The 121896-nt window shown below is 49.6% G+C and overlaps 2 protein-coding genes and 1 long non-coding RNA gene across 10 annotated transcripts; 1 reads left to right on the top strand and 2 right to left on the bottom strand.

The window, feature by feature from the left end:
* The first annotated feature begins 18994 nt into the window (after window positions 1-18994).
* On the top strand, window positions 18995-39101 carry LOC134421082 (uncharacterized). Of its 3 annotated transcripts, none has more exons than XR_010028519.1 (4): window positions 18995-19363; window positions 28257-28326; window positions 30967-31014; window positions 31155-31225. It is a non-coding gene; the product is annotated as an uncharacterized LOC134421082 (long non-coding RNA). The 3 variants fall into 3 exon arrangements; XR_010028517.1 differs by lacking the exon at window positions 18995-19363 and adding an exon at window positions 26580-26682; XR_010028518.1 differs by lacking the exons at window positions 18995-19363; window positions 30967-31014; window positions 31155-31225 and adding exons at window positions 26580-26682; window positions 38026-39101.
* A 5480-nt stretch (window positions 39102-44581) lies between these two features.
* On the bottom strand, window positions 44582-73157 carry KCNJ3 (potassium inwardly rectifying channel subfamily J member 3). Of its 5 annotated transcripts, XR_010028520.1 has the most exons (5): window positions 72286-73156; window positions 68178-68394; window positions 57496-57572; window positions 55584-55675; window positions 45105-45224 (listed from the first exon to the last, which is right to left on the bottom strand). XR_010028520.1 is itself a non-coding variant. In XM_063161487.1 (4 exons), exons 1-4 carry the CDS (start codon window positions 72961-72963, stop codon window positions 45219-45221), a joined length of 978 nt encoding a protein of 325 aa, XP_063017557.1. In that variant the 5' UTR covers window positions 72964-73155; the 3' UTR covers window positions 45081-45218. The 5 variants fall into 5 exon arrangements, 4 of the variants coding, with proteins under 4 accessions (XP_063017554.1, XP_063017557.1, XP_063017556.1 ...); XM_063161487.1 differs by lacking the exon at window positions 55584-55675 and having other exon boundaries at window positions 45081-45224; window positions 72286-73155; XM_063161486.1 differs by lacking the exon at window positions 45105-45224 and having other exon boundaries at window positions 55598-56193; window positions 57487-57572; window positions 72286-73157.
* A 5154-nt stretch (window positions 73158-78311) lies between these two features.
* On the bottom strand, window positions 78312-119540 carry GALNT13 (polypeptide N-acetylgalactosaminyltransferase 13). 2 transcript variants are annotated; one of them, XM_063161488.1, is made up of 14 exons: window positions 118801-119540; window positions 115222-115279; window positions 110906-111005; window positions 110005-110234; window positions 108551-108719; window positions 104641-104807; window positions 103187-103394; window positions 101801-101971; window positions 96629-96746; window positions 92213-92393; window positions 90583-90722; window positions 87654-87752; window positions 85942-86076; window positions 78312-78507 (listed from the first exon to the last, which is right to left on the bottom strand). In XM_063161488.1, the coding sequence occupies exons 4-14, from the start codon at window positions 110144-110146 to the stop codon at window positions 78367-78369; spliced, it is 1671 nt and encodes a 556-aa protein (XP_063017558.1). In that variant the 5' UTR covers window positions 110147-110234; window positions 110906-111005; window positions 115222-115279; window positions 118801-119540; the 3' UTR covers window positions 78312-78366. The 2 variants fall into 2 exon arrangements, with proteins under 2 accessions (XP_063017558.1, XP_063017559.1); XM_063161489.1 differs by lacking the exon at window positions 115222-115279.
* Between the last annotated feature and the right edge of the window lie 2356 nt (window positions 119541-121896).

Consider the following 121896-nt stretch of genomic DNA (forward strand, 5'->3'; position numbering starts at 1 on the left):
ACCTCTGGCTCACGGGGTGGGGGTGGCAGGAGCAGCACTTTGGCACAGGAGTGAATTCAAGGGGCTGGGAGGGGGACAGGGCTGGAAATGCTGGGGTTCATTGGGGATTTTACACCAAGAGGATTGAATCTGGCTCAGGCACAGAACCCCAGCATCCCTGAGGCTGGAAAAGCCCTCTGGGATCATCGAATCCCACCTTGCCCAGAGCCCTGAGTGCCACCTTCAGGGGCACCCCAAACCTCCCCTGCCAATGTTCCCCAACCCCTGGCCATGGAATTCTTGGCCCTGTTTGGTCTCTGTGAGCAGAGCAGGGGCTGGGGATGCTGCAGGGAAGCTGACAGGACTCAGGTTCTCCATGCAGAAATGCCAATTCTTTATTCACAAATCTCTTATTTCTAGGAAATAGCAGAAGGCACCGTGGCTAACAACACCCTGACACTCAGTTTATTGGTCTGCAAATGGCCAGGGTGTGTGTCTGTCAATTCTCTCTGATTTTGGTTAGTTCACACATTGTGTTCCCTGATTCCCAAGGGACAGATTTCCTGTTTATTACAGGTGCATTTATATTTCTTGCCAGAGCAGTTTGTTGTGCTAACTGCTTCCACTCTCATGGTTTTCACAAGGGAGGTTCCAAGCCGGCTGCTGGCTTAGCCAGAGCAGCAGGGCCTGAACCACATTTTACAAAGCCTTTCTTTTATCACATCTCTACCTGTGTGCAACATGGAATAACCACAAACTTCCCCTATCTGGTTCTATTCCTTCTGCATCCATCCAAACACAAATTCCCCTGGGAGCTGGCAGTGTTTCTAGCTTCCAGAATAGCTGAATTATTCTGAAATGTTTTGATATTTGAAGTATTTTTAATGCTCAGAATATTTTGAGTTGAAATGTTTTTGATGCTTGAAGTATTTTCTTATTGGAAATATTTTGGCGTTTGAAATATTTTGATGTTGAACCAAAAAATCTGATTGAAAATTTCCTTTCTGTCTTTCAGGGGGTTGAGTTCCGACAGTGACAATTCAGGCTGGAAATTGCATCCAATATTTTATCCATTCACTGAGAAAATAAAGTGAAATATGGAGATTTAAGGATGTCCTGGAGTGATAGGAATGGTCCTTGGATTTTTTCAGCCCTGGATGTGAAACACCTGATCTGAACCCCTCTGAAGCCATAGGAAATCTGATTTCCTGGAGGGATGAGTGATCTCCAGGGATGTTTGAACCTGGATTTCCAGGTGTGGGGATGAAGGATGCCCGGGTACCACCTCCTGCAGTGGGGAGGGCGGCTGGAAAACGGATCCTGAACATCCCTCTGGCCAGAGGCACCTTCGGGAGGAACTTCTGGAGCCTCGGGAAGGGGTGAACAGCACAGAATTCCTGCCTTTTCCCCAATTCCCCACAAAACTACCCTGCAACACCACCTAGTGCTGCCGGGCCGCGCGGCGGGGCAGATCCCGGTCCCAAATCCCGCGGGGAAAGGAGCCGGGGGATGGAATTCCCTGGGGAATGGATGGGAATTCCAATTCCAGTCCCAAAATCCCGCTGGGAAAGGACCGGGGAATGGAATTCTCTGGGGAATGGGTGGGAATTCCAGTCCCAAAATCCCGCTGGGAAAGGACCCGGGGGATGGAATTCCCTCGGGAATGGGTGGGACCTGCCAGCCCGAACACCGGGATAGGGAAAGCCGGGATTTCCCTTCCCTACTGCCTTCCTTAATTAATTATTATTAATGAATATTGTTCTAAATGTGGTGCAACTTATATTTACAATATTGAGATATACCATTGTATGATATATATATTATAGATGCATTTAATATCTATATTATATATAAATATATAATGCATAAATGCATACAATATCTACATTATATGCAAATATATAATGCATAAATTATTATTGGATAAACTTTCATGTTAATAACAGCAATAATAATATTTTACATACTATTAAATATAATGTATACAATATTTATTATATAAAAATATATAATGCATAAAGTATTCTTGGATAAACTTTCATGTTAATAATATTAACAGCAATAATAATAGTTTTTCTATACCATTACATATAATGTATATAATCTCTATATTATATAAAACACACAATGTATAAATTATTATTGGATACATTTTTGTGTTAATAATAATTACAGCAATAATAAGAATTATGAGATATGGAAAGTTGACTCTGCTTTCAATGCCAAAATATCAATATCACTGGAAGGATCCTGCAGGAGCAGGATCTAAACAGGAGTGGGATTGGGAAGGGATAAAATCCAGTGTTGGACTTTTTGATAAGTTGCATTTTTAAGGTGAGTGTAATGTTTTAGGTGAGGTGTATTTTTTAATACACCTCACCTAGGGATTTACCCCCTAGGATAAATTTGGGGTTTTTTTTGGTGTGAGTGCATTTCTTTAATTTTGTTTTTAGGCTAAGTTCATTTCCTTGGGCCACGTCTATTTTTTTTCAGGTAAATGCATTTTTAAGGATAAATTGGTTTACCAAGGAAAGTGCATTTGTTCAGGGTCAGACTAAATTTGCAGGAAAGTTTTGCAAGCACCTCCTGCTTCCAATTCCAACTCACAAAGGGGGAAAAAAAAGGAAAAAGAAGAGGAAAAGGAATAAAAAATTGGCCCCACACAGGGGCTGAAAAATGAATCCCAGGATCACTGAGGTTGGAAGAGTGCTCAAAGGTCAGAGAGTCCCAGCTGTGCCCATGCCCACCCTGTGCCCAGCCCTGAGTGCCACCTCCAGAACTCCTGGGACACCCCCAGGGATGGGCACTGCAAACCTCCCTGGGCAGCTCCAATCCCTGAGCCCCCTTTCCATGGGGAAATTCCTGCTGTGCCCCCCCTGAGCTGCCCTGGGCCAGCCTGAGGCCGTTCCCTCTGCTCCTGTCCCTGTTCCTGGGACGATCCCAAATCCCCCCGGCTGTTCCTCTTGTGCAGAGCCACAGGGTCCCCCCTGATCCCCATTTTCTCCAGGATCTCTCCCCTGTCCCTGCAGGAAGGAGCTCCCCAGCCATCCCCAGGCTCTGGGGTTTGCTCTCTGAGCCTGGCCCTGACAGCTCTGTCACTGGGGACAGACAGCAGCCCTGATTCAAGCTGAAGTCTCCTCTCTGATGGCAGCAGGCTCCAAAGCAGATGCTGATCATCAAGACAATCAAATCAAGCTGCTGAGATGTGAGCCTGTGGGACGGGCAGACACGCTGGGCTGTGTGAGCAGCCCTGGCATTTATTGCACTCACTCCAGGCTGCCCGGCCTCCACAACCTTTTCCACACAGATTATTTTGGGGCTGGGCAAAATCGCCGTGAAGAGTGAGGCTGCTGCTCAGAGAGGGCCTGAGCCAGCCCTGAGCTGCTTTAATCTGCTCTGACGGGGCCCAGTGCGGGCACAGATTGCACTCAGCAGCTGCCTCACAACTGCTGGGGACAAACTGATGCTCCCAAAGTGACCAAAGTGCCCATGGGGTGTCCCTGGGACGTCCTGGCCAGACTCAGTGCAAGGAACTGGCAAATTCTGGGAACAACTTCCACATTCCAGGAGATCAGGAATGTCCATCACACCTGCAGCTGGGAAAAACCCAGCCAAAAATGGTTGGAAGTGTCCCAGGCCAGCCTGGATGGGGCTTGCAGCAGCCTGGGACAGTGGGAAATGTCCCAGCCCATGGCAGCGGTGGGATGGGATGGACTTTCAGCCTTCCCACCCAAATATTTTAGCATTCTGTTATTCTTATCCTTGAATTATTTTTTAAAACATTTTAAGGCGGGTTTAGGAGAGTCCAAACCATTCACCATTGTCAGATGGACTTTGTGACTGGACCTCAAAACTTCCTGTACCTGTCAGGGATCTCCAGGAATGAGAGATCAAAGCACAGCACTGAGGGTCTGCAGCTCCTCCTATAACACAAAAAATTCCTGTGCCTGTCAGGGATTGGAGGAATAGGAAAGGAAATCCCAAATCCCAGCCCTGGGATCTGTCAGGGATTGGAGGAATGGGAAAGGAAATCCCAAATCCCAGCCCTGGGATCTGTCAGGGATTGGAGGAATGGGAAAGGAAATCCCAAATCCCAGCCCTGGGATCTGTCAGGGATTCTGGGAATGGGAAAGGAAATCCCAAATTCCCACCCCTGAGGATCTGCAGCTGCCCGGGTGGGGCTGACCCAGCCCAGGTGGTTCTTATCCCTATTTTTATTTTTTTTTTTAACATTCCTGGGCAGGGAATTCACTGGGACTTGTGCCCCTGGTGCTCAGTAAGCTTTTCCTAAACTGGGTCTGAAGCTGGGAAAGGAATGGGAATGGTTCTGGAGCTGGTGGTTTGGAACTCTGGCTCTGGAAGTACTCCTGCCTTCAGTGGCACTTGTGTCTTGCTGTTATTTACTCTCTGAAGGGAAACTGCTCGTTTGGGTTTTATTTTTAGTGAAGTTTGGGATAATTTGTCCCAGAAGTGTGATCTGAGTGCACACAGGAGGTCTGGATCTGAGCAGGGGCAGTGCTGTGAATCCCTGCTTGGGCCACAGAATGGAAGGAGTTGGATGATTTTTAATATTTATTGCTGCTTCAGATAAATTGCAGAGTAACCAAGTAATCAAAAAATCCCACATTTTTATTAAGATAAAGAAATAGGAGTTTCATTTAGGGGAGGAGGGTATGCTGGGTTTTCTTCCTTTTTTTGTTAGTGATTTTTGTTTTGCTTTGTTTTTTGTTTGTTTGATTGAGTGTTTTGGGTTTTGAGGGTTTTTTCCCCTCTCTAAAATCTTTCCTTGAATCGTGGTTGAACCTGAAATGACAACTCCAAACCTGCAGCTGCCTTCACTTGCAGCCCTTCAGCTGAAGTCAAACCACGGCTGCTGCTCTTGTCTTTGGCACCTCTGCAGTCACAGGCTCAGATAAACCTGAGAACAGCCTCATTGATTTGAGATGAGCTGGCAGGAAAGGTTTATTTAAATTAAATAAATAGGCAAACCATCCTCTGGCTGCGGACAGTGAGATTGGAGCTGCAGTTTGCTGGGAAACACGGAAAGGGAGATGGGGTTGAACTGCAGGATTGCTTTTGAAGTTTTAGATTATTTGCTTTAAGGCATTTACAATATGGTGTGGCAAAAGCTGATAGGCCAAAAATGCTTATAGTGTACTGTAATTAGGAAATATTTGGTTTCTGATTGTGATGATGTGAATTACAGCATCTGTATTGTCCCACCCTTCTCATGAGACTGAAAATGGAATGAAAGTTTTTAAAACACCTAGGCAGTCACTGCATTTTTCTGGTTTATCCCCATTTCTAATTCATTTCCAGGGACTTAAAATGGGCTCAAATGCTGAGCCTCAATGTCTTGGTACCAACCAAAATATTCCAGGAAAAAACCCAGCTGGAAATAATTGTTACAATTTCTAATTCTGCGATTTTGTGGATGATGCAGCTGCGCTGTCTGGAAGGGCTGGAATTTGGGATGGAATCCTGTGCCCTTTTGGGATGGAATCCTGTGCCCTTTTGGGACCATGTCTGTGTCAGGGTGGGGCCATCCCCCGGGGCCCATTTGGGACCATCCCCGGGTGCCCTTTTGTGACAATGTCTGTGCCCTTTTGGGCTCATCCTCGGTTCCCTTTTGGGACCGTCCCTGCTCCCATTTGGGACCATCCCAGGCCATTTTGGGGCCATCCCGGGCTCGGTGCTGCTGCAGCTCCCGATGCAGCTCGGAGGGATAAATGAGGAGCTGGAGGAGCGGCTGCCGCTGATGAGGGCCAGCTCCGCGGGAATGTTAATTGCTGTAATTGGCTCGCCGTTGCCATGGCGATGGCAGGGCGCTCCGCCGGGGCTGCCACGGGCGAGGGGGGTTTGTTCCCTGCATCCTCCCTGGATCCTCATTCCTGGAAAAAAATAAAAATCCCCATGTCCCCGCCACTCGTGCCTGGATCTGGGGGTGCACTGCCTGTGGCAAGACACGGATAATCCATGGATATCCCATGGATATTCCATGGATATCCCAGAGATATCCCATGGATATTCCATGGATATCCCAGAGATATTCCATGGATATCCCAGAGATATTCCATGCATATTCCATGGATATTCCATGGATATTCCGGGTGCACTTATTGCCGTAGGTGATCCCCTGCTGTGCCTCTGTACGTCCTCTCTCCAAGGGCTCCCAAAAACGGCACTGGTGAAGGGTGGTGGGATGTAATTGGCATCTGTAGGAATAATTTCCCCGCTGATCCAGATGGGATTTGGGATTTTTAGGAGTTACCACATTCCTGGAATAAGGAATTGGAAGCTGCACAGAGAATCCATCCCTGCCTTCCTCAGGGTTTATTTTTGGAGGATTCCAGCTCAGGTATTCCTGTTGTGGAGGAGCCTTCGGGAATTTCAAGCTTTTACACTAAAAGGACAATTTTGGGAAGTTCTCGAGGATCTGTCACTTTTCGTAAGTGAGGATTCCTGTGTCCAATCCCCCATTTCCTCCCTCCATCCCTCCCTGAGTCCCCCCCTGTTATTTTGAAGCAGAACAAAGTTTCTAGCAGAGAGCCAAGAGCTGCCAGAGGCCCTTCCACGTTTCCAGTGACAATAATTCCCTGCCCAGCTCAGCCGGGATCAATCCAGCCGCCGCCATTCCTTCCCTGCAGCCCAGAGCAAGTGTGGGAGTTAAAAATAAATTATTTGGGAAGGTCTGAGCAAAGCTGGGCATGGCTGAGGTGCCCCTGCCTGGCGCAGAAGGAGAATTTGGATGCGCAGCATTCCTGGAGCTCAGGGATAACAGCTGATCCATTTGTGACCAGGAAAACCCATCAATAAATCCCGTGCAGGAAGGATCCTTTCCCCCCTCCTTTTCCAGGGTTTCCAGGGTGATGTGCTGGATCCAGCCCGGCTCCCAGGGAAGCTCTGGCCAGCCGGGAGAGCCACGGGCCCGGCTAATCACGGTCCCAGCCACAGCAATTCCTTGGAAAATCAGGGCAGGGTCCCTGGAGCAGGAGCAGCTGCTGAGCCCTTTCGGGGCTGTTGTGGCTGGGATTGGGATGGGGATCCCGCAGGAGCTGCCCTGGCCTGGCACAGCCCGCCCTGAGAGGTTGTTTATTTTCCATAAACAACCCAATTTTTATTTTCCGAGTTTAAAGAGCTGGGGTGGGGTGGTTTGAAAGGCACTGGATAGCTTTCCCTGCAGGAACAGTGCCAGCCGTGCTGGGGGAAAACGGGAAAAGTTCTGTCCCAGCTCTCTTGCCCAGCCAGGGTTAAATCCTCGCGGATCCTCTCACACAGAAAGCGAAACCACCAAGCTCGTGGGGGATCCCGGTTGTGATGGGGATGCAGGTCCGGGAGCAGTGAGAGATGGTGGGTTGGTTATCCCCGGGGTTGGTCATTCCCGGGGTTGGTTATCCCGGGGTTGGTTATTCCCGGGGTTGGTTATTCCCGGGGTTGGCTATCCCTGGGGTTGGTCATTCCTGGGTTGGTCATTCCCGGGGTTGGTCATTCCGGGGTTGGTCGTTCCTGGGGTTGGTCATTCCCGGGGTTGGTCATTCCCGGGGTTGGTCATTCCCGGGGTTGGTCATTCCCGGGGTTGGTCATTCCTGGGGTTGGTTATCCCGGGGTTGGTTATTCCCGGGGTTGGTTATTCCCGGGGTTGGCTATCCCTGGGGTTGGTCATTCCCGGGGTTGGTCATTCCCGGGGTTGGTCATTCCCGGGGTTGGTCATCCCCAGGGTTGGTCATTCCCAAGATTGGTTATTCCCGGGATTAGTTATTCCCGGGTTGGTTATTCCCACAGGGATCCCACGGAGGCAGCGCCGTGCGGGGCTGGAGCAGCTTCTGCCGCCCCTTCCCGGCCTGCCACCCTGCTCTGAGTGTTCAAATTAATGACTAAAAGAAGGAATTTAGGCAGAGATTTCCGTTTGAAGTCTCCCTCGCCGTGCTCAGCTCTGCAGGGACATTCCCATCACAAAAAAGCATCCCTGGAAGAGGGACCTTTATTTCTCCTGGCAGCGCAGTCGTTAGCCCAGTGACAATCTCATTTTGCCGTTCTGCTCTCAGACAGTGACAATAAATCCGAGCTCCGGGGGCTTTTCCTCCGATAATTCCTCCCGAATCCGGACTGGGTCTGCTCCCCGTGCCAGGAGCTCGGCTCTAGCCCGGGTTTCCCTTCACGGAACAGCCTCGGGCAGGAATTTCTCTCTCCCCGCTCCAGCTCCATCGTTCCTAAGTTTATTCCAAAGATTTAACTCCGCGTTGTCCCCCGTCCCATTTACCGGCTGCGAGCGGCGGTGCTGCGGGATCAAATCCCAAATTCCAGCCCAAAACACACAAAGGGGTATGCGGGCAGGAAATAAAACCCATCCCAAAGGAATGCCCAGCCCGGGGAAAGCCGGGAACGCGGCTGAGCGGCTCCGGGACGGAGGGAAGGGGACAGAGCCCTGGTTTAAATCCCTGTGAAACCGCAGCGCTGGGGTGCCGAGAGGCTTTGGGAGCGCTGTGTGCTCAGGAATATTTGTGTGGTTTCGCTTTGGGAAAGGGGGGATTGCTGCTGCTGCCGAATTCCCGCTGGAAGCAGCGGGATCAGCGCGGGGCTCCCCGAGCCCAGCCGGGAAGGCATCCCTGTGTAATTGGGACTTTTTGCTTTGTTTTCTCCAAGGGAATGATCGCCCTGATTGTTCCGGGAGGGCAGGAAAAGGGTGATGGTGGCAGCGGTGGGAACAAAGCTGGAATGGAATTCATCCTCCCGGGCAAAGGGGCTCAGCCCGCCGGGCCGGGTGCTCTCCTGAAAGAATTCCTTTTTTTTTTCTTTTTTTTTTTTTTTTTTTTTTATTATTAATAGAAATGCCAGTTAATTTGATTTATAATCCGGAGTGTTAATGGAAGAGAATCGTAAAGCAGCCAGCTCGGGGAGCTCGCCGTGCAGCTCCTCTTTAATTAGCCCCGAGCTGCCGGACAATTCCGAGCCCCAAAGCCCCGAAAATCCAACCCCGCTCTGTCCAGCACCCAAATCCAACTTTTCCTTCCCGACCATCAGAACAGAACCCTCTGTTGCGGCGGGTTCGGTTTGTTTGTTTGGTTTGGGTTTTTTTTTTTCCCGGTAATTTTATTTTCTCTCCAGCACGGCGGCTGCCAGAAGCCAGCAATGAGCAATGTTTGAAGGGGCAAAAGCGCTGGCTGTAAATGTGCACAATATTCCACATTATATACATGTCATTCCTGAGCACTGTTGGAACGAGGTAGTGTCAAATCTGGATGACAGATTGAGGTGAAAGCTGGGAAGGGAGAGCCTGGGAAGGAACAGCCCTGACTGAGGCGGGCACCCTGTAGAATTTATCCTGCGGGCTATGAGGGACCGGTTCCACCGCGGAGAGCGGCGCAGGAGGGAGAATTGTCACTAATTTGGGGCTGGGCGGCCGCCGGTCTCACAATGCCACCTAGTGCTGCTGGCCGGCTCCCCAGACCTGACCCCGAAACCGGGACCTGGCCCCGGGTTCACAAGTGCCAGACCTGACCCCAAAATCGGGACCTGGCCCCGGGTCCCCAAATCCCAACCCCGACCCCAAAATCGAGACCTGACCCTGGGTCCCCAAATCCCAACCCCGATCCCAAAATCGAGACCTGGCCCCGGGTCCCCAAAACCCGGCCCGACCCCGAAATCAGGACCTGTCCACGGGTCCCCAAATCCCAAACCCGACCTCAAAATGGGATTTAACCCCGGGTCCCCAAAGCCCGGCCCCGACCCCAAAACCGGGACCTGTCCCCAAAGCCTGGCCCGACCCCGAAATCAGGACCTGGTCCCAGAACCCAGCCCCATCCCAAAATCGGGGTCTGGCCCTGGGTCCACAAAACCTGGCCTGACCCCAAAATCGGGACCTGGCCACGCGTCCCCAAAGCCTGACCCCAAAAACGGGAGCTGTTCCCAGAGCTCAACCCCGACCCCAAAATAGGGACCTAACCCTGGGTCCCCAAATCCCAACCCCTACCCCAAAATCGGGACCTGTCCCCAAATCCCAACCCCGACCCCAAAATGGGATTTGACCCCGGGTCCCCAGATCCCAGCCCTGGTCCCAAAACTGGGACCTGTCCCCAAATCCCAGCCCCGACCCCAAACTGGGATCTGTCCCCGCCTGCCCGTCCTGGGCTGGAGCACAAAACTCCCCCACACGAAGTTATTGAAAATCTGCTCCCATGGGAAGGTCGTGCCCCCAGGGCCGGGCATGGGAGGCTCCAGAGGAGGGATAACGATGGAATGATGGCTCGGGTGCCATTGGGGTGGCTGCTCCCCTTCATTTGGGGCTGGCAGGAAGGAAGGAATTACCACAGGAGTAAGGAAAGGCAGGCTGCAGCCCGAGAGATGCACGGGTCTGGGCATCCAAGGTTTATATTTCTCATTACTTTTAAAAATTAGCTTAGATTATCTGATTTTTTCTTTTTTAAAATTTATTTGCTCCCACTCAGTGCTGGAAACTTTCTGATACAACATCCAGGCTGCACAGAGCTGGAAACCAGCAATGAGCTCCCGTGGGAGATGGAGAAGCTCCTGTGCCTCCAAGGAGGAGCATCCACACCATCCCTGGGGCAGCAAATTCCAGGGGAATGGTCCCAAAGTGAACCTGGGCGCAGGGGGGAGCCAGGATCTGACATCCCGGCCTCCAGGGCCAACCATGTCCTTCCTCTGGGGTGGATTTTGGGAGCAGAGTGCAAACTCCGAGCTTTCAGTCATTGTTTAATTTTCAGTTTTTAACAGAAGTCGTGGTTCTCAAATGCCTTGAAAATCTGGGAAACAACTTTGGGTTTCTTTTGGTTTCTCAGTGGGAGTTTTTTTGGTTGGGTGTTTTTTTGGCTGGTGTTTTTTTGGTTTTTTGGGTTTGTTGTTGTTGTTGTTGTTGGGGCTTTTTTTTGCCTAAATCTGTAGTATCTGAAGCAACTATTCCATCAGAAATACATCATGGATCTCAGGAAGGGTTTTACACCCCATCCCTATTCCATATGGAGGAATCAGGGAAATTTATTTGGGATTTTTTTTTTTTTTTTGGTGCTGTTTCCCTCTCCCTGCGCATTTTGGGCCTGGGACACAAATCCAGGGATGCTCCAGGGTTTGGGGGCAGAGCTGGCAGCTCGGAGGGTTTTCCTGGGAAAGCTGCCTGGCTTTTGTCAGAAAGAGCAGCAAAAAAACCAGCAGGTCCTTGCAGGGCGGTTCTATCCCACCCAGCTGGCAAAAAAGGACCCATTTAAAAAATAACAATTAAAAATCTGAGGAGCCCTGTGAGGAGCAGCCGTTCTGAGCTCCCCAGAGCTCCTGCTGCCCGTGTGCTGCTGCCGAGATCAGACAGGGGAAATTGGGAACTGTTCACAACTGGGGCACTGTGTTCAAAGGGATGTTCCTGGCAGGAATGAATCCTGGGTGCTCTGGATACATCCCAGGCTGTTTAGGGGGCTCCGGAGAAATTTTAGCTTGGAGGAGCTGGGAACAGCCAGGAATCAGGGGTTCTGTTGTTATTTTTTATTAATTTGTGGAGACATCCAGAGGTGCTGCTTCCTCGGAGAGGGAAGGATGATCAAATCCTGGAATAGTTTAGGGTGGAAGGGACAGGAAGGGTCACCCCACCCTGACATGGCAGGGACACCTCCCGCTGTCCCAGGGTGTGCCAGCCTGACTTGGGCACTGCCAGGGATCCAGGGCAGCCACAGCTGCTCTGGGAATCTGTGCCAGGGCCTCATCTCCCTCACAGAAAGGATTCCTTCCCAATATCCTGATATCCATCCCTGTGGATCTGTGAATTTACTGATCCCTGCAGGTCTGTGAACTCACTGATTCCTGGGATTTGTGAATTCCCTGATTGCTGGGATCCATGAACTCACTGATTCCTGCAGATCAGTGAATTCCCTGATTCCTGGGGATTCCTTAATTTATTGATTCCTAGGGGTTTGTGAATTCACTGGTTGCTGGGATCCATGGATTCACTGATCCCTGGGGATCCATGAATTTATTGATTCCTGGGGATTAGTGAATTCACTGATTGCTGGGATCCATGAATTCCGTGTGGCCAGAGCTGGGAGAGCTGGATCTGCAATTCCTTCCTTTGGGATGGCAGTGATGCCCAGCCCTGGGATCTCAGGGTCAGGGTGTGCTGGGGAGGGCACTTCCCAGGGAATGCGGCCCCCATCCCGGGATATCGGCCCTTAAGGTACCCTTACAGGGATATCTCTTCCTGGCCCCCATGAATTCCCATAAAAGCCATCCTGAGGGACGCTGGGGCTGGAGGGAGCGGGGCTGAGCCCGAGCCCGCATTCCTGGGGCTGCAGCTCCATCTACCAGCGGCTCCGGGAACGGCCTGGGATGCGGGATGTGGGATGTGGGATATGGAACATGGGATATGGTATATGGCATGTGGGATATGGGATGTCAGATAGGAGATGTGGGATGTGGGGTGCAGGATATGGAGTGTGGGATGTGAGATATGGGATATGGTATATGGGATGTGGGATGGGAGATGTGGGATACGGGATGTGGGATGAGTGATATAGGATATGGATTGAGGGACGTGGGATATGAGATGTGGGATGCAGGATATAGGATATGGGAGATGTGGGATATGGGATGGAGGATGTGGGATATGGGACATGGCATGTGGGATATGGGATGCAGGATATGGGATATAGGAGGTGGAATGCGGGATACAGGGTGTGGGATATGGAACATGGCACATGGGATATGGGATGCAGGATATGGGATGTGGAATGCAGGATATGGAATATGGGATACAGCCACGCCACCCCAGCGCTCCTCCACCTCCATCCCCCTCCCAGCAGAGCTCATCACCCGCTCCCCTGTGTCCACAAACACCTGGAATTAATCGGGATCTCCTTCCTTTAGCCCTTTTCCAGCTCCATCCCCGTTCTCTGGCGCACCAGGCTGTGCTGGGCCGGACCGAGCCGCTGGGCCTTTGCTAAGGAATTTCGGAAGGATTTTCCTCCCGCCTGCAGGAAGAGGCGCTCAAAGCCCTTTTCCTGCCCGTCAGAAGTGTCAAGTGTTGGCTCTCTCTAGAGATGTAATTAACGCCCACAATTAGCGGCTGGAGCGGATCCCCAGCGGATCAATGGGGATAACAAAGCCCCGCATTTCTGGGGGGCCGAAGGCCAGCCTGACCCGGCCCAGCTCGGCACTCCTCGTCCCCCTTGGAACGAGCGCGGCAGGCGCTGCCACCCTCCGTACACCGAATTCCAGCCAAATATCCGCTCGTTATCCGCTCCGTGCCTTTGTCGGGGGCAGCTGATTGCAGCTCGCTCGTTAATTGCCGTTGATTAGCGGAGTTTGATAGCACGGGCACCTCTCTGCTGCTGCTGGGGTTCGCTGGTTCCAGCGAGCGCCGGCAATGCGGGGAAATGCTTCCCTCTAGCGCTGCTGGCCGGGCTGCGCCTGGAATTGAACATTCCATCTTTGCCAAGGCGCGGGGATCGATTTGGGGCGATTTGGAGGGTGCTGGGTGGGGCTGGGGGTTCCCTGGTGGGGCTGGGGCTCCTTGGAGCGAACCCCTCGCCCTGCAGCGAGGGGTGCTGGGGGAGACTCCCCGAAATCACCTGCCCAGCGGGGCAGGGCAAACCTGGGCTCTGGGAATCGCTGGGCTGCTCCAGATGAGCTCAGGTACGGCTGAGCTTTGTGGGAATCCACAAACTCAGAGGGTTTGGGAAAGCTGCCAAAGGCAGGCCCCAGAGACAGCAGAGCTGGGATTGGAGCTGAGCAGTAGCCATGAGATTGGTCAGCAGAAAAAGTATTTAAAAAGTAGAAAAGCACAAATAGAGCAATGGCCTGTGTATTAACACTTGTCTGAATGGCTCTCTAAGCTACAGAAAAGTTTATCTAGCAAGATATTAGGAAGGTTAAAGCTTAGTGATGGAGCTCTGTGCATTGTGTTTTAAGGCTTACAGGCAGGTATTACATTCAAAATAAGCAAGGTTTAACCAAAGGTACTTGTGCTTGTAGTGGTTGGATGGAACTACTGTCAGTGTGCTTTTGCTTTGTGTGATTGGTCAAAAAACTTGTAAAGTGAGTTGTGACATTAAGTTCTGTGTCTGCTGCCTGGGATGTGAGCTGGCGGCATCTTCCCATTGTCATCACCATGGAATGAGGCTGATGCTGGAAATCAAACAGCTCAAGGCAGTTCCACAGCAGCCCCGTCCTGTCTGTGGTTTGTACAGAGCCCCCAGCCATTGATAAACTTCTCCCTGGGGACACAGGGCTGGCCCTGGGGCTGGGGGCTCCTACAGCCTCTGGGAGTGGAGCCCACCCAGGGCTGCTCTTGGAGGGAAACCAAGCTCTCCCAGATTTCCACCCAGTTCTGGGTGGAAACACCCCTCAAAACCAGCCCAGGGCTTGGCTTGACCCCCCTGAGGTCATCCCCACCCCTGGGACTGCTCCCAAACCTCCCCAAAACGCTGAAATTTGTGTGGGAATTGGGAAAAATGGGGAAGGAGATGCTCATGGGTGGCTGCAGAGTGAAGGTTTCCTGCCATTAATTCCCAAAGTTATTCCTCATACAGCATGAAAAGCTCTGCTCTGGCAGCACTCTACTGAAGTGTCTCAAATGTGCATTTAATTTGGATTTAATAACACCATTTTTCCCTCGGAAAACTCCGTCAATTATTGAAAGCATTTCTTGAGGTTTAGCAATTATTTAAGAGGTACATTTACAGTAAAGTAATTAACTCAAATGGCATCGTTGTGGAAATGGTGTATTTCAAACAAATTTCAATATTTGTTCGCCAGAGAAAATATTTTCTCCTGCTCTAATTTGATCATCTCCCAGGCATTGTCTGGAAAAGTTTTTGGCCTCGTTCAGCAGCTTTCTGGGGAGTTTTGATGGGGATGTGATAACAGGGAATTGTTTTAAAGGAGGGAATGGCTGTGTCCAGCCACTCAGGGATTCTTCCTAAGCTGCTTGTTGGGTTTTCCTTAGAGAAAAAAATCAATTATAGGAGAAAGGCATGGGTTCTGAGATTGTTTTGGGTTGGAAGGATTTTAAATCCCATCCCAATCCAGCCCTGCCACGGCAGGGACACCTCCCACTGTCCCAGGCTGCTCCCAGCCCCAATATCCAACCTGGTCTGGGACATTTCCAGGGATCCAGGGGCAGCCCCAGCTGCTCTGGCAATTCCAGCCCAGCCAGGAATTCCCAATTCCCAATCTCCCATCCAGCCCTGCCCTCTCCTCTCCCCTGGGCAGCAATTTCCTGTCCCCGGGGAAAGGAAACAAGCCCTTGGATTTGTTTAATCCCAGTAAGAACCCTTGGGGACCCCAGGGAGGGGCACAGGAGGGAGAGACCCATGGGAAAGCAGCCCTGGAGTGACCTGTGAGGGACATTAAAGTGATCCCACTCCAGCACATGTGGCAGAGACATCCCCACATTTGTGATTATTCCTCAGATATTCCTCATTACTGCCCTGAATTAACTCCTCATCTCTCCTCTTCCTGCCCTGCTCACTCTTAGACATCTTCTGCTTGTTTAGAAGAAACAGAATTAAATGGGTGTCCAAGAAGTTGTCACCAAGACTGCCTGGGACTGCACGGCTGGGGATGCTGAGCTCCCTGCTGGAATTGGAAGGCAAGCCCTGAGCTGCAGCTGCAGTGACAGAGCCCCAGAGCTCAGGTGAGTGCTGGGACAAGCAGGTGAGGAAACTCAGCATTGCCTCTGGAATGGGGGCTGGGGTGACCCAGGAGGAAATCATGAGGAATGTGTGCCCAGGGATTGCCAGGATAAAAAACACCTGGGATGAGACCTGCCCAGGGTAACACAAACCTGGGGTGAGACCTGCAGGAGCCACCTGCCACAAAGAGTTCCTGATCCATGCAAGGTGATGTGTTGGAGTTCTGGTTGCTGAGAATTTCAGCCTTTCTGTGCTGAGAATTTCAGATTTCTGTGCTGGCAGGCACTGACCCCCAGCAGAACACTGCACTGACCTGAGGCTGTGGAGAAACTTCCAGAATGGAATGGTGGAACTGGGATTGTGGGTGTGGGGTTTGGATAGAAGTGTGTGATAGCACAGGGTGGGAAACTCAGAGTTTAAGGGTTTAGAATATAGTAATAGATATAGAGCAAGGTGGAGGGTTTGGGGTGGAGGCTGCTCCTTGTTCTTCACCTTCTTCTTCACCTTCTCCTTCTTCTTCTCCTTCTTCTTCACCTTCCTCTCCATGGGTTCGGGTGTTTTTGTGTAATTAATAACCAAGAACCAGCAGTGACATATGCAGGGCAGGGGAACAGCACAGAGAGGCCCTGGGGGCTGAGCCCACCCAGCACCCCAGCCTGGGAATTGCCTGCCTTGGCCAAAAATGTGGCAAAGCTCTGGCACTGGCTTTGTCCAGCTCAGGATTGGCTTTGTCCAGCCCTGGCATTGCCTTTGGCCTTGTCCAGCCCAGGATTGGCTTTGTCCAGCTCTGGCATTGGCTTTGTCCAGTCCTGGCTTTGGCTTTGTCCAGCTCTAGCATTGGTTTGTCCTGCTCAGGATTGGCTTTGGCTTTGTCCAGCTCTGGCTTTGGCTCTGTCCTGCTGGCTCTGCCCAGGAATGTCCCTGATGGGAATGTGGCTGGGACAGGGCACCAGGACACACAGACTGGGCCCTGCTGGCAGCCCTGGGCTTGGTTCTGCTCCTTGCTTGCACCTGGTTTATGGAAAAGCTCCTGCCTGGGGATATTCCTGCCCAGGAAGGGCTGGATCTGCTCAGAAGAGAAGAGGAAACACAAGTACAGCTGGGATAGGTTCCTTGTTTGAGGCTTCCTTAGAAAATGCTGCATTATAAAATCAGGGAATTGCTCAGGTTGGAGAAGACGTTTGAGGTCTTCAAGTGCAGCCACCACCCACAGCACTCACCACCGTGGCACCATCCCCCAGGTGCCACATCCACACATTCCTTGAATATTCCCAGGGATGGGGGCTCCCCCACTGCCTTCCAGGGCTTTCCAGCCTTTCCCATGAAAACTCTTTTCCTCATATCCCCCTGAACCCCCTGGACATAGCTGGAGGCCAACATCCACCTCTCACTATAGGACATGCAATAACATGATGTGAACATGCTGCTGTTTCTAAGGTAAAAAGGGAAGTTTAATTTTTGACTTCAACATTTACAGATTTCTAAAAATGACAGTGGGTTGGAGGGTGACAGTGCCACCTCTCCAATGACACTGGAAAAACCAACCTAAAGTAAAAAGGGAAGTTTATTTTCTGACTTTAACATTTACATATTTCTAAAAGCACCAGCGGGTTGGAGGGCGACAGTGCCACCTCTCCAATGACACTGGACAAACCAACCGTTTATAATTTTTTTTTATTTCATAAAAGAATGCAAAACAATAAGTTATTTACAGAAAGTGTGTGACAAAGTTTATTACAAGAATGTAAACATCAGAAGGCTCAGAAAAACTTAAAAAATCAGAGTGACATCCCCCCAGAGCTGGAGAACTGCACTCAGAGCACTCAGATCCCCTGATCAGGCTTTCCCCAGATTTTCTTGAGTGCTGCTTTGTGTGGCTCTGAGCTGCTCCAGGATTCCAGGCTCCATTCCCAGGGTTCCAGCCCAGCTCCTGGCACTGCTGCTGCCTGCCTGAGAGATCTCCTTCTTTTCAATATTGGCTGTTAGACCTTTTCCCCCCTGAATCTCGTGTCTCCCAGCAGGAATCCGTGCGGGCGTGCTCGGGACGAATTCCGAGGAGATTCCCAACAGGAATTTTCATGGAATGCGCCCTGGAGGAAGCTGTGCCATCCCCGGAGGTGTCGAGGCCAGGCTGGACGGTGACTCGGGGCTGTCCCCTCCCTGCATCCCACTGAGGGGAGCTCTAATCCCAGCAATGAGCCCTCGGCATGCCCAGGCTCGCTATTCACCACTTCTATCGTTATTTATCACTCTTATCATTATTTATCATTTTTTATATCTGGTGCTTGGGTTTGTTCTGTCAGTCCTTGGAAGCCTCTTGGGTTGCCTGATAGCATAAATTGAATTGTTTGTGGGGTTTTTCCATCCAGGATAAATATAAATATAAATATAAATATAAATATAAATATAAATATAAATATAAATATAAATATAAATATAAATATAAATATAAATATGTTGTTATAACGTTAATATTATAATCTATCATTAATAACATTAATTATTTTATCGATAATTAAAAATTAATATAATAATAGATATTATTATAAATACAACTGCATATTTACAGAAGTATAAATATGAATATATATGATGCATATTTATATTAATTTATATATCATTATATATTATTTTATATTATATAATATGTAACATAATGTAATATATAAAATATTTTATATATTACATACTATATTATATATTATATATTATATATTATATATTATATGTTATATATTATATAGTATATAGTATATATTATGTATTATATATTAATATTATAGAATATATATTAATATTTTTATTTATATTTAGGTTGTATGGTTATATTTCTGTTTATATAAGTAATTCCTGGAACAATCCACTCTGCCTTCACAGGGACACTGTCCCCTTGGTGTCCCCTCAGTGCCATGAGTGCATGGTGACAGTGATCATGGAATTCCTGCCTGGAGGAACCTGGCACACAGTGCTGGATGTCCTCAGTTCCAGCAGCCACAGAACAAAGCCCAGCAGCCCTTGGTGTGCAGGGGCTGGGATTTGTCCAGCCCTTGCAGAGGGTCTGTGCAGCCTGGCTGTGGGGCTGGGACGCTCCTGGTACCCTGAGCTCCAGGGGGAACCAGAGCTGGGAATTCTGTGCCAGCCCCTCGGGAGCCTGATCCTGGTGGGGAACTCTTGGCACAATAAATAGTTTTAGTGGTTGTAGCTGAAAGTCACGTTTGTTCTGCTGAAAAGTCTTTAAAATGGCACATTCCTCCCCTTAGGTGTCCTAAAAATGGGGTTTTTGTTCTGCAGGGCCTCTCCAGGCAGAGCTCAGAGCCCCTGGCAGGGCCTGAAGGGGCTCCAGGAGAGCTGCAGAGGGGCTGGGGACAAGGGATGGAGGGACAGGAGCCAGGGAATGGCTCCCAGTGCCAGAGGGCAGGGATGGGTGGGACACTGGGAACTGGGAATTCCTGGCTGGGCTGGGATTGCCAGAGCAGCTGGGGCTGCCCCTGGATCCCTGGCAGTGCCCAAGGCCGGCCTGGAGCACCCTGGGACACTGGGAGTGTCCCTGCCATGGCAGGGGGGATTGGGATGATTTTGAAGGTCACTCAAACAAAACCAATCTGTGATTCCAGACTTTCTAAAAAGCAAGAACAGCTCTTGTTCTCTGCAAACCACCCAGTTCCTGTTGACTCCACGTGGATTTGGCCCCACCAAGGCCCTCTGGCCTCACCAGGACCTGTCTGAAGGGTGGAAACCACATCTAACCCCAGGTAACTCCTTTCTTCTATGGCTGCCATTCAGTTCTACAAAATCTTTTCAGGTTTTCTTTGAAATTTGAAAGTAGCTGTGCTCCTCCAGAGCAGGAAAACAAACCCAGGGAATGTCACCCCATTTCCAGAGGTCCTGCTGACAGCCCAGGGTGGCAAAAACATCCCCCAGGACATATCTGCCCCTGGAAGCACCTAAGGCATGCCTTGGTGGTCGGGCATCGGCCTTACCCCACATTAAATGTTGATTTTCCCTCCATTATTGGAAGGAATTGCAGCAGGCTCTGTGTGCCCCATGTTTCCTGGCAGCTCCCTTATCTGAGATGCTCAAGAGCAGCTCTGCAATGATTTGTGCCCATCACATGCTTGGGGCTGGGCTATTTCTGGATCCTTATCCATGGCCAGCAGTCCCAGCTCCGGGGTGGCAGCGGATGGGTGCCAGGGACGGGCACAGCAGAGGTGCCAGGGCAGCCAGGAACACCCCCAGGGCCTGGCAGGGGCTCCAGCAGGGCATTTCATAGATTGGGGACATGGATCTGGGGACATTTCTTCCATGGGCATCTGTGTCCTGCTGTGGGGATATCCATGGGAGGGACCTCATCCATTGGCTGATGAGCCTCAACCCCAGCCCTTTGTCCCAAAATCAGGAGTTTCCCCTTGGAAACTGCTCTGGCCCCAGAGGACACTTTAATGTGGATCCTTTGCTGGAAACCACTTTAATGTGGTTTTATTTTATTTTCACCAGGAGAACAGGAATCTTGGAGAGCAGTGCCCAGTTCCTGGCACACTCCCATCCCAGCTGCCTTGTCTCAGGGCACTGCCCCATCCTGCTGGAATTCAGAGCAATCCAGGATGGGGAAATGGGAAGGATAATGCCAAAGGCACCCAGCAGGGCTGTGGGAGCTGGGACAGCCCAGGGACGGGGCTGCTCAGTCCTGTTCCACCTGGAACAAGGACTCACAGCCCTCCCTCTGCCTGGGATGGGAGGGGAGCAGAGCCAGAACCTCAAACCCCCCAAAATACCCCAAAATGCTGGGATTTGAGTCTGATCTGCAGGGTTGGAGTTGGCCAAATATAGCTTTCCTGTAGTGAGGAGTATCGATGGATCTCATCTGACTGTGCCCAAAATAACCTCTCCAATGTGCTGAGCGTGGATTTTCTGTCAGCAACTGGAGCAGGGATTTCACTGAGCCCCACTTTGGGTACAGGGAACTCACAGCTCACCCCAATCCCGTGGGCAGGGCCAAATCCCAGGACCCCACATGACTCCAGACCCCCCAACCCAGGGTGGAACCCCCCAGGGCAGGCACAGGCACAGCCTGGGGCCAGGAGTGTGGTATTTGTGACGTGCCTCGTGCTAGGAAGGAAATGGTGAATTTGACCTTATGTTCCTAGAAGGATAATTTAATTATTTAAATAAATATTAATGCATAATTATTTAAATTATAGATATAATTATATATTATTTGAATTCTTATATATAAATAATATATATAATTATATAATTATATCCATTATGTATATATTTATAATATGCCTAATTATATAATAATAAATACTATTTATATTATATATAAACAATCATATATTATTATATTAAATTTAAATTTTTAATTTAATATTTTAAATATTTTAAATATTTAAATATCATTTAATATTTATTATTATATTTATTATTATATCTAAATATATTTTATTCATTACATATTATTAATTTATTAATAATAATATATTATGTAACTAGTTAATTATTTAAATTATTATAAATTTAATTATTTATAAATTTATAACTAAATTATTTATATATTTAAATAATTATAGATTTAATTAATTAAATAATAAATATTTATAAAATATTATTTTATTAATTATTTTAAATATTTTTAAAATATTATTTCTATTATATTTAAGAATACTAAACTAAACCATACTAAAGAATACAGAAAGGATACAGACAGAAGGTTAGAAAGATACTAATGAAAAACTCCTGACTTTTTTTTTAAACACTGACACAGCTAGGCCATTATTGGCCAATAAGTGAAAACAATTCACATAAAACAAATTTTAAAAATTACTTATTGAATAAACAACCTCTAAACCACATTTTAAAGCAGTAAAACACAAGAGAAATACATGAGATAATATAATTTTCATTTTCTGAAGTTTCTCAGCTTCCCAAAAGAAGAAATCTTAACAAAGAGATTTTTCCAGAAAATATAACCGTAACACAGGAGTGCTCCAGAAACCCTTTGGATGCTGGGGAAGGACAAAATCCCGTGGGAAGGACAAAATGCTGTGGGAAGGACAAAAGGGGCGGCAGCTCCAGCTCTATTTCCGTGCCACGAGGGTGGCAGATGGTGCTGCTTTTGTGCCTCCCCCTCTGCCAATGTTTAATTACAGCCCAGAAATAGCTGCCTCCATGGCTTACGGTCAGTTGCTCCTCCAGCACGTGGGACAGCCAGGGAGAACAAAAACACATTTTTGTCCCCCTTCCCTGCAGGAAAAAACCCAGGAATGGTGGCAGAGCTTTTCAGAGAGGGTGTTCTGTCAGGTTTGTGTTTTACCCTGGTTTTCCCCCCTTCCCTGGGGGAAAATCCCCAGGAATGGTGGCAGAGACTTTCAGAGATTGGGTTCTGTCAGGTTTGTGATTTACCCTGGTTTTCTCCTGGAAAAAACCCCAGGAATGGTGGCAGAGCCTTTTAGAGAGGGGATCTGTCAGGTTTGTGTTTTATCCTGAGTTGTTTCCCCTTCCCTGCAGGAAATCCCCAGGAATGGTGGCAGAGCCTTTCAAGGGGTGAGTTCTGTCAGGTTTGTGTTTTACCCTGGTTTTCTCCAGCCACCTGAGGGATTCAGTGGTTCTGGAAGGGCTGTTACCTCTTGGGAGTGTTTATTACACAGAAAAATTCCAGATTTTCTGTCCCATCCCTGCCTGGCAGTGTCCAAGGCCATGGCTTGGAGCAGCCTGGGACACTTTAGGAGCTGTCTTGCCCACGGGATGGGATTTTAGGTCCCTTCCACCCCAACCACTGCAGGATTCTGGTTTGAGGAGACAATGGCTGGGCCTGTGCATCCCTGGGCCTTGCCTGAAAACAATCCCTGTGGAAAAGGAGAGCAGCTGGATGTAATAAACCCAGCCATCAAACACCTCCTGCACTGCCTCCGCTCCATAAAAATGGGATCTCGCCCTTCTTCCCTGGGCCTGTGAGGCCTCAGGGCCTGTGCATCCCTGGGCCTTCCCTGAACACAATCCCTGTGGTAAAGGAGAGCAGCTGGATGTAAACTTAGCCATCAAACTGCCTCCACCCCATAAAAAACGGATCTCCCCCTTCTTCCCTGGGCCTGTGAGGCCTCATTCCAATGGATGCAGCACCCAAAGCTCGGCTTTGGCAGTGAAAGCTGCAGCCTGGAGCCTGGCTTTGAGGGGAATCCTAACCAAGAGTTCCCCCACGCTCCCAGCCATGGGGAAATGTGGATTTCACCGGGGTTCAAAGGGGTCTCTGGAGCACTCCTGGCCCCAGGCTGTGCCTGTGCCTGCCCTGAGGGTTCCACCCTGGGCTGGGGGTCTGGAGCCAGTTGGGATCCTGGGAATTGGCCCTGCCCATGGGATTGGGGTGAGCTTTGAGTTCCCTGTACCCAAAGTGGGGCTCAGTGAAATCCCTGCTCCCTCACTAAATTATAACTGCATATTATGCATCTAGTCATGTACATACACGTGCCTTTTAAAAGGCTGCAAGTTCAAATACTTAGACATTAAAAAAATCCAACAAACAAACTTGTTTGTACAATCTAATAGTCCACTTAACATATGAAACTTGGCACCATCTTCAATTAGAGAATAGATGTAACTAATTTTCTGAGACTATTCACCATTCCCAATGAACACAATGAAACCATTAAAGGTTTAATTTTCTTGTCCCTGCTCTGTGTGATAGCTACTGACAGAAAATCCACACTCAGCACATTGGAGAGGTTATTTTGGGCACAGTCAGATGAGATCCATCGATATTCCTCACTACAGGAAAACTGCTTCTTCTCGGGGAGGAGAAATTCCAAACCTGGGGATGGGGTAGAGCAGAGGGTGGGAGCAAATCCCAGGAACATCCTGGACTTGGATCCTGCTCCTCCTGCCTGTGTCATCCCCTGGGTCCTGTCCCTCCATCCCTTGTCCCCAGTCCTTCTCAGGCTCTCCGGGAGCCCCTTTGGGCCTGGAAGGGCTCTGAGATTTCCCTGGATCCTTCCCTTCTCCAGGGGAACATTCCCAGCTCTCCCAGCCTGGCTCCAACTCCCTCAGTTTTTCCACCTGGATATGTTTTCCCCTCAGTTTTCCCCCTCAGTTTTTCCACCTGGATATGAAACGTTGCTGTTATGCAGCAGAGCAATCTCTCTGTGATTGGGATTTGATTGATTATTGCTTTTCCCCCGTGGACTGTCTCATTAGTGTGTTTGGAGCGCTAATTGGTGCTCTCCAGATTGGGAGGCACAGCCCCACTCTGTCACTGCTGGCACCGGGTCCCTCTGCCTGGCCCCATTCCAGGCTGTTTTGGTTAAGGGGAAGCAGGAAAACCTGGAGCTGGTTTTTCCCTAGAAAAATGAGGCTCTGATTGCTGTGATGGCTGAGCTGGGTTTAGCACAGGCCAGGGATGGTTCAGGTCTGGCCTTGGCTCTGTGGCTCTGACATTCATGACACCCCAAGCAAGGTAAGGAGATCATCAGGGATGGTCCTGCTCCTTAAACAGATCACACTGATGGAATGCAGGGATTCTCCCAGCCAAAGAAAATGTGTTTGCTGTGCTGTCCATCACCCTGCTGCTCTGCAAAGAGAGCCAGGGCCAGACCTGCTGGTGTTCTACTGGTGGAGCCACCATGAGGCTGAAGAGGGCACATTAATATTTACATTATGAGAAACCCCTTTAATATTTAAATTATGGGAAATCCCTTTAATATTTAAATTATGGAAAATCACATTAATATTTACATTATGAGAAATCCCTTTAATATTTAAATTATGGGAAATTCCTTTAATATTTAAATTATGGAAAATCACATTAATATTAAATTATGGGAAAATCCCTTTAATAATTTTAATTATGGAAAATCCCTTTAATATTTAAATTATGGAAAATCACTTTTGATAGGACTTGGAAGAGCTTGGGGAGGATTCCCCATCCCTGGCAGTGTCCCATGCCCAGTCTGGACAGGGCTTGGAGCAGCCTGGGACACTGGAAGGTGTCCCTGCCATGGCAGAGTGGGACTGGATGGGATTTAAGGTCCTTTTCAACCCAAACCATCCTGAGGTTTTAGGATTCTATGGAATGCGTATGGATAAATTTTCCTCTGCTTATTTGAGATTTTGGTGGGACTGAGAACAACACCTGGAACAATCTCGCCTCCATTTTCAGTCATGTTGTCTCCCAAATATCTGGGAACATCAGGAAACCTTTTAAGAGGAGGAGGAGCGAACCATCAGCATTTCCTTCCCCTGGGAGAGGATGAGGAGGAGAGGAAAAGGTGAGGCTGGAGAAAACGGAGTGAAGGAAATCCCAGCGCACTGGGGATCCATTCCCTGGGAAAACCAGTGTTCCCTGGGCTTGGAAACTGGGGAATCATTTTCCTGCTGGGATGGATCCTGGTTGGGAGGGATCACCTCCCACAGCTCCTGGGGAAGCTGGGCTCTGCAATTCCCAGATTTTGGGAGGGAAATGGAATCACAGAGTGTCACAAGGCCACAGCTCCACCCAGGATGCTCCTCTTCCTCAGCCCTCGGAATCAGGGGTGCCTGACAAGCCTTGGAGAGGGCCACGGCTAACAGAGAGGTGAAATATGGGACCTGTCAGGAGTTTAATTAAAGAGAGAACTATTCCAGCCCCTCAGCTCGTTTAAAGCCCAGCTCAGGAGGCTCTTCTCTTCTCTTCTCCCAGGTAATTATCCAAGCATTCCCTGCACATATTCCCAGGGAAAAGCAGAGTGTGCTCATCCATCACCTGCTTAATGCCAGGGCTGGTGATAAACAGCAACAAGGAGTTGGCAGGGTGAAATGAGATTGGGATCTTCTCCCAAAACAACCCCAAGAGGTGTTTCAAAGCAGGAAGATTTTAACATATTAAAGAATTAATAATCAAATTTAATTAATTGGATAATTAATTTAATTTCATTTAAATACTTACATATTGAAATAATTAAATAATCTCTTCCCAGTGCAGAGAGGGAGAGCAAACCCTTCCATGGCAGAGATGAAAATGCAGCATTTCCTTGGGCTCTGTGTCCCTCCTGTGCAGGGCTCAGAGCTGGAGGCTCCCCCAGGCTGGTGAATCTCCAGCACCTGGGCTGGCACTCCTTGGGGAAGCTGCTGGAGAGGGAAATGGGGCCCAGCACGGCTGCTGCTCCTGGCAAAGAGCACCTGGAAGCTGTGCCAGGGCCTTGGGCTTCAGCCAGGGCAGAGCCCAGGGTGCTCCAGGAGGCAACAATTCCCTGGGATGGCAGCGTTCAGCAGGCACGCTTTGCTCTGGGTCCTGGGCTCCCATTTTGGGGCCCAGAAAGCCCAGTTAAAGGGGCACAAAAAGCCCAGTTAAAGCTGCACAGAAAGCCCAATTTAAGAGGCATAAAAAGCCCAATTTAAGGGGCACAGAAAGCCCAATTAATTAAAGGTGCCTTCAAGCATGGCTGGAAGGTTCCCTTCCCTGCCCATGGAGGGAATGGAAGGAGATGGGTTTAATGCCCCTTCCAACCCAATCCATAGATAGAGGGCAAAAAGGGTCCTTAAACCCCACATTTCTGCCTCCCTGGTGTGGCGGGGGGGGAATGCAGCGGATGGGATGGGATGGGATGGGATGGGATGGGATGGGATGGGATGGGATGGGATGGGATGGGATGGGATGGGATGGGATGGGATGGGATGGGATGGGACCTCCAGGTTGTCCCTGAGCTCCTTCCCACCCTGTGCCTCCATAGAAGGGGGTCCAGTGGGACCCTCAGTGTCCAGTGGGACCCTTGGTGTCCCAGCCCCTGCAGCTCTGGGATCTCCACCCCACACAGGGCTGCTCCAGAGGGGCTGCAGCTCCACATCCCAATGGCCCCAGGACCCCCAGCCCAGCCCAGGGGGCTGCAGCTCCAGGATCCCCACCCTGGCACCCCTGGATCCCAGTCCCGTGGCAGCTCCCGAGGAGCAGGGCTATATTTAGGGTGGGAATACTGTGCATTATGGATGAGGGCACACGTCACAGCAGCCCTAACACGGAAAGGCACTCGCAGTGCTGCTCTCCTGAGGGAACAGGGCTTGGCTCCTCTCTCCGTGCTTCATCCATATGCAAAGCTCCTCTCTGGAGGTAAAAACCTTTTATGCTCATCCATAGGTAATGAGGGACAGGGTTATAAATACCTGATGGTGTTTAGATCTTTCACAAGTTGGTGGTTTAGCTCTTCTCAGGGCTCGAATTTTCCCCTGCCAGCCCTACCCCAGCCTGTTCTCCCTGGAGGGAACACTTGGAGACAGGAAAGTGTTTCATTAATAACTTGTCAGCTCCAGAGGAGTGCTCAGAGGGCTGTTTAATTGGTGTGTGCACACACAGGGGCTGCAGCAGAGCCTGAACAGCTGAGTCACCCAGGGATGGTTCATGGAGCAGAATGGAGCTGTGGCCCACAGGAAAAGGATGTCAGGAACACTGCACAGCCCTCTGTGATGGTGCTCACAGGGGTGCCAGGGTGAGGGGAGAGATGAGGATCTGGCTCCATGTTTCAGAAGGCTGACTGATTATTTTATGATATATATTACATTAAAACTATACTAAAAGAATAGAAGAAAGGATTTCTTCAGAAGGCTGGCTAAGAATAGAATCAGAAAGAATGATAGCAAAGGTTTGTGGCTCAGCTCTCTGTCCGAGCCAGCTGAGTGTGATTGGCCATTAATTACAAACAACCCCATGAGCCCAGTCCCAGATGCACCTGTTGCATCCCACAGCAGCAGATAACCATTGCTTGCATTTTGTTCCTGAGGCCTCCCAGCTTCTCAGGAGGAACAATCCTAAAGAAAGGATTTTCCATAAAGGATGTCTGCAACACCCCTCCCCTGGCTGAGCTCCCAGGTGCCATTCATAACTCAGCTCCCCACAGCAGGAGTGCAGAGAACAGGGCAGGGATGGCATCCTTCAGGCTGTCCCCAGCCCCAGCCATGCCCTGGCTCCCAGCAGTGATGGATCCAGCGGGCTGGAATGTTCCAGAACACTCTGAGTGCAGAGACGTGCCCAGCTCTCCATGAATCCCTGCTCTCCATGGCCCCAAATGCCACATGTGTGGCTCAGGAGGCCCTGCAGGGTGGGGACAGTGCCTGGCACCAGGGACATCACCAGGGAGGGGTCAGGCCATGCCCACCATCAGCCAGCAAACACTGAGCATCTCCTTCCACCTCCTTCCTCCTTCCACCTTCTTCCATCTCCTTCCTCCTCCCATCTCCTTCCACCTTGTTCCTCCTTCCATCTCCTTCCATCTCCTTCCATCTCCCTCCTCCCAGCCCCATTCTGACCTGTTCCCATCCCCTGGGTGGGCTGTGTGATGTGGGCAGTGTGTGTGCCAGGCTTCTGGCACCCTTCCCTGGGGTGGCACATCCAGCTGCTCTGGGGACACAAGGAGAGCAGGGACAGGGAAATCATTTGGGATATTGCAAAATGTGCTTGGGGGAAGAGAGTGCAGGGCTGCAGTGAGGGCACCACCCCAAGTGTTGGTGATGGAGAGAGAGACCAGAACTCACTGAAATGGTCAAAGAATCCCAATTTATTGTGGGATACAAATGCTTATGCAGCATTCTAGGAAGGCCAGTAATGATTGGGTTAAAAATGCCATAAACTAACTTATGCATTTTACAGCATCTCTTGCTTGGAAAGTTTGATGCAATTTTCTTTTTCAGGTAATTCCATCTGATTGAATCTTCTCTGAATCTTGATTTAATCCTCCAAGTTCTGCTTGCTCCTGCCAAGGTACTTTGTTTATCAAATCTCTTATGGTCCCAAAGCACTCTCTGTTCTGTGTACCCCAATACCCAAGCTCCTCCTGTGAGGCCAGGAAAGGGTTACAGCTCATGTGCTAATTAGCTGGAGTGCTAATTAGGGGCACCCTGCTCCTCATCAGGAGGCCCAGCTGGAGCTGCCGTGGAAGGGAAGTTTGGGATGGTCCCAACTCCCTCTGGGAATTTTCCCTGCTGCTGGCCTGGGATGCAGGTGGGTGTGGGTGCAGGGATCTGTGGGGTCCTTGTGGGATGCAGGTGGGTGTGGAGTCCCTATGGGAGGCAGGGGTGTGTGGGTCCTTGTAGGGTCCAGGGATGTGTGGTGTGCCTGTGGGATGTGTGGGGTATCTGTGGGGTCCCTGTGGGATGTGGGGATATCTGTGGGGTCCCTGTGGGGTGCAGGTATGTGTCACTGGTGTTTTGGGCAGGGCTTTGTGTGCCCGGGGTGCGGCTGGAGCTGGGCTGTGGTGGCTCAGGGTGATCCCAGTGCAGCCGCAGCTCCTGGGGGCTGTCCCCCTGCCCCGGGCTGTCCCTGCCGGCCCCGGAGCCTGGGGAGAGCTGGGCAGGGCTGCCTGGGCGGGTTTGGGCAGCCTGAGCTCAGCTCTGTCCCTTCCCACCCCTCGGGATGCAATGTGCTCCTGGCAGGCTGCTGGAGCAGCCACCCTGCCTGGGGACAGGGGCAGCCAGGCAAAGGGGGGATCAATCAAACCCTTGAGCATTCCCAGCCTCTGGGACAGATAAATGTGCCTGTCCCTGTTAATCCCCCCACCTGTGGTGGCAAATGGCTCACCCTGTGTCACAGACATCTTTTATGGAAAATCCTTTCTTTAGGATTTTTTTTCTTCTGAGAAGTTGGGAGGCCTCAGGAACAAAATGCAAACAACGGTTATCTGCTGCTGTGGGATGCAACAGGTGCATCTGGGATTGGTGTCATGTGGTTGTCTCTAATTAATGGTCAGTCACAGCCCAGCTGTCCAGACTGTCTTGGTCAGTTACAAGCCTTTGCTATCATTCCTTCCTTTTCTATTCTTAGCCAGCCTTCTGAAGAAATCTTTTCTTCTATTCTTTTAGTATAGTTTTAATGTAATATATATCATAAAATAATCAATCAGCCTTCTGAAACATGGGGTCAGATCTCCATCTCTTCCCTCATCCTCAGACCCCCGTGGACACCGTCACAACTCTGCACATGCACAGCCCCTAAAAAGTGCCCAACCTCATTATTTAGTAGTACATGGAACCATTCCAAGCCAAAACAGATTCTCTGGAATATCTGCTGCCAGTCCCAGGTGCAAGTGGGAGCTACAGTGAGCAGGCTGGGCTGAGAACCCAAACAATTCTGATCCCGTGGGATGCTCAGAGCTGCTGCAGCTGCATCCCCAGCTGGGTGCTGGCTCTGGGACTGGGTTTGGATCCTCCTGCCCATCACAATCCCATCCTGGCCTGCAGGGATGCTCCAGGGCAGCCTCCCAGAGCTCCTGAGGCTCTGCTGATGTCCCCAGGTGTTCCCTGCCCTGCTGAGCCCCATCCTGCTCACCTTGGGCCCATCTGGAAGGAATGGGAGGGAGCAGGGCCTGATGGAGCTGATGGGGTTGCAGGGCCCTGCCAGTGAGGACAGGAGTGCTCTGGACACTCTGCAGGCTTGGAAAACACAGAGCACAGCCCTCCTCCTCCATCGCCATGGGAATCCACAGCGTTCCACACTGTGCCTTCCCCCTTTAGAGTTTGTGTGTGCCCTTCCCCATGTAGGGTTTCTGTTTCCTTCCCCATTTAGGGTTTCTCTGCCCTTCCCTATGTAGGGTTTCTGTCCTTTCCCCCTGCAGGGTTTGTGTTTTGAGGCTCCCAACAGCCTGCAGGGGCTGCACAGAGCTCAGTTCAAACCCTGAGCTGGTGTTTACCCCAGGCAGAGCCACTTTGCCATGGAAAAATTCAGGTAATGGGTGCTGGAGAGGAAATTGGGGTTTTTTTTCAGGGTGCACAGGGCTATTATCCTTTAAATTAACACCAGCCAGTTCCAGCTAATGAGCTCCAGCCCACCCCATGTGCGAGATGAACTCTTGCTAGATAGAGAGCTTTGGTTAATCTTGTAATTATCAGATGAATAAAATGATTCCTAAAAGCCTGTAATTTCGTGGTCAAGCAGATAATTGCCAGCCCTGCAAAAACAGGGAAAATCTGCCTTGGTAGAAATCAGCTCTGAGGGCAGAGGTCTCTGCCCATCCCTGCCCTGCCCTGGAGGCTCTGGGGACACTCTGGAGGTGACCTCAGTGCTGGGCTGAGCCTCTGCCCCAGCCAGAGTCCCTGCCCGGCTCCCTCAGGGATTCTGCAGGGCCTGCCCGGCTCCCTCAGGGATTCTGCAGCCCCTGCCCGGCTCCCTCAGGGATTCTGCAGCCCCGGCCCGGCTCCCTCAGGGATTCTGCAGCCCCGGCCCGGCTCCCTCAGGGATTCTCCAGGCCCTTCCCAGCTCCATTTCCTTCCCTGCCCCAGCTCCAGCTCCTTGCTGTGAGAGAAAAATCAAAAAGTGGGAGAAAACATGAGGGGGGGAGGAAATGAGGGGAGTCTGAGGAAGGCTTTGATGCAGAGCTTTTCCCTCCTGGATCCTCTTTTTCTCTAGGCCAAGCCCTTCCCAGCTCCCTCAGGAATTGTCCAGCCTCTTCCCAAGGTGGGTTACCTTCAGGGTCTCTCCTGCCATGAGGGGAAAATCAAAAAGTGGGAGAAATTGTGAGGGGAAAAAGAAGTGAGGGGAGTTTAGGGAAAGTTCTGCTGCAGAGCTTTTCCCTTCTGAATCCTCTTTTTCTCCAGGCTGATCCCTTTCCAGATGGAGAACCCTCAGGGATTCTGCAGCCCCTGCCCGGCTCCCTCAGTTGATCCAGGTATTTCTGGTTTGGGGGGGAAAAATAATCTTTAGATTTGGTAATTCCTAAAAACACATTTACCTAGTAGTTTTGACAACTGGAAATAGAAAACCAGGAAAAAACTGAAAGTGGAGTCTGGGAATGGAATGCTCTGGGCTGGGGAGGGGGCGCAGGATGGGTTTGATATCCTGGGGTGGGTGCTGGATGGATTTGGGGACCCTGGAGGGGGCACAGGATGGGTTTGATCACCCTGGAGGGGGCAATGGATGGGTTTTATATCCAGGAGGGGGCACAGGATGGGTTGGATCACCCTGGAGGGGACACAGGATGGGTTTGATGGTCCTGGATGAGGCACAGGATGGGTCTGGTAATCCTGAAGGGTTCGCAGGTTGGATTTTATCGTCCTGGAGGGGGGCACAAGATGGATTTGGTGATTCTGGAGGGGACACAGGATGTGTTTGACGGTCTTGGAGGGGGCACAGCATGGGTTTGGTGATCCTGGAGGGCTTTTCCAGCCTCAGGGATTCTGGGATTTGGTGGTGTCAGGGCTGCTGGGTGTGAGCTCAGCAGTGGCTCCAGCCTGGTTCTCCCAGCCCTTCCTGGGGTGGCCATCTCACCCTTCTGAGCTCTGCAGCTTTGCCTACTCCTCGTTCCAAGCCCAATCTGAAATCCCTGCTGTTCAGGAGCTGCTGGAGTTTTGTTTTCCCTTGCACTCTGTGCTTTGACCCAGCTGCTCTGGGTTTCATTAGGCAACTGCTGACTTTCCCCTTATTAACATTTGCTGCTGCTTATAAATAAGAAACAAGCTTCTAATAATAATCACTTTCTTTGCTTAATGAAGGCACTTTCAGTTCAGGACTGCTGAGTGTTTTTCTGCTTTCTGGTTTGTTTTTTAACACCTTGCCCTAATGATCCTGGAGTTTGAGGGATGGCCCTGGGCAGGAGGAACTTTCCTGGACAAATCAGGGGCTCTCTGGGGAGCAGCAGTGGTGGCACCCAGGGCTCTTCCAGTAATGACTTCCAGATGTCCCCAGTGCTGGGAAAATGAATCCACAAACACCAGAGGTTTGTGTCCAAAAATGAGACAGAGGAGCCCTGGAGCTTTATTCCAATGAAGGGAGAGCCCATGGGGCATCCCCTGGGGTCTCTCCAATTCTTGGAGGACACAGCCTCCTTTTTATCCCAATTTCCCAGCTGCATTTCCCTTGTCTCTTTTCCCATTCGGTGAAGTATTTGAGAAGTTCAGACTCCCCAATACACCTGTTGGCAAATATTTCTCTCTAATGTACAACCCTCCCTTTTCATTTTTAAATCTTATGGAATTTAGAGGTTTTTCCCCGTTGTTTCTTTCATCTTTCAATGTCCAATTTAATTTCTCAGCAAACCTAAAGTTTATTTGTAAAAGCAAATATCTTATTCCATTCATCAATCAGAGGAATCCTCCCCATTGTTTCTTTTCTCTCCCAGTGCTGCTTTTACCTACCAGCAGACCTACAGCTGGTTTGGAAATACAAATCCACCATTCCTGTTACCAGTGAGGTTCTCAGGGAATGTCCTGTGATCCAGGCAGGGGATTCCAGTGAATCCCAGTTCCAAGGGCAGCTCCCTGTTCCTCCCCAAAGCCTGGAAAGGGCAGAGCAGAACAAATGGATCCATCCAGGGCTGAGCAATGGGAGCAGAGCAGGGCTGGAGCTCTGCCTGCTATCTCTGACGGCCCTTCCCACCTTATTTAATGTCATTCCCTTTAAAACCTTGGTTTAAAAATACACCGGCCTCAGAAACAGAGAGAGCTTTAGGGTGACATTTTTATACATCTCTGCATAAACACCCAGTGAGAAATGGCGTGAGGTAATATTGAGAGGAATGGGGGATTTGTCTTTCCAAACCAGCTGTGGGGCTGCTGGTGGGTAAAACCAGCACTGGGAGAGAAAAGAAACAATGGGAAGGATTCCACTGATTGATGAATGAAATAAGATATTTGCTTGTACAAATAAACTGTAGGTTGGCTGATAAATGAAATTAGACATTGAAAGATGAAAAAACCAACGGGGGAAAAACCCTAAATTCCATAAGAACTAAAAATTAAAAGGGAGGGTTGTACATTACAGGGGAATCTCTGGTATCAGGTGTTCTGGGAAGTCTGAACCTCTCAAGTACCTCAGAAATGGGGAAAGAGAGGGAAATTGGGATAAAAAGGAGGTTGTGTCCTCCAAAAATCTGGAATTTCCTGCCAGGAGGGCACAGCCAGGGGGATTTGGGATGTGCTCCAGGGAAAAGGGACAGGAGGAGAGGGAACGGTGTTGGGCTGGCCCAGGGCAGCTCAGGGTGGATTTTGGGGTATTGGATTTTGGATTTTGGGAACATTTCCTGCCCATCCCAGCAAATTCCCACTTTGCTGCTGGTGGGATTTACGTGTGGACCATGAGGAGCCTGGGAATGCTGAGTGCAGCCATTTCCTGCCCTTTTCCAGCAGGTATCCATGGAATCCAGCCTGTCCTGCAGGGTCCTGGGGCAGGTGCCCATCCCTGCCCACCTGCTCCAAGGTGTGAGGATGGGCTAAAAACAGCTCCTTAATTAAACATTCCCACCTGTGCCAGATGGAGCCTGGCTTCCCGGGGCTGGGAGGGATTTGGGATCCTGGGAAGGGACAGAGGCACTGCCAGCTCTGCCCTGGGAGGGATTTGGGGGATTTGGGAACATGGGAAGGGACAGAGGCACTGCCAGCCCTGCTCTGGGAGGGATTTGGGGGATTTGGGAACATGGGAAGGGACAGAGGTGCTGCCAGCCCTGCCCTGGGAGGGATTTGGGGGATTTGTGATCCTGGGAAGGGACAGAGGCGCGAGGGTGCCAGCGGTGGGTGCCAGCAGGGGATTTAGAGGGAGATTCTCGGGGCAGGGGTTGGGAATGCTGCTGTGCCGGGCTGGCGGTGGGAGCAGGGCTCTCCAAGCCTCCGCAATGCTCCGGGAGCCGCAGCCGCTCCGGGATGCAGGGATGCCCTTTCCAGGCAAGGTTGTTTCCATGGCAGCCAGGCGGGAGCTCCGGGACCGGGAACGGCTCTGCTCCTTTTCCCTGGAACGGCAGGGCTGGGAATAACCCTGCAGCTCCAGAACTTTCCTCCCGCATGCCCCAGGAGAGAATTGCAGGAATTTTGGGTGGAAAAGCTGCGGCCCCATCCCGGGCTTGGAGTGTCTGCTGCAGCTTGCCTTGGGATTGCTGTGGAATGGCCTGGGAGAGCTGGGAATGTTCCCTGGGGAAGGGAAGGCTCCAGGCAGAGCTCAGAGCCCCTGGCAGGGCCTGAAGGGGCTCCAGGAGAGCTGAGAGGGACTGGGGACAAGGGATGGAGGGACAGGAGCCAGGGAATGGCTCCCACTGCCAGGGGACAGGGATGGGTGGGACACTGGGAACTGGGAATTCCTGGCTGGGCTGGGATTGCCAGAGCAGCTGGGGCTGCCCCTGGATCCCTGGCAGTGCCCAAGGCCAGCCTGGAGCAGTGGGAGGTGCTGGGTTGGAAAGGATTGAAGTTTAAAGCCCTTTTCAACCCAAACCAGTCTGGGATTCCACACACAGGTGTTTTGGTGGTATTTTAGGATTTTTTGGGTAAATGCATTTCGGTGGTGGTCACAGCCAGTTCTGCTCTCCATCCCCAGGTTCTAATTCCAGTGAGTCCCAGGGGAGTCTCCTGTTCCAGCTGCATCCCATATTCTCTTTCCTTAGGCTGTGCTGCTGAACCATCCCTGGGAATTCCTTTGTCCTGGTGTGTCCATGAAACTGTGGATGGAAAAAATGGTTTGGGATGCACGAGCCAGCCTGGATTTGGGATCCTGCTGAGCCCAAACCCAGCAATCCCTGCTTGTGACAGTGTTCACAGGGGTCCCAGGATGAGGGGAGAGATGAGGATCTGACTCCATGTTTCAGAAGGCTGATTGATTATTTTATGATATATATTACATTAAAACTATACTAAAAGAATAGAAGAAAAGATTTCATCAGAATGCTGGCTAAGAATAGAATAGGAAGGAATGATAACAAAGGTTTGTGGCTTGGACTCTGTCTGAGCTAGCTGACTGTGATTGGCCATTAATTAGAAACAACCCCATGAGACCAATCCCAGATGCACCTGTTGCATCCCACAGCAGCAGATAACCATTGCTTGCATTTTGTTCCTGAGGCCTCCCAGCTTCTCAGGAGGAACAATCCTAAAGAAATTATTTTTCAAAAAATGGCTACACCTGCCCTGTGGGACAGAGGGAACAGCAGGACAGAAAACCTGGGCCAGGGGCCAGGGAAGCAGGAGGAGGGGGAAGCTGGGACGCGGTGCTGGGAGAAGCGGGAGTCCAGCAGCAAACCCCCTTTGCAAACCCTCATTCCCTCATCAGAGCGGCTCCAAGCCCCGGATCGCCGTGGGTTGCAGTCACCCAGCGGGTTTAATCACGGAACCATGGAGCCGTGGGGCCCGCAGGACCTTTCGGTGGCGCTGCCCCGTCCTGCTGCTGTCGCCGCTTTCCCGAGGCTCTCCGGGATGCAGCAGCTCCGTCTCTATAGAAACGGGACCCGGGCTCTGCTGCAGCCGCTGCTCCAGGGCTCCATTGCACAAACGCTCGGAAAATTAACGGCGGCAGGGGGAGAAAATGAGGGAGAGGGAAGGAGCACTTGGGAAGGGCTCAAATGTGCAAACTGGGGGTTGTTTTGCCCTAAGAGGGAGGGGAAAGGAGGAAAAATATTATGGGTTCTATAGATTGAGTTGATGTTTAATATATGTGGAAGAATGGGAATGTTCAAATTGCTTTTGACCCAAAAATGGGTCAAGTAACCAGAGCTGGGTGGAAAATAAGCACAAATTTATTTATTTAGGAGCGTCAGCCCCACGCATATTGACCTCCCTGCTGTTGGAGTTTTCCCCTCTCTGAAGGCAAAACCCAAAGGCTTCTTTGGTGAAATCTTAAATTTTTAATATATTTGTCATTATTTAAGGTTTATGATCCCATGGGTTGTCTGGAGAACCATCTATGCCAGAATTCCTGCCCCATTCCCAGCAAGGGCTGCATTCCAATGGGAATTGGATCACAATTCCATGGGGAATTGGAGCTCCCAGGGTAACACAGGACTGTTCCCTCATTTCTTCCTCCTCTGGGAGCAGATTCCATGTGAATGTCCATTCCTCTGGTTGAAATTCCAAGGATCTCATTCCAAAGGGTGACTTTGGGCTGGATTCATCTTTTTTTAGTGTGTGATTTAGCGAGTGCTGGAAATTCTCCTCCATGCTCGTGCAGCCTCCACTTCCAAAATATCCTGGAAAAAGCCTGGAATGCAATGCAGCATCCCAGCTCTGCCAGGAGCAGGGCTGTGTGGGAAGTGTTGTGCAGAAACACAGCCACTCCTGAATGGAGTGGGAAAGGGGAATAAAACCCAGGAGGTTTGTGCTGCTGGAAATGACTAATTAAAAAAAAAAAAAAAAAGAGCCGAAACACGTTTCTGAAGCATTGTCTCCTGCTGGAAACAGGATTTTCCATCAGATTTTCAGGATTTGGTAAGAATGTCTCAGGTAAAGCAGCCTAAATATTTCAGATGTTCAGCTAAAGATCACTCTGGGGAGGAATGACAGCCTGAAGTCATTCCTTGTGGTCTGTTTTATTTGGAATGATGCTCTGGAATCTTCAGGACGGGGCAGGTCCCATCCAGAATATCCCGTGGGAGCAGGAACATCTCAGAATTCCTGGGATGGAGCAGTTTGTCCTCAGCTGTGGCCCTCCCAGACCCAGGGGGATCAGGGGCTGCTGTTTGAGGACTTTAAAAGCAAACGGAGCTGGGAGGGACTGTGGGCAGCCCTGGGGTGGGATCCCCTCATCCCTCACAATTCCCAGCCCCTGGAATGACTGATCCCAAAATCCCCACGGGAAAAGAGGCATCCAAACAGGAGTTTGGGATGGTAAAGTTTTAGGAGAGGGGTGATGAGGCCCTGTCAGCTGGGATGGGAATCATGGCAGGGTAAGAGGATGATAATTCAGGTTTTATTGTGGAAAAATTTCTATTGCAGGATTTTGGGTGCTGGGAATGACTTCAGCTCCCAGCAGTGTTTCCAGTGGCAGGGTTTGATAATATTCCCATTTCACCATCTCCTGACTCCAGAGCTCTCCTGGTGGGTGCAGAGCTCCCACTGGGCTCTCCCATAGATGTGGGAGCCAAACCAGAACTGGGGGATTCTGGAGCTAAGGACAAAAGCGGGATATTTTGGAAATACATCCTTTTTAAAATTAAATTCCCTCCCAAATAATATTCCAGCTCTGGAGCCTCCTGCCTCCCAGCCTCCTTTCCTGGCTGTGTAGGGCACCTCTGGATTTTCCAGCTCCTCATCTGTCCCTGTCAATGGAATAATTCTGGTTCCACAGGACTAACATTGGAAAACACCTTGGATTTCCTTTTTTCATTTTTCCTCACAGGAATTCCTGCCTCCAGGACTGGGAATTGTTCTCTGTGCTGGTAAAGGCTGGAATTCCTCATGAGGTGCTGCCAGAGGGATTTTTCATGGCTACATCCCATGGTTTCCTCCATGGATCACCACAGGTGATCTGTGAGTGTCATCTTGATTTTTTAAGATTTTCTGAGCCTTCTGATGTTTCCATTCTTGTAACAAACTTTCTCACACGCTTTATGTAAATAACTCATTGTTTTGCATTCTTTTATGGAGGAAGAGAAATTTAATGGACTGTTTGTTTGTCCAGTGCCATTGGAGAGGTGGCACTGCCACCCTCCAATCCACCGCCACTTTTGGAAATCTATAAATGTTCGAGTCAAAATATAAATTTCCCTTTTTACCTTAGGAAGAGCAGCGAGTCCACGTCGTGTTGTTCACACGTGGGGAATTGGGCGTTGGATTTTCAGTGTGGATGAGGGAGACCTGAGCAGCTCCTGTGCTCCATCGCCATGGAAACAGAGATCCACGCACGGGCCATGGATACCGAGCAGATTTCAGCACTGGCTTTGGAACAGCTCCTGCGAGAGCACCGAGGGGAAAGCTGGGGAAAGGAAAGGTGGGGAAAGGTGTTTCCATCTGCAGCTCACCCCAGCATTCCTGGTGGGTGATGCAGCTGAGCTCTGGGACGGAGCAGGAGGATTTTATTGTCCATTGGGGAGGGCAAGGATGAGACATAAACTTTAAGGAATCCCGAGATTTTGGAGGAGCTAAGATTTCAGTTAGAGATAAGCTTTATTGGAGTTAATTAAAATAAATGGGTAGGCCTTGATGAAGTTAAGAGTTTGTAGTTAACTGATAAATGATTGCTTGTCAGCACAATGTTTGGTTAGCTGGGTTTCTAATGAAGAATATAGGAACTGGTAAATAGCTTTTAGGAACATAAGACAATTGTGGGCCTCTGTTCTGAAACCAATTGAAGATGGGGAATGGGAGTTCTACCAAAGGTTCATTTGTCATATTTGCATTGAAAAGGCAGAAAGGTCAGAATGAGGAAGACTTCATTGGCTTCCTCATTTTAGGACCCCTCCCCATGAAAGGGACCACCGACCCATTTCAAGGAACAAACTGTGCATGCTTAATGGCTTTTGAACTAATTACCAGGGAAGTGGGGAATGGGATGTACCAAAGTTATGAACATGTATTTGTATTTTGAGAATTCAATACCTGTATAGATAAATGGACTCTGTAATCACCTGTAAATGGGGATGTGTATTTGGGAATTATCCCACAATAAACATTCACTTTTTAACTCTAAACTGTTACAGAGTTTTTGGATATTGGTACTAAATCAATATCCACATTGGGAACGAGATGTACCAAAGTTATAAATATGTATTTCTATTTTGGGTATTCAATACTTGTGTAGATAAAAGGACTCTGTGATCACCTGTAAATCACAGGGTGTATTTGGGAGCTATCCCACAATAAACATCCACTTTCTAACTCTAAACTGTTAGAGAGTTTTGTCTGTCACAGTTGGATATCGGTTTCTAATATATTGTAATATATTGTAATATATTTTACTTTATATATTCTTGAACATATTTTCTTATTTCTATTTTATGTAAAATTTTATTATAAAATAATACATATGTATTATTTTATTTCATTATATATTTACTATTATATTTTAATAATAATAATTTACTAACATAATAAATATATAATTTAATATTTAATATTGAATATGTTATATTATATATGATATATTAATATTTTTCCTAATATGTTTTATTATATATTTATTAAATAATATATGTTTATTATATATTATTTTATATTATTTTATATCTCTTCTTTATATTTGTATATTTATTTCTTTCTTTAATATTTGTATATGTTTTATTATATATTTATTATATTTACTAATATACCTAATTATATATTATCATCATTATTGTTCTTTTGTGGTTCTTAATTTTTATATTATTGTATTATTATTACTACTATATGTAATTATATTATATGCTATATTATTTATTTATTACTAAAATTTTATATTTATATTAATGTTTATACAGATGTATATGTATATAATAATAATAATAATTGTTATTGTTATTATTATTTTGCTCCGCAAGTGCTGGTGCCCACACTAAAATTTCCCCTCAAACCCCAACTTGGACCCTGAATTTCCCTGAAAAGCCCAGAGGAATTTCTGGCAGGGATCTGCCAGCTCTGGGTGACTCCTGGGGCTGGATGTGGAAGCTCCCAAGGAAAATTCCCACTTTTCCATGCACAGGGAAAGGCCTTTCCCAAAGGAATTTAAAGACCTCAAAATGCAACTCAACCCAATTTTTATTTTTTGCTGCTTTTTAGAGCAAAGAGACTTTGATTTTTACCCCGCCCCAAAGGTGGAAGGAGGAAATTGAGGAGTTTATTATTGGTAATTTTATTAAAGTGACAAAAGTGAGGGGGACAAGTGACAAATGCCTTAAAACCGCCCCAGTTTGGGCCAGTTTAACAAAGCTGGAGATAAAGCCAAGCTTTGCAGCCTTCATCCAAGACTTGGTTTTACTGTAGAACTCAAACCAGACTTGAACATTTATCCAGGGAGACACTGCATGCCCAAAAACACTTTTATTTCTTTTATTTCTTTAATTTAATTGAAATATTTACAATTTCCAGGAGAATCCAAGCGGGAATTCAGCAGGAGAGAACACAGACCGGCTGTGCAATCAATCAATCAATCAGTCAATCATTGTTAATTACAGTTCTTTTTGCGGAGCAGAAGCAAGGGCTGGGTTCAGATGTTCATAAATAAATTAAAATAAAGTGAGCACACCGAAAAAATGAAATATGAACACAAGGGAATCTCTAAAATAAACAAATATGGACAGGTGGCTGTGCTTGTACCTCAATCCTGGCCACAAACCTCAGGAATTCTGCATGCAGCAAGGATGGATTGAAAATCCAACAACCTCAGCACCCCCCAGCACCCAGAGTGGGTTATACCACTGCAATAATTCCCTTAATATTCGCTTTTTTTGGCACATTTTCATTTAAAAATCAGAATTTTCCAGTTGATCCCAACTTGACGTTTTTATTGCATTAAGCAAGGCTCCTTTTCCAGTTTTTGCCCCGCTGCCAGGGGGTTTTTGGAGGGTTTTTCCCACCTCCAGCTCTTCTCCCTGCAATGTTTTCTATTTGTGGAGAAACCCCTGGGGAACCCCAAATTTCACCTGGGCTGCTGTGCCAGAGTCAGGAAATACAATGGAATAAAATGGGATAGGATGGGATAGGATATGGAAAAGATAAAATCAGAATAGAATAGAATAGAATAGAATAGAATAGAATAGAATAGAATAGAATAGAATAGAATAGAATAGAATAGAATAGAATAGAATAGAATAGAATAAGAGGAAGAATAAAAGTAAGAATAAGAATTAGAATGGAACAGAAAACAAAAATGAATAGAATAGAATAGAATAGAATAGAATAGAATAGAATAGAATAGAATAGAATAGAATAGAATAGAATAGAATAGAATAGAATAGAATAGAATAGAATGATGAATAAAAGGAAGACTAAGAACCAGGATTGGAAAAAAAAATAGAATAGAATAGAATAGAATAGAATAGAATAGAATAGAATAGAATAGAATAGAATAGAATAGAATAGAATAGAATAGAATAGAATAGAATAGAATGATGAATAAAAGGAAGACTAAGAACCAGGATTGAAAAAAAAAAAAGAATAGAATAGAATAGAATAGAATAGAATAGAATAGAATAGAATAGAATAGAATAGAATAGAATAGAATAAGAGGAAGAATAAAAGTAAGAATAAGAATTAGAATGGAACAGAAAACAAAAATGAATAGAATAGAATAGAATAGAATAGAATAGAATAGAATAGAATAGAATAGAATAGAATAGAATAGAATAGAATAGAATGATGAATAAAAGGAAGACTAAGAACCAGGATTGGAAAAAAAAATAATAGAATAGAATAGAATAGAATAGAATAGAATAGAATAGAATAGAATAGAATAGAATAGAATAGAATAGAATAGAATAGAATAGAATGATGAATAAAAGGAAGACTAAGAACCAGGATTGAAAAAAAAAAATAGAATAGAATAGAATAGAATAGAATAGAATAGAATAGAATAGAATAGAATAGAATAGAATAGAATAGAATAGAATAGAATAAGAGGAAGAATAAAAGTAAGAATAAGAATTAGAATGGAACAGAAAACAAAAATGAATAGAATAGAATAGAATAGAATAGAATAGAATAGAATAGAATAGAATAGAATAGAATAGAATAGAATAGAATGATGAATAAAAGGAAGACTAAGAACCAGGATTGGAAAAAAAAAATAGAATAGAATAGAATAGAATAGAATAGAATAGAATAGAATAGAATAGAATAGAATAGAATAGAATAGAATAGAATAGAATAGAATAGAATAGAATAGAATAGAATAGAATAGAATAGAATGATGAATAAAAGGAAGACTAAGAACCAGGATTGAAAAAAAAAAAAGAATAGAATAGAATAGAATAGAATAGAATAGAATAGAATAGAATAGAATAGAATAGAATAGAATAGAATAGAATAAGAGGAAGAATAAAAGTAAGAATAAGAATTAGAATGGAACAGAAAACAAAAATGAATAGAATAGAATAGAATAGAATAGAATAGAATAGAATAGAATAGAATAGAATAGAATAGAATAGAATAGAATGATGAATAAAAGGAAGACTAAGAACCAGGATTGGAAAAAAAAATATAGAATAGAATAGAATAGAATAGAATAGAATAGAATAGAATAGAATAGAATAGAATAGAATAGAATAGAATAGAATAGAATAGAATAGAATAGAATAGAATGATGAATAAAAGGAAGACTAAGAACCAGGATTGAAAAAAAAAAAAAGAATAGAATAGAATAGAATAGAATAGAATAGAATAGAATAGAATAGAATAGAATAGAATAGAATAGAATAGAATAGAATAGAATAGAATAGAATGATGAATAAAAGGAAGACTAAGAACCAGGATTGAAAAAAAAAAAAGAATAGAATAGAATAGAATAGAATAGAATAGAATAGAATAGAATAGAATAGAATAGAATAGAATAGAATAGAATAGAATAGAATAGAATAGAATAGAATAGAATAGAATAGAATAGAATGATGAATAAAAGGAAGACTAAGAACCAGGATTGGAAAAAAAATAGAATAGAATAGAATAGAGGAAGAATAAGAGGAAGAATACGAATACAAACACGAACACGAATAAGTTAAGAAACAAACTAGAATAAGGAAAACCAATAGAATTAGAATAGAATAAGAAAAGAATGAGAGTAAGATCAGGATAAACCATGGGAAGGAACTCTGGGAATTGTGCAGCATGCTCAGGAATACAGGGGCAGTCACACATTGACACTTCCAGGGACACTGGTGGCTGAGCCAGCTCCAGCAGTGCTGCACTTCCAAGTCCTCGTTCCATGCCAGCATCTACAAAATCCCAGTTTTTTCCTCAAAACCCATCAGCTCTGTCATTAATTACCCAGCAATGCTGGCATGGCTGCAGGGAGAGCCAGAGGTGCCCATCCAGGGATGTTCCTCTGCCCACACCTGGGAGCACCTGGATGTAATTCCAAGGGTTTCACCCACGGGATGGCACTTGGAGCCCTGTTCCTGGTGGGGTGCCTTTCCCACCCGTCCCTCCTTCTATCCCAAACCTCCCACAAGCAGCTTCTTGGAAGGAAGGCCCCAAACACAGCCCAGGGGTCCACGGGCACCTCAGCCCTCTGGATTTTGGGGAGGTGCTCCACCTGGAGGTGGAGGTGCTCCTGGAGGTCCTCCAGGTGTTCCTGGACGTGCTCCAGGGCTCATCACAGAGCTCACCCTGCCTTGATCCAGGTGGGCAAAGGAAACCCAAACACAGGGACAGAGGAATCAACCCCAGCATGTCAACATTCATCCAAGGTTTGGGTCACTCTGGAGCCCCCAGAGTGATCTGCAGCTCAGAACAATGTCAAACAGTGCTTTCACCACAAAAAGCAGCGAGGAACGAGGCTTGGGAGCACCCTGCCCTGCCTGGCAGGGAAATCCAGGCCCAGAGGGACTGGGGGAATTGGGGATCTGCTTTTGGGGTGCAGTTCTTCCAACAGAAGAGCCTGCTTGGCACCATGGGTACATTCAGCTTTTTTCATGGTTGGTTGTTTCAGCAACCAGAGAAATCAAACACATCCTGCTGATTTTCATCCACATATAAATCACAAAGATTTTATAAAAATGTTACTAACTGTACCTAAAGTGTGAACTCAAGTCATTTATTTATCACTTTGCCCCAGGCTTAAGAACACAAGTTTCTTTTCTAAACAAAGCCTGATGAAATACAGATTTTTATTTTTCCCCCCTGGTATTTTTCCTGGTGGCTTTGACACAAGGAACAATGCCGCCCACACACACAAAAAAAAAAAAAAGAAACAAACTTGAAAGCAAACTAGAAACCAGCAGTGGATTTAAGGCGAGCAGATTTGATGTGAAAGGTGAACTAAAACACCTCCTTGGAGGAAAAAACCCACATGCAGCAAACAACTTGGGTGAGCAAACCACGACCCACGGCAGGGAAAAAACAAACCCCAAACGCTTCCAACTGCAGTTCAGCTTCCCCTGCACGTTCCCCACTCCGTGTTGTCCCTATTCCCTGGGGAATGCAGGGGCAGGGAGGCCCCTCTGGGTGGTTTTGGGGGTACAGAGTATAAATACAGGAGAGGTCATGCCACGGACGAGATGCAGAGATTGCACACGGTTATTGCATGCGCTGGGACCGGACGCGCCGAGGACGCGGCCCTCGCTCGGAACCCCGCGGGACGCCCCCAGCTCCTGGAGCACCGAGCCCACCCCGGCTCCCCCCGGCTCCCCCGAGCCCACCCCGGCCCCTGGGCGGCCCCGAGCCCCCGGCAGCCCCCGCTGCCCTCCTGGCAGTCCCAGCCGTGTTATGTGAAGCGGTCGGAATTCATTTTGCGCAGTTTGGGCGGGAGGTTCCCCTCCATCCTGCCGCCGCCCCCCGAGAGCTTCTGCAGCTTGGGGGGCAGCTCTGCCACCGACTGGCTCATGGGATCCGACATCATCTTCGTGGTCTTAGAGCCCAGTTTCTCCTCGGAGTTGCCGGGCACCGAGCTGATGCGCTGGAGTTTCATGGGCAGGTCGCCCATGCTGTAGGCCTTCTCCGAGGTGGTGGAGCTCATCCTGAGCAGTTTTTTTGGGAAGTCGTCCCTCCCGGTGATTTTCTGCAGTTTTGAGGGCAGCTTTGTGCCCACCTCGTCGAGCCCATCCAGGCACTCCACGGAGTTGTTCCTCTCCTTGCTGTTGCTGACGGCGGGCGGGATCAGGGGCGAGGACATGAGGAGCATCTCCTCCTGCTCCTTCACGCTGTAGGGCGGGGTGGGCACCTCGAAGGTGGCGTGGAACTGGGAATAATCCACCTTGAAGAACCCCTCCTCCAAGGAGATCACCGGGAAGAAGCGGTGGCCCCAGAGCACCTCGTCCTCCGTGTAGGATGTCCTGGCTTGGCACGTCATCCCTGCAAGGAGAAAGGAGGAAAAGCTTCCAGCAGTCCCAGGAAATTGGGGATGCACAGAAATCCTTCAGCAATTCCATTAAATGGATTTTGTGTGTTTAAATGTATTAAAAAAAAGGATTAGCCTGCCCTCGTTTGGAGGAAATGATGCACCAGGGGAGATTTAGTTGGATATTAGGGAAAATTCCTTCATGGAAAGGGTTGTCCAAGGCAATGGTGGAGTCCCTATCCCTGGAGGGATTTCAAAGCCCTGTGGATGTGGCTCCTTGGGAGGTGGGTCAGTGGCCTGATGGTTGGACTTGATGGCCTTAAAGGTCTTTTCCAACCCTAAGGATTCCATGATTTTAGCATTCTACAGCTGTTAAATTGCCATTCCCAAGGGGGAAAGAGCCAACACCAGCGGAAGGGGCAGAACTGAAGAATTCCCACCTACGTTTACAGACCCTTTCCGAAGGTGCTGCTGCTAAAGGGACATCAGGGCTACCTGAGAACCCTGGGACTGAAGCATCAGGAGCTGTAAGGGCAAATGAGACTTGTCAGATTCTAAAGTATTCCTAAGTCATTCCACATTTTCCTCATACCCATGAATGCACACAAAACCAGCCCCTCATCAGCACACTCCAACACATCAGCAAGTCCTACAAAATACATTTATTCCTCCCCAAAGGCCTCACCAGCAATCTGCTCCCACACCCATCGCTGCCAGGCTGGGATCCAGCTCCAAAAGATTATCAGGGAATAAAATCCATGACTAAGAGGCACAAAACATACTGCCCTTCCTCTTCCTCCCACCACGGAGAAAAGTCCCCTCAAGCATCAGACCTGGCCACCCTGGTGACCCCAGGGAATCAGAGGGAGATGATGCTCATGGATTGCTGGAGGCTTCCAGAAGAAATCCAGCTTTTTTTCATCATCATCATTATTATTATTATTATTTTTAACTACTCTCCGTAGAAATCTGCAAATAGATTTACGTTGCCATTTGCTCCTCACACAGCCAAGTGGAAATGTGACATTTGGATTTCAGGAAGCTCCATCCACCTCTGCAAACACATCCCCTGCCTGGCTCACCAGGAGCCAGGAGAAAAGGAAGGGAACTTGGGAAGGCACAGGAAAAACAACAGTGGGGCTGCAGCGGGGGGGAGTGGGATGGAATGTGACACACAGCCAGGAAAATTCCAGTTTATCCCACCTCATGCTGCTGCTGATGGAATCAGTGCTGGTCTTGCTGCTGATCACAAGACAAAACCGTTCCCCACTTTATCTCTTGGGAGGAAAATATGAATCCAGGGGTTTTAGCACTGGATGCTGCTCCCACTGCCATGGAGGCCTCACATCTGCAGGAGCACAGCCAGAGCCACCCCACAGCCTCACCCAGGACACATTTTGTACTTCCCAGTGAATTTTAACCCAGAGCCCAGGTGCTCCTGTCTATGAAGTGGAGTGGAAGCAATCCTGTTCCTAAAGGGCTTAGGAAAAACCTGCAGTTCTGAGAGAAATGGCAATTTGAGTGAGTTCCTCTTCCAGCTGTGCCCCTTGCTCTGCAGCTGCTCAGCAGCAGCTTCATCAGCACATCCCAGAACTTCCCCTCCTGAGCCTCAGCCCTGACTGGGACCTCCTCAGGGACTGAATGTGGGATTCCACATCTGTATCACTATCCACACCTGTATCCAAATCCACATTTGTATCCCCATCCACATCTGTATCCAAATCCACATCCCTTTCTGCATCTCCAGACCCATCTGCATTCCCATTCCCATCCCAGTTCCCATTCACACCTATTTCCATATCCACATCTACATTCCCATCCCTGCCAGCATTCCCATCCCATCCCCATCCTCATCCCCTTCTGTATCCACATCTCCAGACACAGATCCATCCACACTCACATTCCCATCCCATTCAAATTCCCATCTCAATCTGCATCCACACCCCTATCAACATCTGCATCCCCATCCCCTTCTGTGTCAGCATCAGCATCCACATTCCCACCCCTTCTGCACCCACATCTCCAGACCCAGATCCACCTGCATTCCCTTTCCCATTCCCACCCAAATTCCCATTCAAATTCCAATCCAAATCCCCATCCTCATCTGCACCAGCATTCCCATGCCCTGTCCCATGTGCATCCCCATTCCCATCCCAGGCAATCCCATGGCAATGTCCCAGGGGCTATTTCCACCTCCTGCCCCATGGTCCTGCCTCTCCCAGCAGGCTTTCCAAGGAGGAATTCTGTACCCACTATTACCATGGAAAAATGATCAGCAGAATCTCAGGAAAATCAGCCACAGATTCTGTCTCATTCCCACATCAGCTCACTGGAGGGGAAAATATCTACAGGAATATAATTTGTCTTTCAGATCCATTTATCTCCTTCCCAACATACCCAAGGGCACAAATTATTTAAGAGCCTCTCAGGGTGAAGAGCAGCAGCCAATATTCCCAATGTCCTTGGGAATACGTGTCAGCCAGCAGACAGTGCTGAGAGGTGCTACCATGGCCAGGACAAGAAATCAATTCCCAGCTTTTCTTCCAGCCCTGCTGCATTTTCCAGCTTTTCCTTTGTGTTCTGTTCTCTCAGCAACGCCTCAGCCCCAGCTCTGAGCTCTCACTGTTGTTCTGCTGTTCCACACTTGTATTCCAGCAACAACAGAACCCCACAATGCTTTGGGTGGGAAGGGATTTTAAAAACAAAACCATCCCATCCCTGCCATGGCAGAGACACCTCCACCATCCCAGGGTGCTCCAAGCCCCATCCAGCCTGGCCTTGGGCACTGCCAGGGATCCAGGGGCAGCCCCAGCTGCTCTGGCAATCTCAGCCCAGCCAGGAATTCCCAGTTCCCAGTGTCCCACCCATCCCTGCCCTCTGGCACTGGGAGCCATTCCCTGGCTCCTGTCCCTCCAGCCCTTGTCCCCAGTCCCTCTCCAGCTCTCCTGGAGCCCCTTCAGGCCCTGCCAGGGGCTCTGAGCTCTGCCTGGAGCCTTCCTTGCTCCAGGGGAACACTCCCAGCTCTCCCAGAGCAGAGGGGCTCCATCCAACCCCAAATCCATGAACATTTCCATGTTTTCCCACAGACAGAGCAGGATCAGTTGTGCGCTCCCCACCTCTGCCAGCCCTTCTGATAACCACTCCAGGATTATTTTCCATGAATTTTCCTCATGGATGTCCCTCCCTCCTGGTTCCCAGTGTTCCATTCCTGCTGTTGGCATGGAAAGGTTTTCATTTTTTGAGCTTTTTCCCCTCAGGAGTTTCCCCTCAGCAGAACCCACGGCGTGCACTGCTCTGAGGCCTGCACCCCAACCACAGGCCTGCTCCCATCTCCCCAAGTTCTCCCCAGGATTAATATCCATTTGCAGGATAAATTCCCAGCTCCAGCTTGGGAGTTGCCTGCAGTGGAATTATTTATTATGGAATTAAGCAGTGTTTGTCAAAGGAAAAGCCTTTGGAGCATTTTGTTCCCTGCTCCCAGCTCAGCCCCCCTCACTGAGGGCTCTGGGAACCAGCAAAGCTCTGCCTGCACACAAATCCCACCTGAGCAAGTGTAACAATTCCAGCAGAAATACCCCAAAATATCCAATAAATCCCTTCTCCATCTCTTCAAAACCAGGGAGTGCTTTTTGTGCATGTGGGGAACCCAGAGGAGCTGTGGCTGCCCCATCCCTAAAAGTGTCCAAGGCCACTTGGAGCAGCCTGGGATGGTGGAAGGTGTCCCAACCATCCAATTAAGGATCCTCCTTAATTTCCCTTCCAATCCAAGCCATTCCACGACTCTGTGACTCGCTGTCAGCCCAGCTCATTGCTGCTTTCCCAGATTAATGAGGGGGCAGATGGAGGCCAAAAAAAAAAAAAAAGCCGTAAATAAATGCTTTGACTAATTCCACCCTCTAATAATCCTCCAATTACTTCCAAATTTCCAAAGGGCCCAGATGGAGCTGGCTGTTTTCTAGAGCTCATCATAAATTGCCTTGAAAAGAATCCCAGCCCTGTTATTTATCCCATTTGATCCCCGAGCTTGGCCGCTGCCTGGGAAATCACGGATCATTAATCAGCTTTTAACAGCTTCCCCCTGGCCTGGGAGAGGCCTCAGAAAGAGTTCTGGCACCCAGAGGTTCCCTGGCTCTTTCTCTCTCCAAAGGAACGCCAGAAATGTCACCTTCAGCCATTGGAATGCAGTTAGCTGAACACAGGGACACACGGGTGTCCTTCCCAATGGGGAAAAGTTCATCCTTATCAGTGGAAAGGGGGAATTAAATTGGGAATTACAGCGACTCACAGCATGGGGTACCAACGGCCACAAAAAGGGCATCTCTATGTCCTAGCACTGGGAGGAAAAGGCACCCCCAGCAGGAATTCCTGGCCAAAAGGCACAAATATTCTTCTTTTTGTCAGGTTTTTACCTTTTTCCTTAGGAAGAGCTGCTGCCCTGCAGGTTAAAACCCCCAGAGCTGAGCCAGGGGCTCCTCCATGTGCACTCTGGGTGGATGATCTGCCTTAAACCTGCAGCTCACCTGTAAAACCTCCAAAATACCAGTGAAAAATTATTCATGCAGCAAAGTCTGATGAATTTCTGATAACTGAGCTAATTCAGAACTGCAATTTAAGGCCCCTGAAGGGAAGAGTAAAGCCTGATTGGGAGTTGATATAGAGACATACAACACTTGCCCTTTGCTCTTGCAGGGCTGAGGGAGGATTTGCTGCTGCAGGGAAAAGGATTCCCACAGCAACCTCTCCTCTTCCAGGAGGGCAGGGGAATGATGGAATCTTGGGATGGTCTGGGTCAGAGGGGAAATCAAGGATCAGAAATCAGGATTCATCCCACCCCTCCCATGGCAGGGACACCATCCCAGGCTGCTCCAAGCCTCATCCAGCCTGGCCTGGGATGATCCCAGGGATGCAGGGTCCCAAACACAGGGACAGCAGCTGGTTCATCCCATTTAGCTAAGGAAAACTGATAAATGGGATAACTGATAAACAGGATATCCTGATGTTCACATCTGCAACGGTGACAGATTGTTACCATGATATTTTCTGAAAAACCTTCCTTGCCCAGGATTTTTCTCCTGAGAAGCTGAGAAGCCTCAGAAAATAAATGAAGAAACATAAACAAGAATTACCTGGTTGCTTTGGAACGTGGTCTGGAGGTTGCTTACCAACAGGTGGATCTTTGATTGGTTCCATGTGAATTGTTCTTAATTAATGACCAGTCCCAGTCCAGCTGTGTCAGGACCCTGGTTAGTCACGAGTTTTTATTTTTCATTCCTTTCTAGCTTTCTGAGGTGCCCTTTCTCTTTCTTTACTATAGTTTTAGTATAGGAATAGAATAGAATAGAATAGAATAGAATAGAATAGAATAGAATAGAATAGAATAGAATAGAATAGAATAGAATAGAATAGAATAGAATAGAATAGAATAGAATAGAATAATAAATCAGCCTTCTGAGAACATGGAGTCAAATTCTCATCTCTCACCTCATCCTGGGGACCCTCTCACAACACAACAGATGGCTGAGATCTGCAATCAGCCAGAAAATGGGGACACCAACGGGGCTCAGCCCCCAAAACCAGGGGGGTTTCAGCTCCCAGGCTCTCCCTGTCCCCCTGTATTCTCCATGGCAGTTCAGCTGGCAGACTGGGAAGTGCACAGCCCGTTGGGAGGGCTCCTGAGCAGCACAGACAGCGTGGGGCTGCAGCCCCAGCACCTCCAGCTCCCTGGGAACAGCAGCAGCAGCAGCAGCAGCAGCTATTTCTGGCACTCACATTTCCCCAGCCCCGGCACAAGGCTGGTCCCTGATTACAGTGATGATGGCTTGGAGTGCTCCAGAATGTTCTGGCAGTCGTGGCCAGGGAGCTGGGAATGTTCCCTGGAGAAGGGAAGGCTCCAGGCAGAGCTCAGAGCCCCTGGCAGGGCCTGAAGGGGCTCCAGGAGAGCTGAGAGGGACTGGGGACAAGGGATGGAGGGACAGGAGCCAGGGAATGGCTCCCAGTGCCAGAGGGCAGGGATGGGTGGGACATTGGGAATTGCTCAGCATCCTCCCTGAAATGATGCTGAGCCAATTTTTTCATAAAAACACACTTTGGTTAAAGAGAAAAAAAACACAGCATTTCCTGAAATGGAAGGCACAAAATGCGTCCTAAAGGTACCAACCACAAAAATCCTTCATGAATCCATGAAAATACCACGGAATCCCAGGATTATCTGGGTGGGAAGATGATTAAAGACAATTAATTGCAACCCATGGGCAGGGACACCTTCCATTATCCCAAGCCCTGTCCAGCCTGGCCTTGGGCACTTCCAGGGATCCAGGGGCAGCCCTGGCTGCTCTGGGAATTTGAATCCTTGGGAATTCCAGCACACACAGATTTAACACACAAAGTCTGTATGCAAAAGGGAGCCAAGATGATCCTGAACATCCCTTCCAACCCAAACCATTCCACCACCCCATGCTCCCGTGGCTCCAGACCACACTCCCGTCAGTCAGACATGATTTATCCCAAACACTTTATTTCTCCTCACCCTGGGGAGCAATCCAGGCTCCTGCCCTGCTCCTGAGTTCAGCCACGCTGTTTATCTCCATTCCATAAATACCTCCTGCGTTATTCCCACTGTCCTCATGGAGCATTCCTGACATTTAAACACAGCCATGACGCCAAAGGTATGCTCCTTATCAGCCAGGCCACTTCCAGGGGCACTTTTTAGTCCTCACCCCCCCAGATTTCCCTGGCACCCTCAGCAGCTCATCCTGGTGTTTGCCAGCACCATCCTTAGCCCAAATCACAGCAGGTTTCCAAAATCCCATGGAAGCAAAGCACGTCCTGCTGCTGCTCCCACATCCAGGGATGCAACATGCTGCTGGCAGGTCGGGAACCTCCTTTTTTGGTACCAATAAAAGAGGGGAAAATTAAGATTTGGCAGCCTCCAGGGCTGCCCTTCTAGGCCTGGGACAGGGCTGTCCATGCCTTTGGAAAAGCAGAGGCAGGAGCAGTTATCTGGATCAGACATTCCCTGCAATAACACGCATTCCACGCCATAATTAATCCTGGCTGAGAAATCTGCCCTGCTATTTTTAGCCTCTCCTGATTATATTTTGTTTTTAATCCCAACCCCAGGCTGCGCTCCCGCTCCCCGCGGCCGGGATGCGTCAGGGCCCAGCCCAGCCCCTGCAGCTCCTGCCTGGGAGCAGGCTGCGTTCCCAGAGCCATCTGCCACCCTCCCAGGCCTGCAGCGCTGCCTCCCACCCGCCTGGGATTGACTCAGCAGCGCCAGCAGGGCAGCACTTCCCTGCCTGCCCCACGCAGCTCCTGCTGGGAGCAAGGGATGGCAATGGGATGGGAATGGATCCCCTGTTCTTGGGTGGGGATGGTCCCAGGCATGGGGAACATTCCCATGGATATTCCCAGCTGGGGACATGGATAAAAGCTGGAATTGCCCATCCGTGCCCTGGAAAAATGCAGTGCGTGCTCTCCAGAGCTCCCGCCAGCCCCAAGTATTCCCAGATTTTTCCTGACAGCATGGGAACATTCCTTATGCTGAACAGAGAATTCCAGACCGGTTTGGGTTGGAACAGAAATTAAGGATCATCCCATTCCAACCCCTGCCATGGGCAAGGAACACCTTCCACTGTCCCAGGCAGCTCCAAGCCCCATCCAACCTGGCCTGGGACAATTCCAGGGATCCAGGGACAGTCACAGCTGCTCTGGGAAGCTGGGCCAGGAAAAAACTCCTTCATGGAAAGGGCTGTCCATCCCTGGAGGAATTCCAAAGCCCTGTGGATGTGGGGACATGGGGCAGTGGTGGCCTGGGCAGACTGGGAATGGTTGGACTCCATGGTCTCACAGGGATTTTCCTAAAAAAACCAAAAAAACTGGTTCTGCTTTTCATGGAATTTGGGTGCAGCTGGAAATGAGGGGATTCATTTGTAGCTCCATGTTGGGAATGGTGGGGAAGAGCCACTGGGAGAAAGAAATGTTTTGTTAAATCCCAGGGACTGGGAGGTCAGAGCAACACCTGAGGCAAGTCTGGGGATCAGTGAGAAAAGGAGAAAAAAAAAAAGATATTTACAATAATTTCTGCTCTCCAGACGAGAACATTTGCATTGTGAGGCTGAGCCCAGCCCTCCCTCCCCTCTCACAGCCACTCCTCCAAACACCCACCCGGCCATATGGGCTCAGCACCAAAATAGAGCTTCCCTCTGCAGCCCCAAAAACACCCCGAGGGATCCAGAGACACCTTCCTGCATGGAAAATCCAGCTCTCCTCACGTGGAAAGGCACAATTTACCGGGGTGGACACGGGGCCACACAGGCAGAGCATTCCTGGGCTCCAGGATCTGGGGATGATCCCAGAGGGAGACCTGCTCCCTGCCAGCATCCCTGCCTGCAGCCACCCCATGGAACAAGGAGACTGATTGAAATAGAACACAAAGTCAGCAGCCACTTTCTGAGCTGAAAATAATCTGTATCCACGTCAGGGCTGCTACAGAGAGGGATCATGAGCCTCTGATCGTCCAGAGAAGGTGTGGAACCCCCATCCCTGGAAGTGTCCAGGGTTGGATGGGGCTTGGAGCACCCTGGAACAGGGGAAGGTGCCCCTGCAGGGTGAGTTTAGGGTCCCTTCCCACCCAAACCAGTCTGGGACTCCATGGTTTACAGGAGGCAGCATGGAGCTGTGTTTGGGAATAACCTCTTAGGATTTAGTGCTGCTGGTTTAACACAGGGATTGATTCGTTGAGTCTCTTAAAACACTGAGCATTTTGAGGCCATCAATCCATGCCCAGAACTGCTTCCAACACAGCTGCTCCGTGATTCCTGCTCCTCTCCTGCAGCCTCAGCTTGGCCAAGGAATGCAAGGGGAGACCCTCCCAAATCCATCATGGGAGAGGGAAAACAGCCGGAGCTGTGCCAGAGGGGCTGGGATGGAGACCAGGGCAAGGCTCTTCCCCCAGAGGGTTTGGACAGCCCTCCAGGGATGCCCAGGTGGGATTCTGGGGTGTCTGTGCTGGATCCATGATCCTGTGGGTCCCTCCAGCTCTGATACTCCTCAATTCCATGCAAACATCGCTCAGCATCCCCTCACATTTAAACCAAATATTTATAAATCAATATCCCCCAATACTTAAAACTCCTGGAGAACACAGGCTGCACTCCCATGCTCCCAGGGCTGGATGCAGGGGATGATCCCCAAAGGGGATCCAACCCCAAACTCCTGTTCTGAGGATCCTTCTGTGCCCAGACAGCTGCTGGGGCTGTGTCTGAGCAGCTCTCCCAGTTCCTCACCTGCATCCATCTGTCTGGCACTGGGAACATCCCAGTTACCCCAGCACCTCCCAGGCTGGAACAGCTCCTGTCCTGCACCTCAGAGCTCTGCACAGCTGGAACAGCTCCTGTCCTGCACCTCTGCACAGCTGGAACAGCTCCTGTCCTGCACCTCAGAGCTCTGCACAGCTGGAACAGCTCCTGTCCTGCACCTCTGCACAGCTGGAACAGCTCCTGTCCTGCACCTCAGAGCCGTGCACAGCTGGAACAGCTCCTGTCCTGCACCTCTGCACAGCTGGAACAGCTCCTGTCCTGCACCTCAGAGCCATGCACAGCTGGAACAGCTCCTGTCCTGCCCCTCAGCCCCATGCACAGCTGGAACAGCTCCTGTCCTGCACCTCTGCACAGCTGGAACAGCTCCTGTCCTGCACCTCAGAGCCGTGCACAGCTGGAACAGCTCCTGTCCTGCACCTCAGCCCCGTGCACAGCTGGAACACCACATCTGTGAGCTAAACACGGATTGTGGCACACAGCTGGCACGAGGGCTGGCAAACACTCCCTGCCTGGCAGCAGGAGCACACAGACTCCCTGGAAAGGGAGGATCAGCGCTGTCAGCCCTGCCAGCTGGGATTTGGGGCTGCAAGAGGCTCTTCAGGAATCCACACGCTCCTTGCTGGGCCATAGATATACAAATATATGCAAATACCATGGGATGACAGACTCCCAGGGTGGGAGGACATTAAATCCCATCCCATCCCATCCCTCCCTCTGTCCCAGGTTGCTCCAGCCTGGCCTGGGGATGGGGCAGTTCCCCCTTCCCCTGCAGTGAGCAGAGATCTCACTGGGGCCTATCCAAATTCCAGGAACACCTGGAAATCCTTTTCCCCTAGGAAAGAATTCCCCAACAGCACCTCCACACCCTCAGCAATTCCATGCTGGATTCTCCCCTTTGGTGACACATTCTCCTGCCCCTCCAGGTGACCCAGGTGCTCAGCATCTCCCAGCTGCTCCTCCATCCTCAGCACCCTCACACCTCTCCCGAGGAGAGCCCACATCCCAGAGCACCTGGGACAAGGATCCCCACAACCCCAAATCCCACAGGCCCCACACCTGCTGCAGCAGAGGCAGAGGAGGCTCAGAGGGGGTGGATGCTGCTTCTTCCTTGTGGTTCAGATCCGAGGGTGGCACAGGGAGATCATTTCCTGCAGGAGGGAGGGAGACAATCCCGACCCCACCCTGCAGTCAGGGGGTTAATTAGGGCCCCCATCCCGGGGATGTGATGCCATCCAGCAGGCTCATTATTCCCAGGAGGATCAATCTGATCCCAAACCCATCCTACATTAATTAGGGCCCCATCCCAGGGATGTGATGCCATCCAGCAGGCTTGTTATTCCCAGGAGGATCAATCTCGTTATTCCCAGGAGGATCAATCTCGTTATTCCCAGGAGGATCAATGTGATCCCGACCCCAGCCCACAATCAGGGGGGTTAATTAGGGATGTGATGCCATGCAGCAGGCTCGTTATTCCCAGGAGGATCAATCTGCCACATCCCAGCCCGAGCTGCACAAATACCCACATGCCTGCCGGGGGTTTCTAATTTTACATGCCAGCCTTGCCTGCCATGCCCATCGTGCTGATTTAGCTCTCCCCAGGCTGGCTTTAAGGCCTCCAAGTCTGGAGCGTTTTTGCCATTTTAGGGAAAACGATGCCTTTTATTTCCTGGAGGTTTCAGAAGCGTTTGGTGTTTATGACACTGGCAGTTCTGGCTTGGGCTCTTTCCCTTTCCCCATCCCAGATCTCAGGGCACTGCTTTGCTTCCAGGAAAAATCCTGGTGGGCTGCAGAGGTGGGAAGACTGCAGGGTCCCAGCCCGGTTTGGGTGGGAAGGGACCTTAAATCCCATCCCACTGCAGCCCTGCCGTGGCAGGGACACCTCCCACTGTCCCAGGCTGCTCCAGCCGGCACGGGGCACTGCCAGGGATACAGGGGCGTCCATGGAATCACCTGTGCCAGGGCATCCCCACCTCCCAGCCAGGAATTCCCAGTTCACAGTGTCCCATCCATCCCTGCCCTCTGGCAGTGGGAGCCATTCCCCGTGTCCCGTCATTTCCAGCTCTCCCGGAGCCCCTTTTCCTCTCTGGCAGTGTCCAAGGCCAGGCTGGACAGCACTTGGAGCACCCTGGGATAGCGGGAAGGGTCAGGGATGCGCTGGGATTGGCTCTAAGGTCCCTTCCCACCCAACCCAGCCTGAAATTCTGTGATTTACATTCTTAAAGCTCTCTGGGTAGCAGCCCCTGCTGCTCATTTCCCCATCATTTTCCAACCCCTTCCTTCCTAGGTGCCCAGCTTGCGATGAACAAGCCCCAAAGCAGGAAGCCACAGCCACCCCAGCGCACCATCCCAGCCCTCCCGCACCCCAAAGAGCATTCCAGAGGGAATTCCCTCGGCAGCAGCACCCCCAGAGCCCCCCGAGCCCCAGCACACCCGGCCCGGCCGCACCTCTCTGCTCGCAGGGCAGCAGCGCTGGAAAGGTGGAGCCGCTCCCCGAACATCAGTAATTGCTTTGTTTGTGTTGTCGGGGTGCTCAGGCTGATCTGCTCAGCTCTAATGAGCCATTAACTCCCAATTAGGAGCCTCTCTCGGAGCACGGCTCTAATTCCAGGAGGTTCTGCTGATGGATTAATTACCAGGTGAGCTCGGCTGCTGCCTCCGAGCAGCAGGGGATGGCATTCCCCAAACGCTGCCCCTGCAGACACCTTCCTGTGGGGGGACAGACACACGGACATCGACCCCAGCGTGGGCTGGGTGGGAAGGGATCCCAAACCACATCCCCTGCCACGGATCCCGAATCCCATCCCACTGCACCCCGGGACACCTCCCACCATCCCAGGCTGCTCCAGCCCGGCCCTGGGCACTGCCAGGGATCCAGGGGCAGCCACAGCTTCCCTGGGAATTCACTGCCAGGGCTTCAGCATCCTCCGAGCCAGGAACCCCTTCCCAATGTCCCACCTACAGTGCAAACCTGGGATGCTTCCACAGGCATCATGGACCAGGCCACAACTCCAGGCATGCAGCTTTTAAACTCATAACCTCTTCCAGCTAAAAAAAAGAAAATAAAAGGGGAAATCTCCTTTTTTTTTTTTTTTTTTTTTTTTTTTTTTTTTTTTCCTGGAAGAGGTCCTTGGCACAAAGCACTCCATGAATTTTTCCAAGTTTTCCATGAATTTTTTCCTATTTTCCCAGCCCCGCCTGGGTCTGGCTGCTGAGCAGCAGCCAGGGGCAGGGAAATCGTGGGCAATATTAAATCTAAACCCCTGCTCCTCCATCACACAGAGCTCTGAACACAGAGTCAGCAATGTTCCACTGGGGAAATCCCACCCCCAGCTCCCTGCCCCGGGAATCTGAAGGGTCTGCAGCACGAGGAGGAGCAGGAGAGGCTCCAGAGGGACACTGGGAATGGGCTCAGCACCACGGGAAAAATATGGGAAGAGTAGTGCTGTGGGATAAAAAGGGAATAGGGATGGATCACTCACAGGGATGCTGGGCTGGCATTCCCAGAGCAGCTGTGGCTGCCCCTGGATCCCTGGCAGTGCCCAAGGCCAGGCTGGAGCAGCTGGGACAGTGGAAGGTGTCCCTGCCATGGCAGGGGTGGCACGGGGTGGGATTTAATGTCCCTTCCAGCCCAACCCGTTCCATTATTCCCTGATCTTTACTGCCCTTGCCCTCACAACATATTTTCAATTTAAACATTCTATTTCTACCAATCTAAACATTTTTATTCCCGGTTACACCGATCTCAAAACATCCAGAAGCCACAGCCAGCCCCACACATGCCCAGTTCCAGCCCCTGTGGAGCCAAACCCGGGGCACAGAGAGCAGGAGGATGGAGAGACCCCAGCTCCTAAATCACAATCAGCGCTGCCTGTCCCGGGTTATCTATCCCGGAGCTGTGTCCTGGGGGAGGGCCTGCAGCCACAGATCAATATCTGAAGGAGCAGAGCAAAGCTCAGCAGGAAAACTGCTGCTCCTGGCTCAGGCTCCATTCATCTCTGCACCTCGGGATTATCATTTTATCTAGCCAGACCTGTCCCAGTGGAGCAGGAGGTGATTCCTGAGGGGGCTGGGGTGCCTGACTCACCCCAGAGCAGCTGTGGGACCTCTCAGCATCCCTGAGTCATCACTGCCACCAATCCCAGAACGTGGCATGGGTTGGTTAGGAACCCTAAATCCCATCCCATCCACCCCTGGACGCCTCCCACTGTCCCAGGCTGCTCCAACCCAGCCTGGGACACATCCAGGGGCAGCCCCAGCTGCTCTGGGAATGTGTGCCAGGGCCTCCCCTCCCTCCCAGGCAGGAATCCCTTCCCAATATCCCAGCTAAATCCCCCCAGTCCTTCAGTCAAAAGCCATTCCCTCTTGTCCTTGTCAGCAGCGGCTCCTTGAATCATTATCCCTCCTGACAAAGCCTGAGCAGAATGAATCCTTGAAGGCAATAAATGGAATAAATGCATAACAGCAGCAGGAATTCCAGCAGGAGGGGCAGGGCAGAGGCTCAGAGCAGATCCAGGAGCTGGGAAAGCACAGGGGGATTCCAGCCCAGGCTGCACCCGCACAGGTGAGGGCTGACCCATTGTTTGCTTCTTTGTTGTTTTTTGTTTTTTTTATCCTGCCAGTGCTGAATGCAGGGGCAGCCACAGCTTCCCTGGGCACCCTGTGCCAGGGCCTGCCCACCCTCCCAGCCAGGAATTCCCAGTTCCCAGTGTCCCATCCATCCCTGCCCTCTGGCACTGGGAGCCATTCCCTGGCTCCTGTCCCTCCATCCCTTGTCCCCAGCCCCTCTGCAGCTCTCCTGGAGCCCTTCAGGCCCTGGAATGTGGGAGCCCAGGGCTGGGGCAGCTCTGCAGTGGGCTCTCACCTGAGCCCAGGGGCAGAGGGGCAGAACTCCCCCTTTCCTGCAGGTGCCAGACTCCAGAGGCACCTGGACACCCTGATCCAGTGCCCTGCTCCTGGAGCCCCACGCCAGACTGGGTGTGAAATCCAGATTTGGGGTTCATCCCCAGCACTGCCAGCACTGAGCCTGCTCTGCTGAGAGCTCTGGGATCTGCTCAGGAGCTGCAGAGAGTCACCAAGGCTGGAAAACAAGGACAAGGAGCCCGCAATAAATAATTGCAATTAGAGGAGGGAGCTGTTTGTTCCCAGCATCCCCAGAGCCTCTCCTGGCGCTGGAATGGCACAGACAGCTCCAAACCTTGGGGGCCCTGTCACTGAGGTCACCAATGGGCTTGCTTTGGGCTCCCAGATTCACTCAGGGCACAGCACACGATGATCTCCCCTGGCTGTCCCCAAGGGCAGCTCAGTGCTCAATGAAAAGGGGCAGCTGTGACGGTGTTCACAGCGGTCCCAGGATGAGGGAGGAGAAGAGGATCTGACTCCATGTTTCAGAAGGCTGATTGATTATTTTATGATATATATTATATTAAAACTACACTAAAAGAATAGAAGAAAGGATTTCATCAGAAGGCTGGCTAAGAATAGAATAGAAAGGAATGATAACAAAGGTTTGTGTCTCGGACAGAGAGTCCAAGCCAGCTGACTGTAATTGGCCATTAATTAGAAACAACCAACATGAGCTAATCAAAGATCCACCTGTTGCATTCCACAGCAGCAGATAACCATTGCTTGCATTTTGTTCCTGAGGCCTCCCAGCTTCTCAGGAGGAAAAAATCTTAAGGAAAGGATTTTCCATAAAACATGTCTGTGACAGGCAGGCTCTGTCTCCATCCCCAGGAAGGATCAGCCAGGAGTGGGCAGAGCTGCAGCCCCTCACTCCCTCCTCCTGCCCCTGCTCCCCAAACCCCACAAAACCCCCCCAAAAAAACTCCCAAAACCCCCCAAACCCAGCCCGGAGCACAGGGAAGGGAGGCAGGAGCAGCCCCCAGCCCTCCAGGCTCTCCCCAGCCCAAGCACAGCTTTCCCCTCCATGAATTCCCAATCCCTCCTGACGTTTTTGATGACTCTCCTGGAATGTCCCAGCGTTTTACCCAGGCCAGGCCTCTCCCCCTTCTCCTGCCAAGCACTTTTATCATCACTGAGCTCACAGCAGCCTCGGTGCAGCCTGGGTTGTGTAACACACCAGGAGCTGAACCAGCGCCTTCCTCTCCAACCTCACCTCCAAATCACCCCAAGAACCAACAGCAGCCACAAAGCAAGGCCTGAACTACAACTGGTTTGTGTCACACGTAAACTGGGAGTGCCCAGCTGGGACAAACCTGGCTGCAAAGGGTGAGACTGGGAAAACAACGGGCTCTGCTCGCAGGGAACAGGGACAGGAGCAGAGGGAACGGCCTCAGGCTGGCCCAGGGCAGCTCAGGGGGGATTTTGGGGCAATTCCTGCAGGAAAAGGTGCTCGGGTGGAGCCCCCATCCCTGCAGGGATTTTCCTGTGTCCCTCACCCCACAGCACATCCCATTTCCCAGAGAATTCCAGGGGTTCCATGCCTGGAATTCCAGGAGAGCTCAGGGGTTTGTGCCTTTCCAAAAGGAGACCTTGAGCCTGGCTGCTCAGGGATTGCAACCTCTGCTCTGGGAAGGCCAGTTCAGCTGGGATTGTGGAATTCCAGAGGGGTTTAGGCTGGAAAAGCCTCTCAGAACATCGAGTGCAACCATCCCCAGCACTGCCCAGTGTCCCCAGTGCCACATCCACAGGGCTGTGAAACCCCCTCAGAGATGGGGACTCTGCCAGGCCCAGACAGCCCTATCCATGATAAATGTTCCCAAATATCCGACCCAAACCTCCCCTAGGGCAGCCTAAGGCCATTCCCAAGCCAGGATCCCTCAGGAGAGCGAGCCTGTGAGGGAGCAGCTGGGATATTCAATATTTAACATCTCCCCGTGTGCAGAGCTGGAAATAAAGAATAACAAACAGCAGAGTACCCAGGCCAAGGAACAGGTATCCATGGAAAAGGCAGCTGGGCATTCCTGGAGCAGCACACCTGCCTGAGGCACGGACCTGCTGCAGGTTATTGAGACAATAAATAAATAAACAACACTGAGGAGGGATCCGGGCGCTGCTGACAAAAACCTCTGGCAGCAGCACCCATAACTCACCGAGGGCAAATATCCAGGGAAAGCTGGGCTGCCAGAGCATCCAGGAGGGAAATAAGGAGTGGGCAGGAGCTGCTACAGAGAAAAAATGTCTCGGATTGCAATGCAGTGAGGGATTCAAGGACAGGGACACCAGGGAATGGCTTCAAATGGAAGGATTGGGGTTGGTTTAGGTGGGATATTGGGAAGGAATTCCTGGCTGGGCTGGGATTCCCAGAGCAGCTGTGGCTGCCCCTGGATCCCTGGCAGTGCCCAAGGCCAGGCTGGAGCAGCTGGGACACTGGGAGATGTCCCTGCCCATGGAATGGGATGGGATTTGAGCCCTTCCATCCCAAACCATTCCAGGATCCTGTGAGTCAGCACCACTCCAGCAGTGAGGGTTTTATCTGCCCATCAGCTTCTCCAGGAGGAGCAGTCTGGGGCTGTATTTAGCCAGCAGCATCCCCACATCCCAGCACTCCAGGACAAATTCCAGCCCTCTGCCTTCCCCTTTCCCACCCCAACATTCCCAGTTTCCCCTCCAGGTGCAGCAGGAGCTGGAATATTCCCCTTTCCCTGCTCTACCCCTTGGCAGCAGGTGCAGAGCCACAGCAGAGATGGGGTTTTGGTGCTCCCAAATCACCATTGCAGCTCAGCCTGCCCCAGCAATGCCTGGAAAACGGGGCTCAAAATCACCATTGCAGCTCAGCCTGCCCCAGCAATGCCTGGAAAATGGGGCTCAAAATCACCATTGCAGCTCAGCCTGCCCCAGCAATGCCTGGAAAATGGGGCTCAAAATCACCATTGCAGCTCAGCCTGCCCCAGCAATGCCTGGAAAATGGGGCTCAAAATCACCATTGCAGCTCAGCCTGCCCCAGCAATGCCTGGAAAATGGGGCTCCACGGGGAGCCTGCTGCTCCAGAGGCTGTGGGAGCAGCAGCTCAGCACAGGGAGCTGCTCAAGCAGAAGGAATCCAGCCCGATCAGGCGTGAGCAGGGAATTTTGGCAGAGATCTCAGCGATTTCAGCTCAGAGCCTGCTCGCTGGGATCGGCCATGGGAGAGGGGAAAAGGGAAAAGGGAAAAAAGGGAGAGGGGAAAAAAGGGATAAAAAAGGCAAGGGAAAAAAGGGAAGGGAGAAAGAGAAGGGAAGGGGAAAGGGGGAAAAGGGAAAGGGGGAAAAGGGAAAATGGCAAAGGGAAAGGAAAAAGGGGAAGGGGAAAGGTAAGGGAAAAAGGGAAAAAAGGGAAAAAAGGGAAAAAAGGGGGGGGGGGAAGGGGGAAAAAGGGGGAAAAAAGGAAAAAAAAAAAAAAAGAAAAAAAAGGGAAAAAAAGGGGGAAAAAAGGGGGGAAAAAAAGGGGAAGTTCCTGCCCAGCTCCAGGTGAAAATCACTCCCAGTTCTCTCTCGTGGTCAAAATCACTCCCAGTTTTCTCTCCTGGGCCTCCAAAGAGATCTCAGGGAGAAGAGGAGGGGGCAGGAAGGCCTGATGCAAGGAAATGGGGATCTGGGGCACTGGTGCCTCAGGCAGGAGGAGGGAGCTTTATCCAAGATAAAAGTTATGCAAGGGATGGATCCCAGAATCCCAGGCTGCTCTGGCTTGGGACAGACCCTAAACCCCAGCCCATCCCAGCCCTGCCGTGGCAGGGACACCTCCCTCTGTCCCAGGACACCTCCAGGGTGTGTTTTGATTTTTTAGGATTTTCTAAGCCTTCTGGTGTTTATATTTTTATAAGGAACTTTCTCACACACTTTATGTAGATAACTCATTGTTTTGCATTCTTTTATGGAGGAGGAGAAATGTGATGGACTGTTGGTTTGTCCAGTGTCACTGGAGAGGTGGCACTGCCACCCTCCAATCCACCGCCACTTTAGGAAATCTATAAAGGTCAGAGTCAGTAATTTAAAAGTCCCTTTTACCTTGAAAAGAGCAGCATGTCCATGGCGAGTTATTTCGTGTCCTATACTGACATCAGGGATTTATTGTTCCAAACTCTCCTCTCCCAGACACTTCCCTGCATTTCCCAGCACATTGCAGCATTTCCTCAGCTTCAAAAATCCCTTTTTCCCCCTTTCCCAGCCCGGCAGCTCCAGAAGGAAGCTGGAGCTGAAGGTGCCAATGCCAGGAAATCCCAGCTCTGCCAGGGCCAAACGTGTTTGTCCACGTGACCAAAGAATATTGGATTTTCCACTGACAGATTTCCTATAACGGCAGCACTGGGAAAGGATCTGCGGGATGTTCGGCCCTGAGAGTTTTAAAGGAATATTTTACCATGCTCAGGCTGTGCTTAAAAATGTTTAAAATAAAATGAAATGCAATTTCAAAGCTACTGCCAATATGTGAACTGCTGAGTCCTGTTTTCCTGTTGCCCTCCCATTCAACACATAAAAAAATCCAAAATCTGAATGGAAAGATTAAAAAACCCCCACAAATAATTTGACCTTTAAAGGTCCCTTCCAACCCAAACCATTCCACAATTCCCATATTTAATGTTCCACCTTTAAAGCTGCTGAATTTGTATTGAGGTTTCTCACTGGCCCTCAGAACAATGTCCAAAAAAATCCCATTTTAACTGGAATTATCAGAATCCTGGTAATTTTCAGATCTGTCCCAGCTCCTTGTTCCCTCAAGCTTCTGGATTCTGAGCTCACTCCATGGATCTCAGAGATCCCTTCCTGTGGCTCCAGAATTCCAGTTTTTTCATGTTTTTAAAAGCAAAACCAGAGGAAAAGGCCTTTGATGCCATCCCTATTTCTTTAATTAAAAAGCCTGGCAGGCTCTGGAGTTCTTTAATCAGCAAATCACAGGAAGAGGCTTCCAAAATAAATTTAATGAGTTTGGAAAACGGATGCACAAACCATTCCTGCAGGGTTTTGTTTGCTTCAGATTCCTATTAATGACTGATTTTTTTTTTCAGGAATTCTAGCAGCTTATCAATAAATTGCAGGATAACACAAAATTATAAAGGGTTACATAATCCCAAACAAACCCAGAGGCAAATCCCAGCAGGACAATCCAGGATGAAAGTCAAATTCCATTCCTTTCCTTTCCTTTCCTTTCCTTTCCTTTCCTTTCCTTTCCTTTCCTTTCCTTTCCTTTCCTTTCCTTTCCTTTCCTTTCCTTTCCTTTCCTTTCCTTTCCTTTCCTTTCCTTTCCTTTCCTTTCCTTTCCTTTCCTTTCCTTTCCTTTCCTTTCCTTTCCTTCCCCTTTTTCCCTTTCCCCTTTTTCTTTCCCTTTCCTTTTCCCTGGATCGCACAGCCGCGCTGGGAATTCCAACCCAGCCCTCCCCACCCTCCCAGCCAGGAATTCTTTCCCAACATCCATCTAAATATTCCCTCTTTTAGTCAAAAACCATCCCAAGGAATCGCCCCCACAATCCTGGGCCGGGACCCCTCCTAAAAAATCCCAGAGGAGACCCTTCCCTAAAGCAGGGAGGAATTCAGGACGGATCAGGAGCTCCCAGGGAATTCAGGACGGATCAGGAATGCCAGGAAGGCCTTCCAGGCTTTCATCCCAACTCCAGGGTCACATTCCCAGTACCACACTCAACCTCTCCAAACCCCCTGAATGAATCCCATTTTTCCATAGGATCCCATTATTCCCAACATTTAATGCCCATTTATATCCAGGGATGTTGCCAGTGTTTGCTGGTGGATCACTGCACGTTCCCACAGGAAAACCTCTGCTTTTGCAGAGCTTTGGATGGGAGGGGAAATGCAGCATTTGCTGGGAAAAGCCTGAACTGAGAGGAGAATCTGGAATTCCTGCAGGGTTTAAACCCACAGAGGTTTCCCCTCTTCCCTAAAATCCTCAGCATCCCTGGATGAGCTCTCCCTTCCCTCAAATCCAGCCCTGCCCTCTCCTCCTCCTCCCTTTGCTCCCACTGGAAGATTTTCCCAGCCCTTTCATTCCCTCCTGTGTTATCCAGATCCAGCACATTTTGCTCTGTTTTGCCCAATTTTCAGCTCAGCTCCCAAAAGTAGGTCACAACATTTGGAACCTTATCCCAGTTAGGCTTTAAAGACCCAGAAATTCCCTTTTTTCCTTTTTTTTTTTTTTTTTTTGCCCATTCCCTGTATAATTTCCAGGTTAATAATATTTCCCAAAACAAAGCCAGGCTTTTAAATTCCAAGAGTTATTTACAAAAGAGCTTTTCTTCCCTCATTTTGTTTGGAATTAATTTTTTGAGGAATAAAAACAAGAAACCTGCAAGGTCAGGCCTGCAAGTTTTCCAGGGAATTTTTAATGGAAATACCACAAAATATTTAGGGAAATATCAGGGAGTTTACAGGGAAATATCAAGGAAGTGCCAGGGGGACTTAGGGAAATGCCAGGGAGTTTATAGGGAAATATCAGGGAGCTTTTAGGGAAGTATCCAGGAGTTCTGGGGAAATATCAGGAAGCCTTTATGAAAAGGGGTTTTTTAGGGAATATCAAGGAGTTTTTAGGGGAACACCAGAAGGTTTTTAAGGAAGTATCAGGAAATTTTTAGGGAAATATCAGGAAGGTTCAGGGGAAATATCAGGGAGGTTTTAGGGAAGTATCAGGGGGGTTTTACAGAAATATCAGGAATTTTTTTGAGAAATATCAGGAACTTTTTTGAGAAATATCAGGAGTTTTTTAGGGAAATATCAGGGAATCTTTATGACAATACCAAGGAGTTTTTAGAGGAATATCAAGGAGATTTTAACTTTTAGAGGAATACCAAGGAGATTTTAAGGAACTATCAAGGGGCTGGCAGGTAAAGATCAGGTTTTTAGGGAAGTATCTGTGGGGCTTTATGTAAATATCAGGGAGTTTTTAGAGGAATATCAAGGAGTTTTTAGGGAAGCACACAGAGGGTTCACCTTCCTTTCTCTGGGCTGTGCTCTCCTGCCTGGGGAATCAGGAGGAATATTGGGACCCCACAACATGGCCCCAAAATGCATCAAAGGTACCCTGAACACTCCCTGCGCCTGGCAGCAACTGGAAAATGCAGGAGCTCCACATCCCAGCCAGGAGCTCCACATTCCCAACACCATATCCTGGGAACACCAAAATCCATCTCCTTGGAGAGAGCCCCAAAATCCATCCCCTGGAGAGAGCAGCAGTGCCAAAATCCACACCCTTGGATAGAGCACCAAAATCCATCCCCTTGGAGAGCACCACTGCCAAAATCCATCTCCTTGGAGAGAGCCCCACCACCAAAATCCATCTCCCTAGAGAGCACAAAAATCCATCCTCCTGAAGAGAGCCCCAGTGCCAAAATCCATCTCCTTGGACAGCACAAAAATTCATCCCTCTGGAGAGAGAACCAAAATCCATCCCCCTGGACAGAGCACAAGTGCCAAAATTCATCACCCTGAGAGACCCAAAATCCATCCCCTGGAGAGAGACCCAAAATCCATCCCCTGGAGAGAGCAGCAGCACCGAAATTCATGCCCTGGAGAGAGCCCCAGTGCCAACCTAACCCTAACCCATGCCCTGGAGAGAGCCCCAAAATTCATCTCCTTAGAGAGAACCCCAATGCCAAAATCCATCCCCTGGAGAGACTCCAAATCCATCCCCTGGAGAGCACAAAAATCCATCCCCTTGGAGAAAGCACCAAAATTCATCTCCTTGGAGAGAGCAGCAGTGCCAAAATCCATCCCCCTGGAGAGAGCCCAGCACCAAAACCTATCCCCTGGAGAGAGTACAAAAATCCATTCTCTTGGAGAGAGCACCAAAATCCATCTCCTTGGATAGAGCACCAAAATCCATCCCCTGGAGAGAGCCCAGCACCAAAACCTATCCCCTGGGGAGAGTACAAAAATCCATTCTCTTGGAGAGAGCACCAAAATCCATCTCCTTGGATAGAGCCCAGCACCAAAATCCATCCCTTGGAGAGAGCCCAGCACCAAAACCTATCCCCTGGAGAGAGTACAAAAATCCATTCTCTTGGAGAGAGCACCAAAATCCATCTCCTTGGATTAGAGCCCAGCACCAAAATCCATCTCCTTGGATAGAGCCCAGCACCAAAATCCATCCCCTTGGACAGAGCACCAAAATCCATCCCCTGGAGAGAGCCCCAGCACCAAAATCCATCTCCTTGGATAGAGCACCAAAATCCATCTCCTTGGATAGAGCCCAGCACCAAAACCTATCCCCTGGAGAGAGTACAAAAATCATCCCCTAGAGAGCACCAAAATCCATCTCCTTGGATAGAGCCCAGCACCAAAATCCATCCCTTGGAGAGAGCCCAGCACCAAAACCTATCCCCTGGAGAGAGTACAAAAATCCATTCTCTTGGAGAGAGCACCAAAATCCATCTCCTTGGATTAGAGCCCAGCACCAAAATCCATCTCCTTGGATAGAGCCCAGCACCAAAATCCATCCCCTTGGACAGAGCACCAAAATCCATCCCCTGGAGAGAGCCCCAGCACCAAAATCCATCTCCTTGGATAGAGCACCAAAATCCATCTCCTTGGATAGAGCCCCAGCACCACAATCCATCTCCTTGGAGAGGCCCAAACCCCTAAGTCTTGGGACTCGGGGAGTCCCAGAACCCCTCTGCAGCAGACCCCAACTGCAGCTGCCCCCCAGCTCTCCAGCCTTGCCCCGAGCTGTGTGGGTCCAGCAGGGAGCTCCACAGGCCGGCCCCACTCACCCGTGGTCTCCACGATGCCCTCGAGGATGACGACGATCTCGAACTGCTCCGTGTGCATGCTGCGCTGGGACAGGTCGTAGAAGGGGCTCTTGGAGTCGATGACGTGGCAGATGGTCAGGGGGGACACCAGGAAGAGCTGGTCAGCCCCCGTGCTGAAGCCCACGTCCAGCTCCAGCTGGTCCAGGGGCAGGAACTCTCCCTCCGGGGTCTGCCGGGACTGCGGGGCACAAGGAGGGGACGTTGGAGCTCCTGGTCCCTGGGAGGGCCTGGGGCAGCAGAATCCCTGCCCAGGGGACGGGACTGAGAGCCCTTCCTGAACCTCCCAGGACTGTGGGATTTCAGCAGGGGCAATCGGGAGTTTGGGGACACGGCCCAAACCCAGGGAAACGGGGGGAGCTTCGGCGGGGGGGAGGAAATCGCGGAACCCCAGAAAGTTTGGGTTGGAAAAGCCCTCTAAGATCGATTCCCAACCATTCCCAGCACTCGGGTCCTCAGGTGCCACATCCCAGGCTCTGCAATCCCCCAGGAATGGGGCTCCCTTTCATTTTCCCTCCTTCCTTTTATCTTTGTTCCTTCTTTCATTTTCCCTTTCTCCTCTTCTTCTCTTTTTCTTTTATTCCTTTGATTTGTCTTTTTTTTACCCTTTTCCCCTTTTATTTTCCCTTTCCTTTGGTTTTCTTTTTTCTTTGATTTTTCCTCTTATTTTCCTTTTTCCCCTTTTAAATTTTGTTTTTCCTCTTATTTTCCTTTGCCCTGCTTTTTTCATTTTACTTTTCCTTTTTATTTTGCTCTTCCCTCATTTTTTCCTTCTAATTACCCTTTTTTCCACTTTTTTTTTCCCCCTTCCCTTTTTTTTCCCCAGGTGGCCTGGCCTGGCACTGCTTTCCTTCCAAGCACAAACCTTTCTTTTCCCATAATTCAGATCCAGGCAATTCTTTTGGAGCCACACTAATTTTGAAGCTCCATCTTTTACAATTCCTCCTCTGGGACTTCCAGAGCCAAAAAAAAAGAGCAATTTTCAAATGCTGCACTGGAAATTACTCATTTTTGATCTTTTATAGCTTGAAATATATGAAATTATTTAAATATATCGATACAGAATGCAAATATATATTTACACATTATTAAATACTTTAAAACAAACTGTATAAATTATATATTGGTAAATATAAATATTTATAATTGCATATTACATAAATCTATGGTATTATGTTTTAATCCTATTTTGTATATTTATCCTTATAAATAATATTTATAAATTATATTCCATAATTTTAAAGGTATTAAAGGTTTATTTGGGGAAATTTTTAGGAATTCTTTCCCTCTTTAAGGCACGGACTCCCTCAAGGTTTAGGAGACCCCAATAGTGGGCCAGTCCTGATCCTGAAATCCCACGGGAAACAGGGAATTTGGGAGAACAGGACAACCTCAGGAGCCTCCCATGGGCTGAGGGGGAACAGGGAGGAAAACTGGAGAGATTCCCAAGGGAATTGTCCTGGGAATGGGGACCCTGCCCTGCCCAGCACCCACATCCCGAGGGAGGGGCACCCCCAACCCTCCAATACACCCATCCCAAGGACAGGACACTCCTATTCCCTACAGGATATCCCAGATCCCACCAGGACACCACCAATCCCTACAGGATATCCTAAATCCCTGCAGGACACCCTTCCAATGGAATCAGCAGCCCCATTCTCTGCAGGACACCCCCAATCCCACCAGGACACCCATCCCAAGGACAGGACACCCCCAATCTCACCAGGATATCCTAAATCCCTGCAGGACACCCTTCCAATGGAAACAGCACCCCCATTTCCTGCACGACACCCCATCCCAAGGACAGGACACTCATCCCAAGGGCACTCCAATCCCAAGGACAGGACACCCCCATTCCCATCAGGACACCCATCCTAAGGACAGGACACCCCGTTCCCTGCAGGACATTCCCCCCAAGGACAGGACACCCCCATTCCCTTCAGGACACCCATCCCAAGGACAGGACACCCCATTCCCTGCAGGACATTCCCCCCAAGGACAGGACACCCCATTCCCTGCAGGACACCCATCCCAAGGACAGGACACCCCGTTCCCTGCAGGACACCCATCCTAAGGACAGGACACCCCCATTCCCTTCAGGACACCCATCCCAAGGACAGGACACCCCGTTCCCTGCCCCCACCCCCCTGTGGGTATCCCCATTCCCGGGGGGTCCCTGTGGGACGCTCTGTGTGCATCAAAAGCCCCCTGAGCCGGCTCCTTCCTCCCACCCACTCCATCCCCATCCCTGATTCCACATTCCCCAGCCCCATTCCCGATCCCTTCAGGATCCGCGGGCGAGCCTCGGACCAGGGCCGGCTCTCCCCAGCCCTCCAGGGCAGGGATGCTCCAGGGACGGGGATGCTCCAGGGATGGGGATGCTCCAGGGCAGGGATGCTCCAGGGGCAGGGATGCTCCAGGGATGGGGATGCTCCAGGGACGGGGATGCTCCAGGGGCAGGGATGCTCCAGGGATGGGGATGCTCCAGGGATGGGGATGCTCCAGGGGCAGGGATGCTCCAGGGGCAGGGATGCTCCAGGGGCAGGGATGCTCCAGGGATGGGGATGCTCCAGGGATGGGGATGCTCCAGGGGCAGGGATGCTCCAGGGATGGGGATGCTCCAGGGGCAGGGATGCTCCAGGGGCAGGGATGCTCCAGGGGCAGGGATGCTCCAGGGACGGGGATGCTCCAGGGATGGGGATGCTCCAGGGATGGGAATGCTCCAGGGGCAGGGATGCTCCAGGGCAGGGATGCTCCAGGGGCAGGGATGCTCCAGGGATGGGGATGCTCCAGGGATGGGGATGCTCCAGGGATGGGGATGCTCCAGGGACGGGGATGCTCCAGGGACTGGGATGCTCCAGCTCTAACCCCAGCACTCTGCTTTCCTTGGAGCTCACGTCTGCAAAGTTCAGCCTGCCCAAAAAGCTCTGGATTATGCCCGGAGCTTTCTCCTTCCCGGCTCACGGAAGGAAGGCTCGGAGCTACAAAGGATTTGATTTCCTTGTCAGGGAAATGGAGCATTTTATAGGAATCTATAAATATCCATCCCAATCCTGCGCTGAATGCAGGAATTATCTCCAAGGAGGCTGGGAATGCGCTGCTGATGGCTGAGCCCGCAGCCCGGGGCTCCTGGAGATGTTCCCTGCACCAGGAAAGCAGGGCAGGGGTGCTGGGACGGCAGCAGGACCCAAAACACGATCTGGGATCATCCAGTCCGACCCCGGCCATGGGCAGGGCCACCTTCCATGGACTGCTCCGAGCCCCAGGGACGAGGGCACAGCCACGGGCAGGAGCAAGGGACATCCAAGGGACACGGAGAGGGGGTGGGATGTCCCCAGGGGAGCAGCACTTGGGACACGGTTCTGCCACAGAACCCCAGAATTTAGGTTGGAAAAGCCCCCCAAGGCCATGGAGTCCAACCATCCCAACCATTCCCTGGGTTGGCTGGGCACTGCCAGGGCCCTCATGGAATTACTGAGGTTGGAAAAGACCCTCAAGACCATGAAATACAACCATACCCAAACTGCCAAGTTCTCCATGGAATTACTGAGGTTGGAAAAGCCACCTAGGATCATGGAATCCAACCATTCCCAGCACTGCCAAGGCCCTCACAGAATTACTGAGGTTGGAAAAGCCCGCCAGGACCATGGAATCCAACCATGCCCAACACTACTGGGACCCCCATGGAATTATTGAGGTTAGAAAAGCCCCCCAAGGCCATCGAGTCCAACCATTCCCAGCACTGCTGGGATCCCCATGGAATTACTGAGGTTGGAAAAGCCCCTCAAGACCACGGAGTCCAATCATCCCCAGCACTGCCGAGACCCTCACAGAATTACTGAGGTTGGAAAAGCCCCCCAAGGCCATCCAGTCCAACTATCCCTGAACTGCCAGGGCCCCCATGGAATTACTGAGGTTGGAAAAGCCCCCAAGGCCATCAAGTCCAACCATTCCCAGCACTGCCAAGACCCTCACGTCCCCAAGTGCCACCTCCACGCGGGATGGGGACTCCCCCACTGCCCCGGGCGCCTTTCCTTGAGGGCATTTCCCCGCGTTCCCCCCGAGCACGCACCTTGAGCAGCTTGCAGCGGATCTGGGCCGACACCATGTGGCTGTTGCGGAGGTTGCCCACGCGGAACATGAGCGTGAGCTTCCCGTCGCGCATGGAGATGGCGGCGTGCTCGCTGAACATCAGCGTCTCCGCCCGCTTCTTGGGCTGGGACATCTTGATGAACATGCAGCCGATGAGGAAGGCGTCCACGATGGAGCCCAGGATGGACTGGAAGAGGAAGAGGATGATGCCCTCGGGGCACTTGTCGGTGATGTAGCGGTAGCCGTAGCCGATGGTGGCCTCGGTCTCGATGAAGAAGAGGAAGGCGGAGGGGAAGTTGTACACGTTGGCCACGCACGGGGTGTAGCTGTCGTCGTGCGCCTTGTTGAGGTCCCCGCGCATGTAGGCGATCACCCACCACATGGAGGCCATGAAGAGCCAGGCCACGGTGTAGGTGAGGATGAAGATGAACAGGTTCCAGCGCCACTTGAGGTCCACCAGCGTGGTGAAGAGGTCGGACAGGTAGCGGCTGGTCTCGCCGCCCAGGTTGCCGTGCTGCACGTTGCAGCGCCCGTTCTTGTCCACGAAGCGCTGGCGCTTCCCGCGCGGGGCGCTGCGCGGGGGCGGGAGGCCTCCGCCGCTGGCCGAGGTGCTCACCACCTGGTACTCATCGCCCAGCTTGCGCCGCAGCGCCGACATGCTCCGCGCAGCCCCGCGCAGCGCCGCGCAGCCCCCGACAGCCGGCAAAACCCGCGCGGCCACCGAAACCCGCGCAGCCGGCAAAACCCGCGCAGCCACCAGCACCCCGACAGCCGGCAAAACCCGCGCAGCCACCGACAACCTCACAGCCGGCAAAATCCGCGCAGTCCCCAGCACCCGCGCGGCCCCTCGCACCCCGCAGTCCGCACAGCCCCGCTCAGCTCCGCATCCCCCGCGCAGCCCGCCCGGCCCCGCCGCGCCGCGGCCGCGGAGCCTCCGCCCGGCGCCGCCGCCTCCCACGCGGAGCCGCCGGCAGCGGCCCCGGGCAGGGCGGCACCGCCCCGCGCAGCGACACTCCCTCCGCACCGCCCCGCGCAGCGACACTCCCCCCGGATCCCGCACCGCCCCTGGATCCCGCACCGCCCCGCGACCCTGCGCGTCTCAGCGACCCCGCGCACAGCCCGCCCTCCGCAGCCTCGGTGCGCTCTGCATCTTCATCCTCAGCATCCTTCACTCATCCTCCTCCCCCCGGCATCATCATCTTCCTCCTCATCTTCCTCTCCCCAGCATCCTCCCCCGGGCCTCCATCCCTCCTCCTCCTCCCTCGGAGCGGCTCCAGCTCGCACAGAACCAACCAGGAGGGGCCGAGGAGGTCGGGTACCCCTACTCTCCTATTCTATTCTATTCTCCTATTCTATTCTATTCTATTCTATTCTATTCTATTCTATTCTATTCTATTCTATTCTATTCTATTCTATTCTATTCTATTCCATTCCATTCCATTCCATTCCATTCCATTCCATCCCATCCCCCTTTATCCCGTTTTTACCTTTATTGCATTCCATTTTAAGTTTTTGAGACGTTCAGATCCCCAGGCAGCCAGGCAGCCCTGCCAGCACACAGGGGGGACACAGCCCCTTCCACCCGGGAACGATTTCCCTGAGAGAAGCCACAGAGCTCAGCCCTGATCCAGGACTGGTGGGAAGCAGGAAAGCAGCCCCAAAATGTGGATGAATGCCCAGGGAATTGTGGAGCAGTTGGGTGGGAAGGGGGCTGGTGATGCTCCAAAGGGCCAGGCTGTACCCAAGGGTCCTCCTCACCCACTCCTGCTGCAGGACTGCTGCCACCAGCTCCAGAAAAAGCTTGGATTGGCAGCTTTAACCATGGGATAAAGCCCAGCCACACTTCACTTTTGAACCATCACCTTCCTCAGAACTGATTCTCAAGGATTTTTCTGGCCACTGCATTTCTATTCCAGTTTTTTTTTGTTTGTTTGTTTTTTTTGCCAGAAAATTGATTTAGTTTCTCACTTTACTCTTTTCTATTCCCAATTTCTCCAGTTCCCCACTCTTTTTTTCCTGTCAGTGACACAATGCCTGTTAATTTTCCCACCCAATTCAAGGAAATTTTGTATGGAATTCATCCCAAACTCTGGCCACGCTGCCAGAACCCTCCTGGCTCACAGATCCAGCAGCCTTGCCAGCTTCCCTTCTCCTATTCTCCTTCCTCCATCCCTCCTGTTTTCCCAGAGGCCTCTCCCTGGGCTGGAATTGGGCAAAGATTCCCTGTGATCCATCCCAATGTGACAGCGACAATCCAGGGGGAGCCATTCCCTGTAATTACTGCAATTAAAATCCTCATTGCTTTTAGGATGAGCACATTCCCAGCATGTTCTGCCAGCCGGGGTGGAATGAGGGAATAGTGGGAGTGGGAAAGGAGTGGTGGGCATGGAACAGTGTCACCCAAAGGGTGCTGGTGACAGGAGGCTGCTCCAGGCAGCCCTGGCAGAGCTGTTCTCCTGGAATGATGGAATTCCCAGCTGATCCTGGTGTGGCAGGGACACTCCCACTGTCCCAGCTGCTCCAGCCTGGCCTTGGGCACTGCCAGGGATCCAGGGGCAGCCACAGCTGCTCTGGCAATCCCAGCCCAGCCAGGAATTCCCAGTTCCCAGTGTCCCACCCATCCCTGCCCTCTGGCACTGGGAGCCATTCCCTGGCTCCTGTCCCTCCATCCCTTGTCCCCAGTCCCTCTCAGCTCTCCTGGAGCCCCTTCAGGCCCTGCCAGGGGCTCTGAGCTCTGCCTGGAGCCTTCCTTGCTCCAGGGAACATTCCCAGCCCTCCCAGCCTGGCTCCTCATCCTCCCTGTGCTGATTATCCCACAAACCCACCCTTCCCCTGCCTGCTGCCATCCCAGGCCCGAGGTTTGTATTTAGATCCATTTAAACTCACCTGGGCAGGAGTTCCCCCTGGGCCTCCTTTCCCTGCAATTCCATTTCTTCTTTCCATTCCATCCCATCCCGTTCCCTTTTATCCCATTTTTACCTTCGTTGAATTTGATTTTAAGTTTTTGAGGTGTTTAGATCCCCACAGCAGCCACGCAGCAATTCCCTGATTTCTGCACCTGGAGGCTTTTCCAGGCTTTAGCTGATGTGGGGATGATGACAAATGAAATGATGAAATTAATTATGTGTTCCCTGAATTAATAGAGACATTGCCAAACCTGTCTCTGCCAATCCCACTGCCTGGGGATGTGGATTTGAGGGCAGATCCTGCTGTTTTCCCACGGAAAAATCATTTCCAGTTTGAAATGGGAGTTGGAGCAGGCAGTCATGGCACCAATACCAGGATATTCCTCAAAAATATCCTAATATCCCTCTGGATGAATCCCTAAATCCCTGAAATAAATCCCAAAAAAGGGATAAATCATATTTCCAGGGAAATGAGATGGAGGTTGGTTCCCTCTCTGTAATTTTCTGTCAATCCTAATTATTGCCATTTCTGAGAAATCCCAAAAAAAAGGGGAAATACCTCGGTGCCTGCATTCATCCCTCCCAAAGGGATTATTGGGTGATTCATTCCCAGGCTCCGCAGCCCATCATTAACAGGAGCAGTTAATTACCTCTAAGGGCTTTAATTACCAGCAGGGGAGGCTGGGCCTCACCAGGGTTTGGTGTCACCTGCAGCTCCAACCCCCCAGACACCTGCAGGGACAACCTGGAACAGGAATTACTGACAAAAGGGATTTTAGTTGGGGTTTTTCCATGGTTTTTGGACAAGGAAGCAGCTCTGGATGTGGGGAATCTCATTAAATGAGTTGTTAATTAGCCCTTTTGTGATTTGCTTGATTGAAGGGCACTGCGGCAGCGTAGGATGAATTACAGAATGATGTATTAATATAGAAGTTCTATTTATAAAATGCTAATTTTGTAAATAGCTCTGGTTCCAACGTGAAGGAGCCCTGGGATGGGACAGGGCAGCGCTGGGGATGTGGAGCTGTGTCCCCCTGGAGCCAGGGGTGCTCCACAGGGAGGTGACACCGCCCTGTCCCACTGTCCCCAGGACATTCCCCACCTCCCCCTTCCCACCCCAGAACCCACCCAGGGCTGTGCTGTGGCCAAACCCTCGGGAAGCAGGTGAAATAAATTATTCCTCTTTTCCTGCATGGAAATTCCTGGTTAAGTTTGATCCCGATGTTTTCCCGCTCTTTTTACAAAGAATAAAACCTCCCCCTTTTCTGGGGGATTTTTAAATCACATTTTGTATTTCTGGAGGATGAGGGGCAGGAATATTGGGGCAGGAGGGTGGAGATGAGCACCAATCTGAGTTAATCCAGGATATTCCAGCTCCATGGATGCCCAGCAATCCCTTTCCCAGCTGAACCCCCTCCTGCTTCTCATTTAATGCTCAGTACCCAGCAAATACCCTCTGTCATTTACACCATCCACGAACCCCAGGATGAATCCAGGACCACCACAGCAGATACAGAAAATACCAGCATTTTTAATGACCCAGTGCATTTACAGAGGTTTTCGGGGAATTGTGAGGGAAATCCTGGGAAATATTTCCCCACTTACCCATGCTGGGATCCCACTGCCCTGGGATTTCAGTCTCCTGAACCCTCTGGGCAGTGAGAATTCCCAGAATCCCAGCCCAGAGGGCCACAGCTGCATTCGGGGTGGCTCCCACAGGAATGTCCCTGTCCCCACATCCCAGCAGGAGCAGCTCCTGAGGGCCAGCAGTGCTTTGGGAACACCCGCACAAGGACGGAGCCCCCAAATTCCTGAAAGCAGGAAGGAGCCCCTGTGACTCCAGGAACACCTGGAGGCAGAGCTGGGAGCGGATCCAGGGGCAGGGCTGGGATGCAGGGACTCGTGGATGCGTTGGGATGGAGGGATGGAGACCCTCCAAGCTCCAGAGGTGTCAGGTTTGGTTCTCCAGGTGTTCCCTGAGCCCCAGGTCCAGACCCAGCTCTGATCCCATGGCAGGAGGGGACAGCTCCCTCCGTGCCACCCCGAGGTCCCACGAGTGTCACTCCTTCCCCTCGGCATTCCTGTGTCTCCTGTGGCCTCATCTGTTGGAATTCCTTGGCCTGCTTTTCCCAGCGCTGGATCCCGTTGTTTCCCAGCACAACCCAAGAAGCTTTGGTGCTGTCAAATCCCACGGGGCACGAGAGAACACCCAACATTCCCCAGGATATTCTCCAGGATCTCCTCCAGGAGAGCCCAGCACATCCCACCAGCTCGGGCCACACCTCCCAGGATGGCTCCCAGTGCCAGCTGCTGCCACAGGGCCTTTAGGATGGGCCACCTCTCCGTGGTGACGCGTGACAGTGACACCTCCATATCCCACCTTCTCCAGGGTGCCTCTGGAACCTCTGGAGTGACAGCAATGCCTCCATATCCCAACTTCTCCAAGGTCAGATGATGCCTCTGGAATCTCTGGGGTGACAGCGACACCTCCATATCCCACCTTCTCCAGGGTGCCTCTGGAACCTCTGGAGTGACAGCAATGCCTCCCTAGCCCAACTTCCCCAAGGTGAACTGGTGCCTCTGGAGTGACAGCAATGCCTCCATATCCCAACTTCTCCAGGGTGCCTCTGGAATCTCTGGAGTGACAGCGACACCTCCCTATCCCAACTTCTCTAAGGTGAAATGATGGCTCTGGAATCTCTGGGGTGACAGTGAGACCTCCATGTCCCAATTTCTCCAAGGTGAACTGGTGCCTCTGGAATCTTTGGAGTGACAGCGACACCTCCCTATCCCAACTTCTGCAAGGTGAAATGACGGCTCTGGAATCTCTGGGGTGACAGTGACACCTCCATATCCCAACTTCTCCAAGGTCAGATGATGCCTCTGGAGTGACAGCAACACCTCCCTATCCCAACTTCTCCAAGGTCACCTGCTGCCTCTGGAATCTCTGGGGTGACAGCAACTCCTCCCCATCCCAACTTCTCCAGGGTCAGCCGCTGCCTCTGGAGCCTGGAGCCCACTGCTGTCGGTACCGGCCCATCCTGGATCGCCTGAGGAGTCCCGGGGCCCGGCGGCTCCAGGAGCCCGTGCTGGGGTGCCTGTGCCGGGGGCGGGCGGGCCCCGCTGGGAGCAGAGGAGCAGCGGGACGAGGCGGGTCACGCCGGCAGGGTCATGTTGCGCAGCAGCCACTGCTGGGCGCGGCCGCCGCCGCAGTCGCGCACGGTGGGCACCAGCCGGTCCTCGTCCGACGGCTCCGCCAGGCACTGGTTGCTGTTCAGGTGCCTCAGGGTGAGCTTCTGCAAGGGGGGGGGACAGAGAATTCCTGATGAGAACACAGCATCCCAATGGAATTCTGTTGCTGTGATATTCTCTGAAAAATCCCTTTGCCGGGATTTTTCTCCTGAGAAGCTGAGAAGCCTCAGAGGAAAAGAAAGACAATAATTATCTGCTGCTGTGGGATGCAACAGGTGAATCTGTGATTGGTACCATGTGCCTGTTTCTAATTAATGGCCAATCACAGCCAGCTGTCTCGGACTCTCTGGTCAGTCACAAGATTTTATCATTCCATTCCTTTCTATTCCTTGCAAGCCTTCTGATGAAATCCTTTCTTCTATTCTTTTAGTATAGTTTTAATGTAATATATATAATAAAATAATCAATCAGCCTTCTGAAACATGGAGCCAACATTCTCATCTCTCCCCTCATCCTGGGACCCCTGTGAACACCACCACAGAATTCCACCCGGGAAAATGCAATTTTCTGGCATTTCAGGCCAGGTTTGGTCACTGGAGCAAATCTGCTGGAGCTCCAGGACATCCCCACCACCCTGCTCCTCCCTCTGCTGAACCAACAAACCCCTCAGCAAAGGGAAGAGAACTCCAAGGAAATCTTGTCTTTCCAAGGCACAGCTGCTGGATGGAGGAGTTTGGTCTCCATGGCCATGGACACATGGAATGTTTGGGACCAGAGCAGGAAATTTCTGGTGCTGATGGGAACGTATTTGCTCAGTATTCCATGGAAATTCTGCTGTTCCCAGGGCATTTTTCCTTCTTAGGACGCCTCCTCTGATCCCACATTTCTGAGGGATGGGAGAATTAGAAGACACAAAAAGAATTGGAGGGAACAAAACACCACCTGCTCCACAGGGAGAACAAATTCCCAGAGAAATCCCAGGAAGTTAAACAGGAAATTCTGTCCCTAAACAACACCAGAGAGGTTCAGTCCCAGCTGAGCCGGGAGCATTCCCACCACCATCCCCTGGGATTGTGCCAGGGCCTGCCCGCCCTCCCAGCCAGGAATTCCCAGTGTCCCACCCATCCCTGCCCTCTGGCACTGGGAGCCATTCCCTGGCTCCTGTCCCTCCATCCCTTGTCCCCGGTCCCTCTGCAGCTCTCCTGGAGCCCCTTCAGGCCCTGGAATGTTCTGGAAGCTCTCCCTGGAGCCTTCCCAGCTCTCCCAAGATCCCTGGGAATGGGGAACTTCAGGGTGGAAATCCTGTCTGCAGATCATCCACTGGAGCAGAGCCCGATTCTACGGCAAGGGAACAAACAGGGAAAATCCTGGAGCCCTCAGGAAAGGAGGAATCAATCCCAAAATTCATCCCAAACAGCCCAGGCTGATGTCAAACCTTGGGATCTCCTCAGGGATAGAGGGGCTAGAATTGTGGGAGCTGCTTGAGGTCTTGGGCTCACCCAGGACGATAAATATTGATATAATATCAAAAAATTATAAAAATAATAAATTATAGAAAAAAATTCATATGAAAGATAAGATTATAGATAATATAAAAATAATACATTAAAGAATATAGATGACTATAACATATATTATGTGCAATATAAACAAATATAAAAAAGTAAAAGAATACAAAATTTAAGGGACTAAAACCAGAAAAAATAATATAATCTAGAATAATATAGAATATGAGATATATAAAATAATATACAATAATATAGAAGAGAATAATATAAAATATAAACTAAAATAAAATAATATAATAATAGTCCTAACTGAAGGAAAAGCAGGAATTATTTTCACAACAGTCTGATGCTCTCAGGGCTCATAAACTCTATTTATGTACATTATTTATAATATTTCTATATAATATTATATTTACTGAAAAATATGGCATTATGCTTATATATTACATAATAAACATATGGGTGTTTATGAGTGTAAATTTATAACTATTATAGTTTTATATATTTTAATTTTATATAGAAATAAAAATTACAAAATAAATACCCATACATATATAATATTAAATATACATAGATATAAAGAAAGACTTTTTTCTAGTGTTCCAACTAAACTGGTGGGAAATTCCAACAAGGAATTTGGTTTTCCTACCACCCATCTCCCTGTGCTATTTCACTGAATGGGAAGAATTCCATGAAAAGTACGGGGGAAAAAAAAATCTATAAAAAATAACAAATTCTAGGAAAATTCTAGGAAAAATACATGGAAAATCCTAGGAAAAGTGGAACCTTTTTGAGAAAATATTTTACAACTGGAATTATTTTTACGTCTGGGAATAGGAACTAAATCTTCAGTTCCTGCAGACTGGAACAATCACGGTGACAGCAAGAGATCAATGGAGTTTAATTCCTCCAAAATTCATTAAAACTAACAATAACTAAGACTAATAATTACTACTAACTAATAATTATTAAAAACTAAAAGCTAACACTAAACTTCTACAGCTATAAAATAAACTTCTGTCTTGTTTTATAGAAAAAAATTGATATGAAAAATTATATTAAATTATATGAAAATTCTATAGAAAAAAAGATTGGATTTTATGAAATTTCTATCAAAATTTTATTAAAATTCTACCAAAAAAATCAACATTCTGTGGAAATTCCATGAAAAATTCTATTAAGTAATTGTATGAAAATTTTATGAAATAATTATATGAAAATTTTATGAAATAATTGTATGAAAATTTTATTAAATAATTGTATGAAAAATCTATGAAAAATTGCTAGAAAATTATATGAAAAATTGTTAGAAAATTCTATGAAAATTCTACAAAAGATCCATGAAAATTTCATAGAAAATTTCATGGAAAACGTCAGGGAAAATTTCAGGGAATAACGAAAACCGTGTGAAAAAGTGTTTCAAAAATTCTCGTTTAATTCCCTGAAACATTCCATGAAGATCTACGAACTCCGCGAAAAACGAACATTCGCGGAACCGTCAAAAAAATTTTCAAAAATGCAAAAATCGCACCCAAAACTGCAACAAGACAGAAACTCCGCCGAGCTCCTCCAGCAGAGCCCGGAGCAGGAAGATTCCCTGGCAATTCCTTACCACATCCTAGCTCCGCTCCCAGTCCCGACGGCCCTACAGGAAGTAATCCGTGGGGCTGGAGTAAACCCTCCTAAAGACCTCCAGGCGGGAGTAATTCCTGAGGCTCCAGGTCTGCAGGGGGCTCCCGTCGCAGGCCTCCACCGTGGGGCCCTGGGAGCCGTCCTCCACCCTGCCCAGCGTCAGGCACGACTGCGTGATGATGTGCAGGAACGTGCGCCTCTGCAAAAGCGGGAACGGCGCGGAAAACCGGGAATCGTTCGTGGACAGCGGGATGGGAATGCGCCGGGGATGGGCAGAGGGAATTCGTGGGCCGGGGTTGAATTGCACACAAAATCTCCTCCCTGCTCTGGAGAGCATTACCATGATCTAGATTGTGGCTCCCAATTGCTGCAATTCCCTGCTGGGAAGATCCACAGATGGGGTTTTCCTAGCACAAATATCCCAAAACTTCCACCTTGCTCTTGAGAGCATTCTCGTGATCCACATTGCGGCTCCCAGTCCTGTTCTCCCTACCCTCAGATTGCTGCTATTCCCCATTGGGAAGTTCCAGGCAGAGATGGGGTTTTCCTAGAAATACCCCAAAACTTCCACCTTGCTCTTTAGAGCATTCCCAAGATCCAGAGTGGGCTGTAGCTCGTTCTCCCTACCCTTGGATTGCTACAAACACCTGCTGGGAAGATCCCCACCTGGGAAGATCCACAGATCCACATATTTGAGATATTTCTATCTAATTTTCTATTGGGTAGAAATATCCCCAAACTTCCACCTTGCTTTTGAGAGCATTCCCATAATCCAGCATAGAGCGTGGCTCCCAGTCCTGCCCCTCCAAGCCCCTGGATTGCTGCAATTCCCTGCTGAGAAGATCCAGGCAGAGATGGGGTTTTCCTAGAAAAATCCCAAAATGTCCTCCCTGCTCTTGAGAGCATTCCCATGATCCAGACTGTGGCTCCCAGTCGTACTCCTCCAACCCCTTGGGTTGTTGCAATTCCCCATTGGGAAGATCCAGACAGAGATGGGTTTTGTTCTGCACAAATATCCCAAAATTTACCCCCTGCTCTTGAGCCCATTCCCAAGGTCCATCATGGAGAGTGGCCTCCAAGCCTGCCTCTCCAGCCCCTAGGATGGCTGTGATTCCCCACTGGAAAGATGTGGGCACAGATGGGTTTTTTCCTGCACAAACCACCCTAAACCCCATTTGGGAATTACACAATCAAAACCAGAATTCATTAAACATTTATGAGGTTTTTTTTCTTTCCCACAATTCCAGCTGTTCCTTTCCGGTGCCATTTCCAGGTGGGGTGAGATGAAGGGGAGCTTCCACTTCCCTAAATTCTCGCCACTGTCACCCCATCACTGAGGTGGAATGCTCTTCCCACATCCCTCACCCGCTCCTTTTCCATGGTTTTGGCTTGGGAATGGAAAAAGTGATGTGAGGATAAAGCATCCACTAAAAATACCAGAGCCCAGTGTCCCTAAAATGTCACTTGGAGTCACGGGCAGGGACAGCAGTGCTGGATCCCTCTGGATCAGCACTCCCTGTTCCCTCCTGTCCATCAGCCCTTCCAGGGAAAGCGGAGGCCCATCAGTACAGGACTTGGAATTCTCTCTCTCTGGTGTTCACAGGATATGAAATATCCAAAGGTGGCAGATTCCTCACATGGGGATAAACAGGAATGTGGGAATCTGAACAGGCTTTTCTGGTATGTGGATTCATGGAATGGTTTGGGGTGGAAAGACCTTAAATCCCATCCCATCCACCCCTGCTATGGCAGGGACACTGCCAGGGATCCAGGGGCAGCCCCAGCTGCTCTGGCAATCCCAGCCCAGCCAGGAATTCCCAGTTCCCAGTGTCCCACCCATCCCTGCCCTCTGGCACTGGGAGCCATTCCCTGGCTCCTGTCCCTCCATCCCTTGTCCCCAGTCCCTCTCAGCTCTCCTGGAGCCCCTTCAGGCCCTGCCAGGGGCTCTGAGGTTTTCCTGCATCCTTCCCCTCTCCAGGGGAGCATTCCCAGCTCTCCCAGGCTGGCTCAGGGAACGGGAAGCTCTGGAATGCTGGAGCAGCAGCTATGGAGAAGCATGGAGTGAGGGCACTGCTACAGGAGCTATTCCAGGGATTGGGATTGGGCACAGGGATTGCACCAGACTTACCTCAAAGCTATACTCCCATTTACCAAAATACTGAGGGAAGGGAAGACAGAAGGAAAGCGGAGTCAGTGATCCAAGGAACATTTTTTGTGCAGCCCCTCAGCTCTCCCTGGATGGAAATTCCACAGCTTTGCACGGACACCGCAATTGGGGACAAACAGTGGCAATTATCCAGGAAAAAAATCATGGAATTCTGAGCAGGGAGGGATCCACAGGGATCAATGATCCAAACCCTGGCCCTGCCAGGATATCCCAACAATCCCATCCTATCCCTGAGAGCACTGTGCAAACACTCCTGGAGCTCTGGCAGCCCTGGAATAAACCCTGAGGGATCTGTCAGGAATAAACCCTGAGGAGCTTTTCAGGAACAAACCCTGACATCACCATCCATCCACAAGGAATTAAACTCCCTCCTATCAGCTGTGACACATTTCCAACTTCATTTTTTCCCTGGATCCTTTCATGCGTGTCACGTCCCAGGATCTCATCCCTCTCCACATCCAGAGGTTTCCCCAGATGTCACAGCAGGAATCACCAGGTGTGGGAGCCTGGAATCTATTCAGTATTTAAATGCCACAAATTAAATTAGGAGATTAAAAAAAAATAATAGTAGCAGGAAATCATAGAAAATTCCATAAAAATCCCTCAGAGTAACCCCTTTTTAGGATTATTTCATGTCCAGCTGTGGCCCTGCTGTCCATTGCCAAGCCAGAATTCCTAAAAATTCCTAGAAACCACCCAAAATCCCTCCATGCAATGCCTAAATAAGCAAGGTAAGGAAAAATCAGTGTAATTCCACTGGAAAATCAAATTAATGGATACAAGGGATTCAGGAAATATCCTGCAATTGTATCTCTTGGAAAAAAAAATTGGAATATCACAGCTGGTTGCTTTCTTGGGCAAAAAAAGTCCTGGATATTAGGAATGTTTGGAGGTTAATAATACACTAACAAATATATAATAATGGCACTAATGAAATGAAAGGGAAAATGGGTAGTTGAAATCAGAATATTCCAAGAAAAATTGGTAACAAAAAGCTTTGCTCAATAAATCCAGGGACAGGGAATACAATGGGATGTTTTCTAGGAGAACAAGCAGCCAATCCTTGGAGATGCCATAAAAACATGGAGTATATTCCTGTTTTAGGAGCTCCATCTCATGGCTGAGCTGGGTTTTACACCATTCCTGGGAAATTCTGCTCAATTTAAAGGAAAAACCAGCACATTCCCTTTGTGTCTATTTTATTGGGAGAATTCCAGCCTTCCAGGCCGGAAGAGGGGAGGTGCCCAAGGAATTCCTGGATGTGGCTGGGCTGGGGACAAGGTGGGGATGGGGCACAGCTCGGTCCTGATGACCTGGGAGGGCTTTTCCAGCCTCGGCGTGGACACCAGCAGGAATTTCCCCATGGAAAGGGTGTCACCATCACATCTTCTGGAAAAATCTCTTTGCCCAGGACTTTGCTCCTGGGAAGCTGAGCAGCCTCAGAGAAAAATGCAAACAGTAATTATCTGATTTGCTTCTCCTGTGTTTTACTGCTTTGGAATGTGGTTTGGACATTGTTTACCAACTGGTCATTGTTTGATTGGTTTCATGTGAGTTGTTTCTATTTATTGGCCATTGTTTTTATTTATTGGCCATTTCATGATTTATTATAATAAAAATTCATTACTCTCTACAGAGCCCAGCTGTGTCAGGGCTCTGGAGAGAGTCATGAATTTTCATTATGATCTTTTTAGCCTTCTGTCTATATCCTTTCTGTATTCTTCAGTATAGTTTTAGTACAGCATTCTTTTATATAATATAGTAACATAAAATAATAAATTAGCCTTCTAAGAACATGGGAGTCAGATTCATTCTTTCCTCCTTTGTCTGGGGAACCTCACCAATACCACAGAAAGGGTGCCCAGGCCTTGGCAGGGGCTGCCCAGGGAGGTTTGGAGTGCCCATCCCTGGAGGTGATGGAAATCCCTGTGGGAATTGTTTAAAGCAAGATGGAAACACGGAATTGGGCGAATCCCAGGAGGATCTCTCCAGGAGCTGGCTTGGAACTGGAACCTTGGTGTGTGTGGCCAGCAGCAGGAATTTCCCCATGGGACTGGAGCTGCCCAGGGAGGTTTGCAGTGCCCATCCCTGGGGGTGTCCCAGCAATTCTGGAGGTGGCACTCAGGGCTGGGGACAGGGCGGGCACAGCTGGGACTCCATGACCCTGGAATGCTTTTCCAGCCTCAGGGATGCTGGGATTGTGCCAGAACCACCCCCCAGGCCCGGGGTACCTCAGCATCGTACTCCCAGAGCTGGTTGCCCCTCAGGTGGTGGCACTTGAGCATGAGGACGGGGCCGTTGAGCCGCGACACGTCCAGGCACAGGTCGTCCGTGCGGATCTCCTTGTCCGCCGTGTAGGAGAACACCTGGAACACAGGGAAAGGGCTGGGAAAGGGCTGGGAACCCCAACCCTGGCCCTGGGAGGGACCCTGGGCTGGAGAGCTGGAGCCTTTCCTCAGAGAAACCCATGGGAATTCAGGGGAAGGGAAAGGTTCTCCACTGGAGAAACCCATGGGAATTCAGGGGAAGAAAAAGGTTTTCCCCTGGAGAAATCCATGGGAATTCAGGAAAAGGTTTTCCACTGGAGAAATCCATTGGAATTCAGGGAAAGGTTTTTCCTTGGAGAAATCCATGGGAATTCAGAGGAAGAAAAAGGTTTTCCCATTCAGGGGAAGGGAAAGGTTTTCCACTGGAGGAATCCACCAGAATTCAGGGGAAGGGAAAGGTTTTCCCTTGGAGAAATCCATGGGAATTCAGGGAAAGGGAAAGGTTTTCTCCTGGAGAAATCCATGGGAATTCAGGGAAAGGTTCTCCCTTGGAGATATCCATGGGAATTCAGGGGAAGAGAAAGATTTTTTTACTGGAGGAAACCATGGAAATTCAGGGAAAGGTTTTCCACTGGAGAAATCCATGGGAATTCAGGGGAAGGTTCTCCCTTGGAGAAATCCATGGGAATTCAGGGAAATGGAAAGGTTTTCCACTGGAGAAATCCATGGGAATTCAGGGAAAGGGAAAGCTTTTCCCAGCCAAAAAGCAGGGAAATGAGGCCAAGCTCCAGTGAGGATGGAGGAAGTGACAGGAGGAGATGGCAGGAGCTGGGATGAAGCTCCAGGATAAATCAGGGATGGGAACATGGAGCATCCCAGCCTTTCCCAGCAGGAATGTGGCCAGGAGCAGGTGTCTGCCACACCAGAGCTACCAGGGAATTGTGACCGTGCCAGGCTGGCACCACCCCTGGAAAATTCTGCACATAAATAATAAATTCTAATTAATTAAAATGCAGTTAATTTAAAATATGCTTAAAAGTCCCTTAATTATAATTTACATCCCAAACCTCATCTGGAGCAGCCATGCTAACTTGAATATACAATGGAATATGCAAATTTTGTCCTAATTAACCCAGTGTTGTTGGTCACAAGACCAAGAATTCCATCCCCTTTTCTACTCCCTTTCCAGCCCCTCCAAATGAAACATCCCAGGCCCCCACTACTGGAATTCCACTAAAGAACTTCCATGAATATCCTGGATATTTATTTTCCCTACACACATTCAGAATAGATGGATCCACGCACATTTATGGAGATTCCTGCCCATTTCATTTTTACAAAAGTAAATTCAAATTCCTGATCACATTTCCTTAAGGTTGTGTCTGGAGTATTAAATTTATTACTAAATGACAGCAGGATTCTATTCAATACATTCACTGGGACACTTCCCATGGATGTGCACCAATATTCCCCCAAAATCTGGAGCTGAAAATGAAAAAAAAATGGCTGAGTCCTCTTAAAATCCTTCAGCCCAAAGTAAAATGTATTTTGGAATTTTCATTGATTATTTTGTTATTACTTTCAGACAAAATCTAAAATAGAATTGAAACAGATATTTAAAATATTCCAAAGGAATTCTAGGACAAATAAAGCCACTTTTCCCTGGTTTTGTTTACCTGGTTCCCTCCCATGCCATGGCAGTTGAAAAATCCCACTTTTTCGTTCTCCTTGCGGCCCATGTTGTCCAAGCACTGGTTGGTTTCAACATTCCTGATCTGGAGAAAGCAAAGAGGTGAAATATTCCTTAAAATATTTCCTGGACCTGCCAGATCTGTGCAGAAAATTGCCATCTGTGAACAGATCACATTCCCAAATAATCAGGGAATGGTCTGGGCTGGAAGTGGCCCCAAGCTCATCCATGGCCAGGGACACCTCTGATTTTTCACCTCTGATTTTTCACCTCTGATTTTTTTTTTTTTTCAAGCCATGAGGGAATTAAGGATGACTATCTCAAATCTGTTGAAATTGCCATTCCTTTTCTCCCTGTTTGTCCCAGAAAACAACAAAACATCCACTTGGGAAATGCACTTTGAGGCTTGGTGCTGCTCACCTTTGATTTACACCATTTTTACTTGGGTTTGAGCCCAGGAGGAGCCATCCAGGGCAGGACACGGATCATTTATGGGCTAATGATGCTGCTCCAGCCTGGATGCATCACATCCTGCCCAAATCTCTTCTGCAAGGCAGGAAAATCTCCAAAAAATGCACTTGCAATGCCTTAAAAACCCCCCATTTCTCTGCTGCTCCCTGGGCTTTAAGGCTGCAATTCCCTTTTCCTGCTGCACTGGAGCAGCCAGGCAGGGCTTTAATTCCCAGCTCCTGCCTGAGCTGCTGTTTCCATGGGAACTGAGGCCACACTGCACACATCAGGTGTTTTAATCACTTCTTTCTGCCTTTCTCATCCCATTTTCCAGCCTGACAACGTGCCACAATCCCACTTTATTTGACATTTCTTAGACAAGTCCTTTCCTTGCTGGAAACCCCCATTTCCCTTTATTTTGGCAGGATTAAACCCTGAATCCTCCAGTGCCTTTTATTCCTGCCTACAATGGCAAATTTCAGTGGGAAATCACTTCCCTGGATGTCAAAAAAAGCCATTTGTTCCTCAGAGTGTTATTCCAGGATTGTTATTCCCTCACCAAATCCTTTGATTGTTATTCCATCATCTCAAATCAACCCATTCCAGAGCTTTTAAAAGGCAGTGTAGATACAACTCAATGTAATATTTTTAACTGTGAATTTGTTGAAATTGAAAGGAATTCCAGCTCCTGGTGATCCCAGAACGTTGTGATTACCAGGAATGTCCTTGACCCTCAGCTCCAGGCTGGAAAACACTCAGTGAACAAACATTTCTTTTAAAAAATCCAAAAAAAGCCATTTCTAAGCAATTAATGATGATGGAAGGTTCCCCTCAAGGGCTGCATATTCATTGTGTCAAAATATTAATCCCAAACTTCACTTTTCCAATCTCCTGCTCCACTTGGGAGATAAATTTGCCTGGTGAACATTTGGAATAGACACTTGATTTAAAGGGAGATTTTTAAGGAGAGGGAATATGTTTGGAACAGCAACTTGATAAGGACTTAAAAAATGGAAATCAAGAGAAAAAAGAGATAAGAAAAGAACTCCAGGACCTGAGTCTTGGCTCCAAAGCCATCTCATCCCCTTGGGAATGGATCCACTGGCTCTGGACACCTCCTGGTTCCCTGCACTTACTGATTTCTTTTCTTACTGGTTTGTGGTACTTACTGAATTCCTGCACTTGCTGGTTTTTGGTACCTACTGGTATTCCTTACTAACAGGTTTCCAGTTCTTACTGGTTTCCTCTACTACTGGTTTTTCCTTTACTCATTGGTTTCCTGTACTCCCGGTTCCCTTTATTTACTGGTTTCCTGCATTGCTGATTTCTTTTACTTACTGGTTTCCAGTACTACTGGTTTGCTGTAGTTACTGGTTTCCTTTCCTTAGTGGCTTCCTTTCCATACTGGTTTGCTGCCCTTCTTGGTGTCCTGGATTTACTGGTTTTCTTTACTTGTTGGTTTGTTGTAGTTACTGGCTACCTGTAAGGTTGCTTTCCTTTGCTTACTGGTTTCCAGTTCTTACTGGTTTCCTTTATTTCTTGGTTCTCCTGCTTTCCTAGACTTCCTACTTCCTTGTAATTACTTCCTTACTGGTTTGTGTGACCCATGGAGGGCTTCCTGCACAGATTGATTTCCTTTCCTTCCTGGTTTCCTCCACTCCTGTTTTCCTGCACAGATTGATTTCCTTTAATTCCTGGTTTCCTCTACTCCTGTTTTCCTGCACTAATTAACTTCCTTTCATTCCTGGTTTCCTGCACAGATTGATTTCCTTTAATTCCTGGTTTCCTCTACTCCTGTTTTCCTGCACTAATTAACTTCCTTTCATTCCTGGTTTCCTGCACGGATTGATTTCCTTTAATTCCTGGTTTCCTTTAATTCCTGGTTTCCTCTACTCCTGTTTTCCTGCACTAATTAACTTCCTTTCATTCCTGGTTTCCTGCACGGATTGATTTCCTTTAATTCCTGGTTTCCTCTACTCCTGTTTTCCTGCACTAATTAACTTCCTTTCATTCCTGGCTTCCTGCACAGATAGATTTCCTTTAATTCCTGGTTTCCTCTACTCCTGTTTTCCTGCACTAATTAACTTCCTTTCATTCCTGGTTTCCTGCACGGATTGATTTCCTTTAATTCCTGGTTTCCTCTACTCCTGGTTTTGCTGCACAGATTGATTACCTTTAATTCCTGGTTTCCTGCATGGATTGATTTCTTTTCATTCCTGGTTTCCTGCACGGATTGATTTCCTTTAATTCCTGGTTTCCTGCATGGATTGATTTCCTTTCATTCCTGGTTTCCTGCATGGATTGATTTCCTTTCATTCCTGGTTTCCTCTGCTCCTGGTTTTGCTGCAATTCCTGGTCTGCTTTACTTCCTGGTTTCCTGCAATTCCTGCTTTCCTTTCTTTCCTGCCCTCGCCTTGTCCCTCCATTCCCATCCCCTCCCAGCAGCCCACGGTGAACTGCAGTACCTCTCCCAGGGAGTAGTAGCGCCGCGGGATCTGCGAGTCGGGGTACACGTTCTCCAGGTACCAGGAGAAGGGTTTGCAGCCCAGCCTCTCCCGCAGGGCCTTCCTGACAGAAACATCTCCATAATCCACCTTCACCACCCCTGCAATGGGGACAGAACAGCCCATCAAACATTTGGGGAAAATCCCAGCGTCACCCCAGCTCCCCTTCATGGCTTTCCTGACAGAAACACCTTCACAATCCACCTTCACCACCCCTCCAATGGTTTTCTTAAACCCAGCTTGGCTTTATTAAAAACTCTGGTTCCTGACTCATCTCAGCACAGATAAAGATTTTCCTGTTATCCACACAAAAACAGGAGAAGGCACCAATTAAAAATAGGCTCAATACCCCAAAAATGAGAGCTGAGCTCTCCTCCAGCAGAATTCTGTTTTCCCAGGGAACCGGATCTCTCCAGACGTTTAATTTGGGATGTAATTTTGAGGGGTGCCCCTCATTATGCTGAGAAGTCTATTTCCCACTGGGACCAGCCCCTGGCTCCTCTCTCCTGGGATCTCAGCTCAGGAATGGGATGAATCAGCTCCCAGAGGAGCTGGGGATGAGGCTGTGCCAGACAACAGAATCCTCATTACCAACAGGCAAATTCCTTTGTTCTCCCAGAGAATTATCCAGAGATCCCCATTTTCCTCATTAATAGGAATGGAAAAGGATCAAAAAGCAGATTAAAAATATTTTAAAATATCTTTTTATATTTAGGAATGCCCTATTAAAAAAAAAAACAAACTGTTATTTCCTACTTCTTTTTATGGAGAACTTCCATGAAAACGTTCCTTTTATTTCCCTCTCTCGTCCATTTGCTTCCCAATGCTGGGGAACAACCTCATTATATTTTATCTATTAATTAATGCAGATATTAATAACTTGGGAAGAGATCAGGGGCTGGAGCGTGTCCAGGGAAGGGAACAGAGCTGCAGAATCCCTGAGGGAGCCGGGCCGGGGCTGCAGAATCCCTGAGGGAGCCGGGCAGGGGCTGCAGAATCCCTGAGGGAGCCGGGCCGGGGCTGCAGAATCCCTGAGGGAGCCGGGCAGGGGCTGCAGAATCCCTGAGGGAGCCGGGCCGGGGCTGCAGAATCCCTGAGGGAGCCGGGCCGGGGCTGCAGAATCCCTGAGGGAGCCGGGCAGGGGCTGCAGAATCCCTGAGGGAGCCGGGCCGGGGCTGCAGAATCCCTGAGGGAGCCGGGCCGGGCTCACCTGGAGCACAGGAGGATCCCCAGGGATCTTTTCCCTCTCTGGAATTCCCTGCCAGGAGGGCACAGCCGGGGTGTCGGGCTCTGCTCGCAGGGAACAGGGACAGGAGCAGAGGGAACGGCCTCAGGCTGGCCCAGGGCAGCTCAGGGGGGATTTTGGGGCAATTCCTGCAGGAAAAGGTGCTCAGGTGGAGCCCCCATCCCTGCAGGGATTCCACAGCCCTGTGGATGTGGCACTGGGGACAGGGGGCAGTGCTGGCAATGGTTGGACTCCAAGACCTCAGAGAACTTTTCCAACCCAAACAACTCAAGGACACCTCCCATTGCCATCTCCCTTTTTCAGGAAGCACTCCAGACGTCCAGAACACCCCAAGCCCAGCCGTACCCGGGGAGATGATGTAGAAGAAATCCTTGAACTCGTCCATCCAGACCTCGGCCAGCCTGCGGTTGTTCTTGTTGATGACGTGGCCGGTGCCCCCCGGGAAGGTGTAGGGGGTGGCCTTGCGGAACACGTGTCCCACGTGGGAGCAGGTGACGATCTCCAGCGAGCCCCCACACTGCCAGATCTGCAACGGCAACGGGGCCAGCCTGCAGGACACTGCGTGGGACCCAGGACATTGCTCTGGCTGCCCTGGAGGGCTCCAGGCCTGGCAGGGGCTCGGAGACCTGGGCACGGAGCCACAGACACCTGTGCCTTGATTTTAGCCCATGGAAACAATCACCAACTTTGTGTGGGGAGTTACAAGGGTTTGAGTGGAATGACAGTGAATTTGTCACAGGGTGAAAAAGTAGAATTTTGGGGTTTTTAGAATGGGGGTTCAAGAGGCAAGATGGAGGAATCTGGGCATGTCCTGTCCTTCTTCTTCTTCTTGTCCTCCATCTTAATTGTTTCAATTATCTACTTCAATTATTTTAGTTCTGTTTTTTTTTTCCAATTATTTATTTCAAATATTTCTTTCCATTTTAAAATTATTTATTTCAAATATTTATTTCCATTTTAAAATTTTGATTATTTATTTCAAATGCTTTAATTATTTCAGCTTTTCACTTCAATTATTTTGTTACAATTCTTTTACCTCCAGGCTCCTCCTGGTGTTCAATCTCTGAGTTTTTGGGGAGTTTTAAACAGGAGCTCTGGTGGAGTCTTGGAATTAAAGCTCCTTGACACAGACCTGAGTTCCCATGGCAACCAAGGCAGATTTAGCTAATTAGGGCTCCCTCCATTTCCAGAATTCCACTGGAATGAGGAGGGATGGGATCTGTGGGATCAGCAGTGAAACATCCCTGTGTTAACTGCTCAGGGACTCAGGGGGAACTATGGGATCAGGGGTGCCAAGGAATTCCAGAGGGAACATGGAAAAATCCCAAATACACACTAGGGATGTGCCTAGGGAGCAACCTGGGAGCATTAAATAACTCCACATTACTTCATGGAATAACCCCAAATATACCCCAGGGAATACATCCCAAATATTCACCTAGTATGTGCTCATGGAGCAACCTGGGAGCATGGAACAACCCCAAGTAACTCCATGGAATAACCCTAAATAATCCCAGGGAAAAACCCCAAATAACTCCATGGAATAACCCTAAATAATACCAGGGAATAAATCCCAAATATTCACCTAGTATATGCTCATGGAGCAACCTGGGAGCAGGAATAACCCCAAAGAACTCCATGGAATAACCCCAAATATACCCCAGAGAATAAATCCCAAATATTCATCCAGCATGTGCTCATGGAGCAACCTGGGAGCACAGAATAACCCCAAATAATTCCATGGAATAACCTCAAATAAACTCCAGGAATGTGCTCATGGAATAGCCCCAAATAATTCCATAGAATAACCCCAAATAATTCCATGGAATAACCCCAAATAATTCCATGGAATAACCCCAAGTACACCCCAGAGAATAAATCCCAAATATTCACCTAGCATGTGCTCATGGAATAGCCCCAAATAATTCCATAGAATTACCCCAAATAATTCCAAGGAATAACCCCCAATAAACTCCAGGGATGTATTCCCAGAGCAACCTGAGAGTGTGGAATAAACCCCAAATATACACCAAGCATGTGTTCATGGAGAAATCTGGGAATAACCCCAAATATACACGAATATAATATTTGGGAGTAAATCCCAGATATTCACCATGGATGTGCTCTTGGAGCAATCTGGGAATAACCAGACACACAATTTGAGGCACCCTCCATCCCAAATCCGAGCATTCCCCTGCTGGTTTCCCATTCCAGCTGGCAGGGAATTCCTCCCACAGCACCATTTTTTAAAATCTCTGCTCCTGGACACTTTTCCAGCCCAGTTTTGGCTCTCCTGGATCAATCTGCTCCCTGTGCCAGCTGGGATGGGATGTGGGGGAACCTGAACCCTCTTCTTAGGAAAAGGAATATTTTTCAGTATTTTTTTTTTTAAATCCCAACAAACCAACCTTCTGGGACACTCCCTGGGAACATGACTGCTTCCCAAAGGTTCCCATCCTGGCTAAGAATTGTGGGGTTTAAGGGATCTGCTCCCCTCACAGCGCATGGGATGCATTCATCCCTTGCTGTGGTGACCCCAGGGAGTCAGGGAACTCTGGAATGGTTTGGGATGGAAGGGCATTAAATCCCATTTATCCCACCCACCCAGGGACACTTCCACTGTCCCAGGCTGCTCCAGCAGGAAAATCCAGAGAATCCCCTTCCCCCTGTACTTCCAGCAGTGCCAGAAATCCCAAATAATCCCCATCCTACCCCACCCAGAGCTCACATTGTCCTTCCCAGCCCTGCCTGGATTATCCTAAGGAATAATCTCATAGGAATTTTTTTTTTTCCTGATGGACAGATCATTTTTAATTCCCATAGGAAATCCTTTCAGAGCATCAAGTTTTCAGGGCATTCTCCAAGCGGGATAAAACCACTTGGAGAATTTAACAGAAAACTAAACATTTCAGTAATTCCATAAATAAAAATAAAGTTTAGGAATAAATCAGGTTTTCCTTGACTAAAGCAAACCCCTGGAGCTGTAAGAGATACCTGCCAGGAATTGTCATTATTTTTCCCCTAATTAAAAGACATTCCTAAAAGGAGTCATTAAAGATCCACCAGCAACGAGAAGCAGCTAAAAGAAAAAAACATGGATTTTCCCAAAATAATCAAATTATACCCCATGGATGCTTCTCCTGGAAATGCCTCTGAGAGCAAAAAAGCTGCAAATCCTTGTAATGATTCTTAGGGATAATGTTGGAGATGTATATGAGACAGACACTATCCAGGGAAAGCAAAGGCACTGGATAACATTTATGAGGATTCAGGAATTCACAAAATATGGGGGGGGAGGGTTTATTTTTTGGGATTTAGATTTTTGGGATTTATTTTTATTATTCTGAACCAGTCCCATATCTCCTCCCAGCCTTTGGTGATAAAATCCTGGGTGTAAGAACAGGAACACTCCTGTGCCTCACTCCAATCCCAGCCCTGTCCCACGGCAGGAATTGCCACCAGAGCTTTCCTGACAGGAGATATTCCCAAATCCCACTGGAAAAGGCAGCTCTGGAGCTGGAGGAACCTCCCTGATCCTTCAGCTCTCCTGGCCCTCATTTTCACAAGGACTTGTTCCCTCAGCTGGGATTTGAACCCTTTGATGTCCCTGATAAAGTCACACAAAATATTCCCGGATTTCAGTTGGTTTTCCTTCCAGAGGCTCTAATAAATCCCAATAAACAGCACCAGGTGATTCCCTGGCTTTCCCATGGCAAGATCCGAATTTATTCCTACCCCTGACCCCATTATTCACTGGTTTAGGGTGGAAAGGCACATTTGGAATGCTTTAACAGTGCCTGGCACTCCCTGCTCCAGGGATCTCCTGTAAAACACGGAAAACCAAGGAAAAGCATTCCTGCACAAGGGGCTTGGCACACCTCAGGAGGAATTTTAGGATTTCAAACAGCAAAAAATGTGGGAATCTCCTCATTGGAAGCATTCAGGCTCAGGGGAGGAACTGAACCCATTGATTTTCCTGCAAAGGGAACAATTAACGTTCAGAGGAATGGCCTGGGAAAGCTTTCAAATTCCCAGCTGGTTTTCCCTGGAAAAATCCCTAAAAACTTCAAAGGGGTCCCTGGCAGGGAAAACATTCCTGGCTGAACGGAACAGACAGGAAAAGGGGGGAAAGGCATTGCCAGGGTGTGCTGTGGGCACCAGAGGGGTCCTGGGGGTCATTCCCAGCACTAAATCCAGAAACTGGGACACATCCCAGGAGTCCAAAGCCATTCCCACCATCCCTTCCAACCATTCCTCAATTTCCCATTTTCCATCCCAAGGGCAGTGAGTGGATGCATTTCCTGAGGTGTGGCTCACCCCTACCCCAGCAGGAACATCAGCATTTTCTGCAGGATAGGAATTTCCCTGGCCCAGACCCAGAATTCCAGCTGGAACTTGCAAGTCCATGATGTCACCATTCCCAAAACGTCTTAAAATATATTTTTAATTTTATTTTTTGACATAAATTTGTATCAAATTTCCACTGGGCACCTCGTTTCTTCCACGAAGCAATGAGCAAAATATATGGAATTTTGGAGGGATAAAACCCTCAATACTAAAATATTCCATGCAGCAAAAAAATCCCAAAATACCCCAATGCGGTTCCCCCAAATTTTAAAAATTCCATCTTTTAGTTATTTATTAAATAATGACAAATCATGACTTGCAGGCCAGCTAAAGCAGGAGCTCCCTGAAGGAATGACAGCACAAATGGGGGATATTTTCTGGGGGGAAAAGAAAAGGAAGGAAAACAGGAATTACCCTAAAGGACATTTCAAGATTCTCGCCACCCCAGATATCCATTCCTGCATCGTAAGTTCCTATCTCTTCAAAGTAGCTCCTGTCAATAGAAAACAGGCCACCAGCCATAGTTGGGGTCCTGGGTGGGAAACAAACAGGAAAAAACAAAGGAAAACAGAAAAGAAAAGGAAAAAAAAAAAAAAAGGGAGAAAGGAAAGAGAAAAGAAAAAAAGCAAAAAGACCTTTTAAAGGACACTCTGGAATTTACAGCACATTTCACTACACAGGAATTCTACAGAAAACAACTAGAAAAGGAGAGTTTTAACTGGATTTCCCTGCTCTTCCCCAAAATCCACAGAGCTCAGCCCAGCCACACTCCAGGGTTGCTCCCATTTCCATGGATTATTTTAGGAGAATTGTGAGGGTAAATTGGGTGGGATTTGGGCCTCCTGAGTGAGCAGCAGCTCAAATCCAATCAGGAATGCTTGGGAGGAGTTGAATGGGAACAAAAAAAAAAAAAAAAGACTTTTTGAAGGACACTGTGGAATTTACAGCACATTTCACCACACAGAAATTCTATGGAAAACAAATAGAAGCTATGAAAAGAGAATTTTGACTGGATTTCCCTGCTCTTCCCCAAAATCCATGAAGCCTTGGGCTCAGCTACACTCCAAGGAGCAATAAAGAAAATTTGGAATGGATTTTTCCTGCTTTTCCCCAAAATCCATGGAGCTTGGGCCCAGCCACACGCCAGGGAGAAATAAAGAAAATTCTGACTGGATTTTCCTGTTCTTGCCTAGAATCCACGGACCTCAGGCCCAGCCACACTCCCATTTCCATGGATTATTTCAGGGGAACTGTGAGGGTAAACTGGGTGGGATTTGGGCCTCCTGAGCGAGCAGCAGCACAAATCCAATTGGGAATAGATTTGGGAGGAGTTTCATGGCTGGGTTTTGCCTCAGAGGGAGCTCAAAACGGCATCAAAGGAGCAGGAAAATCTCAGCCAAGAGGATTAAAGATCCTTACACCTAAGCAACCCCAGGGGATGGCTGAATGTCCCTGGAAATGGAAATGCCATGGAATGCCCAGCCCAGCTGCTGGGAGGAACACCTCAATCCCAAATCCCAGCTCTGCTCTGAGATCCCAACACCTCAATCCCAAATCCCAGCTCTGCTCCGAGATCCCAACACCTCAATCCCAAATCCCAGCTCTGCTCCGAGATCCCAACACCTCAATCCCAAATCCCAGCTCTGCTCCGAGATCCCAACACCTCAATCCCAAATCCCAGCTCTGCTCCGAGATCCCAACACCTCAATCCCAAATCCCAGCTCTGCTCTGAGATCCCAACACCTCAATCCCAAATCCCAGCTCTGCTCTGAGATCCCAACACCTCAATCCCAAATCCCAGCTCTGCTCCGAGATCCCAACATCTCAATCCCAAATCCCAGCTCTGCTCTGAGATGTCCCAGCACAGCCAAAGGGGTTTGGGGGCTCAGCCCATGCCAGCCCCTCTGCTGAGGTGCCAGCAGCCTCAAACCTGTGGGATTTGGGGCAGTGACCCTTGGGAGGAGGCTCTGGAGCTGCTGCAGGGCTGGAGCCAGGCAGGGAGAGCTGGGAATGTTCCCCTGGGGAAGGGAAGGCTCCAGGCAGAGCTCAGAGCCCCTGGCAGGGCCTGAAGGGGCTCCAGGAGAGCTGAGAGGGACTGGGGACAAGGGATGGAGGGACAGGAGCCAGGGAATGGCTCCCAGTGCCAGAGGGCAGGGATGGATGGGACACTGGGAACTGGGAATTCCTGGCTGGGCTGGGATTGCCAGAGCAGCTGTGGCTGCCCCTGGATCCCTGGCAGTGCCCAAGGCCAGGCTGGACATTGGGACTGGAGCACCCTGGGATAGTGGGAGGTGTCCCTGGGTGAAATGGGATGGGATTTAAGGTCCATCCCAGTCCCAACATTCTCATTCCTCCTTCTTCCTTCCCCTGGATGGAGGCACTCTTTGCTTGACACAAAATTCCCCATTTTTTCCCAGACTGAGCCTTAAGCAAGTTTAGAAGGATGAAACTGAACTGGACACACAGACCTGGATTCTTCCAAAGGACCCCAAATGTCCTTTGCTTTCTGAAACCAAACACTTCCCAAATCCCTCCCTGATAAACCTGGCAGTGCTGAATTTCACCCTGGAAAATTCAGTGACTCCTGCCCTGATCCCCAGCCCAGCTCCAGGGATAAGGGAATGCAGCAGGCAGGACTGCTCCCTGGGATGTGAATTTAATGGGACACAAGTAGACCTGCAGAGCTTTCCTTGGAAAATCCCCTCCATCAAAATATCGGGAAGGTCAAAGGCCTTAAAGTGTTTTTTAAACTGTAATAATTAATTTTTTCCTCAGTTCTGCCTCTTTTCCCTGTGGAATCACCTGACAGCTCCTGGGAATTGCTGTGATTGACTCAGGATTCCCATTCCTGCTCAGAAAACACGGGAGCAATCCCGGGTTTGCTGCACCCCAGCCGAGCCACAGCCCATCCCAGGATTTCATGATGGGAGAGGAAGAGGGATGGCAAAGGGATTCCAGCCCTGGAGCTCCTCATGGTATCACCTCATCCTGCTTTTCCCAAGGAATCCCATCCCAGCCAGGGCTCCAGCAGCTCAAAATCCCCTAAACCAGACCTCTGTGGGTCTGTCTGATCCACCAGGATCAACATCACTCCCTGCTGCTCATCACCCAGGCAGGGTTAATTAACTGCAATCAACTCCGGGTTTAATTATTCATAATCAAGATATTAATATAATATCAAGATAATAAGTAATATATTTATAATATCCAGAGTTCCAGGAGCATGTGGAAAATGTTCTCAGGCACAGGGGGGATTTTTGGGATGTCTTGCAGGGGCAGGGGTTGGATTAATGGTCCTTTCCCTTCCAGCTCAGGAAATTCCATGATACTGACACATTCCTGATATTTAATCTTGGCTTTTTTTCTATTTTTTGATCTTGCATTTTTTTCTAGGATTTGATCCCTAATTTATACAAAACATTCCCTGTACCACAATCCATATTTTTAGTATTTCTAATCCCAGCCTGGAGTGCCTTCAGCTTCAAAAACTGAGGAAAAAGCATGGAAATATCCACAAAAATGGGCTGTGCTGAGCCTGGAAATGCCCGTGATTTTGGGATTCTCTGACACCAAAGACTGAAATTCCTGGACTAAAACCTGAGATTTTGGACTTAATCCAGCCTAAAGCACCAACCCTTCACCCTCAGCTCTTTGTGACAACTGTGGCACAGGTGACGTTTGTCCCTCTGCCCCCCTTTGCTTCCCAACTGCCATTTTATCCAGAGAATCCCCCAAAACTCCAGACAAAAACTGATGGGAAAAAGGAAAGGAATTTTAAAAACTCCATTTTTTTTTGCCTTATCAATTTTAAGAGTCAATTCAGTGTGTGAGCTGGGATTAATTTTGAGCCCAGCTCCATTTCAAGGCAAGGAAATAAGGATGGATGGATGGAGCTCAGCAAGGCCCTGCAGCTCGTTAGGATAATTCATTTTCCCAATTTCCATGCACACCTGAGCTTTAATCAAGAGCTGCTGGCCTGGAAAGGAAATTTTGGATCAGGTGGAAAACAATTCCCTTGGCTCTGACAGCCAGGGCCTGCTGGCTTTTCCTGGGAATAAACCCCAAATCCTGGAAATAAACCCCAAATCTGCCCTTCCCCAATATTCCAGCCTGGCCAGGACAATCAGGGACAGAAATGGGAATTTTGAAAGCAATTTTGGAAAGTTTTTCCTGCCATTGCATCCCTCCCTTGCCTGGACTGATCCCTGAGCTGTCCCTCCCTCCACCTGCAGGCTTGGAATTCTTCCCCTTTCCCAGATTTAAATCCATTCCATCCACTCAGGAACCCTTTTTTGGTCTCTTTTGGAATTTTGCAGGAAGCCCCAGCAGCTGTTGGAGCTCAGCAAACATCCCATGGCCAGGAATTTATTCCATTTGTTCCCTTTTCAGCTCCATTTGCAATTTTGGAAGAGGTTTTGTTCCACTCTGTGATTCCAGCAATTAAATGGAAGAGGTCAGGAGACGCTCTTGGATCATTTTTCCCCCAGGGTGCTCTGTTATCAATCCCATTTTCCAAGCAATAAACCAGGAATTTAAGTGCAAATCACTGGGGTTCAAAGCTCAAAAGTGCTCAAAAATCCTTTAGAATATCTGCCCTAAATTCTAAAAAAAAATGGGCATTTAAATCCCAAAAAACACGAATAAAATGCATTTGCAGCAAATTAACAGAGGGAGCTGAACAGGCAGAAATCTTTGGAATTCCTGAACACTGGAGCTAAACAAGGAGAAATCTTTGGAATTCCTGAACATTGGGAAGAGGATGGAATGCAGTGAAGTGCAGATTAATGAGGTTCAAAACTCAAAAATGCTCAGAAATCCTTTGGAATATCTGCCTCAAATTCTGAAAAAACAGGAATAAAAATCCATTAACAGCAAATTAACAGAGGGAGCTGAGCAATTCCTGAACATTTGGAAGAGGACAGGATCAGGTTAACTGCAAATCACTGGGGTTCAAAGCTTAAAAATGCTCAGAAATCCTTTGGAATAGCTGCCTTAAATTCTGAAAAAATGGGAATAAAGATCTATTTGCAGCAAATTAACAGAGGAAGCTGAACAGGCAGAAATCTTTGGAATTCCTGAACCTTTGGAAGTGGAAGGGGATGGGATCAGGTTAAGTGCAAATCAATGAGGTTCAAAACTCAAAAATGCTCAGAAATCCTTTGGAATATTTGCCTTAAAGCCCAAAAAAAAAGGAATAAAAATCCATTAACAGCAAAGTAACAAAGGGAGATCTACAGGAAGAAATCTTGGGAATTCCTGAACATTGGAAGAGGATGGGATGGGGTTAAGTGCAAATCACTGGAGTACAAAGTTCGATAATGCTAAAAATCCATTGGAACATCTGCCTTAAATTCCGAAAAAATGGGACTAAAAATCTGTTTGCAGCAAATTAACAGAGGAAGCTGAACAGGCAGGAATCTTTGGACTCTCCAAATGTTTGGAATCCTTTGGAACTCACTGGGAAGAGGACGGGATGGGGTTGGCCCAAGGTTGCAGCAGCGAGGACACGCCAGGCTCTCCCTGCCTGTGATCCTGCGGTGGGATTTTGGGATCTGTGGGGGTTTTTGGGGGAAGAGCAGCACTGACCTGACGGGCAGGGTCCTGTCCCCTTTCCTGCGGTCCATCTCCCTCTGGGGCACGGGGTACCAGCGGAAATTCAGCTTCCAGTTGAAGCCCCCGTAGGTCATGTCCGAGCCCGCCATGTACTCGAAGGTGTCGTCGCTGATCACGTCGATGATGGGGCACACCACGGTTTTCCTGGGGAAAATGGGAATTTGGGCTTATGGGGGTGCTTGGGCAGGGAGGGAGGGAAGGGGGAAAAGGGGGAAAGAGGGGGGAATAAAATGAGGGAGAAAGGGAAAAGAGGGAGGAAAGAGCGGGAAGAAAGGGGGGAAATGGGAGAGGATAAAGAGAAGGAAAAAGGTGGGGAAGGGGGAGGAATGGGAGGAAAAGAAAAAGAGGAGGGAAAAGGGGGGAGGAAAAAGGGGGAATAAAATGAGGGAGAAGGGGAAAAGGGGGGAAGAAGGAGGAAAAATAGGAAGGGAAAAAGAGAAGGAAAAAGGTGAGAAGGGGGAGGAATGGGAGTAAAAGAAGGGGGAAAAAGCAGAGAAAAGAATGAGTAAAAAAGGGGGGAGAAAAGGGGGCAATAAAATGAGGGAGAAGGGGAAAGAGGAAAAAAGGGGGAAAATGGGAGGGGAAAAAGAGAAGGGAAAAGGTGGGAAAGGGGGAGGAATGGGAGAAAAAGAGGGGGAAGGGAGAGCAAAAGGAGGGAATAAACTGAGGAAGAAGGGGAAAAGAGGGGGGAAGGGTTAGAAGGAAGAGAAGGAGGGAAAATAGGAGGGGAAAAAGAGGGAAAGGGTAAGAAAAGGGGGGGAAAGAGAGGAAAACAGAATAAAGGTAGGGGAAGGGGGAAAATGGGGGAAAGGGAGAACAAGAAAGAAAAAGGAAGAAGGGGAAAGGGAGGAAAGGGGAGGAAGAAGGGAAATAAGGCAAAGGGAGGAAAGGGGGAAAAGGAGAATAATGCAGAAAATCAAGGGCAAGAGGGAAATGAAGGGAAAGAAGGAAGCGGAAAAAGGGGGGAAAGCAGGGGAAGAAGGAAAAAAGGAGGGAAAAGGGGAGGAAAAGAGGGGAGAAGGAAAAAAAAAAAGATGGGAAAAAGGGTGAAAAAAAGGGAAAAGAAGAAAAGAGAAGGAATAAAAAGGGTGCAAATTTCCACGAGTTCAAGGGGTCAGAGAGAATTTGTTCCTGGTAAAAACAGGGAGAAAGCTTCCTTTGAATGGGAGAGATCCAGACCTTGGGAAAGCTGCTCCCACATTTATTCAGGAATGAGATTTTGATTCAATCAGCAGCAAATTCAAAAAAATATTCAACGTTATCTTCATTCCAGCTCAGTGAATCCTTTTAATTGCCATTTTTCAGCACCAGGGAAGGGCCTGGAGCAGATCCCTGCCTCTGGAGCCGGGAGCTCCTCACCTGTCCTCCTTGATCCTGGCCAGCAGGGGCTCCAGCCAGCCCAGGGTGCACTCGCAGTGGGCATCCAGGAACGTGATCACCTGGCCCTTGGCAGCTGCTGCCCCTCGGAGCCGGGCCCGGATCAGCCCCGACCTCTGCTCCATCCGCAGGATCCTCACGGGCACCTCCAGCTTCTTCACGTAGTTCTCCAGGGAGGCCTTCAAAAACTCTGCCAAAATTGGGGAAAACAGAAGGAAAACGGGATTTTTTTAGGGAGGTTTTATTCCAAGGTGGTCACAGAACCTCCCTGCTTGGAGCATCTCGTGGGGGTGGGCTTTAAGGTCCCTTCCAAGCCAAAGCATTCCCTGATTCCAGGATAATATCTCAGGAATTTTAAATGAAGCACAATCAGTTCCTTGGAATGAACCAGCAACCACAAAACAAAGACACTTTGGACAATTTGCTGATGGTTCAATCAAAAAAAAAAAAGGATTTTTTTTTTTATGGATTTCCCCATTGGAGCTCTTTGCATGCTTTTAGGAAAAATGGGAATTACTTGGCTCAAATCCTCCTCCACCTTCTGGCACAGGGAATCATTAAGGCACTTAATGAGCAGGGAAATCCAGTGAGTAATTAGGGTTCAATTAATGCTCCATGGGGCAGAACTGAAGAATGGAGTGGCTGCAGGGTTGAGTTTGCCATCAATACCCATTGGGCTGCTCCAGGATCTTTTGTCATTCCACTGGTTCCATTTAAGGAACTTGATGGGATTCCTTTCCCAGGGAGTCCCAGTTCCACAGGCAGAGTTTGCTTTTTAAAGTCTGGGGTCAAAACAGAAATGAAAAGGCAAAAAAAAAAAAAAGTGAAGAATGAAGGAAATTAAGCGCAAAGAGGAGCAAAAAAGGCAGAGTTTGAATGAGATGGTCCCTTCCAAGCCAAACCATTCTGGGATTCTATGGACATTATTTAGTGGGGATATTCAGGAAACAGAATAACATGGAATGAGGAGGGTGGAGAGACAGAAAGGAAAGGATTGACCTTTCCAGGAATATCAAATTTACTGAGCTGGATCTGATCCAGTGCCTGAAGGGGCTCCAGGAGAGCTGCAGAGGGACTGGGGACAAGGGATGGAGGGACAGGAGCCAGGGAATGGCTCCCAGTGCCAGAGGGCAGGCATGGATGGGACATTGGGAATTGGGAATTCCTGGCTGGGCTGGAATCCCCAGAGCAGCTGTGGCAGTGCCCAAGGCCAGGCTGGACAACTAGGGTGGTGTGAGGTGTCCCTGCCACGGTGAGGGGCTGGATTTAAAGGTCTCCTCCAAGCCAAACCATCCTGGATTCCACGAATTATTTCCACCCCCGTCTAGAATTCACCGCTGCCAGGATGAGCCGGGTGAGAGCCACACTGTGAGCCCTCCCTGAGGGGCAGGAGCAGGGGATGGGCTGTGGGACGGGGAGGGCAGTGGCAGCCCCACCTCTCTCGCTGGCATCATCCACCAGCAGGATCTCGGCCAGCAGGCGCGGCGGGGAGCGCTCCAGCACGCTGTGGATGGTCCTGAGCAGCGTGCTCCACGCCTCGTTGTGGAACACGATCACCACGCTGGTGTTGGGCAGCTCCTCCGGGTACACCTTGCTCTTGCACCTGCCCAAAAACACCCAGCGAACGGGGAAAGGGGTCAGGCCACAGCAGGGACAGCCCGCAGGGGATCTGTGCCTTCCCGGCATGGAAAAGGGGCTTGGGGGGCACCACGGCACTGCTGCCACTCCCAGGGAACGGTGGGGAAGGAATTACAGGGGCAAAATCCCAGAGACTGGAATCCCAGTGGCTCTGAGGCAGAAAAGGGCCCTGGAAGCAGCCATGACTCTGCTCCAAGGGGCAGGTTCCACATCCAGGTGGTTCAACATGATAGGAATAAATTAAGGAGGTAAAGTGAAGAGCCACAAACTGGAATTCCAACCGCTCTGAGGCAGGATGGAAAAGGGGCTTGGAAGCAGCCATTGCAGCTTCCACATCCAGATGGTTCAAAATTATAGGAATAAATTAAGCAGGCAAAGTGGAGCTCCAGAAACTGGAATTCCAGTGGCTCTGAGATGGGATGGAAAAGGGGTCTGGAAGCAGCCATGGCTCTGCTCCAAGGGGGAGCTTCCACAATCAGCTGGTTCAAAATCACCACCACAATCAGGTGGTTCAAAATTATAGGAATGAATTAAATGGGCAAAGTGGAGATTCAGACATGGAATTCCAGTGGCTCTGAGGCAGGATGGAATAGGGGCCTGGAAGCAGCCATTGCACCTCTTCCAGGGGCAGCTTCCACATCCAGGTGGTTCAAAATTATAGGAATAAATTAAACAGGCAAAGTGGAGATCCAGACACTGGAATTCCAGTGGCTCTGAGGCAGGATGGAAAAGGGGCCTGGAAGCAGCCATGGCTCTGCTCCAAGGGGAACATGCCTCATTTCAAGCTGATGGGATGAATTAAGGAACAAACTGAAGCCCCAGAGACTGGCATTCCAGCTGTTCTGAGCATGACACGAGCTGGAGAAGGGGCTCATCCCACTCTCCCATTCCTGACATTCCCAGCAAGGACCAGGCTCCACCCCAGGGATCCTATTCCAGCCCTGAGCTGTTTAATCAGGAATTCCAGGTACAGCCATTCCCAGGTGGATCTGGCTCCAGGGAGGTCTGGAGCACACTGGAATGGCCTGGGATGAGCTGCCAAGGAAAGGCAGAGCTGACCCAGGACTGGTCCACCAGGAATGTTGAAATCCTGCCTGCCTTCTCAAAGTTCCCACTCAAGGACCAAACCCTGCCAGCTGAACCAAGCACCATTCCATTGTTTAGGGTATTTCTGGGAAAATCAGCAATGTGGAGCACCTGCACATCCTTTAAAATGGAAAATAGCCACGGATTTTCAAAGTTAATCCATGCACACCAAAGCCTTCAAATCCCCCTCCCAAACCCCATTTCCAGAGGTCTGCGGGAAATGTGGGATCCCAAATTCCCTGCATTCCCTTTGGGAGAAGAGACCATGGGAAGGAGGTGAGGGCCCTTCCAAGGCAGCCTGAAAATTCACCCTTGGGAAAAAAAATCCCTGCAAAATAACCCTGAGTTTATCTGGGATTTTAACCAAACTGCTCCAGCATTTCCTGCAATTCCAAGCCCCTTGAAACCAGGAATAAAGGGAAATAAAAAATCCCCTTTGGAACAATTTTCCTTAAATAAAATCTGTTTTCTCCTCCCTCCAGGGATGTCTTGGGGGCCCCTCCGAGGCTGCCAGGGAGGAAAATCTGTTTTCCATGATTTTCACACTAATTAAGGAGCTGACAGCTCCTCTTTTCCAATTATATCTCCCATGCAAACGGCTGCTCCAAAGGCAGCTGCAGCCCACGTGGGAAACATGGGGAGGAGAACAAGGACTGTGCTTCTGCAAGGGAAATGTTCACATCTTCTCAGAATAAAGGAGAACTGCAACAATCCCAGGGCATCCATGCCCATGGAAAACATTCCAGGGATATTCCATGGAGTGACAGAATTGCCATCACTCATCCATGGGATCAGGGAATCCCAGAATGAGCTGGGATGGAAGGAACCTGAAATCCCATCCCATTCCATGGGCAGGGACACCTCCCACTGTCCCAGCTGCTCCAGCCTGGCCTTGGGCACTGCCAGGGATCCAGGGGCAGCCACAGCTGTGCCAGCATCTCTCCACCTTCTGAGGAAGGAATTTTTTATCCACCATGACTGAGAGCTGGAAAAACCCCAAATCCAACAGGTCCTGGTGGAGAGCAAATGCATCAGGGGTGGCTATCCCAAAATAAACCAGTTTTCCCTCCCCTAAGGGCTGAATTTCAGGAATTACAAATTTTGGTCTCACCTCAAAATCCAATCAAGAATTCCTGCCCTGAAGCATGGATCTGAGGGAAGGATTTTCCCAATTTAAGGGAGTTTTCCCACACATCCATTGCCACTGCTCCACCCCAAGCCCTTTCCCAAGCCCACACCCAGGATCACATCCCAATGTTTTTTCCTTTGGAGAATCCCCACGAAACTCCAGCTCCATGTATAACCCTGGCAGCTGTTCCAGAAATCCCAATGTTTCTGCTCAGCCCTGGATGTTCCCAAGCACTGAACACACCCAGGAGCCAATTCCAGCTGCAATCTCCAGGAGAAAATCCAATTAGGATGCTCCAGCAGTCCATGGAATAGCACTTGCAGCCTCACTCATCCAGAAAAGATTGAGGATGGATTTCTTCCCTCGCTGGAGAAAATCCTTGGGAACGAAATGAGGCATTTCCCTGGTGAGTTAAGCTGGGTTTAAGGTCTATCAATAGCTCCTAATTAGAGCTGGCTCTGATTGAAATCTCCAGCTTGGCCATTTCCAACAGGACCCTGGAAATCCAGGGGCATTCCCTGACAGAAAACCCAGGATGGAAAGGGAATGAAATGAAATTCTGTGTGTGAGATTCCACAGATCAGCTGGAATTAAACCATCAGTCCCAGGGCAGGGATGCAGTGGGAGCCAGTCCTGCTTAGATACAGTAACGGGTTGGGGAATTTCTGGGGTCCTGAGGAGAAATCCCATTCCCACAGAATCCCTGGGGCCAGGCTGGGAGAGCTGGGAGTGTTCCCCTGGAGCAGGGAAGGCTCCAGGCAGAGCTCAGAGCCCCTGGCAGGGCCTGAAGGGGCTCCAGGAGAGCTGAGAGGGACTGGGGACAAGGGATGGAGGGACAGGAGCCAGGGAATGGCTCCCAGTGCCAGAGGGCAGGCATGGATGGGACACTGGGAACTGGGAATTCCTGGCTGGGCTGGGATTGCCAGAGCAGCTGGGGCTGCCCCTGGATCCCTGGCAGTGCCCAAGGCCAGCCTGGAGCAGCTGGGACAGTGGGAGTGTCCCTGCCACACCACGGCCAGGATGGATGGGATTTCAGCCCCCATCTCAGCCCAGTCCCCAGGATTCCTGGGATGGGATTCAAGTTCCCAGACCACCCCAGTCCCCAGGATTCCCAGGATGGGATTCAAGCCCTCAGCCCATCTCAATCCCTGGCATTCCTGGGATGGGATTTCAGCCCCCAGCCAACCCTAGTCCCCTCATTCCCAGGATGGGATTTCAGCCCCCCCATTCCCAGGACGGGATTCTAGCCTCCAGCCCTGTTCCCAGCCCAGGATGGGGTCCCAGCCCCCAGCCCATTCCCAGATGGGATTTCAGCCCCCATTCCCAGGACGGGATTCTAGCCTCCAGCCCCGTTCCCAGCCCAGGATGGGGTCCCAGCTCCCGTTCCCAGCCCAGGATGGGGTCCCAGCCCTGTTCCCAGCCCAGGATGGGGTGTCAGCCCCCGTTCCCAGCCCAGGCTGGGTCCCAGCCCCATTCCCACACCAGCCCCTCACCCGTCGAGCCGCACGTCGGGCAGGCTGCGGTTCAGCGCGATGCGGTCGCTGGCCAGCAGGTTGAACTGGTTGATCTTGAACAGCTCCTTCATCTTCTCCTGCTCCTCCTTGGGGATGAGCACGGCCCTGCCCATCTCCCCGGGGCCCTCCTGGTTCCTGGAAATAACAGCTGGGAAACCAAACGGCAAAAGGTGCTGTGAGCTCCTGGGAATTGGATTTATCCTTAGGGGAGCTTCTGGTTTTCCACAAGGAAAGCTGGAAATCCAACCCCCATCCTTCCTGCTCCATTGGGAGCTTTTATCCCTCTCTGCATCCAAGAATATCCAGTTATATTCCAAGATGATTGAACTCCCAGATTCATTCCCTTCCACTATCCCAGGCTGCTCCAAGCCCCATCCAAGCTGGCCTTGGACACTTCCATGGATCCAGGGGCAGCCTCAGTTTCTCAGAGAAGCTGTGGCTGCCCCTGGATCCCTGGAATGTGGGAGCTGGGAGGTGTCCCTGCCCATGGAATGGGATTTAAGGTCCATTTTAACCCCAATCATCCCATAAAACACAAACTCAGTCAACACCAAAGCAGCACTAAATCCTGCAGATGCTGGGATTTCCTTGTAGGAAAGGCATTCTGTGCTGTTCTTGTGAGCCAGCAAAGGCCTCCTGAAGATAAGGAAAGCCCTGTATCTCTCCTGAGGAAGACACCAAGGTTGTCACCATGGAGATGTGATGAAGGAGAGAAAGTTAAGAGACAGGGACTCCAGCTGGCTCACAGAATGGCATGGCTTCTTGGTCACCTACTGAGAACTTTGTTTCTTTCTTGTAACCAATGGGCAGTGAATGTGTCTGTTAAGTAAATGTGGATATCTTGAAAAAGTATAAAAGCAACATGTCACTATAATAAATGTCTCTTGCACCCTTCTGATGGAGTCGTGGTACTTTGGGCTGTGTCGTGCTCTGTAAAGACATTTGCTCTGCTGGGAAGAGAAATTTTGAGACACAAATGTGAGGCCAAATGTGACAGTGTGACCATGTTAACAGGGGTTCTTGGATGAGGGGAGAGATGAGGATCTGACTCCATGTTTCAGAAGGCTGATTGATTATTTTATGATATATATTATATTAAAACTATACTAAAAGAATAGAAGAAAGAATTTCATCAGAAGGCTGGCTAAGAATAGAAAAAGAATGATCACAAAAGCTTGTGACTGACCAAGACAGTGTGGACAGCTGACTGTGATTGGCCATTAATTAGAAACAACCCCACGAGCCCAATCCCAGATGCCCCTGTTGCATCCCACAGCAGCAGATAACCATTGCTTGCATTTTGTTCCTGAGGCCTCCCAGCTTCTCGGGAGGAACAATCCTAAGGAAAGGGTTTTCCATAGAAGATGTCTGTGACAGCCAAACACCCGCAAGCCCTGGCAGGACCAGCTGGAAGAGGCAGGGGCAGCACTCACCGCGCAGGGCGGGCAGCAGGGAGCGCTCCTTGCTGTCGTCGCACTTGTTGCACTCGCTGAAGTAGAGCAGCAGGAACACGTCCAGCAGCACCCAGAGCAGCGAGGTGGCCAGCACCACCCGGCAGTAGCCAAACCTCCTCATGGCTGCTGGCACCCTGCGGCGGCGGGAGCACGGCGGGGTCACAGCGCCACGGCACGGAGCTGCCACGCGGGCAGGGAGCAGCGGCCCGCTGCAGGCACAGAGAAACAGCAGATTCTCTCGGGTTCGTGGGTATTCGTGCTTTCATTCAACATTGCTTGACACTGAAATGTTCGTTTTCCTCAAATAATGATTTTAGATTCCTCAGCATTGAATTTGTATCCTGCCAAAATGTTTCGGGCTCCACCTGGTGAGCACCAAAGAGTCCTTGGAAAAGGCACCAGAGTCACTGATCCAGGGTGGGTTTGGGCTCCTGCCTGAATTAGGGAGTTTGGAAAACAAAGCTAAAGACGAGGCCTCCACACCCAGCTCTCCAAAGGGTGGAGCCAGGCTGGGAGGGCTGGGAATGTTCCCTGGAGAAGGGAAGGCTCCAGGCAGAGCTCAGAGCCCCTGGAGGGGGCTCCAGGAGAGCTGCAGAGGGACTGGGGACAAGGGATGGAGGGACAGGAGCCAGGGAATGGCTCCCAGTGCCAGAGGGCAGGGATGGATGGGACATTGGGAACTGGGAATTCCTGGCTGGGCTGGCTGGGATTGCCAGAGCAGCTGTGGCTGCCCCTGGATCCCTGGCAGTGCCCTGGGTGGATGGGATAAATGGGATTTCAGGTCCCTTCCCATCCAAACCATTACAGAACACCATGCTCTCTTCCCCCTGAGAGGCTGCAATCAGTAATTAGAGCTCTGTAATTAACAACCCCCACTCACCATCACTGCCTGCATTCTGTGCCCACACTCTGCGTCCTGCTCCAGCCATGCTCCCACAGAATTCCCTCAGCACTGAGCCACTGGACAATTCTCCAAGTGCCTGGAATAGAAAAAAAAAAATAAAATCCCATCACTTTTCCATATTTCTTAAAACATAAAGAAATTTCTTATAATTAAAAATCCCTCCTCAGTTTTATGCACATTTTAACTTCCTTATCCTCCCCACCTCAGCTCCTCATTCCCAAGCGGGATCTTTCCATTTTCCATCCCATTTTAATTCATTTTCATCTGAGCCAAAGGGATGGAAGACCTGGAGTGATTTAAATAATTTAAATAAATGATTTATTTAATTATTCTTGCAGCATTTCTGCATGGACTCCTCATTAATAACAATTTCCATCTGTCCTAAATATCAACCAATGGCTCTTCCTGCTGAGGGATTCCCAGGACACTGATTTAAAATTTCAGGAATTGCTGTTCCAGGGTAACACAATCCATTTCCATAGCAGTCATGGGTAACAGATTCATTATAGGGGGAAAAAAAAATGAGGAAGAAAAAACCAAATTTCCCAGCAAAACTGTGGATGCTCCATCCTGGGACGTGTCCAAGGCTGGAAGGGCCTGGAGCAATCTGGGATAGGGGAAGGATTCCCTGCCCATGGAAGGGGATGAGCTTTAGGGTCACTTCTACCCCAAATCATCCCAGGATTCTGTGATTCTATAAAATCCCCTCCTCCAAACCTCCAAAAGGAAGAATGTTCCCCAAAACAAGATTTATTTTAACTGAAATTCAGCCAAACAAGGTTTGCAGGAAGAAGAGGAAGGGAAAAATCCAGAGGTTCTGAGCTGCCTCTTCCTGGAATAAACCAAGTTTTACCCCATTATCCTGCAGCAAGGCAAATTCCTGCCCCAAACCCTGCAGGGCTGGCAGCAGGAAAAGCAGGATTTGGGGTAGGAACCAGGAGGCAAACTGAGGAACCTGCCAGCATTTCCTGGGACTGGCCCCACACAATGCCGGAGGGAAATTATGGAGCCTGCAAATCCAAGTGAATGGCAATCCCAGACTCCAATCCTTGACTTGCCTTTTCCCTGGATCAAAAACCTCAATTTTCTGTGGATATAAACCAATTGCTCAGGATTTTCTCCCCCAGCCCCTGGTTATCTCCACAGCCAGGCCATGCCATGCCCAGAATGACCAACAGTGAATTTTTTGAGTCTCAGAAACACAGAACCCATCACTGCTCCCTGAAAACCTCTTCATTCCCTTTCCCAATAGCCCTGCAAGGTGAACTAAACATGGATACAGCAAAAGTCACAATTCTTGAGTTGTATTTTCCTACCAGAGCTGAGAATTTAATTCTACAGTGAAACTTGGGGTAATTTCTGACTCTTTCATGGGCTGAAAATGTGGAAACTGCAGCAGCACAGGCTGGGGGTAGGAAATGAAAGCGTGTTCAGAAGAAACTCAGCAGAATTTTGGAGATCCCAGGATTCCAGACTGGTTTGAGTGGGAAGGGACATGAAGGATTATCCCATTCCATCCCATGGGACACCTTCCCCATTCCAGGCTGCTCCAGGCTGGCCTTGGGCACTGCCAGGGATCCAGGGGCAGCCACAGCTGCTCTGGGAATTCCCAGTTCCCAGTGTCCCATCCATGCCTGCCCTCTGGCACTGGGAGCCATTCCCTGGCTCCTGTCCCTCCATCCCTTGTCCCCAGTCCCTCTCAGCTCTCCTGGAGCCCCTTCAGGCCCTGCCAGGGGCTCTGAGCTCTGCCTGGAGCCTTCCCTGCTCCAGGGGAACATTCCCAGCTCTCCCAGCCCTTCTGGCCTCATTCCAGGAGGCCAAAGCCCTTCATTCCCAAATGGGCACTTGCTGCAAATCCGGCTCAGCTGAGCCCTGAGCTGCTCCTTAATCCCCTGGCACCCCTCAGGCTCATCACGGATGAAGTGTCCTAATTCCCAGCAGGACAGGAATAACCTGGCCATGGAAATTCCCACAGAAAATCCCAAAGGAAAGCAGAGGTGTTGGCCAGTTTCTCACCCAGATCTTTGATTCAGCAAGGTTTGAATTCCAGAATTCCGCTGCATCCTGGGCATGTGATTAAATCTTCCTAATTAACATCAGAACTGCCCTGACCCTAGTGTGACCCCACAAACCTGCAAGACTCCAACTTTCCTTGGCCACCTGCATTCCCAGGAACACCAAACCTGTGCCCACATCCCTGAGCTTGGATAAGGAAGGACACAAAATCCAAATTATTACCAGGAAAGCATTGTTCCCAAGCTAAATATCCCCATTTTCATGGAATGAAACCTAAACCAGAGCTGAACATTTTACCAGTCAAAACTGCTTTTAATGCCACCCTAAACCCTAGGAAGGGATTCCATGAGCTGGGCCTGGTAAAGCTCAGTTTAACCTGAGGTGTGGGGACAGGAGCAGGCTCAGGATGGGACAGGGATTTCCCTGCTGCCCTGCCAGATGTGGCCACATCTGCAGCAGCCCCAGCCAGCTGCACATCCCAGCAGCTGCCTGGCAACAGAGGGATGCTGCCCTGGGTACCAGGCTGTGCCCAGTGCCCCCCAGTTTGTCCAGCAGATGCAGGATGGGCAGCCTGAGCCCAGCCCAGCCTCCCAGGCTGCAGGAGCTTTGGGTTTGCTCTCAGGGATTTGTTTCCCTGCTCCTCCAGGAGCCCATTCCCACAGAGAATGACAAGGACACCCCTCCCGTCCCCTGAGCAAAAGGATGGAGGAAGAGAAGTAAAATGATCTCAAAACCCAGCCTGGCTTTCCCAGGGGATGAGAGCCCAGCAGGGCTCTGTCTGCAGCTCAGCCATGGAAATGGAACGCAGAACATCCCTGGGAATCTGTTCCTGTTTGTGCTGCTGCTCTGGTGAAACAGAGAACCAAACCTCACCTGCAGGCACACAGGATTATCCCCAATTCCCTGGAGAGCAGAACTCCTGCTCCTCTCCTGACATCCCCCTGCAAGTGCAGAGGGGGAAATCACCCAAGGAGGGGTGGCAAAGTGCCTGGGCTGAGTTTTATTTTCCTTGTGAGCCTTCAGAGCACACCCCAGAGCTGGGGAATGGATGGAACCACTCCTGCTCCCACTCACTCACAGAGGTGAATTCCTGCCCTTCCACTGTCAGCTTTCCAGGGAATCTCCTGTTTGCCAGGAGAGCCCTTCACACCCGCTGGGAGCCCAAATCCAGCACCTCCCACCTCACCCACAGCTCCTCTCCCAACAAAAGGATCTGGCCTGGAGGCAGGAATGGGATCCTTGGGATGGCCTTGGACACTGCCATGGATCCCAGAGAGCAGAATTCCAGAGATTTGGGAGCACTTAATCCAGGTTTCAACCCCTGCTGCCACAGATCCCAGAGAGCAGAATTCCAGAGGTTTGGAAGCAGCTCATTCAGGTTTCAATCCCTGCTGGCAAATCTAAAGCAGCACCTGACACTCAGGGATGCTCCTGCTCGTGAGCGCCCAGCCCGTGGCAACAGAATTGGAATTTTTCATGGAATTTTTAGGAGATTTGGGGGGAAAACCTCCCCAAAACCCCACAGCAAGAAGGGTTTGAGGCTTCCAGAGCCTCACAGGGCTCAGGAAGCTCACCAGGAGAAATTCCCAAGCAGATATTAAATCACTCACAAATACATTTTTCCACCTAAGAAAAGCAGAATCCTGATACAGAATTCCCAGCTTTCCCCTCTGATAAATTACAGGATTATTTCTCACAGCTGTCAATGGGATTCACCACAAAAAAAAATTGGCCAGGAAGGTTTGAAACTCCCCCTTTCCAATTTAAAACTGGATTTTAGGGCTACACCGATCTAAGCAAACCTGAATATAAAACACACCCTCCAAAAACCATCATTTAATTCCATGAGCAGCTCATTAATTCATGGATAAGGAAGAACTTTTAATGGCAGAACTGTCAAACTCCAAAATCAATCCAGGGAAGCTCTTGCACATTTAGCAAGGAATAAAAATAGGGGGAAAAAGGGGAAAAAAAGCAATCAGGTACCTTTAGTCAGAGCCATGCAGTGTTTTGTGTTTTAAGAATTCCGTTTTTTCTGCCTCTCCTCTCTCCTGAAATTTATTAATAGCCCCATTCTTCCCTTGGGAATTCATTCCTGTGACTCAGGAATCGAAGTGGAAAAGCCTCATTAATTCCTCTCATCCCAGACCTCGGGAGGAAAACCTTTGGGGGCTTGGTTCAGGCACAGCCACACAATTCCAGGCTCCCCCAGTTCCACCCTCCCACATCCCCAGTAGCTCCAGAGCCTCAAGGTGGGAAATTTGGGAAGAGCTCACCTGGCTTGACTCCCTCCTTCAAAGTCCTGGGGCTGCGCTGGTGCAAAGCACTGAAAAGCTGCAGATAATTCAAATAAAGATTTAAAAACCTCTAAATCTTAGTGAAATATTGCAGAACCATGAAATGGTTTGATTGGGAAGGGATATTTTCTTTTATCCCAGGGTGCTCCACCCCCATCCAACCCAGCCCTGGACACTTGCAGGGATGGAGCAGCCACAGATCCTCAGGAGCAACCAAAATTTTGGGAATTAACTCCCAACCATTGGAGGGCAACCCCTTTTCCTGTATGTTAAAAGCTCAAATCCTGCTCCCACTGCTTTTTGCAGATTTTTCCCTCAAACACAGCCCACCTAGCACAGCAAATTGCAGCACTTTGCTCACCAGCTTCCCAAATTCCTCGTTCCCAGGCAGTCCTGGCATCTCCCACTCCCAAACCTCCACCTCTCCCAGGATTTGTCCCTGTGGAGAAGCCTCCTCGAGGCTGATCAGCTGCCTCTGTTTGTTCCCATTGCAGGGCTGGGAGAGCCCCCACATTGCAGGGAATGCAGAGCACTGAGTGCACTGACAGCTCGGCACATCCCCCCTGCAGGAGCTCTCCAGCTCCTCCAGCACAAGGATCTCCTGCTTGCCACGAGGGCCATTCACATCCCGCCGTGAACCCAATTTTTTTGGGGACAGCTGTGAGAAATAATCCTTTAATTTATCAGAGGGGAAAGCTGGAATTCTGCATCAGGCACATCCCCCTGCAGGAGTTTTCCAGCTCCTCCAGCCCAAGGAAACGCTGCAGAGAGCCCAAGGAGCAGGGAAATCAGGGAATGCACATTCCTGAGGCTGCAGGAGCTGCAGCAATGCCAGGCCAGGGTGGGACTGAGGGTGCATCAGTGATCCTGGGGGTCCCTTCCCAGCACTCTGGGATCTGAGGAAGCCATGGAGCACAGGATGGCCCCACAGAGCTGTGCCTAAGCAGAATTCCCTGTTTTCCCCATCCAACAGGTCAGGAGAGAACCCAAATCTCTGAGCTCCAAAAGCCCCTGTGACAACCAAGAAATTGTTTAAATCCCACTGGCTCCCACTCCAAACCCATGCTCACAGAAAGACTGGGATCTCCTCTGTCCACCCCTGGTTCATTCCTGCCTCATCTCCTGCTCTCTGAGGGAAGCAGATTTGTTGGGGTTGATCAGCTCTCAGTCTGTGGGATTTCAAAATAAAGCATAAAACACCCCAAACCCATTTTCCTGTGTCCATAAAGGTGCAGGCACACGGAGCTCAATCTCCCACACTCCCAGGCAAAGTTTTCCTTGGATTCACCTGACGGACAAAACCCTCTGGAATTTCCTAACACAAAAAAAATAAAGGAGAGACTCCCACTTCCTTCTTTGCAGGCAATTCCCAAAATTTCCTCCATGAGCCACGATTTTCCTGTCAGCTTCCAAAGCAGTGGGGTTTGATTCCTGCATCCCCACACTCTGCAAACCCAAAACCCCATTAAACACGAGGAGGAAGGAACCCCATCCCCTTCCACACATTCCCACATTTAGAGCAGCCCAAATTTCCTACGGAACGGGGTGCTGGGGGTGCAGATGGCGGGGAGAGCTCTGGCAGCTCTCACTCCTAAAAACCAGGAGCTGTTTCTGGAGCAGGTGGGAAGAAGGTGGGAACAGCCAGAAAACCCCAGAACTGTGTGTGGGATCGTGCCCCTCCCCTCCCAGCCTGAATTGGGGCGAAAAAAAGAAAAAAAAGGCAGATTTTTCCTTCGAAAAAGCAGCTTTTTACATAAGAAAAGCAGATTTTGACCCAAAAAACCCCACAGATTTTTAAACTATAATATTACTTTTTTTTTTTGCACAAGAAAAGCAGATTTTAAAATAATATCACTTTTTTGCACAAGGAAAGCAGATTTTTAGACAAGAAAAACACTTTTTTTTTTGCACAAGAAAAGCAGGTTTTTTACACAATTAAAGGAGGGTTATACTAAAAAAATTGTATTTATACACAAGAAAAACAGATTTATATCCAAAAATGAGGGTTCTACTCAAAGAAATTAGATTTTTACTCAAGAAAAACAGATTTTTATACTGGTATTTTCCTAAAGTGTGGTTTCAATAATAACACAAAACACCAAATGTGCAGCACAAGATGAAAATTTTTAAAATACCAAGAAACACACAAAACCCATCTAAATATAACCTAAAAACTCCTGAAAATACCTTAAAACCTCAAGTTTCAAGGCCTCATCTTGCCCTCAAAGCCCAGCAGCCACCAAGAGTTAAAATAATCTTTGCCTCCATCATTCTCGGCGTGCCTTAATCTCCCGTTAATCTTTCCTCCCCCTACTCCCAGCGCCCAAGTAAATTCCAGCCCTTATTTTCCGACTAAAAACAGCTTTTACCAGTTATTTTCTCTTTATCCATTCAGACCGATTCAATTTCTAACGAAAAAAAAGGGAAAATAAACGGAAAATAAACTTGATTTTCTGTCAGCTCGGAAGGGACTTTTCCCCGATTGCGGGGAAAGCAGCTGGCATCCCAACTTTAGGATTTTCTGGGAAAATCCCAGCTGTTAACAGCCGAGCCAAATCCCATTTCCAGCAGTGCGGGCTGTTTCTATCTTAGGTCCACGCGGGAGGAATTTAAGTGGAATTTAAGTGGAATTTAAGTGGAATCATCCCAGCATCTTGCTCTGTGTGAACACTGGGAGAAACCACTGGGAAAACCGGGAAGCAGCCAGGGAAACCTGCGGCTGGGAATGCCAGCCCGAACATCGTTCCAGGGAAACCTGACAGCCCCAAATGCGATTCCAGGGAATCCCAGCAGTCCAAAACATCATTCCAGGGAATCCTGGTACCTCAAAAAAATCATTCAAGGAAAACCTGGCAGCCCCAAATGTGATTCCAGGGAATCCTGACAGCCTAAAACATCATTCCAGGGAAACCTGGCAGCCTGAAACATCATTCCAGGGAAACGTACAGCTGAAATCGACAGCCCAAAGCGCTATTGCAGGGAAACCTGACAGCCCAAAACATCATTCCAGGGAAACCCACGGCTGAAATCCACAGCCCTGAGCGCTATTCCATGGAATCCTGGCAGCCCAAAGTGCTATTCCAGGGAAGCCTGACAGCCCCAAACACGATTCCAGGAAATCCTGGCAGCCCAAAGCAGAATTCCAGGGAAACCTAGGGGTGAAATCCAGAACCCAAAAGGTTATTGCAGGGAGCCCTGACACCCCTAAGCGCAGGAAAACCCAGGGGTGCAATGGATAACCCGCCGCTCCATACCACAGGCAGCCCCCGCGCGGTTTTCCAGGGATATTCGGGCGCTCCCTCACGGCCCTTCCTCGGGGAGCTGCCGAGCAGAGCCCGGCGCCGGGGCTGGCTCAGGGCTGCTCGCACACCGCCGGCCCAGCCCGGCTGAGCCCGGATTAACCAAAGCTCCCGGGAAAGCCGGGATCAGGGACAGCGGGGGGAGCGGAGCCGGGAGCCAGGGGATCCCTCGGGATAACGGAGCCGGGAGATCCCTGGGGACAACGGAGCCGGGGCTGAAGGAGCGAGGGGAGCCCGGCACGGACCTCCCCGGCCTCACCTGCGGCAGTGTCCGGGGTGGGCTCAGCAGGATCCTGAGGGCTCAGCAGTGTCCGAGGGGTTCAGCCCCGTCAGTCGGTGGGGTCAGCAGAATCCTGGGGGTCTCGGCAGTGTCCGAGGGGCTCAGCCCCGTCAGTCCGAGGGGGTCTCAGCACTGTCCTGAGGGATCCGGCACCTCCAGTCCCGGGGTTCAGCAGCGTCCGTGGGGGGCTCAGTAGTGTCGGGGGTGCTCAGACCCGTTAGTCGGGGGGATCAGCAGGATCCTAGGGGGGGTCTTAGCAGTGCCCGGGGACGTTCAGCAGCTCCAGTCCGGGGGCTCAGCAGGGTCTAGGGGTGCTCAGACCCGTCAGTCTGGGGGATCAGCAGGGTCTAGGGATGCTCAGACCCGTCAGTCCGGGGGCTCAGCAGGATCCTGGAGGGTCTCAGCAGTGTCCGGGGACGTTCAGCAGCTCCAGTCCGGGGGCTCAGCAGTGTCCGAGGGCTCAGCCCCGCCAGTCCTGGGGGGGCTCAGCGGCATCCAGGGGCTCTCAGCCTCCGGCGGGGGCTCAGCGCGGAGCCGCCGCCCTCCTCCTCCTCCTCATGGCCGGGGCAGAGCGGGAGCGGCCCCGCCTCGGCCGCAATGGCCGCGGCTCCCGCGATGCTGCGGCTGGGCCCGGGGGCAGCGGGGAGCGATGGGAGAGGATGAGGAGGAGGAGGGAGGGATGGCGAGGGAGGGCCGGGCAGGTGCCGGGGGCGGCTCCGGCCTCACGAATCGCGCACGGAGGGAAGGGGCGGAGGCGGCGCGGGAGGGAGGGAGGGAGGGAGGGAGGGAGGGAGGGAGGGAGGGAGAGGCGGGGATGGGGAGGGAGAGGAGGCGGCGGGGATGGAGAGGGGATCGGGGGAAGGTTGGGATGCTGAGGGGGGTGGGACAGCGTGGGAAGCGGTGAGGAGGAGAGCAGAGGGATGCGGGAGGGAGAGGTGAGAAAAGCAGGGGATCAGAGGACGTGGAATGAGGCGCTCAGGAGAGATGGGGAAGGCTGGGATGGTGAGGGGAGGCTGAGGGGATTAGGGAATGTGGGATGGGGCGCTGAGGAGAGACGGGGAAGGCTGGGATGGTGAGGGGATTGGGAAATGTGGGGAATGTGGGATGGGGTGCTGAGGGAGCAGGGGAAGGCTGGGATGGTGAGGGGATTGGGAATTGTGGAATGAGGTGCTGAGGGAGCAGGGGAAGGCTGGAGGGGCCGAGGGGAGCCCAGGGAAGCAGGCAGGGACCCTGGAGCGCATCTGTTGATTCCAGGCCCGCACCAGGGCAGGTTCTCATCCCAGGGCCATTCCAGATTCCCACCCCTCAGGCCCAGGGGCTCCAGCTCTCCTGCCGGCATCTGGGTGGAATTCCCTGACCTTTATTTGCAGGGAAATTCGCTCTCAGGAAAGCAAACCAAACGGTAAAAGCTGCTCATCCCTCTGTGCGGGAGGAACGGGGCAAAGACTGCCCAGACTGGAGCTTTTGGGAATCCCAGCCCAGGCAGGAATTCCCAGTTCCCAGTGTCCCACCCATCCCTGCCCTCTGGCACTGGGAGCCATTCCCTGGCTCCTGTCCCTCCATGCCTTGTCCCCAGCCCCTCTCAGCTCTCCTGGAGCCCCTTCAGGCCCTGCCAGGGGCTCTGAGCTCTGCCTGGAGCCTTCCCTGCTCCAGGGGAACATTCCCAGCTCTCCCAGCCTGGCTCCAGCGAGGTTTTCCAGGGATCCCTGCCCTCCTCTTCCCCTCCTGTCTGACCAGCAGTGCCAGAAACTCCAGACTCCCCACGTTTGGTTCTTGGGAATTAAATAATAACACTACATTATTATTATTATTATTATTATTATTATTATTATTATTATTATTATTATTATTATTATATTAATAATAATAATAATAATAATAATAATAACATTAATAATAATAATAGTGTTGTTACATTTTTTTATGAACACCAAACGCACAAACAGAAATTATTTGACACAAGAAACCTCCTGGCACTTTGGATTTTGTTCCTCATCCAAAACCAGAAGCGATAAAAAAAAATGTTCTCCTTAAAAAAAAGTAATTAATTAAAATATTTCCACCATAAGAAATAAGCAATAAAAACCATTTTCCCCTTAAATATTAAGTAATAAAAACATTTTCTTCCTTATAAAATAAGCAATAAAAGCATTTTTGTTTGTATAAAATAAGCAATAAAAGCATTTTTTGAGTATAAAATAAGCAATAAAAGCATATTTCCTTATAAAACTAGTCATAAAAGGATTTTTTCCTTTATAAAGTCAGCAATAAATGCATTTTCCCTTTATAAAATAGGGAATAAAAGCATTTTTTTCCTTAATAAAATAAGGAATAAATCCCTTTATCTTCTTCATAAAGTAACTCATAAAAGGTTTTTTTTCCCTTTGTAAAATAAGCAATAAAAACATTTCTCCCTTTTAAAATTAACAATAAAATCTTTTTTTCCCCTTATAAAATAAGCAACAAAGGCATTTTTCACTAATTAAAATATTTAATAAATTATTTAGGGGCCTCTTTCTCTCCCCAGCACATCCTGAAAAATTCCTCCGCGTTTTTGCCCTGCCTTTGGGCAAACCAGCAGAATTCCATGGTGGATTTCATCCAGTCCCAGCAGGAAAATCCTTCTCTTTTACTCATGGAAAAATCCTGAAATGGCTGAGCTGGGAGGGCCCTTCCAGAGCATTCCAGGATTTTGGAGGTGAGAACCAGGACACCACACCTGGAAGCAAAGGGAGCTTAAAATTCCTGGGTTTTCCAGCAAGGAAAAAGAAATTTAGTTGGGGAAAGAAATTCCCTCCTAAAAAAGCTTTGGATGAGTGGAGAGGGGGAATGGGTTTTGTACAGAAACCAAAAATCCAAGTTTTGCTGGAATTAAAAACTTCCAGGAAACAGCAAAAAATTCAATGTTCCCCAAAAACTTCCTTTTAATTGTGTGCAACAAAATTCCATGGAGCCTTTGGAAACAGCAAGGAGAGAGCAATAAACTCTGAAATTAGCTGGAAAATGCTAATAAAAATGCTAAATTTTAAGCCTGGCAGTCCCAGAACTTTTCCTCTAATTCCAGATTCCCACGTG

This window comes from Melospiza melodia, chromosome 8, assembly GCF_035770615.1.
Source record: "Melospiza melodia melodia isolate bMelMel2 chromosome 8, bMelMel2.pri, whole genome shotgun sequence".
Classification (NCBI taxonomy): Eukaryota; Metazoa; Chordata; class Aves; order Passeriformes; family Passerellidae; genus Melospiza; species Melospiza melodia.

What these genes read in the sequence shown, in the direction of transcription:
- KCNJ3 (XM_063161484.1), bottom strand. Translation starts at nt 72,963, where the DNA reads ATGTCGGCGCTGCGGCGCAAGCTGGGCGATGAGTACCAGGTGGTGAGC. An exon ending in TCCGCTGCAAGCTGCTCAAG is followed by an intron (nt 68,395 to 72,285) that starts GTGCGTGCTCGG and finishes TGTGCCCCGCAG; the next exon opens with TCCCGGCAGACCCCGGAGGG. An exon ending in GGGCATCGTGGAGACCACGG is followed by an intron (nt 45,225 to 68,177) that starts GTGAGTGGGGCC and finishes TTCTCCTTGCAG; the next exon opens with GGATGACGTGCCAAGCCAGG.
- GALNT13 (XM_063161489.1), bottom strand. Translation starts at nt 110,146, where the DNA reads ATGAGGAGGTTTGGCTACTGCCGGGTGGTGCTGGCCACCTCGCTGCTC. An exon ending in CCCGACGTGCGGCTCGACGG is followed by an intron (nt 104,808 to 108,550) that starts GTGAGGGGCTGG and finishes GTTTTTGGGCAG; the next exon opens with GTGCAAGAGCAAGGTGTACC. An exon ending in GCCAGGATCAAGGAGGACAG is followed by an intron (nt 101,972 to 103,186) that starts GTGAGGAGCTCC and finishes CATTTTCCCCAG; the next exon opens with GAAAACCGTGGTGTGCCCCA.